The following is a 144,179-nucleotide window of genomic DNA, read 5'->3' as shown; positions in this document are numbered from 1 at the left end:
TTTTCCCCCCTCTCCTTGCATGTGGTCCTTCAGGGGAAGGGCAGGCGCCCAAGCAGGTGGATGGGTGAGCATGATAGTCACACCTCCTCTTTGTCTCTAAACCGGCTGCAGTTGAGCTTACAGCTGATCTTGGAGAAATCACAAATAAACTTGGTGACAGACCTTTACTTTTCATTTCTTGAATAGGCAGGATTTGAAACCTCCTCTGCGCTTAGGTATTCCCGATGAGAAGGGTTGGCTTGGCCCTCTTGACGTGTTTGCCTGGCAGTGACTTGTGTACCCCACGCAGCCCAGTATCAATAATCGCATCTTTCCCTGGCAGAGGACCTGGCCTGGCTGTTTGATAGATTCTCCAGTTTTTGGATACCTTGATTTACAATCAGGAAATAATTGCAATAATTAAATTTACATATTTTATAGCAGTAGTTATTCAAGCAGTTTATTTGATAAGGTGCCAGATTTTCACCCAAACCCCAGATTGTATTCCAAAGCATGTATAGATTGATAATAATTCATTATTTAACATTTTAAACTTTAAAATATGAAACAGTACACACATACTAAAAGTTATAAAGACTAGTATGAGTACTTCTAAGCTCTCTGCTCACCTAATTTACCATATTTGCTTCCCATTTTATTTAACACCAAAACACTGCTTATGCAGTAAATTTGCCCTGTGAGCTCTCTCCAATCAAATTCTTACCCTGCCTTCTTCAGAGGTAACCACTATCCAGAATTTAGCCTTTTAATCTTTCCCAGGTAACATTTACTTTTAAACATTAGGGGTAATTTTTGTTGGAGGTAACAATTTGGGAATTTTACAACTTAATGATAATATCAATATAAGATAAAATGTTTTTATAGATTAATCAGTAAATTAAATATTGTAGGAGAGTCTTCTGCAAATTTGGCATTTGAGTTATTTTTTCAAGGAATGACCTACTTGGGATTATAGGGGATATTATCTTTGTTTTAAACATTTTTTAAGATGACAGTTCTCAACCTTACCAAGATTCAAAATATCCTTTCTTACCCTTTTGCAAAAAAAATAAAATCGTTGCTCTGAATCCTTTAACCAGCCCACTTCACAGAGGTAGTGGATCCAGATTGATTTCTTAAAGATATTGTAAATGACATCAATTTTAATTCTTTTTGTAACTAGAGGCTTTGGCTCCAGTTTTGAGCTAACTTGAAGGGCAGTCAGGTGTAATATTTTTCTTCATTTTAAGGAACTTTAAGAAAAACTGGACTTGTTTAATATTGGCCACAACTCTGTATTCTTTGCCCAAGCCTTTCAGCTCCCTGCTTTGAGACCCACTGCACAATTCCAAGGGGGAGCTACAGCGGGGCGCACGGGCGGAGGGTGGGCCTGTGGTCCCTCAGAGCCTTCTGCCTTGGTTGAGTGTTACTTCTCCTTGCTCATGCCCTCCTGAGTTAGGTGGCTGTTGCACAAACCCATTAAAGGAGGCCTTACACTGGGGATAAGGGGTTTGGCGGCATTTATGTCACCTTCCTTCTCTCTCTTTGTAATTTGATGATGGTTTGTTCTGTTATTGCTTAAATACTGCACAATCTCCTGGGGTGTCCTCTCCCTCCCTGTTTACATGAAGATGTTGGGATGGGAATGCACATTTCTTCTTTGGGAAATATCAGGGGATATTTAACAGCCTATCTTACTAGCTCAGAAAGAGGAAGTTATCATAATCAGATTCTAGCAGTGCCTTTTAACCAAATCTGAGATGCCTTTTTCCTGTGGCTGTTAACTTTGTCTTTCTTCAGATCTAAGGGCTTTAAAATGCATTGCATTCAGGCACCTGTGTTCTAAGTAGAACTGCCTTTAAAAATGTAATTGAAGGATTTTCACTTTTGTGGAGGCGTCAGCAGGGTTGATATTGATCCGTGCTTTCGGGGGGCCCAGTGCAGCAGAAGGGGAGACTGCAGCAGGCCGGTAAGCCCTCCGAGCCTTCTGTTTAATTTGGCAGAAAAACACACAATGTAGGACAACAAAAGAAGGCTCCTTTTTCCATAAAAATTCTTCCTCCCACCCACCCTTCTTCCCCAAAAAGGGGACTTAATTTTTCAGCTGCACGCAGTGATTTGGTGCTCACTCTTGCATTGAAACAGTTGCTGTCTGAACAGGCAGGAAACAGTTTTCTTTTAATTGCTGAAATCATTCGGAAGTGCTTCGTGCCCTGCTTCTATACAGCAGATGCTGTGCATTAATTGGCCTGCGTAGAAATGACCCAGGGTTCCTTGCAGCGGGCCCAATTTTAGGCAGAGGGTTTAAATAGCTTATTTATTATTTTGTATAATCTGGCGTACATTATGTGCTCCTGCATGTGTCGTATTTCATGGTCTGCAGTTTCTAATGTCATGTGGGTTTCAAAACCTGTGTTTCTCTGGTAATGTACTAGCAGCAGGTAAGCTCAAAATACCATCCATCAGGAGCTAATTTTTTATCCAGATACTCCAATGACTGATGAACCTGTCTTTTGTATGAATGTTTAGCACAGTAGAAAGCCATATGCCACTGGCACAGTTTCCTATGCATTCTTTACAGTTGCTAGAGAGGGGGCTTACGGGGGAAAGCCCCGCCATGCCGTTTCTGTCCTCTTGCCTATATTTAAAGGATAACACCTTTAAAATCGGCCCTGGTTTTGGACGACAAAAGAGGGGAGGGGCCGTCTTAAAGGAAATCCGACTCCCATAATCATTTTCTTTATCAGAAATATGGCTGCACACTCCTAATAGGGAACCTTGTTTTGTTACTCCCGTCTGTTCGAAACAGACCTTGGCCCATTAGAAGGGCCTCCCTTGTGTGGGAAGACCACAGCTGTTACTGTAAATCTCATCCCGTCACTGTATCACCCCCATTTTGTGGCTCTGAAGGATGAAATTGAGAAATGGAATACTGTGCAGCCATCCTTTACATCTCCAATTTTAGGCCTTTGCCATCATTTTCATGCTTTTATTCCAAATCAAATAACATTAGTGAGCTACACCTCCTTCTGATGAATATCTGGTATTGAGCGCAGCTTTCAAGTCTGTACTTTTGGGGGCTTCCTTTTATGTTTGGTGGAGGTCTTTCCCCCTTTCTCTTTTCTTTCTCTTCCTGCACTTCCTTTGAGCTTTCTTCCTGCGTTTGCAGTGGGTCTGAATGATACAAGTTGCCGAATGTGTCCCAGTCTTAACATGTTTTCCAAGAGCGACATGTGCAGCAGAAGGTTCTGTGTCTTTTCATCTTCGGGGAAGAAGTGAAAGGAACTTGGTAGAAGGCTATTGGGGGCTTTAATTGAAGATAAAAGTCTCTGGGGAAAGAGTCCTCTGAAAATAAATGGAACTTGATAGATTTCCATATCATTTATAACTTCCCTTAATTACACTTGGAAGACTTGCCAGTAAAACTGGAAAATTGGCAGCCTATATCCATTAGAGTCATTTTGCCGACCATGGCAAGCAGCTGGCTTTACTGGATTTTATTTCCCATCACTCACAATTAATCATCAGCTGGAGATGTCTGAGCCTCTTCAGCACAGAGCAGCGCCGGCGACATTCAGGCCTCCTAAACATGCTGAAATCTGCTGAGTAAATGGGCCGAGTTTCTCTCCAGCTTACTCATTTTGGGACAAGGCCGGCTCCTGCCTAATGAGTGCCTTCTGATAATCGGATGTGAATGTGAACCTTGACCTCATGTCAGAGGAGGGGACGCAATAAGCTGGGTGAAAGATACAGGATTCAGGCCTCCAAACTTTACAGCAATTAGACAGGGAGCGGAGAAGTACATCAGGCTGATTAGGATTATCAAAAAGACTTGTGGGGCTTGTGACCATTTTGTAAGCCCAGCGTTGGAGACGTCCTGTCACAATCACTAAGTCTTTATCAGATGATTCACAAAAGTGCGAGAGAAGTGTGCGCACACGGCTCCTTCAGGGCAGGGCCCTCATATGTGAGCTGTCTGGTGGAAACTGAACGTTTACGTGGCCTCTGCTCACTCAATTAATGTCTGGGCTTTCCGAGCACATGGGGAGTCCAGAAGGTACACGGCTGCGTACCCGAGCTCAGGGAGGGTACGGGAGGGGCAGGCACCTCTGGACAAGGGCCTTCCAAGTTGAGGTGAGAGGCCTGTGTAGTGCCCTCTTGGTGGTGTTGGGACGGGAACCCCTAGTTACAGCCCCCTCTGCATTCTCTGCTGTGTGGTTTGTACTGCGTTGCTTCCCTGACTTGGATTTTTGAGGAATGAAATAACGAACTAAGATCAAGTTCATGTGTGCAGGTATAAAAAGATTCTATGGACTGAAACTTATCTCACTATTCTGTGGGGTAAAGAAACAACTTCCAAGGGTTCTTTCTCTTTTAGGGACAAATGACTGAAAACAGACGACACAGCAGATTGCTGTAAGTGAACAGAGAGAGGATTAATTTCCGTCTATAGCTAAGTAATACAAGTAGAGACCAGTGGACACCAGGGAGAGAAAACAGGCGTGAAGAGGAAGCTGCCGGGTTGAATTCTGCGTCAGGGCAGCGCTGTGGGGCGGGGCGGGCAGAAGAGCAGTCACGCCAGACCCAGAGGCACTTTCTGTGAAGTCCTGTTAATCAAACCACCAGGGTGATACAATCAGAGCGAAGGGAATGTTGCAAACTTGGGACTTTCCCACCTCTCCTGAGGACCTCTGGCTAAATCAGAGGTTTTGTTTTTCTGATTAACAATTGGGGACCCACCACTTGCAGGTACCTGTATTTATGTCACAAATCACCCATGCTGCAAGCACCCAGAGCTGGCTAAGAAAGGTTGTTAGTAGGCCTCATAAACTTGTCTGTCTCCATTGCCCCAGGCTCGAGCAGACTCTGACCTGACCTCCAGTGTGTCCCGCTGGAGCCTGGAGTAGGGCCGTGGCCCAGACCCTCTGGCCTGCCATGAGTTCCCTAAGGGCATTGTGGTCCGGTTGGCCTGGGCTCCCTTGGGGTGATCATTGGAAATCCCGATTCATTTCTTTTTCATATTTGCATTAACTTTGAGTTCACTTACTTGAAGTTCCTATAAAGAAGCAGTGAGGGGTGCTCCTGCAGGCAGATGCCAAGCAGTAGGCTGAGCCGCTGCAGAGGGGCAAGGTTGTGCCCGCCTAAGAGAAGCCCACGGGGCCCAGGATGGGGAGACGGGGCTCTGAGCAAGCCAGCTGAGGAAGCCTGGCTCGGTGGGGCGGGGGAGGCAGATACTCATAGGCCCCGTGGTGAGTGGGCACTCGTCCCTCTGTGAAGGAGAGAACTACCAGAGCCCCGAGGTGGAGAGCTGACTACTAATTTTTGGATGGAATTCCCATTGTTGTTTTTCAGATCTATTTCCCAGAAAGCTACCTGAGCCCTGTTGCTGGAATGCCCAGTCCTTGGGTTGGGGTGCTGTTTCCTGAGGTCAGCTCTGACTCTCAGTTCTGTCTCAGAAGCCGTGGTCTGGCTCCACCAGGGTTTTGTGTCTGAAGCTAAATGGCAGGTGCTACTCTGGGGAACTTGCCCTTCCCCATCTTGCCTGATGCGAAGGGCTCTGAAATGACACCTTGAGGGAGTAGCTGTTGACACCCTGACTGGGGCCTCTGCCTTGCCCCTGAGCTGCCCTCACTCCCCTCCTCTGCGTTCTGAAGAACAGTAAGTTGGAGGGAACAGCCCACTCGAGCTGATTCTTCACCGTCCATGAGGTGCCGATGCCAGGTGACAACGAATCAGAAAGGGCAGCCGCACAGGGCTTCAGGCCCGGCTCCGCGGCACAGTCTCCTCTGCGCCAGCACCGAAGCTTTGGCATCCCCTCTCTTCCTACGCTTCTGTGCCAGGAAAAAGCAGCCCACCACCTGATCAGCGGAGGAAAGGAATGCGTAGGGCTCAGGCAGTCCCTACTGCCAGCAAGACAGCTTGTGCCCCACGGGGGGCCGTGGGGGGCTTGGAGATCATCTGGGGATTTCAGGAAAGAACATTCTCAATGTGCTTCTGCGCCACTGGACAAGCATAGCCGCAGTGGTGTGAGTGTCCAGGAGCCCCACGACAGACACCCACCAGTACCCCTCAGCCGGTTGCCCTAGGAAACTCAAGGCTTCCATTTCAAAGACTGGGAGGCCCTTTTTCAGAAGGATAGGAGAAAAATCCAGCCCAGCTCACGGGTGCTTACCCATCAAGGGCGGAGAAAAAAATAAATAGAATGGCTTTTAGTCACAGCTGAATCCTGGGTAGAAGGCCCAGGTTTAACCCCAGGGGGTTTATACCCAGCTCAGCCTAGATTTCCTTCATAACGGCAGGCAAACATCAGAATACCAAGCTGGAGCCCCTCGAGCCATGCCTGTGGGAGCTCCTGGTGTCCTTGCAAGGAATGGGCACAGCTCTGGAAATCACTCCCTGCACTGGAAGGTTTGGGCCAGTGGTCCCTGTGGCCCGGATGTTTGGCTGTTGTTCCCACCTCTCCAGGGCTGTGGAGAGAAACTCCATTTTTTTATAACAGCTTTACTGAGATAAAATTCACATACAATTCATTCCTTTTAAGTGCGCCCTTCAGTGGCTTTAGTCTATTCACCGAGTTGTGCAACCATCACCACAGTCAATCTTAGAACATTTTTACACCCTGCCCCCAAAGGAAACTTTGTACCCATCCATCAGCAATCGCCCCCCTTTTCCTCAGCCCCTGGAAACCACACATCTTTCTATCTGTAGAGATTTGCCAATTCATTGCAAATAAGTGGGAAGCAGACAGATTCAGCTTCGCAGGTCAAGGCCTTTCTCTGCTGTCCCCCAAAGATGAACTTGGGATTTGAAGTATTTATCAGAGGTTGTTGCTACCGTTTGTATCAAATTTCAGCACATTTGACAAAGAATCTCTTAATATCTTCACTCCTGAACATTGTTGTAAAATCAGAATGCTCGTACAACTTCTGTCCATTTTTATTCATTTTCCAGGTAGCAGAAGGTCAGGAAATATGTGTGATCGAAGCCATGAAAATGCAGAACAGTATGACAGCTGGGAAAACTGGCAAGGTATGTCCCCAAGTTCCCACCAGCCCACACCAGCCCTGTGACAGGAAGCAGAACTTCTACCTTTGAATCTTGGGACTGTTAGGCCTGAAAGGGACCACAGGCATGATCTCTCCCCACGTCTCCCTCCTGCAGACCAGGACATTCGTTGGGAGCTCTTTCCGCCCTGTGTGGGTGTGTCCCTGCCCCCTGGAGAGCAGGCCTCCCGTGAGTCTGCATAACATTCCGGTAGTCAAAGCACAATTGTGCTTCACCTTAATGCCTTTCAAATTAAGGGGTCTTTAATTTTTAATGTTTACATCTGTCTTAGAGGCAGATAGTTATCTGAGACTTAGGTGACACAGCGGGAAATGGTTTTAGAGATTGCAAAAATTAATGTAACTCTTCAAGATAATTTATCCGCAAAGAGAACAATTCAGTTTTAGATCGAGAGGAGCTGAAAGCCCCTTATATGCATGTGAGCCTTAACGATTTAGGGAGAAAGAAGGAGATGATGTATAAGTACTGAAGTTTAAGAAGACTAAAATTTCATAAATGTATTTTCTCCTTGAAGAAAATAGAAAAGTCCTTTAAAGCGGTAACTTCATTATCCTTTCTATAACTAAAAAGACACCAGTCGTAGAAGAATGATCCTTTTCTGGAGGACATTGCTTTAGAAGACTGGAGCGAGGCTGGGCGGGGGAGGGCGGCAGTGTGGGCTGGCCGTGTCCTGCATTTGTGGCCACACCTGGAAGAGGAGATCCAGCCTTGGGGACAGTGGTGCCCTGGCAGAGAGGTACTGTCAGCTCACGGTGAAATCTGCAAGGAGACAGAGCGTTTATTCGTCACCCCAAAAAGAAATGAAACGATGCTCAGAGAACATGCTGAGGAGGACCCCAGGCGAGGCCCAGCTGGGAGGGTGGGGGCCAGGTTGGAGAGGTGCTGCAGACAGCCATGACCCGTCTCCGTGGAGCTGGAAGAGAAAGGCATGATTTCGTGGGTGGTTTTTTTTAGGGATCCTGCTTTCTATATGATTACTTTTTACAGGGTGAACAAGAAAATGTTGGTTTCTGCTCCTTTAAAATTTTTATATTTGTTCCTTGAGATTGAGATTGATACTGCATTAGCATCATGAGATTTCCATCCGTGATGAGAACTTGGCCTCATTTTGGGGGGTGCTGAATGTATGTATGTCAGATGCGTGTCAAGGGCCCATGTTGCTGGACTGAGGTACTAGTGCAGAAATGGACTTGGTCACAGCTCCCTGAAGGAGCATGGGGCCTGTGCCTGTCAGGGTGTTTTACGTCTTCCTGGCCTGGGTGTCATGGTGTAGGCTTAGCTGCTCCCTGGTCATTAGTGTCTAGAGCTGCTTTCAGGGTGTTGATGGGCTCTGGGCAAATGTGTTCTGTGGCCTGACCCCTATTAGCTGGAGTCCTTCCTACTCATCCCATTTCTCCTACCCCCCGGCAGGGCGCACCAGGAATGGCTGGAGCCCCAGCCCAAAGGACCAGGCCCTGGGGAGCTGAGGGGCTGGTGGTTCTTACCTGGGAGGCCATTTTCCCCCCAGAGAAAAGGTTCACAATGGAAACAGGTCCTCCACTCTAGAAATCGCAGCATCATGAAAAATACAGCCTATATAAACGCCGGAGGTTTCAGATCATAAAAAGCAGCCACTTCAGTGCAAATAGCACCTGCTGAACAAGGCCTTTGAAGTAGTCATCGCACAGGTTCACACCGGCCTGAAAGACTTGGGCTGGAATTCAAGGGAAGAAGGAGGCCCTTCGAGCCCTCTGGCTCATGGCGGAGCTTCAGGACACAGGCCGGGGGCACCAAACCTGCTGTCGCTGGTGTTCCTATGTGCCACTTATTAGTTTCAACCCATTGTTCACTTTCTCACCCAAGCAAGAAACTCCAAGAAGTCAAATCACTATCTTTTCCCTGCTCCAACCCCCTACCCACTTGCTTGAAGTCTGAACACAATTTGGGAAGGCAAACCTGATGAGAACTGGGAGAAACGAGTGGAATGAAAGGGCACAGTAGCAACATCGTGGGAGCTCAGTGCTTGTTTCACATCACACCTCCAAGTGCTATCCCTGCAGCCCCAGTCTTCTGAGCATTTCATTTCCCTTCTGAAGGAAGTTTCCAATCAGGCTAGGGAGTTTCTCCTGTTAATTAGTACCTGTTTGGACTCTTGTATAATTGTGTTTTGTTTTGGGGTTTTTTATGCACTAAACTAATACACTATTAACTCTCAGAGACCATTTCTACAGCCTAAAACTGCAGAGATTGTGAGGGCTGGGTGTTGAGAGCTTATCCAGGATCAACATTTGTGGCTCTTAGGGTGCTGCCTAGACCCCTGTGTGCACCCAATTCGAGGTGACTTGTAAGACAAGGACAGGAGAGCAGGGAGGGGAAGGTGGTGAGTCACAGTGCTGCACGAGGACGTCCCTGAGCATGAGGTCCCCTCTGACTGCGAGAGCTGAGTGTTCCTGTGCTCCAAGCCTGCCAGGTCGTCTCTCCACTTCCAGAAACGGATGAGATTGCTCCCTCCTGGTCTAGTTAATCATCCTCACTCCCCCCTTTTTTTTTTTTTTAAATTCAAGGTGAAATCAGTGCATTGTAAAGCTGGGGACACAGTTGGAGAAGGAGATCTGCTTGTGGAACTGCAATGAAGTATTTTATAGCCTTTCAGCCGTCGCCCAATTTAATTGGCCATTTATATTATTCTTTCACTTAGTTTATTCAAGCATTTTGCAGGGACACCCCTGTGCAGCAGATTTTACATGGTCATATTTATTCCACATATAGTCAAAACCAACATTCTGCCAAAAAATCACCAATGGAAATTTTTATTGATATACTTGTACATATGATTCTGCTGTGAGATTTCCTAGTGTCAAAGTTAAATCAATAAAACTGAGCATTTGTCTAAATATTAGTTTGCCCTTTTTCTGAATGAAGACATTGTACATAGGAGGCTATGGGCTGTGCCAGTAGACTTTAAATAATAGCATTTCATTGTGATCCTTTAAAACATTTATATAAATCCCAACTCATGGTCTTCAGTTTTATTAAATTAGCATTTGCCACCTTGTAATTCTGGTTGAAGACCTAACCCCCATTTGTGGTTATCTGTAACTTCTCAAGCCCGGACAGCACAGATGCTTGTGGAATCCCTCCTTTGTGGCTCTACTGGGTAAGTACTGGGTCTGCTGGGTCCCCGGGGGCATCACTCGGAGAGGTGACTCGCACTGTCCCTCCTCTCCATCCCACGGGACTCCCTCACCCCAACTGTAGTGGGTGGGGCACCCATCCTTGCCTTTTTGTGTCTTCATGAAGCAAGTTTCCAGTTAAGAAAAAAAAGCTAAAAATAATGATGTTTTTTGTGCCACATGCAGTCATCACAGTGTACCATTAAAATGAAGAGGAAGTGCTTTCTCCCAAAGGAGAGTGAGGTTTCTGAGGATCAGCAGCTGCATTTTCATTCGGTTCTGGAATTCTCAGAATACATTCCATACTTTGCTGGTAAGTAAGCAGAGGCAGTCACGCACTGATTGGAATCTGCACTGACAGATCCTCAGATGGAGGTGGGTAGTAATTGGTGCTTCGTGCCTTGCTAAAATTATTTTAAGTGCTGTTTGTATGTGGAAGCTAAGCTTTCTGTCAGGCCTGAAGGACAAATTACTAACGTGTTGGTTCTTCTCCAAAAGGCCCACCCCCGAATGCCGCTCTCTTGGGAAGCAGGGAGAGTGCCTCGCCACTGGGCTCTGGGCTGGGGTGAGCTTCCTTCTGAAATCAGGGTGTTCAGCTGTGTCTGCCAGCAAGTGGGTGCTCATTATTTTGCTAGATTAGAATGAAAAGAACCTTCTACCAAATAAGTAGACCCAAGAAAAGGACCAAAAATAGCACTAACACTTTTATATTTGATTTACTAAAACATCTAGTTTAATTTTAAATGATCATCTTTAATAATAATAATCCCTTCTTGAATTAGCTTGATCTGAAGCTTGTGAAGAACAATGTTATATATACTCCAAAACTACTCTAAAACACAGCATGTTTTTCTTGAGTTTCTTTTATTACACTGAGACTTCCAAGATCAGCTTAAAAATTTTTTTCTTGGTGCTATAGGTCAAAATCAATAGAGTAGGGCTGCTAACATCTAGGTGCAACCCAGAGTCTTAACATTCATTTTAAATGTTATCTTCAGATTAAAGCAAAGCAGACAAAGAAGAAAAGTATGATAACATACGAGTTCTTGAAATGTCATTTAGGGGAATTAAAATCCTAAAATTTTCATATCCAATACATTCAAGGCCATGGTGCTCTTTAAGCAGCAAGCAATAAAGCAATATTGGACAGATAGATTTCAGGGCACAATCTTGTAATCTGTATGTCAAATTATCTGGGAAATTAGCTGCCATTAAAAAGGAGTATTTCTTTTTCCGCAGATTGAGTTTTACAAATATTTGTTTCAAAGAGCATCATTAGGCCTTTGCATTTAGTGCGTGCAGACCAAGCTGAGTTAATCTTACAATCATCAGGGCTCTATCTGTCCTCTGGCTGGTGAGCATTCCTCGGGTTTTTATCTGTTTTCCCGTGGATTATAGCGAAGCCCATGTGCCCCCTCAGAGTCGTAATTGTCGAGGTATGGGAGCTGGACCCACTCTGGAGGGTAGTTGGCCGTGGTGTACACGAAGCACTGCAGGGTCCTTTCAGCAGCCGGAGGCTCCTCAGAGTCTTCCCACTCCAGAACCGCAACCCTCACCTGGGTGCGCTGGTACATGTCTGGGCAGCCTTCGAACTCATCGAGGAAGCGCAGCATCTGCTCGTCCACAGCATAGATCTCGCCAACCACACAGTGGCCTCGCCCCGACAGGTTCAGCATATGCGGAATGTTATGTTCTCCAGCGATCACCAAGGGGTACGGCTCCACCGTATGGCCCCGGCCCTGGAAGGTCGCGCTGCCATTGGTGCGGTCCAGCAGGACCTTATGGTTGGGCTGGCCTTGCTTCAGCGTCCCGTACACGAACACTTCGGCCATACGGGCCAGAGACTGCAGAGGAGAGAGGAAGCAGACTGGTAGACGTACGTGTCAGAGAAACAGGCAGGAGCTTTGGTCTCAGTTGGGGTTGGAACCTTGTCTGGGAAGGGCCAGAGAGTATTTCCTGTTCCTGCTGGAGCAGCTGCTCCCAACCCCCAGCACAGCCCATAGTCCACTGTTCTTGACCGTCATGTGGTGGGTTCTGAGGTTCCAGGAAACATCACCGACCCTTTGTAGTCATTTTCTGAGGAAAGGCACTCATTGTGAGAACACACTTGCCAGATGGAGACAGCCTGTCCTGGGATCAAGCCCTGCTGTTTTTCAGAGCAGCTAGTTTTCAGTCATTTTAAAGGGACTTTAAAAATTACACAATAGCCCTGGCTGGCGTGGCTCAGTGGTTGGAGCATCCGCCTGCATATGTATGGTCTCTGTTAGGCTCCCTTCAAGGGCATGTACCTGGGTTGCAGGTTCAGTCCCCACTCCCAGTTGGGGTGAGTGTGGAGGCAACCAATTGATGTCTCTCTCTCACATGGATGTCTCTCTCTCTCTTCTTCCCCTCCCCCTCCCTTCCACTTTCTCTCTAAAAACCAATGGAAAAATATCCTCACTCCTTGGGTGAGAAAAGTAAAATTACACAATAAATATTAAGAAAAAAAAGAATCAGCAAGTATAAGTGAGAGTGAATGAGTGTGTGTGTGTATGTATAAAATAGTCACTGTTACAGTGGGCTACAAGAGATAATTCAGGTTTCAGTACTAAATTTACATTCTAGTCCTGACAGCATGACCCAGCAAAGCACGCTTCTCGTTCCTTTTTCAAGGTCCTGGAGGGTAATGATGCTTCCCTGTGACTCACCGTGACTCACCAAAGTGACCTTGGCTCCAGTGTGATGGTAAATATTTACTGCTTGCTTGGGTCTGGGCCACAGACTGTTATGTAATCAACAAAGGTAATTTGTGTAAAAGTGACTCAGACAGAAATGGAAATCAGAGTTGAGCGGGGGGCCTCGTCAGAGCCTGGCATTTCACGGCCCTACTTGCCCAGTGCGATGCAGTGACAGCGGGCTTCTGTAAGACAGGCCTTGGAAACGAGACACCCTGCGCAGGAAGACAAAGGATGCGCCCATTTGCCAGTGGCAGCCTCCAGCCAGCCAGAAAGGCTTGGAGGGTGACACACCCCGGACATGCATCGCATGGTGAAGTGGCCCATGGAGAAGTCACGCTTAATTTACAGGTCTTCCACTTTCTCCTCAGCCAACGAGGCCTGGTCTGGGGGTCTCACCCCAGCTTGCCCCATCTCTTCAGGGCACCTGGGGAGGATGGGCAGTCCCAACAGGACTTCTGCTCATCCCCCCACCACCTCCGCTGCCCTGGTCTCAGTCACCAGCCTACAGAATGTCAGGAGTTCCATGGGTTTCAGGCAATTGTACTTGGAAAGGCATGGCGCTGGGAAAGCTGGCAGGCACATGTATTCCAGGCATTTGACAACACTGGGATACCTCAAGGAGGACAGGGACCTGATGGGAACTCTGGTCTGGTTACTGTGACAAGGGTGGAAGGACAGATTAGGGTTGTGGGGCTTGAGGGGGAGGCGTGCCTCAAGTATGGGAGGTCAAGAAGTGAATCAAGAGCCTGGAATCAGAGGTGCAGAGAGGAGGGAGGTGGAGGTGCTCTGGAGCTGCAGGTGGCAGAACTGCTGTGGCGGGGACAGTGGGAAGAGGGAGAGACTGGAGAGAAAAGGCAGACAGTGCAGCAGGGGAGAACCTTGGGCCCACCCACACAGGGACAGGGACAGTGGGGACTGTTTACAGAGAGGTAGCCTGAGGACTGATCCAGAAAGACAAGCGCCAAGAGGATGGTGGATTTGACTTTGCAGTAGCCCGTAGACCAGACGTTTGGAAGGAGCCATCCCTGACTTCTGTTCCCTGCACCTGCATCCTGCCTACTCTTCCAGGATGCACCCAGGAGCTGCAGCTTCTCACCCGCTTCACTTCTACCACCCTCATCCAAGCACTGTCCCCCAACCCCCTAATCGGCTGGTGTCTTGTTCCCTCCAGCTTATACCCTCATAGTCCCAGTCAGTTTCGGCTGCGAACTCCGTGACTTGCGCGGTTGGTGCAGCTAGCTTGTTGCCCCTCATCTTCCTCTAGCCACCCTTGGAATGATGCCTGCCCACCCTGGGGCCTTTGCAGCCACTACTCCCTCAACCACTTGGCTCCTGCCCCTTAGATGCCTCCCTGAACAGCTGGCCTGAAACAGCACCTACCCAGTCCTCCAGTCCTATCACGTCACCCTGACTGGCTCTCTTTATGGTACGTGTTCTCCAAATCACTGCTTGTCTTCACTGCCAAAATGTGAAGAGCTGAAAGAGAACCTGTAAACCATCTAGTCCTACGGAGCTGGGTCTCAGGTTGGTGAGGACGACTAAGGCTGCACATCGGGGCAAACCAGTCAGAATTGGAGACCCAGCCTCTTCATCGCTGGTGCCCCAGCCTTTTCCCTCTTTCCATAAGGTTTTTTTTTAACATTTTATTATTTTTAGTTTTAATCATCGCCTGACGACATATTTGTTGTGGTTTTTTTAATTGATTTTTGGAGAGCGAGAGGGAGAGAGAAACATTGATTGGTTGCTTCCCCTACCCACCCTGACTGGGGATCCAACCCGAAATCTGGGTATGTGACCTGATTTGAACCCACCACCTTTCAGTGCATGGGCTGATGCTCTAACCAACTGAGCCACACCAGCCAGGGCTTGTTAAGTTTTTTAAAGTACCATATGTCCATAGTGTAAAAGTCAAATAACTTTACAAGAAAAATGAAATTCCCTACCCTTTACCACTCCCTTGAAGCAATACTTTTAAGCCTTTAACTGTTGCATTTGGTATTTATCTCCATATTGTTGGTTATTTATACTATTTCCTGATGTTTTAAGTCATGTCTTGCCTTTGTACCCCAAAAGCAGCTGAGCGTAGCAGTTTAAAGCACAGGTTTTAGAACCAGCTTGCCTGGGTTGAAATCCTGGCTCTGCCAATTTTTATCTGTGAATTTAGGCAAAGTGCTTCACCTCTGTGCCTCGGCTTCCTCGGCTGTAAAGGAATAATACCACACGCTTCGGAGGATTGTTGTGCTGGCTGCATGAGTCAATGCCCATTCCTGCACGCTTGGTAAGCCTGCGTTCTGTGTTTGCAGGGTTATTATTGCTGCAGAAGCTCTCTCCACCCATGCCTCAAACACACACAGTCTCTGCCCCATGTTCCTCCAACAGACTCACACCTCAGTTTTGGTCAAATCCATATTCAGCATTAGAACTATGTAAACACTGTTCTCAGATAAGGCACAAAGTGTACTATGATTAATTTCCTTTCTTGGACAACTTTTTGTTTTTCTTGGAAAAACAGCTTTGGCCTTTTCCTCCCCGCTCTTTGCTCAAGTTTCTCTGACAGTAATTTGGCCTCACATTTTCTGAAAGCTCTGTAAGAATCCTTTCAGCCTTGACCACCCATCAGTTCCATTTTTCCCTGCAGCCTTGGCTCCCGGAAGCTGTTCTGCTCCAGCCTGGGTACTGCATGGAGAGACATCGGGGGCATCCCTCCATGCCACCCCAGGTTTTCCTGAGCCCTGCCCCTAGGCCCCATGGCCCCTTCTTGGTTGACTCATTTCACTGAGGCTTACTATTTTACACCCTTGCTGACCAGCTATTTCAAGCCAGAACTCACCAGTGAGTCCAGCTACTTTGGTCAGCAAGGTGTTTAAAATTACTTAACTCGTGTCTGTACTTACATTAATTTATCTTGTGACCAATCAGCAAGGTGCTAACAGTGTGGCTGGGCAGAGAATTCTAGAAATAAGTAACTTCAGAACTGTAAAGGCACTTCTTCTTTGTCTTCTAATTCCTCAAGTTCTTGCTGGGAAGTCCAGGGACTCTGGAACCCACAGTCCTTGTTATAGGACTTGAGCTTCTCTCTCTGGAGGCCCTTAAGGTCCTCCTGTCTCCCTTGGATTCTGAGACTCTATAAGGATGTGTCTTCGTATGGGTTTGTTTTTTTCCATTCATTGTGCCAGGAATTTCCACCTGAAAACTCATTATCTTGGATCATGGGGCATTTTCTTCCCCAGCTTGCCTTCTGTTCTGTTTCTGGATCTCTAGTAGTCAGATGTTGCATTAATCTTCTACTATGCTCTTTATATTCTACTTTATTGTCCAGTTTTTCTCAATTTTTAAATATTTTTGTCATATTTATTTCCAAGATCTTTTTCTTGTTCTCTCATTTTGTTAGCATCCTGTTTGTTCACAGCATAATACCATCTCTCATCATCTTTGGGAAGATGTTATCATGAGTTTGTTTTTTTTGTTTTTTAAGTTTTCATCTTTCCCTGCAATGTCTGTATTTCTCTTAAATTCCTCTTTGTTTTAGTATGTGCTTCTTTAAAAGGTTTTCTTCAAAGGTCTCAGTAATCCTTGCCTGACTTTTCATATTACAAAGTGAGACAACAGTCCCAGCCAGGTGCTTAGTTGGTTGGAGCGTCATCTCATACACCAAAAAGGTTGTGGGTGTGACTTCTGGTCAGGGCTCATACCTAGGTTGGGTTCAATCCCTGGTTGTGGCACATACCGGAGGCAACCAATTGATGTTTCTCACATCGATGATTCTCTCCCCCACACCTTTCCTCTCTTTCTAAAAAATCAATAAACTTATCATTGGGTGAGGATTAAAAGAAGAAGAAAAGACACCATATAGGAAACTGAACTCTGGGTGAGAGGAGGGAGACTGGTGCCTGGCAGGCCTTGTGTGAGGGCTCTGGGGACAGTTTTGATGGGCCCCCGTATAACAGAATCTGTAGATATGAGACTTTCCCTTGATCTCCATATTCAAGGTGCCCCCTCACCCCCACCCTCAACTGGGCCTGGAGTTCCCGGTACCATGCCTCTTGCTCAGCCTCTCTTCTGCTCCTGCCGCATGTGCCAAACTTTTCTGCATTCTCGGCACCAGTCAAGTAGTTTATCGCTGGCTCCTCACCATTTAGGGATGTAGGTTTCTAGTTACTCCAGGCTGCCAAGTCAGTAACCACTCATTTCTGTTTTCTAGAATTTTGTTTCCCTCCTATCTTTTGTCTTTCCGAGTCATTGGAGTGGCATTTAGGGTGTTAGAGATAAAGGAGCCTGTTCCTCCTGAGTCTGTTCCCTGGGGAACCCGCCACTGTAGCTCCCAGCCCTTCACAGGGCTCCATACTGTTTTCCACAGTGGTTACACCAAGTTAGTCCCACCAGCAGTGTACTTGAGTGGCCTCTTCTCCACAGCCTCATCAACACTTGTTTGTTGATTTACTGATGACAGCCATTCTGACAGGTGTGAGGTGATGTCTTTTGGTTTTTATTTGCATCTCCTAGATGATTAATGATGTTGAGCATCTTTTCATATGTCTATTGACCATCTGTATGTCCTCTTTGGAGAAATATCTGTTCAGGTCCTCTGCCTTTTTTAAATTCGATTGTTTGGGTTTTTTGGTGGTGTTATATGAGTTCCTTATATATTTTGCATAATAATCCCTTACTGGATGTATCATTGGCAAATATCTTCTTCCATTTCATTTTGTTGGTTTCCTTTGCTGTGCAAAAACTTTTTAGTTTGATGTAGTCCCATTTGTTTCTTTTCTTTTTTTCCCTTGCCCTAAGTCTTTAACCCATTTTGAGTTTAGTCTTGTGTATGGTGTAAGAAGGTGGTCTAGTTTCTTTTTCTTTCTTTTTTTTGCATGTATCTGTCCAATTTTCCCAACACCATTTATTGAATAGACTATCTTTACCCCAGTGTATGTTCTTGCCTCCTTTGTCATAGATTGATTATATAGGCATTGGTTTATTTCTGGGCTCTCCATTCTGTTCCATCGATCTATGTGTGTTTTTTTGCCAGTACCATGCTGTTTTGATTACTCTAGCCTTATAGTATAGTAGTTTGATATCAAGTAGTGTGATACCTCCAACTTTGTTTTTCTTTCTCAAGACTGCTTTGGCTATTCAGGTTCTTTTGTGGTGTCATATAAATTTTAGGAATATTTATTCTAGTTCTGTGAAAAATGCCATTGGTATTTTCATAGGAATTGCACTGAGACTGTATATTGCTTTGGGTAGTATGGATATTTTAACAATGGTAAATCTTCCTGTCCATGAGCATGGTTTATGCTTCCATTTATTTGTATCTTCTTCAGTGTCTTATAGTTTTCTGGGTACAGGTCTTTTACTTCCTTGGTTAAATCTATTCCTGGGTGTGTTTTGTTGTTGTTGTTTATGCAATTGTAAGTGGGATTGTTTTCTTAATTTCTCCTTCTAATAGTTCATTACTGGTATATAAAAATACAGCTGATTTCTGAATATTAATTTTGTATACTGCTACTTTACTGAATTCACTTATTAGTTCTAATAGCTTTTTGGTGGTTTCTTTAGGGTTATATATAGTATCATATCATCTGCAAATAATGTCAGTTTTACTTCTTTCTTACCAATTGGGAAGCCTTTTATATCTTTTTCTTATCTGATTGACATGGCTAGGACTTCTAGTACTATGCTGAATAAAAGTGGTGAAAGTGGAATCCTTGTTCCTGATCTTAAAGAAAAAGCTTCCAGTTTTTCACTGTTGAGTAAAATGTTAGCTGAGGGTTTGTCATACATGGCCCTTATTATGTTGAGGTATGATCCCTCTATCCCCACTTTGTTGAGAGTTATTATCAAAATTGGATGTTGAATTTTGTCAAATGCTTTTTCTGCATCTATTGGTATGATCATATGATTTTTATCCTTAATTTTGTTTATGTGGTGTATCACATTAATTGATTTACAGATATTGAACCAGTCTTGCATCCCAGGAATAAATTCCACTTGATCGTGGTGTATAATCTCTTTAATCTGTTGCTGGACCCAGTTTGCTAATATTTTGTTGAGGATTTTAACATCTATGTTCATCAGGGATATTGGCCTATAATTTTCTTTCTTTGTAGTGTTTTTATCTGGTTTTGGAATTAGGGCAATGCTAGCTTCGTAAAATGAGGTTGGGAGTTTTCCCTCCTCTTGAATTTTTTTGAATAGTTTGAGAAGGATAAATGTTAATTCTTTGAATGTTTGGTAAAATTCACCTGTAAAGCCATTTGATCCAGGACTGTTTGTTTGTTAGGAGGTTTTCGATTACTGATTTCGATTCTGTTAAAAATTATCTGTACAGATTTACTGTTTCTTCTTGATTCAGTCTTGGGAGATTGTATGTTTCTAGGAATTTATCCATTACTTCCAGGTTGTCCAATTTGTTGGCATGTAACTGTTTGTAGTATTTCCTTATAATCCTTTGTATTTGTGATGTCAGTTGTCACTTTTATTTATCATTTTATTTATTTGGGCCATTTTTTTCTTGATGAGTCTGGCTAAAGGTTTATCAATTTTGTTGATTTTTTCAAAGAACCAGCTCTTGGTTTCATTGATCTTTGCTACTGATTTTTTTAGAATCTCATTTATTTTTATGGTCTGATCTTTATTATTTCCTTCCTTCTACTCACTTTTGGCTTTGTTTTTTCCCTTTCTAGTTTCTTTAGGGGTAAGGTTAGATTAAGATTTTTCTTGTTTCTTGCAGTCCTCTATTGCTACACATTTCCCTCTTAGAAATGTTTTGGCTATGTCCCACAGATTTTGGGTGCTGTATTTTCATTTTCATTTGTCTCAAAGTATCTTTTGACATCGTCCTTAATCTCACTGTTAACCCATTCATTATTGAGTAGCATGTTATTTAGCCTCTACATGTTTGTATGTTTTTCAGTTTTCTTCTTGCAACTGATTCTAGTTTCCTGCCATTGTGTTTGAAAAAGATGCTTGATACTACTTCAGTCTTAAGTTTATTGAGACTTGTTTTATGGCCTTACATATGGTCTTTCTTGGAAAATGTTCCATGTGCACTTGAAAACAATGTATAATCTGCTGCTTTGGGATAAAATGCTCTAAAAATATCAATTAAATCCATCTGGAATAATGTGTGATTTAAGGCCACTCTTTCCTTGTTGATTTTGTCTGGATGATCTATCCCTTAATTTATCAAGTACACATGATCTTCCTACTTCTTTCAATCTTTGTACTAGTTTTATAGTTGGTTGACTCCCTGCTTTTATTAAGTATTTGTCTTTGTTAGTGAGAATTTTTTTCTTTCCTATATTTTTTATCTTTTCTAAAGAAGTCCCTTTAATATTTCTCGTAATACTAGTTTAGTGGTCAATGAGTTCCTTTAGCCTTTTCTTGTCTGGGAAATTCTTCTCTCTCCTTCGATTCTAAATGGCAGCCTTGTTGGACAGAGTAATCTTGGTTGTAGGTCTTTGCTCTTCATCACTTTACATGTTTCATGCCACTCCCTCCCAGCCTGCAAAGTTTGTGTTGAGAAATCAGCTGACTATGTTATGGGGACTCACTTGTACGTAACTAACTGCTTTTTTCTCTTGCTACTTTTAAGATTCTATTCTCTGTCTTTAACTTTTGGCATTTTAATTATGATGTATCTTGCTATTGGCCTCCTTGGGTTCATCTTGTTTGGGACTGTCTGTGCTTCTTGGACTTGTGTATCTTTTTCCCTCACCAGGATAGGGAAGTTTTTAGCCATTATTTCTTTAAATAGATTTTCAATCCCTTTCTCTCTCTTCCATCTGTTACTCCTATGATGTGAATGTTGCTACACTTAATGTTGTCCCAGAGGTCCCTTAAACTATCCTTGTTTTTTAAATATCATTTTTCTTTTTGTTGTTCCAATTGGATGTTTTCCACTACCTTGTCTTCCAGATTGTTGATTCAGTCCTCTGCTTTATCTAATCAGTTGTTGATTCCCTCTAATGTATTCATCATTTCAGGTATTGCATTCTTCATTTTTGACTGGTTCTTTTGTATAGTTTCTATTTATATAAGTTCTCACTGAGTTACTCTATTCTTCCCCCTAAGTTCATTAAGCATCCTTATAACCAATGTTTTGAACTCTGTATCTGGTAGATTGCTTGTCTCCATTTTTTTTAGTTCTTTTTCTGGAGTTTTATCCTGTTCTTTTATTTGGGACATGTTTCTTTGTCTCCTCATTTTGGCTGACTCCCTGCTTGTTTCTACATATCAGGTAGATCTGCTACTTCTCCCAGTCTGCAGAGTAACCTTACGTAATAGGCGCCTTGTGAGGCCCAATGCCAGTCTCCCTTTTCACCTGAGCCAGATGCTCCAGGAGTGTCCCTTGTGTGGGCTGTGTGTGCCATCCTATTGTAGTTGAGCCTTGATTATTGGCACATCAATGGGTGAGATTGACATTCAGCCTGACTGGCTGTGAGAGCTGGCTGTGACTATAGTGGATAAACTGTTGTGCAGGGGCTAACCCCACAGGTAGGGAGTCATTTTTACACAGTTCTGCTGCCTCATCTGCCCTTTGGGTGTGTCATTTGTAGAGTTGGTTGGGTGGTGCTCTGGTGTGGTCTGGAACTGGTTGGTTTTAGAGGCTCCTGGGAGGAGATCTGTTGCAAGCCAAGGTCAGCCTCCATTTGTGCCCTGCTTGTGGCTGCCTGGTGGGAGCTCCAAAGTGATCTGTGGTTGGTTTCCACTTGTGCTGGGCTTAGAGGCACTTGGTAGATGGTATGCTGTAAACCAAAGCCAGTTGCTACTAGTGCCAGGCTTGGGACCCTTTAATGGGCATGGCAATGTGAGGCAAGGCCAGCCACAATATGTGCCCTATTTGTGGCTGTTTAGTTGAAGCTATGTGCAAAACCAACACCGGTGGCAGTTTATCATAGGCTTGGGGCCACCTGATGGGAGTTACAGTGCAAGCTGAGTCCAGTCACCATTTGTGCTGGGCTTAAGGCCACTCAGCAATAGATAAAGAGCATGTCAAGGCCTGCCACTGCTTGTTTGGGATCTGTGGCCCTTTGAAAGAGTTTAGGAATGTCTGGGTCACGGCAGGCCCCTTGTGTGGAAAAGCCTCTGGAAGTGGCTCAGGCTAGGCGTGTGAGATGTGGGGCCTGGGTCTCGGGGAATCACCAAGGTAGGGTGAAGAGTGGTATCCAGGTTAACGGGAAAGCTCAGATTTGGCACCTGCCTGTTGGCTGCGTGTGAGAAGGGCTCAACAAAGGAGCAATGGTGCCTGCCAGTGCTTCTGTCCCTGAAAAGAGCTGACCTGACTCCTGCCTCTCCAGCCCTCTCTCTGAAGGTAGTTAATTCAGTTTTTCTCTATGTCCCTGGTACTTTTTGAGCTTTTGCCCCAATGCTGGAAAATTGTGAGCAAGTGAGTTCCTGTGCGGGCCCCTTAAGAGAAATGCCTGGGACTCCTCTTCTTGGCACTGGTGTCCCAGGTTGGGGAGCTGGGTGTGGGGCTAAGACCCCTCACTCCTCAAGGGGGACTTTCACAGCTGAGCTGTCCCTCGTGATTCTCAATTGCCACATCTTGAGTGTGGGACCTGCCTGTTCTTTTCTCCATGACTCTTACCAGTCTCATGGTGGTTTCTTCCTTATATCTTTGGTTATAGGACATCTGTTCAGCTAGTCTTCAGGTGGTTCTCAATGATGGTTCTATAAATATAGTTGTAATTTTGATGTGGTCATGGGAAGAGACGAGCACAGTGTTTCCCTATTCCAACATCTTGACCATAAATCCCCATATGAACCATTTTTAAGTGTACACTTCAGTAGTGTTAAGTACATTCATATCATTATTACAACCATCACCATCATCCATCTCCAGAACTCTCTTCACTTTGCAAAACTGAAACTCTGTACGCATTAAACAGTAACCCCCCATTTTCCCTTCCCCAGCATGCCAATGCTACTTTGCTTCTATGAATTTGACTACTTAGGTACCTCATATTAAAATCACAGTATTTGTCCTTTTGTGGCTTATTTCACTTAGCATAATGTTTTCAAGGTTCATCCATGTTGTAGCATGTGACGGAATTTCCTCCCTAAATTATTTAAGGCTGAATAATATGCCGTTGTTTTTATATCCCACATTTTGTTAATCCATCTATCAATGGACATGTGGGTTGCTTCCACCTATTGCAGTAATGCTATGAACATGAGTGTACAAATACATATTCAAGCCCCTGCGTTCAGTTCCTTTGGGTATATACACAGAAATGGGATTGATAGACCATAAGGTATTTCTGTATTTAAGTTTTTGAGGAACCTCTATACTGTTTTCCATAACAGCAGCTCCATTTTACATTCCCATGTACAGTGCACAAGGATTCCAATCTCTCCACATCCTTACCAGCACTTAAATAATGGCTATCCTAACTGGTGTGAGGTGGTAGTACTTCACTGTGGTTTTGATTTGCATTTCGATAATGGTTATTGATGTTGAGTATCTTTTTCATGTACTTATTGGTCATTTGCATATCTATCTTGGAGAAATATCTACTCAAGTCCTTTGCCCATTTTTTAATTAGATTATTTTTTCATTGTTAAGTTTTAGGTGTTCTCTGTATTTTCAGGTATTAACCTCTAATCAGGTATATGATTTGCAGCTGTTTCTCCCATTCTGTAGGTTGCCATTTTACGCCATTGATTTGTATCCTTTGCTACGTGGAAATTTTGATTTCACCCAATTAATTTTTATCTTTGTTGTCTATGATTTTGCTGTCATATCTAAGAAATCATTGCCAAATCCAGTGTCATGAAGCTTTTGCCCTGTGTTTTCTCCTGAGCTTTATAGTTTTTGTTCTTACGTTTAGGTCTTCGGTCCATTTTGAGTTCATTTTTGTATATGGTGTAATGTAAGGGTCCAACTTCATTCTTTTGCATGTGGATATCCGGTTCCCCAACTGTTGAAAAAACTGTCTTTCCCCCATTGGCACCTTAATAAAAAATAATTTGGCAATTTTCCAAGGGTTTATTTCTGGGCTGTCTTCCATTGGTCTATATATCTGTCTTTATTGTCAGTAATACACTGTTTTGGTTGCTGTAGTTTTGCAGTAAGTTTTGAAATCAGGAAGTATGAGACCTCTCTAACTTTGTTGTCCATTTTCAAAATTGCTTTGCTTATTTGGAGTCCCTTGAAATTATATAGAAACTTCAGGATAGATTTTTCTATTTCTGCAAAAAAAATGCAGTTGGGAATTTTGATAAGAATTAACATTAAGTCTTCCAAGGCACGAACATAAGATGTGATTCCATTTATTGAATTTCTTTCAACGTTTTGTAGTTTTCAGAGTGTAAGTCTTTCACCTCCTTGGTTAAGTTTATTTCTAAGTATTCTTTTCAGATTGCTCACTGTTAATATATAGAAATGCAACTGATTTTTGTGCACTGATTTTGTATCTGCAACTTTGCTGAATTCATTTATTAGTTCTAATAGTTTTCTTGTGGAAATGTTAGTATATCTACATAGAAGATTATGTAAACAGATAATTTCACTTCTTCCTTTCCAATTTGGATGTCTTTTACTACTTTTTCCTGCCTGATGTTTTTCCAAGTGTGACTTCTAGTACTATGTTGAGTAAAAGTGGTAAAAGCAAATATCCTTGTCTTCTTCCTGATCTTATAGGGAAAGATTTTTCTCTCACTATTATGCTGTTAGCCCTGGGCTTTTTCTGTATGGCTTAGTTTCAGTGTTTTTACCATGAAATGGTATTGAATCTTGTCGTGTGTTTCTGTTATCAATTGTGATGATTGTGTAATTTTTCCAACCTCATTCTGTTAATAGTGTATTACACTGATTTTCGATTTTGAACCATCCTTGCATTCCAGAAATAAATCCCACTGGTCATGGTATATAATCCTTGTAATGTGTTGTTAAATTCTGTTTGTTGGTATTTTGTTTAGAATTTTTGTATCAATCTTCATCAGGGATATCGGTCAGTAGTTTTCTTATAGTGTCTTTGCCTGGCTTTGGTATGAGGGTAATGCTGAGTGTTCTACTCTCTTCAACTTTTGGGAAGAATCTAAAGATGATTGGTGATTCTTTTTACATGTTTGGTAGAATTCACCAGTGAAGCCATTGGTTCTGGAGTTATCTTTGTAGGGAGGTTTTTGATTACTGAGTCAATCTCTTTACCAGTTATAGGTCTGCTCAGATTTTCTGTTTCATCATGGTTTAGTCTTGGTAGTTTGTGTGTTTCTAGGAATTTATCCATTTCATCCAGGTTTTCAAATTTGTTAGCATTCACTTGTTCATTGTACTTTCATAATACTCTTTATTTCTGTAAAATGGGTTGTAATTCCCCTCTTTCATTTCTAATATTAGTTATTTGTGCTTTCTCTATTTTTATCTTGGTTAATCTAGTTAAGAGTTTGCCAATTTTGTTGATATCTTCAAAGAACAAAATCTTGGTTTTGTGGATTTTCCCTATTGTTCATCTCTGCTCTAATGCTTATTATTTCCTCCTCCTCCTAGGCTTGGGCTTAGTTTTTCTTTTTTGAGTTCCATTTCTCTCTGTACTCCTGTTCCTTATCTGTCATGTTCACCTAATTTTCAAGGGCCACTGTGAGTGTCATAATCAATAGAACACACGGAGTCTATTATATTGGCCAGATCCTCTAAGAACTGAAGCCAGGGCTAACTCAAAAGTGCCTGTGTCAGTCAGGCCAGGAGCACATCAGGATCCTCCTGATGCCCCCTAGGCCAGGCTACAAGGGGTCGCACTGCAGAAGGGGATGCTACCTTTTGAGGCTCATACATTACTGTGTCTTCAGCCCTGTCCCCTTCTGCCATGTAGTTCCTTCTATGGCACTGGTTTATGGTTAGAGTCTTGGATAAAATGCAAGAGTCTGGTTTAATAAATAATGGATAGAAATAGCTGTAGGTGAGCCATTTGGGCTTCTCTGGAGCAAACTGATGAGTGCTCCACAATAGTGGTTCCATCTATGCTTTAATGGACGTAGATGCTCCCAGGTAGGCCTGTTATAGGACACTGATGGTCAGGCAAGATGGCTTCAGTTTTACAGATGGACATTGAAGGATACAATGTATGCCAAGTATAAAATGTACTGTGGCATAATGACAGGCCTAAATCAAATTCTCATCATCACTTAGCACTGTTGAGTGAGTCTCTAGGAAAGTTATTTAGACTTTCTGAGCTTTCTTTTCCTGCTATTTAAAACTGGGTTCATCCTATCTCCCTAACAGCTAATCCCTATTGACTGAAGACTCTGGGCCACACCTCAGCACCCAGTGAATACTAATTCCCTCTTCCCTCCTAAGTTCTCTACCCCAACTACTTCCTTTATTGAGATCATTTAAAAATATGTGCTAGCTTATGTCTTTTTCATGAAGCCCCTTAAAAAAATTAATGGGAGAGGGAATCAAGCCATATCAAGTATTGGTTGTGGCCTTAATGATTTTTCAGAGCCAAGAATACCTGGGAAGGTGATATTACATAGAAATGATCATGGTTAGGCCATAGGATGTTAATTACAACTTTGCAAAAAATCAGTAACTTTCTTCTTGCACAAGTTGATAGCTTATTGCAATAAAAATTAAACTTCTTTTTTAGGAAATAATGTAGCCTGCTAGAATGACCGAAATATAATTTTTACATTTTATCTGTTGAATTGTATCCTTTATATTAGTTTGAAAATAGTTACTAATATAATAATAAAAAAAAAAAATTAATAGTCTGCATTTCTGGCTGCTTTCACAAGAAAAACATCATTACCTTTCTGATTGTGTTTTGAACAACACACACAGATCCTTCAGGAATAAACTTATCCTTGTGGGGATTGAGAAAGGATCAGAGTTAAGCACTGAAACAAGCAATTAATTCCCATTAGAGGATTAAGGCACTCATGTTCACTTTGAATCAGAAAAAGGAATTGCGAATAAAATCATGTACAACTAAGAGGTTACTTGTCAAAGTTAATAACTTAGGAACTGAAGGACAAACTGGAATACACAGAAGCTGAGCAGCCACATGAAGCACTGGCCAGGAAGCTGGTGAGGTTCTGTATTCAAGGGACAAAATCCACCATCCTCATAATGCTTTAGAAACATGGGGGGGAGCGGGATATGGTTTCTGCCCTATGGTGCTGTCCTTGCTCTAATAGACATAGTCCATGAAAAAAGTCTAAAAGCATTTTCTACAGTGTTATGTTACCATCCCCCATGCATGATTCCCCTGTAGTACCTTATCATTAAGACGTGAGACATTAACATTTAATTTAGCAATATTACTTTTGGGTTTTAGAGTTGATTCTAAAGGAATTCAAGCTGCATCTCTGTAAATAACTTTACCAACCTATAAAGTATTGAGTGGAAGGCCTCTTGGGAATCAAAAAGCCAAACCCAGCTGGTCCAAATAATGTGGCCATCCAGGGGTCAGCACGGAGGTGGAACAGGCTCAGAGTCTAAAAAAGTTTCACTTCAGCAAAATCTAGCTAGTTTAACATTGTCAATATTTAAGAAAACAAAAACACTCATGAAAATGTCCATCTGGCCTGGCACTGCTTGAAATGCCTCTGTCACTTATTCAGCAGTTTTCCTTCTTGAAACAGTCCATCTACAGTTTCAGATTTCATCACTTAAGCAGAAATTGAAAGTGATTACAAGTTCTTGGCATAATTGTTAGATTTTTCCTGCTCGATTTTTTCTTAGCCACCTGGTGGTAAGAGTGTAAAAGGCAGGATTTAATTGAAGAGTTTATTATGCTAGTTTACAAATTACAACCATTGCATATGCCTAGACCACATTTGGAAACACATATCAGGTGAACCAAAGAAGGGCTAGTATTTAACTCTTCTTAAACCATTAAAAAAAGGGGTCTCCATAAAATATTCATCCTGTATGTATTAAAATTTAATAATACAAACAAATGTTAGTAAGAGCTGTGTCTCCAAGTGATAAAACATCAAGCCACTAACAATGCTTACTGCCTGCTGTCAAGTTTGTTAGAAAAGGCAGGTGTAATGACTGGATTGGGGTCACAGGAAATTAAGACCTTCAAGGATCCTGCTCACCACTGGCTGGGTGATGAACTGTTTCAGAGCCAGAAACGCCTGCCCCAAAGAACTGCTGGGGAGGCTCCCTCTTATCTGTCTTTCCATTTGCTGTATAAATTAACTCTCATCATTCACCATCTTATATCAAAGTCAGCTCCAGCAGAGCCCTGGCCCCACCGAATTTGTGAAGGGCACCCTGTCACAAATGGGACCAGTTTCAGTGAAGCCAGATGCTGCCCTAGTCCGTCCGTGGCCACAGCAGCCACACTGGGCAGTGGCCCTCAGCAGATAGAGATGTTACTAAATGTTGGTGAATCTTAGTAAAAAGCACAGATGATGATGTGCATGAATGCTCTAAAGAGGGTTTTTTTATTTTACAGAAACCTCACATTTCAGTCAAGTAGCCACTTCTCTCCCTTCCTACTGTAACATTATTTTCCCCTGAGAAAACGCCTGCCTGTCTGATATAGTTACACATTAATTCTTCAGAAGTTTCTTAGAACTGTAGGAAACAGGTGAAAAAACAAAATGCCTTGAACTTTAAACTGGAGCTTGGCCTGCAAGCATGAAGCGCTTTAAGGTCACGTCTCTCTCCCCTCCGAGGGGCTGGCGGGCGACGTGCCTGGGGGGCTTGGGCCGCATGGGCCGCATCCTGTGGGCGCTTTGATGCTTTCATTCTCTTGCCTGCTAGTTTCTTTATAAAAATGACAAGGGCTTCCTGCCCAGCCAGCCCCGCTGAACACCCTGGAAATGTTTATGGCAAAACACCTTTCTTACATTAACCAAGTAGCTTGGGTGAAATGGCGGCACCTTTGAAATCAAGAAGTTAGGGTCTCCACTCCTATCACTACCTCCAACTCTGCGCCTTCATAGGACCCTGCAAACAAGCAGGCACCTTAGGATCTCGAATGCCACACTACATCCTCTGAATGCTGCCTCAGCGACCATTCTGTGGGTTTTACTCTTTTAAAAAGAAAAAATGTTAATGCCATACCACTTTCATGATAATTGTGTTGCCATTTTAAAAACATAGTGACCAACAAGGAAGATGACCAGGCCCCAGCCCTCCAGGCCCACTCTGGAAGTCTGGAAAGAACCAGCAGGAAAATCCCCAAACACCAAGTCAGGGAAAGGGTCCTATGGAAAACGAGGATGGTGAACTGGACAGGCCTGCGAGGGCCACAGCCCCAAGGCTGGGGGTGGAGGTGCTGCCAGCCCCCAAGGCTCCCAGCAGGAGCAGCAGAAAGCTCAGGAGGGGCCTGGAACTGCCAGACAGAATGGAAGGTGGTGGAGACAGCAGGGGCTCCCGATAGCAGGTCTGATACCCAGAGAGAAGGTGCAAGAGTCCAGTCAGCATCACAAAGAGCCTACCTGCCCTGTGGGCGTGGCTTCAGTAACAAGGGCTTTACTTGCTGGCCCGCCTGAGGCACAGAGGGGAAAATTATAAATGCTTGCCACCAGGACTGAGAGTCTTTATGGTGTGCCTGTCCCATGCTAAATGCTTCACTTATACTTTCAAGTTACCACAACTCCGAGAGCTCCTCACTCCCTAGCTTCTCCCCATTTTACAGACGGGTACCTGAGACAGGTGACGTGACTTCTACAGGGGCCCCAGGTAAAGGCAGCAGAGCAGGTGTGTCTGCCTCCACACCTTCCTGCCCTACAAAGGCTCACGCTCAGCTCTAGAAGGAGGGTGCCCCCTCCTGACCTCCCACCCAAAACTGCAGAACAGGAACAACTTCTGCCGCCAGAGGGCCCCAGGCAAGTGGTGGCTTGGGCCACTGCGCCACACCAGGTTTCATTTACTTCCTCACCCAGAAGGCACCCTCGGTCACTTACTGAGCATGGAACACCAGTGCAGTCGGACTGGGGAATCAGCACTCAAAAGTGGCCACCAGGCTGGAATTTCTTAACAATTTTATCTGACCTGTGTAAGCAAAGCCTCATGGGACACGAGCATACTCTCGTGAGCAGGGAGGTCTGCACAGCCCATAGGCATACACCATTCTTGATGCCCCAGGAGCATAGAACCCTGGGGGACTCACAATGGGTGGGATTCAGCGAGACTGGAAGTGAGGAAAAGGTAACGTGTCACATCTGTGACTGGGTCAACCAGAGAGGCCACACGTTCCATTCCAAGCAGAATTTGCTCTGAATGCAGGATAAGGCAACGGAGTTCTAAGGAACAGTAACAACCAAGAAGCCCTATCCTATCTTTCCTTATTTGGGGCACTTCCCTGCACAGCCACACACACTGAAGATGATGACACCAGGGCAAAGGTGACTCAGAGTAACTGGAGTTTCTCTTCCTCTCAGTCTTTGCTCCATCATCAGGAGCTGAGGGTGGGCAGTGTTGGTAGAATGTACATATGTCAAGAGGTGAAATAAATATAGTTGAGAGTTCTGAGCACAGTTTCAGTTCTGGTAAGAATAAAATACATATGCATGTATAAGGTATGAAATGATATCATTTCTGTGATTCCACGTGAGTTAAATATTCCTATATTTGCATTTAAATTTAAAGTGGACATTGAACAATATAAAGATGAATGATAACCTTAATGCTAAGAATAGTAAAATAACAAATTATAAATAATAAATAGCAACTAAAAGCACCATGACAAGTCGAGAGAGACCACAGAAGGAAAAAAACCTTATTTTAGTGTCTTATAACTGCACTCTTTCTGCTTTCTGGGCAAGGGACCCTTCATTTCTCTCTAAACTGTCTCAAACCACGAGCTCAGGGGCAGGAGTCTAACCTTCTCTTCACATCTCCCACATCTACCAGCACAGTTCAGTGCATGCAGTAGGCACTTAATACCTGCTGCAGTAAAGCAAGAGGTTATCCCCCCCTCAGTCCAAATTCCCAGAGACCCTGCAGACCTGCAGTCTGGAATTTCTTGATTTCTCTTTGTCAGAGAAACCCCGCAAGTTCAAATACTGCTCTGGGTGTAAATCTACACAGCAGGGGTGGGGAACGTCAGGTGATACGGCCTGCAAAATCATTTGGTCTGGCCCTGCCAAGGCAATTGCAGGCAGGACTTGAAATTCAATAAATCTAGGAGTTTTTTTTCATAGTTAATTTTTAAGTTGATAATTTTGTATGGCCTGCGAACGATGTTATATCCAAATGGCCCTTGGCAGAAAAACAGTTCCCCACCCCTGATTTACAGGAATCAGATTCAGTCCCATGGCTCTGCTGCCATTTCGACACCCAGTTGCCAAGGCAGAGTTGAGGGAGAACAAAGGTTCCAGACCCTTAGACTCTGACCTGAGGCCAGTCACTCCCTGCCCTGCCCTAGCTGCCCTGGGAGCAGGGGCAGTGGTTGGCATCCATATACCTTTACAGAGATGAAAGGCCATCTAGAACCTGCAAACTAATATCTAAGGACAGCACTCAGATCAGTAGGGGCAGGACTGGGGGCGGGGTGTACATTATAGGAAGATGGAAATGTCTTTTGTCAAAATCGCCAACCTGTGCACTTAATGAGTGGATTTTCTTGCATGTAAATTATACCTCAAAGAAAGTTAATCTTAAAAAGAATTAAATGAGATCATAGGAAGAAGGCAATTTGCAGGCCCGATGGTCTGTAATTATTATTACCAGTTTATATTCTTATCTGAGTTCAACATACTTCACAGTCCCTAATCAACAGTGAAACTTTCTTTTATTCAGGATTTTCACAGGCACCCAAGTATTTCCAAAGTATTTCTCTGAGGCAGATTTGTAGTGGCCTCTCTTAAACTCGCTCACTTTGTGAAACACAACATGCAGAGAAACAAGCCAGACAGACTTGTCTATAACTGCTGCCTAGGGTCCTGGGAGGGATGCAGCAGAAACGTAGAGCAGCCCTGGGGTTATCGAGGGTGCAGTGCCCTCTGAGGGACAGGGCCTGGGATTAAGACTCAGGCCTCACCAGCTGTCATCACCCACCCAGGGCCTATCTGTACTGGCTGCTGACTAAGCAGGGCTTCCAAAGTTGGCTACTAAGAAATGCAGCAAATGATTTGCCTTTCAGAATAATTTTTGCTAGCCTGCTAGGAGAGAGCAGCTTTTAACTCGCTGGCAGTTGCTCAAAATATATTTTTTTCTGTCTGGAGCAAGCCCCCAGTCAAAGGGGGAAGAGCTAAGAATCTGTGTCTTATCTGAACCCAAGGTCCATTCTGATGGTCATGGGAAGAGCCACTGGGTCTGGCTGAAGGCAGGTAACTCCCACTCTGCCTTGTATGTCCCCAAAAGGTAATTTTTTTCCCCCTTCTTGGTGACAACTCAGGCAGTAAGCAATGGAGGAAAAGGTAATGACCATCCATACTAATGAAACAGTTTTGTTTTTCAGAAACATTTTAAGGCTACATTAATTTAAAATGGTTTTTATTTGACTGTTTTGCTTAGGTGAGAAATGGGGAGTTTGGGAACACAAATTTAAGTTAGAAGCATCACAAAACAATTACAAAATGTCACACAGAGCCATTCCCTTCTAGGTAGTTTGCTAACAAAATATTTCAGGAAAAAGAGAACATACACCTATTTAAACAACCCCTAGATAACCATTTTAGACGTCAGGCCTACCCTAAAGTTATAAATAGTTACAAATGCAGGTGAAGCCCCTAGCTAGGCCTGGGCCCAGGCCTCCTATATCTAATATAATATTTCATAGCTTTGGAAGAACAAGTCTCCCAGAAGGAGCACTGGACAGAAAGCTGAGGGGTCAGAGGTCAAAGCCAAGCCACTGCTGACCTCGGGCTGCCTTGCCCAGATCAAGTGGGGCAAGGACACAGAAGGTGTCAGGAGATGAAGGTGTGCTTGACTTGGTTCCCCTAGGGCCCAGGATCCACAGGAGAGCCAACCAGGGGCCTCCCCCAGTGACCAGGGACAGAATGAATTAATCAGCAACAAGACTGAAAAAAATGACCACCAAATACAACTCCTAGACGTCCTGGAACACCACCTAAAAAAGGAACCCTGGGCACTACTCAGAAACCATCAGGTGCCACCACTGGTCTAATGCCCCTAACCCAGCTCCTCTGCCTGCCCACAGCCTAGTAACATGAAATAATCCAAACTCCATTTCCAGTGGGCTCTTGAATTCAGGACTCACTCAATTCTTTTGGGAGCAGTAACAGATTTACCTTCAGAATTTCCTTTTGCCAAGAATACTATTAAAAACCAAAAAGATATTGGCTACCTGGAGATAGGTAGGAAAGAGGAAAGCAAACCTAGAAAAGTAAATTGCCTCCATTAGTGCAACAAAAGAATCACCCCAACACACATACATACATGTGCACACACTGATTTTTTAAAAAGAAAAGTTTTAAAAAAACCACACACACAAAACACAAAATCAAGCCTGATGGGTTTTTTGATTAATTACCTGTTCCCAAAGCATCCAAATCTTTTTAATGCTTTTCTAACTATTCCCAAGGAAAACTCAATAAAAATAGCTGAGCAATAAGTGAAAACTCTGAATTACAAATAAGGAGAGTAGGAGATGAAATGAGCATGTTACTGAACATGCTTTAAAATACTTTAAAGTGAATCCATTTACTCACATTCCTGAGTACTAAACACAGCTGGTCAATGCTGACAGCGGTAAGAATTCTTTGAGCCCAAAAGTTCTAGAAAAATGTGTTGTGTTGTGTTGGAGTGACAGGGGCTTCAAGGGAACTGGACGCACTGAACTAAGTGAATCCAACCCTTTTATACATTATATTCACTGCCCCCCCAAAATCCCACTTTAAAAGCTATATTACCCTGTGAGCAGCTGACAGAAGCCAGGGGCGTGGAGGCCAAGCACACCAATCCTCAGGCTTCTCTCTAGTATTTTGAGCTGGATCCCAGGACCCTAATATATTACTAAAAAGCACAGGTTGGTCTATACTTGGCTCTTAAAAAGCACTTAAAAGCCAACACACAGTCCACTCCTGGGAAAGCAAAATCCCTGTTAAAATATAAAAATCCTTTGTTACTGCTTTGTGACTACCAGAGAATAGATGCTGTTACATTCAGTTTAAACACTTCTTCAAACTTATTTCAAAACAACGGAATACTAGCTTTGGTTCTCATTATGGGACCCTTTTTTTTAAGTTTACAGTGTCCTTTCAATCATAATAAAGAGCTGGTATTAAAATTCTTAATATCTCAGGAGTTCCCCATAAAGAAGAAAAAAGCAATTCTCCCCTGCACCCCAGAGGGCCATGCTTCACAAACCACCCAATATTTAAGGGTTAACCAAAGTCCTAGTTGAAGCCCCTTACAACTGCCACTCTTTACTGGTCCTCTGAATGCGAAACCAGGACCCCTGGGATCTGCTGCCCAGGGTGAACCTGGTGCAGATACAGCAGGGGAGGGGGAGGAAGGTGGGTTCCATAAACCAGCTCCTCTCTCCCCCAGAGCCTTTCTAGTGGGTAGGAGAGCACCTCACCAGGACAGCAACCCAGAGGAGGTGATTCTTCCAAGTTCATGCAAACTCGGCATTGTTTTCATGTCATAATGATTTCAACTATTTTTGAGTTAAGGAATTTATCTCTGCCCCGATCTTGGAATAAAGACAGTTCTCCAGGGACCTGGTCCCTGTCTCACAAGGGGGAAAGCGAGCATAGCCCAGGTGGGCTACACCTCCCAAGAAGGAAAGGAGCGGCTTCTCAGACCTGTGTCTCCCTGTGGGGGAGACTGCAAGCTCTGGAGCCACCTGGACCTTTCCTTCCTGCACGGCTCTTGTTCTCTGGCCTGCTCTCCAGCCAGGCTGCAGGGGACTCATTCTCTCCTCCAGGGCAGGGAGAGCAGCTCCACCCACCTCTCTCCGGAATGCACAGAGAGAGCCAGGTGCAAAGTGGCTTGAGCCAGTTTGTTAATTTCCCCATCTCCCCGGGAAAGGAAGAAACTTGGTTGTATGGGGCTGTCGGTGGGTTTCCGGGAACTGGTATGTTCTCTCCAGTCCTTCAGCAGCCCTTCAAGGCAGGTGTTATTGTCCCATTTCACACATGGGAAACCAAGGCTCAGAGGAGTTATTTAAAACAGCACAGCTATTAAATGGAATGGCCTGGATTTAAAGTCAAGGCTTAATCCAAAATCCACACACCTTCCCCCAACATACACTATGGTCAATGAAGAGGAAAACACAGAGGTTCTTGGTGATAGAAAACACTGAAGCGCTCGCTGGTTTTCACAGCAAATGGCCATTGTGCAATGTGAGAGTGCTGCTGCTATCCTACACCTGTCACACAGCAGGGGCTGTTCTTTAAGCCCTTCTCTTGGCAACTTTAAAGGCCAAAGCCAGATTTAAAGCTTTTGTAAAGCAAGGAGTGATCCAGCAGCCACCAAGATTCTGTTAGTATTATCTGCCGAGTTCAGCATTTCCAGGCTAGTTGAAAGGTTATTCATTAATTCACCCATTCAGTATATTTGAGAATCTATGATGGGCCAGGCATCATGCTAAGTGCCAGGGACATGAAGATAAACAAGACAACAGTCCTTGTTCTTAAGGAGATGCAGTCTAATTGGGGAGATAAATACATTAAAAGATAAGACACATTGTGAAGAGGCGAAAGAGGGAGGCTGGGCCCAGGTCACCAGGGACTCCAGATTTCAGCTCTATGTAATGGCGGTAATTAAGGGGTATTAAGGAAGCCCAGGAATTGACGTCGTAAAATTTATAATTTAAAAAATTATCTTGTGCAACCTCAGTGGAAGGCCATTTGTCAGTATCATTGAAAGCTGAGCCTATGTTTACGCAATGACCCAGCAACTCCACTGCAGGCAGATGCTCCACAGAAACGAACACAGCTTCACCAGAAAGACACGGATAAATTATCACTCTTTATAACAGCACAAAGCTACATACTACCCAAATGTCCATCCACAGTAAAATGGTCTAACAAACTGTTATACAGTGGAAAACTCTACAGCAAGATCATCAAATGAACAGCTACATGTAACAGCATGGGTGAATCTCACAAGTGATGCTGAGTGAAAGAAGTCAGACAAAAACAGTGCCTACTCTATGACTGTATTTATATTAAGGTGAATAACAGCGAAACTGATCTCTGCTGGACGTCAGAACAGCAGTTTCCCCTGGGAGGAGAGCAATGACTGGAAGGACAGGACGACCCTGGGTCTAGCTGCTGGTCACACAGGTGTGTTCCTGCTATGAAAATCCATCAGCTATATGATTTCTATACTTCTCTGATATATTTTATACTTTTGAAAAATGTACATTAAAATTTAAAAACAGAGTAACAGAGTAGAGAACACCTTTGTGAGAACAAGGCTTACAAGCATGAAACTACAGTGAACAAGAGGAAGACATAATTGTGCTAATATAACTTAATGGAATTTGAAGGTGAGGGAGATCAAGGCTGCCACAGGATAATTGATATAAACAGGAGTTAAGTTCCAAGAGCATATTAATGGTCACAAAAGCATTACCAAACTTCTAAATAAAGACCTAAAACACCTCTAATATTAAACACTGAAATGTGAGTTATTCATCATTTAAGAAAGATGAATAAAAATAAGTAAAATAATTCTTTTCCAACCCACTTATTCCGGTTCAGGGTCACGGGTGGGTGGAGCCTCCCCAGCAGCTCAGGGCACTAGGCAGGCACCCACCCTGGACAGGACACCCTTCCATTGCAGGGGCCACTCACCACCACTCCCAGACTGGGACAATGTGGACATGCCAGTTCACCTCACGTGCACATCTTTGGGATGTGGGTGGGAACCAGAGTACCCGGAGGAAACCACACAGACATGGAGAGAACATGAAACTCCACACAGACAGTGGCCCTGGTTGGGAATCAATTTTTTTTCATCATGGTTATAATGAACTGATATTATCCAAGGTCCTGCTCTACTTGTCTGTGTCTTGCTTGCTTCACTTAGCACAGTGTCCCCCAGGTTCATCCATGTTGTTGCAAATGGCAAGACTGCCTTCTCTTTATGGCTGAAAAATATTTATATATATTCCCATTACTACATATATGTTCATTATGTTTTATACACACACACATATCAAAAGGTCATCACTTATGAAATATATATGGAGAAAAAGTATAAGTAGATACATATAACGGAATATTTTACATAAGCATACACACACATATTTTCTTTCTTTATAATTTTTATTTTTGTTTAAAGTATTACAGATGTCCCTTTTTCTCCCCAATGACCCTTCCCCCCCCCCCCGTTCCTTCCCCCTCCCCAGTCACTCTCCCCACCATTGTCCATGTCCTTGGGTTGTGCATATATGCATATAAATTCTTTGGTTACTCTCTCCCTCTCCACCCCCTCCACCCCCTCTCCCCCTTCCCTCTGACATTTCGTCAGTCTCAACTATGCTTCCATGTCGTTGAATCTATTCTGCTCATCAGTTTATTAAGTTCTTTAGATTCCACGTATAAGCGAGATCATGTGATATTTTTCTTTCACTGCCTGGCTTATTTCACTTAGCATAATATTCTCCAGGACCATCCATACTGTCCCAAAGGGTACGAGATTCTTCTTCTTTACAGCTGTGTAGTATTCCACGGTGTAAATGTCCCACAGCTTTTTAATCCACTCATCTACTGATGGGCACTTGGGCTGTTTCCAAATCTTAGCTATTGTAAACTGTGCTGCTATGAACATCAGGGTACATATATCCTTTCTGATGAATGTTTCAGGATTCTTAGGAAATATTCCTAGGAGTGGAATCACTGGGTCAAACAGCAGCTCCATTTTTAATTTTTTGAGGAACCTCCGTACTGTTTTCCATAGTGGCTGCACCAGTCTGCATTCCCACCAGCAGTGTACTAGGGCTCCCCTTTCTCCACACCCTCACCAGCACATGTCGTTTGTTGATTTGTTGATGGCAGCCATTCTGACAGGTGTGGAGTGATACCTCATTGTGGTTTTAATTTGCATCTCTGATGATTAGCGACGTCCAGCATTTTCTCATGTGTCTCTTGGCCATCTGTATGTCCTCTTTGGAGAAGTGTCTATTTAAGTCCTTTGCCCATTTCTTAATTGGGTTGCTTGTCTTTCTCTTGCCGAGTGCTATGAGTTCTTTGTACACTTTGGAAATTAGCCCCTTATCAGATTCATCCTTGGCAAATATGTTTTCCCAGACCGTGGGGTTCCTTTGTATTTTGAGGTGGTTTTCTTTTGCTGTGCAGAAGCTTTTTAGTTTGAGACATATTTTCTTTATCCATATCTCTTTAGAGACACTTAAGTTATTTCCATGTCTTGCCTATTGTGAACAAGGACTTTCAATTCTACACTGATATTACTGAAGAATTACTAACTTTTGGATTAAAGAGGATTCATTATGCTCTGTGCACTGTAAAAACAGGAAGGTAACACTAATTCATGTTCACAAGATTTTCTAGAAAATATTTTTGCTTAATATTCATCTATATGTTAAGTTCAATTAATCAGAAAAGCATAATTTCCAAATGTTAAAGATTTAACATGTGTACAAACTTATATCTTGTTTAAAAAAATACTTCAAGTATCCAAGTTATACAAAAAGAGAAACAAAATACCTAAAAACAAAGATAATACCAAAAAAAACCTTAGGATAACTAAAGGTAGCCCTTTCCAAGTTTTGCACATATTAGCCCTTTAAATTTCCCCATTTTTATGTAACTATGAGACTGTTCACCAAACAATATCACTGAATACAAATTTTCTAAGAGCATTACACTGTTACTCTGTTGTGATTCAAGGTTCAGCCTAAGCATAAATATTAAGCAACAAGAATAAACATGTGGAATAAATTACATTTTTTACTTTCAGCACCTGGTGTCGCCAGCATAACACAGCTCAAGGCTATAGATGCTGCATGCTGGGTGCCCCAGTGTGGTGGAGGCTGGGTCTTTAAGGGAGATCCGCCCAGAGGCCCAGGCTCCACCTTCCAGAAGCAGGATTCAACTACACCCCAGGCAGTTGCTATTCTCAGCAATCACACAGGTTTAAAAGGTGGTTTTTATGTCTGTTTTTAATTTGGAACATGACGCAAGAAAAAGACTGGAGTGAAGTAAATCTGAAATACTTTTTCTTTACATATAGTATTTCACACGTGATGGCTTCTTTGACTCCACCTCCCCAATCTTTTGATGCTCTGTCCACTGCACATGTATGTCTACTCCCCAAATTCACAGTTCATCTTGTGTAGACTGGCTTGCTAATGACATGCCTGAAATTACAAATCCAAAATCTCTATGAAAACATCGTTCTTTAAAGTAACTGTGCTCACATGGGGACTTCATAAAAAGGAGGATTTCAGGAAGGAAAGAAAAACTCCTCCAGACATCATGGCTAAAGAGCACAGTGCTGACTTGCAAGAGGCTAAGTTAGAATCATAAAGCCTGGTCTATCTGCTTCGGCCACCTGACAACCTGAACAACTTTCATTTGCGCATTTAACTACTGATAGCCTAGCTGGGGTAGTACTTGTAAGATAAAACGTTACAGCCCCAATATTTCACAACTTGAGAAGCTGTTTTAAAAAAAGATAACTGCCTAATAGTTCTCAGTTGTTTTCAGGCAGCAAAGGGATCCTGCAAAACCCTCTCTCAGTGTAATTTCTTGATATTGTTTCAATATCCTTCAGATGGTAGGTGTGTAGTGTTATGCCTGAAAGGCAGGAGAAGGCATGGTGTAGACTGAAGAACACATACTTCTGAACTACATTTCATAATTCACAGTCAGGTAAAACCTTGCCACTTAGCTGTGTGACCTTGTTTGAGGTACTTCATCTCTCTGAACCTCATTTACATCACCTGAGGGTAATAATGCCGTATCAGTGATTGCCATATGAGATAATATATATAAAATTCTGGGACACAGTGATTTTAATGAATATTAATCCCCTTTTGAGAGAAGGGTAAATCACAGAATTATTGTAAGGAAAAAAACACAGTAGAATGTTATTACAGATATATACGTGCCTGGCATATAGCTTGTGTCCAATAAATGTTAGTTCCTTTTTTAAGTTACTCATCCATAGAAAAAGCCATATCCTATCTAGTGTGGTTAAATGGTATTCTTTATTAAAAAGTTTAACCTTTTGTGCACAGAAAAAATTGTATAAACCCTCTCTGCATTAGTAAGCACTGTATACTAAAGATGATGTAGCACGCCCACACGTCACTGCAGTATTATTCGAAATCCCCAGGAGGTGGAAGCAAGCTACATGTTGGATAAACAAAATGTGCTGTCTACAGACAACATTCAGTCTTAAACAGGAATGAAATTCTGACACATGCTACAGCATGGATGAGACTTGGGGACATTATGCTGAGTGAATAAGCCAGTCACAAAAAGACAAAAACTGTGTGATTCTGCTTCTGTGAGGTACCTATAACAGTCACATTCATAGAGACAGACACACAGTAGAATGGTGGTTGTCAGGAGTTGGGGGAAGGAGAAATGGGACATTGTTATGAAATGGGTAAAGAGTCTCAGTTTTGAAAGTTTAGGAGACCCGTTGTACAACAATGTGACTCTACTTAACACTACTGAACTGTACACTTAAAAATAGTTAAGATGGTAAATTTTATGTTGTGATTATTTTTACAATTAAAAATAAAAAAATTATTTGTTAAATGATGTAACTTGTAAGCTGTCATAATAATGCGGGTCATCAAGCTGATTGTGGACTGTGTTACAGATAGAACTATGCAGTTTGCTGCCCAGAGCCGAATCCATGTCAAGCTTCAGGAGTTACCCTAGAGCCTGCACCTCTTTCTTTTTTTTAAAAATATATCTTTATTGATTTCAGAGAGAGGAAAGGAGAGGGAGAGAGATAGAAACATCAATGATCAGAGAGTCATTGATCGGTTAGCCCGCAACCCGGGCATGTGCCCTGACCAGGAATCGAACCCCAATCACCTGGATCCTAGGTTGATGCTCAACCGCTGAGCTACGCCCAGCTGGGCAAGCCTGCTTTCTTGAAAAAAAATCCGGACTTGTTAGGATTCATCTACTAAAAGAAAATGTGGAACTTGACATATTTCGCTATATAATATTTGCTGTTACCATTGGAAAATTATAAGATGTTTGAAGAAACTTTACAAATTATACTTTACAGTTGAAGAAAGTGAAATATAGACTTTAGTCAAATGAAACTGTTTTCTTGAAATAATACAGTTAGTAATTATGAGAAGAACTGGAAGAGAAACCATTTCCAGGCTCCCTCTATGATGTTCTTAGTAAATTGACTTTGCTCTCTTGAATTCCTTACCTCTGAACTGCACTGTTTAACATGCTGCCACCAGGGGGCAGCAGGTATATTAGTCTGGTACTCTAAAACCCTGGATTTAAGGCCCCAATATATTTCTATTATCCCTTCCTCTAACCTCTCATATACACACACACACACACACACACACACACACACACACATTTGTAAGACTTTATTAATATCAACAAGCATAAAGTTTAAAGGACATCTATAACTTTTTAAACAAAACAAATACTTGGGTCCAATGGAGGTAACATTCTTTCTAATTCTTCACTAATTTTTATTTATTCCAATCCTAACTCATGTAAGAATCAATTAATATGTTAGTTTTAAACCAAAAATGACTTAACCGCAGAAACCCATCCCACTTCTTTACATCTGGAAACAAATTTTCCTAGTACTTGGCCCATGAGGCTTCATACAACAACAACCGCAAGCCGATCTGGCAATTTGTCTTCAATCTTCCTTTCTTTGTCAAGCTCAGTTTTTCTTTCTAAAGCCCCTGTGTTACAAAGGAAGGTCTTTCCACAAGTCTAACCCTCCAGCAACTTTTCACAAGCAAAAAACTAGTCACAAAGTAAAACCTATATGGACACCACTTTCCCAATTACATGACAGTAATTCCCACTGTTTTTAAATATAATAGTACCAACCGGTTAGTGGGTGAGACTTGACTATAAAGGCAGACCTTCCGAAGTAATGACCTTGTGCATCCTGAGACTTTCAGAGTTCATCTAATACAAGGTGTGAGGGACAACATTAGCAATGATGTTTTGGTAATTAATCCAATAGTCAACTTCATACTCTCAAGCAATAGTGACCAGTGACCATGGTCCCTAAATTATTCAACTGCAAGCTTTTACTGCTGCCTCCGACACATGGGAGCAGTCCATTGTAAAACAACAACAATGTTCTCTATAGTTAAAAGGTATACAAAGAAAGTATTCTCTGCTTACATCCACTAATTCTGTAACTCATGATTCACCAATTAATCTAATCTAGGATAAAATTGACGGCCAAAGCAATTATGGCACTATGGGTTACTAATGGTAAAAAAGGAATGAGACATGCATAAGATGCATATAATGAATGAATTACTGCAAATGCATCATGTACTCAGATACTATTCTGTAATCCTTTGCCACATATAATGTTAATTGATGAGATTTAAGAAAGAATCCTATCTACATATTCTGGTTTTAATTTTTTCCAATATAGAATATTTACTATTATTTAAATGTAGACTATCACCAGAAAACCAGAAATATTTATTTTATAACAGATATATAAAGTAAGTTTAATTCAGTAATTTATTCAAGAATTATTAGAAATAATTTTTATAATACTAAAAAAATGATATCAGATAATTAAAAACAACATACCTTTTAGGATGGCTCAAATTAAAAAAACTGACAATATCAAGTGCTGACAAGGATATGGAGCAATGAGAACTGTCATACATTACTGGTGGGGATACAAATGATAGGGTACGGCCACTCTGGAAAACAGTTTGGCAGTTTCCTATAAAGTTAAACAGATATTTACCATATGACCCAGCCATCCCACTCCTGGGACCAGCCCTAGAAAAATGAAAACTTCTGATGAAATAAAAACCTACATACAAATATCTACAGCAGCTTTTTTCATAATCACCAAAACCTGTAAAGAATCCAAATGTCTTTCAATAGTGATTGGATACACAAGCTGTGTTATGTCCATTCAATGGAATACCATTCAGGAATAAGAAAGGATACACACATGGATGAATCTCAGTGAGGTTCTCTGAGTGAAAAAAGCCAGTCTCAAAAGTTTCATACTATATAATTTCATTTATGTGACATTCTGGAAACGGCAAAGCTTATAAAAGGTAGAAACCAGGTCAAGGATGGTCAAGAATCAAGGGTAGAGTGAGGATTTGACTATAAGTGGACAGAATGAGGGAGAGCTTGTTATGTTTTGTTTCCTGGGTTTCTTTTGGTGATGGAGCTGCTCTGTATCAGGACTCTGATGATACAGTGATGATGGTTACATGAGTCAATTTTAAAACTCACAGAATTATACAATAAAAAGGTCAATTTTATTTTATATAAATTCAAATAATAATAATGAAGGAATGAGGGTATGCAACTACTCTAAAACACTGAGTTAAAAATAAAAGGTAAAAGTATCAATTATATTAATAAAAGACACTTAAGAAATCAGTGGGCTTTGTTTTGATCCTGATTTGAATAAACTACAGACTCTTTTAGACAACCGGGTAAATTTGAAAACAGTATGAGACGGTATTAAGGATATTTTGTTTCTTGTTAGGTAGAATTGTAGTTATGTAAAAACTAAACTTTTAAACAAAATTCATACAAAAATATTTAGGGGTAGAATGATATGATTTCTGGTATTCGCTTCAAAATTCTCAAGTAGGCAAACCAGCAAAAACTCAAAAAAGAAAAAAAGGGGGGAGGGACGGGGAGAAGGGCGAACGGAAGAAGTAAGGCGAAGCCAGAATGGTGCACGGATTTCTGAGGCCGCATAGCTGGGTGAGGGTCCTTTGTACTCTACTTTTCAGTATGGCTGCAAGTGTTTATAATCAAATGCCGAGAGAGGAAAAAATAGCAACTTTGTCTACATAAATACTCCCAAGAATGCCATCTAACTGTTCTTTATTCATTTATAAGATATACTAATCCCCCCTCATGGTTTTCATTAGGCTTTTATAATCTGAATCTAACTTTACAGAAAACCAGACCGAGAGGGAGTTATTCAGAGCAGGCAGTTGTGATTATACTAAAAAATAATGGGCTTAAAGAATGTTTTAGATCTTGTTTAATGCTCACTGGTTAGTAAAACCATCATGAGATGTAGAAATATTCATAATTTTCATAAACTTATCTGTTGCACACTAAGTACAGATGACAACAAGAGGAAGAGATAAATGCTCAAAAAGTTAAAAAGCACATGTAGTAATCTAAACAAACGGAAAAGAGTACAGCATAATATGAGAAGTCTCTCTCCAATTTACTCTGACATAACTCAAAATGTCAGAATTCTATAAAAACACTCCCAATTAACCAGAAATGAGCTCTTTCTGACTGGCTGCCTACTATGTGGAAGGCATTACGGGAATCAAAATGAGGAAGCCCTGGTTCTCATCTAATCAGCATTGATAGATGAGAAAATACTAAAAATTTTAGTATAATTTGTTCCAAACAGTCCAACACTGGCCTGGCCAGTGTAGCTCAGTGGATAGAGTGTTGGCCCACACACTGAAGGGTCTTGGGTTGGATTCCCAGTCGAGGGCACATACCTGGGTTGCCGGTTCTATCCCTGGCCCTGGTTACAGCGCACATGCAGGAGCCAACCAATCAATGTGTCTCTCTCACATCAATCAATCAATCAATCAATCAATCAATCAATCAATCTCTCTCTCCCCCTTTTCCCCTCCCTTCCACTTTCTCTAAAAATCAATGGAAAAAACATCCTCAGGTGAGGATTAACAAAAATAAAATAGTCCAACACAGTTTAAGGCTAGAGTGCAAAAACAATTACACAGATAAAAATAATAGAAAAAACTAAAAGGTAAAATGACTGCAGCAGCAAAAGCCCCATCAGGGCGCAGAGGTCGATATTTCACATGTGGAGCCAATGACTCCTGCCATTCAGAAGTCTCTCTTACTAATGCTGAGGAAGGAGGGCCCCGAAGAGTCTAGAGCAGAGCCACCGCCTCGGCGTGGAAGAGCAGTGGAAACAGGCTCTCAGAATTATCAGCACCTGATGGTAATGCATCTGACTGCCCCAAATGTCTGGAGAGCTGCCCCGAGCCTACAGCAGCTATTGCATTACAAGGTGAGGCGACTGAATAAGGCCCCCTCCCTCCCTAAAGATGCCCATGTCCTAATCCCCAGAACTCAAGAACATGTTACTGAGCCTGGCACAAGGGATTTTTCAGATGTGATTACAGTTAATGGCCTTCAGATGCAGAAATTATCTTGGATTATCCAAATGGGCCCAATCTAACCATGTGAGTCCTTAAGAGTAGAAAAGCTGTCCTGGCTCAGGGCAAAGAGAGCTGTGACTGTGTTGGAGAGTCAAAGGGATGCAATGTAGCATCTTTCAAGGTGGAGGGAAGGGGCCAATGAGCCAAGGCATGTGGGCAGAAAATTCAAAAGAACAGATTCTCCTCTAGGGCCTCCAGGTAGGGACACAGCCCCGCTGATGCCTTCATTTCAGGTAGTGAGATCCAGCAACCCTAGGAACTCAATACAAAACCAGATGCACTTCTCCCAGTCGTTAGGCCTTTGCCTGTGCCCTTTCTCTGCTGCCCCCAACAAAGGGCACTTTCAGTCCATTAAAAAATGTGATTTTCCAAATTTCTTATCTCCAGAACCGACCTAGCCAACCCACATGAGGTCATGACCCCTACTACATATATTCACTTTTAACACCAACACCTCTCCACCTGAGTCCTTGCTGTTTGCAATTACTCTCTTCTTTACTGTTTACATGTATTGAGTGTGTACTAAATGCCAAGTACCACGTAAAGAATTTTTCATAGGTTTTCTCATTTAATTCACCCAACAACCTTATAAGGTAGACACGATTGTTATGCCCATTTTTTTTAAATTAAAAAGTTCAAAATCATCCCGCTAGTAAATGGCACAGCCAGGATTTGAAGCCAGGAAGTCTGACAGAGAAGCTGGTCCCCTTAACCATAACAATATCTGCCTCCTAAGTGAGAAATGTAAACTCCAAGATCTTGTACATTATTAACACAATACTCCCACTGTTTAGCACAGAGACAATTAATAGTTCCTGAATATGAACCAATGGAGCAAAGATAGTTTTTCCCCCTACCCCCTTTTTTCTTTTTTTTAAAAGAAAACTTTATTATGAGAAATCAAATACATACAAAAATAATGATCCCCCAAACACCCATTACCCAGCTTCAACACTAATCAACATAGGGCCTACTTTAATGCTAATATTTAATCAATTTAATATTATATTATTTGGTATGAATAGCCCCATTCAATATTATTCTTTTTCAGAATCACATGTTCTTAGCTCTTGTCACATATTCATTTACTGTGTTAATGCAAATTAAAAAAAAAAAATAACCCTGAAATGGTTATTATCTTTCCAAGCAAAACACAAAGCAAGGAAAGGATAAAGATGAGTTTTGATTTTTTTCCCCTATATAAAATTAAAATCTTCTGCAGAGCATAAGTACTGTAAACAAAGTTTAAAAAATGGGGAAAATAGTTGTAACATATTATATGACGAAAGATTAGCATCCTCAGTGTATAAAGAATTCTTACAAATCAATGAAGAAAAAGACCACAACCCAATGGTGTGTTGTCTGGAAAAATAGGTACAGAGATGAACAGTTTTCCCTACTGTTCCTAAGTGACAAAAAGACAAGGACTCCCGCCTGACAGCATTTGTAAACATACTTTCTGGTGCTCTAGAATTTAGGATCAACAAACACTATAGAGGGGAGGAAAAACAATTCTCACCTGTGAGCTTGTTTCTTCAATACCACGTGACCCCGGAATCCAGAACCATAGAAAGTCTGAGTCTGAAAAGCTCTTGACTTCAGAATCCTTCCAAACAGGACACCAGGACATGTACTTCTACCTTACAGCATGACAAGCAGCCCATGGACCAGGTAGCCAGTTCTCAGTCCTGCCGGGCGTGGGATGGAGAGGAGGGTGGGTAAGAAAGTTGCTTACATGACAAGGGGCTTAAAAACAGAAACAAATCACCCAGCCCCTGTTGGAAGGCACCTTAGGCCCTAGATATGGGCCCAAGGAAGGAAGGTACTTCATTCAATGAGAAAATGTGGTCCACCTGCCAGAGGGGCCACAGGGTGCCTTGAAGAAAATAAAAGTTCCCACTGATCTAGCAGAGTGGCTTCAAGTTCTCAGCCTCCTTGTGAAATAGCAGCTATACCCTCTTCTTCAAGTGAGGAAAATAAGATGAAAAAGGAAAAAGTGTATTCTCAGTCACAATGCAAAGACTACTTCAGAAAAAATGAGCTTCCTGGATGAGGGTGTCCTAGTCTTTTAAGGTCATAAATTTTATTTTAAAAAATCAGAACCACCTCTGCCAAAAATGGTGAACCTGAACTTAATTAAACCTTTAGATCTACCTTCCAGCTAACGGAATATAAGGGATAGAGGAGCAAGCTAAACCATACGATACAAAAAGATGCATAAATCCACAATGTGAAGCATCTACAGAAAACCAAGTGACACCAATAAATCACTGGCATTAAAGAAACTCAAGGGTACTATTTTAGACCAGAGATTTTCAACCTTTTTCATCTCATGGCACACATAAGCTAATTACTAAAATTCTGTGGCACACCAAAAAATATATTTTTGCCAATCTGACCAAAAAAAAGGCATAATTTTGATTCATTCACACTGAACGGCAACTGTTGTGTTGGCTATTGACACTTTTTTATTTGACAATCTAAGGGAAAAGAAGCCGGTGCCCCTGACTAAATAATCAGGTATTGCATGTTTTAAAAACTCTTGGGGCATACTGGTTGAAAATCTCTGCTTTAGACAATGGTTAGCAAACTATGGCCCAGCCCACCAGTGGAGCTTAAAACAAAAAACTTTGAAAATGAAATTTTATTGGAACACAGCCACGCTGATTCATTTACATGTCATCTATGGCTACCTTTGCAGGACAAGACAGTTGAGTAGTTAGTTGCAACATGGTCTGCAAAACCTAAGAGTTAGCATCTTGCCCTTTTAAGAAAAAGCTTGCCATACCTGTCCTAGATTAAAAAAAACAGATATCAACAAAATACCACGTTTGGCCCATGTTTGGACTCCGATTCACACAGACCAACAGTAAGAATAAGTGCATTTCTGAGGCAATCAAGGATATTTGACTGTGGACTAGGTTTTAGAAAACAATAAGGAATTACTGTCAATTTGATTAGGAGATGACTGGTATTATGGTAATACAAGAAAATGCTCCTCTTTTTTGGAGGTGACTACTGCACTATCTAGGGTCGAAATATTGTGTTGTCTGGAATTTAAAATGCTGCAACAACAGCAAAAAGCAAAAAATAAAATTGTTTTAACAAACTGGTAAATCTATTTGATGGATATATTAAATAAAGTTCATTATATCATTCCCTCTGCTTTTATGTTTGCATCAATAAAAAAAAATAAATCAGAACCTTGATCAAAAAGGAGTCTGTTGCTGCATAGCCTTTCTCTCCAAGCATACCTCCCACCCCACCCTACCCCACCCCACCCCTCCTTACACTGAGTCCAACCCCAGCATATCACTTGCTCCCATATCTCTGAACATAGTTACATTTTAAACTTCTTATCTTTGCTCATGGTGTATACCATCAGGAATGCCCCATTATACTCTTCTGCCTATAAAAATTCTACTCTCTGCTCAAGGTCCAACTGCGACCTTCCCCAAGTCCTTCAGCGAGAATTCATCTTGGGGCCCCAACAACAGCCTGCCCCTTTGGCATTCACTCCATCCTTCTCAACACTTTAGCTATTTACCATGTCTGTTACCTCAAAATGCTATACAAACCCCGAGGCTTAGGGTAGCCAGCTCTCTTCTGTAAACCCACTGGAGGGGTACAGTAACACCTCACACACAGTAAGCTCTGCCTATGCGGCTATTAGTCCAACCTAAACAAGGCTTTCTTGCCCTGAGCAGTTTTCACTGACAAGGGAGAGACCTTCAATTGAAGAATGACTCCTGGTCACGTTTAACCAATGCTCTCTTAATAAAATCTCTAATAACTAAGGTTTACCCCGGGCTGAGGAATGCTCTAGCGAAGACGGCTGACCAAGATCACCTGATTTTGCCCTCACCTTTCCTTGAGACCTGTCCCTCTGCAAACACCGCTGCCGGCACCCTGCCACCTACAGGGTGCCCTACCCCCTCCTGAAGGCCCCAGCTACCTGTGGCCTTTCAATGACTCCACCTGAACAGCTGACAGGGGTTGGAACTTCCAAGAGATCTTACTAGATAAAGAGAAAAATGAGCAGATAATTTTAAAACTTAAACAGTGTCCGTTTCTATCCCTGTTCTACTTCCTGTGGCCCATTTCCGAAGGGACAGCCTGAAAAAACCGCCCTGTCTAGGATCAGTGTTAATAGTTAGGGCCCTCATCAGCAAGGTCAACCGGTCCAGAACACTTCCGAACAAAAACTCACCAATTACAAAATTTAACCTTGCAAACTGTGCTCCTGAGATGCAATGCTCTCTGCCAGGTAGTCTCCTTAGGAATTTCTAGTTTCCCCCTGGGAGTCGGTTCAAGAAAACAAGGCATTTGGGGAAAACGAGGGCAAGCTGCAGGGTCCCTTCATACTAGCATTTCAGTCAACTGTGTACGAGCCGGGAGAACAGCCTTCAGTCGTGGGAAAATCACCTAAGTACGTAAGACCGACACTTGACACAGGCCAATCCAATTGATTTAGAGATACCCCTTAGTTTTTAACACGCAATTTCTCCCTGGGACATTTACGAAAATTAATAACCTGCTTTTAAAAACGGTTACAATGACTTCTTATCAGTTCAATATTAACAAAGCGAGCTCGGCGTCAAGAAGGTATGTTCCCAAAACCGCGCGCCCACTTCGGGCTCCAGGGCGACCGTGGCGGTACCTTGGCCAACAGAGGAAAACGGCACTGACCGCATTTCGTCATCAAGGCAGCAAGGGAAACCGCCGGTGGTCACCAGGCGCTCCAAAGAAAACTGAGCTCAAAAGCTGGCAAGCGCCAGAAGTTTTCAGATTTCTTTTGTAGCTTCTGGTCTCCTCACAAACGGGAATCTCTAAAATTAAAAGCAATTCCGAGAACTGTTAAGCATCATTCAACTGAGAAATCCTTTAAAAGCTCCCACTGAGGTCTCGCCTCGCCCCCTTGGCAGGAACAAGCGGTCACACCTGAGGCAGGGCCTCGCCGGTCGCCGGTCCTCTCCGCCCGCGGCGGCCCCCGCGCGAGGACAGCCGACTGCGCGCGCCGTTAACCGCCCAGCGTCCCCTCCCCCAGCGGTTCCGGGGCGGCCCGCGGCCCCGCCCCGCCCCAGGCCCCTCCCCTCCCCTCCCCTGCCCACCTTCCGGACCCCGCGGGCCGGACTCAGGCCCGGAGTCACGCGCCGCGCAGGGACCGACGGCCCAAGGTCTCCAGGGCAGCCTCGCAGGACAGGCGGGGTCAGCTCCGGGCCCTCGGCTCGGCCCGAGCCCAACGCCTTACCGGCCGCAGAGCGCGGTGCCGTCGGGGAGAGTGGGGCAGGGCGGCCGAGCGGAAATCACTGGCGGACACGGACTCGGCCGCCCCGGGAGGCCGCCCCCGGCGGCGCCCCCTGGAGGCGGGACGCGGTACCAGCCCGCTGTGGCCGCGCGCTCACCTGAGGCGCTCCGCCGCAGACAGGTGCGCCGCAACACGTCCCCCCTGGGCGCTCAGGGCCAGCCTCCACCCCACGCTGAGCCCAGACCCACCTGGGGATGCACCACATCAGCTACACACAGACACACACACACACTTAGAAATGAGCCCACACTTGGGGACCCAGACCCACCTGGGGATACACCACATCAACTACACACACACACACACACACACACACACACACACACACACACACGCGCGCGCGCGCTTAGCAATGAGCCCACACTTGGGGATGCATCCCATAGGACACATCGTTAAGGCCTCACACTGGAACACTGGAGCATCCACACTCACTCAGCCTGTAACTGGATACAGATAATCATATAGTCTTGATAATGCCAATATTACCAATTCTCCCTTTTGAAATAAAACTGTGGTTGTGGGAAGCAATGGAAGAAATGGCTTACCGTCTCTCCCCTGGCTCTTAGGACTTAAATTGAGTCCCAAAATTAGAGGAGTAGAGACCAAGGCTGAAGAAGAATTTTTCTCTAGATATATTTTGTTCATTCTGAGTTGAAGCAATTCTACTTTGGGGACTCGCGACAGGAGTGGCACAGAGATGGAGAGGACCACTTCTGTCCCCAACCACCCCCCAACCTCCAGACACAGATGTATGGTAGTTATTGAACTAGCAATAATCTCCCTTAATCACTTTCTGCCCCATCCATTTTCTCGTGCGTGTAGACTGGTTGAAATCTTGTTACAGTCTAGTTTTCCTCCAAGCATTCCCAATAATGCTGATGTGCTTGTGTTATGAACAGATGTACAATTCCAAAAATAAATAAAAGATCAGATTCATAAGCCATAATTTTCACAGAGTTCTTTCTTGCCTTGGGAAATTCATGATTAAATTGAAATATATAAGAAATTTTGTCTAGTATATATTTTTAAAGAGTAGCAATAATCACCTTAGTTTGTTCTAAGGGAAGAATAATTTTGTTTTTATATATTTGTTTATGAGGAAGGGAGATCCTATCAACAGGAAAGTGAGGCATATATATGAGTAAATAATTCCTCTGGGAAAGGAAAATTAAAGATGGTGACAAGGTGATCGTTAAGTTGCATTTACTGCCTGGCAAAGCTAGGAGAGTCTGATCCAACATAGACTAGACTCCGTGGGATGAAATCTTAAGTTTAACTGTCAAAAAAGAACTCATAGACTAATAGTTCAAAAGTAGTGGTTTTCAAGATGTGGCCCCAGACCAGTAGCTTCAGCTATTGAACATAGAAACACAAAACGTCAGGCTATACCCCAGACTTTCTGAATCAGCAACTCTGAGGGTAGAGCCTAGAGACGTGAATTTTAATGAGCGCTTTGGATGTACTTTCAAGTTTTAGAACCATGGTTTATTGAAGATTTGCTCCAGTTACTCTCAAACTGTATTGTCCATGTGAATCAACTGTAGATCTTGTTTTAAAAATGCAGATTCTAGCCCGGCTGGCGTGGCTCCGTGGTTGGATGTCAACCTATGAATCAGGAGTTCAGGGCACATGCCTGGGTTTCAGGCTCAACCCCCCAGTGGGGGGCATTCGGGAGGCGGCTGATCAGTGACTCTTATCATTGATGTTGCTCTCTCTCTCTCTTCCTCTCTCTGAAATCAAGAAAAACATTATTTTTTAAAAGGAGATTCTATATGTGAAATAATATTGAATGTAAACTGTAATTGAAAAATAAAATTTAAAAAATGCAGATTCTAGCTCAGGTAGTCTGGAGTAGGATCTAAATTCCACGGGATTTACTTGTGTCTGGGCACACACAAGGGCACGGTCACTGTAAACATGAATGCCCAGCAAAGGCAGGGGTGGAGACTACCCTCAAAAAGGCAAAAGGCACAGTTTCTCAAGAAAACTGGTCATTTTAGAAGAGTCCTTGGCTTATTGGTTGAGGATTGGTGGGTTATACAGGAGCCCTCTCGAGCCAAGTGCTCTGGTGGGGTTAGGAACTGATTTGATTCACTGAGGCTGTCAGGCTGCATCCAAATGGTGCAGGTAAGTCACTCACTCATAAGGGTTCTGCCCACTATCAGCTCTTTTCCTCCTCATTGTGGTCCATTGCTCTGCCATCTACAACCTCCCACTTCCTCCAGGCTCAGGATTCTGCAGCCAATAAATGCTAGGCCTGGGTAAAGCTCAACAAACATTTTCTTTATCAACTCAAATAATTTAAGCTGGCAAATAGTCTTTAACTGGAATTACCCAGTTTGGCAATGTTTGTTGTCTAAATCCGAGCAGGTAATTGCCAAGCTCTGTCTTCCAGACTTTGATGTCATAAGGTAGATGCCTAATTTATATTTGACTAAGTGTAGGGTGGGGCAAAATTAGGTTTATAGTTGTGCGTACGTGTAACACAAAGCTTATTCTTGTATTATTAATTATTGTCTTACTTTCTATACAAACAACTGTAAACATACTATTGCCACACCTTGTACACTGCTACTTAGTATTATGCAAGAGCCCGGCCTCATCTTTTTGTTACCCCTAGCCCATGCCTTCAGCATCAAAAGCACTACCCAATAAATGGGAAAATATCTTCTGTCTCTTAAAACTATAACTATAATGTGAAATAAACAACAGAGCAAGGAGACTATATAAGGAGCTTGAGGTCTAACTAAATAACACTATAAAATATACTGAAATATTATCAAATTATTCTAGTAAATTCAACTTACCACGTTTTTGTACGGTCCTTGTGCTCAGAATGAGTTTTACATTTTTAAATGCTTGAAAATAAAAATTGAAAATACTTCATGACACATGCAAATTATGAGATTCAAATTTCAGTGTCCATAAATGTTTTACTGAAAACACAGTAACGCTCATTCATTTATGTATTGTCTATGGTTTCCACAGAGACCACGAGGCCCACAAAGTCTAAAATATTTACCATTTGCCTTTTTACAGAAAATTTGTTTACCCTACCCTATACTCTTTTGCTCCAGCCTCTGTTATAATCCCTACCTCCCCATTGTGTAATAATTGATTTATATGACTACTTACTGGACTGAATTTCATGAGAGCAGACATATATATATTTTAATAGGTCTATTGATTTCAGAGAGGGGGAGAGGGGGAGAGAGAAATGTCAGTGATGAGTCATTGATTGGCTGCCTCCTGCACGCCCCCTACTGGGGATCGAGCCTGCAACCCAGGCGTGTGCCCTGACCAGGAATCAAACAGTGATCTCCTGGATCCTAGGTGGATGCTCAACCACTGAGCCACACTGGCCAGGCCAGACCTATATTCTTCATGAATTTCCAGCACTTCACACTATGGTACACAGAACAGGCATTCAATAATAATTACTTCATTGAAGTTTGCTTTTTGATCATTTGCCCTATGTAAATCAATGTAAGCTTAATAAAAAGTCTTTACAGTTAAGCATAGGATCCTCTAGGCTAATTCAGAAAATTTGTGTGCAAAAAGTAGGAAAATATATCCTTCAAATAACTGGATTCCTTGCTTCTATTTCTAAACCTAGTTCTAAAAAAATTGTTCAATTTGAAAGCAGCAGGGTTCTTTTATTTTTTCATTCTGTCAAGTTATTTTACTTAATACAACAGGTCTCACTACTAAGCAATTTCCATGGCAAAGAAATTAATGAGCAGACAAAACCAACCTCACAAAGCTAAGTTTACGCACATTAAATTCAATCTGGTATCTCTGGATTTAGCGTTTTAAAGATGATGTGCACAGTTGCCAGATATTTAAAATTAAGGTATTGCCCCTTTTTCCACAAAAGATATACAGTATCTTTTCTAAAAGGACTATGTAGTTTTCCAAGCAATTGCAGTTGCAGTGGTTTATGCTGTTCTCACCCATCTTCTGTAAATTTAGGAGTAATAAGCAAAGACTCAAGTGAAGTGCTATATGAGGTTATTTCACTAGTTTTGGTGAATAAATCCTTAATCATGAGTAGGGGTATAATTGTAAGAACTCTCAGAAAAAGCAATCTGACCAGCCAAATATGCCATCTACCATGAACAAAGCCAATTACACTGCAGAGGCTGAAAAACAAACTCTAATACCCTGTAACATTGCTGTTATTATTAGTCTTAAAACTAGGATCTGTCTGCTCTCCAAATGGTAACTTTTTAAAGGAAATAATGCTTACCTGGTGCCTAGAAATGAAGACTTACAAAGTGAAATGTAGCTCAATCCCCGTGAACTGTCAGTGTAGGAAATTAGTACATAAGTGTTCTTATGTGCCAAGGCACGACATTCTTTTTCCATTTTATTCTTTGAACAATAGTATGAAGCAGGGTTTTTCAACTCTTGGGGTCCTTCTATTTGGGTGAATACAGTAAGTGCACCCCAGTTTCCCTCTATGTACAAATGGCTGACCCTTCAATGGAGTTTATATCTCAGCAGAACTCTTCGTTTTCCCCGACTGCCTGGCAAAGTTTTTACCAGCAATATGAGGTCCAAAGAAGAAGGCCAAGGCAATGGAACCAACCTATGTTCTTAGGAAGTAGACAGAAAATTTGACTTGATTCTATGTGTCATTGACTCCAGGAAAAAAACCAGATTCACCAACTGAGGGAGAGTTTCCAACACAGAAGGAAAGAAATGTCCTGACAACCTGCGACACTTGGGATAGCTGCAAATATAAAAGACATGAATGAGCGACTCCCACTCCCCGAGAAATCCCCTGGAAAGGGGGCTGCTAACAACCTTAGTCCCAGACATCTACACCAGCATGCCTAACCTGGATACACAACACGGCTGAGATGATCTACACTGTAAGCTCCCCAAGGGCAGGACTCCAGTCTGTTTTCATTTCCCATTGTATCCATAGCAGCTAGCACACTGCTAGTACCCAGTCACTGCTCAAGAAAATACTTGCAAAAAATAACCTGAGAGTAGCAGGAGGGATCCTTGTGATGGAACTGTTTTGTACTTTGACTGTGGTGACCACACAAATCTATACATGTGATAAAAACTGCACAAAGCAAAACATGCAAAAGAGGACACGTAAGACTGGTGACATCTGAATGAGGCTGGTGGATGCATCGATGTCAATGGCTGTGATCATGTACTATAGTTATGCAGGATTTTACCACTGGGGGAAACTGGGTGCAGAGTATATGAGAGCTGTTTATCATTTCTTGCAACTGCACGTGAATCTTCAATTATCTCCAAATAAAAAAATGATATAAGAGGAGAAACAATCTCAGATTGCTGACATTAATCTAAAAGGTAGTAGGACATGGATCAAGATGGACAATGGCTTTGAAAAGCTGTCCTCTGTTTAAAAGAGAGAGGCCACTGAGGGTGGAGGTCCACTAATCAAAGAGACAGATACTTGTGTGGAAATTCAAGGGTGGAGCTCACTTGGGTGAGCTGGAAAACAGGAGAAATGGAGAGCTGCGATATTATTGCCAAAGTTCAGTACTGTCTACTTGGTCAGGTAGGGGAAATGAATAATGGGTCTCAAGATACAAAATACACTAATAAATAAAGCACTGTAGCAGTAGCACATGTTAAACAAGCAAAAAGCAACCCCAGGCTGCCTTCTGGGTTTCACGATGTTCACTATCTGGGAGGTGAAGGGTGACAATCAGGAATCTCAGATCTCCCCAACTGGCAAACTCCCTCCCTGTTTGTTTTGACATCCCCCTTCCCCACTCCCTACGATGATTAGCAATAAAAACAGTAAAATCTAAAAAGATGCCAAATAAGAGGGGAACTGGGAGACAGCCTTCCACTTCGGTCTCCTGAGGAAGGAAACCACGGAATGAAGAGTGTGGCTGCCTGAAGGTGGGAAAGGAGGGAAAGAGAGCCAGCGTGGTGCACTTCCAAAATCTGCAGAGTTAAAGGACATCCTGAAAGATCAATCTAATGACTGTTTTCCCCGGAAAGGAGACAGCCACAATGGAAATCCTGGGAGACAGAGCCAGGAAAGCTAAGCAGACTCGTTTGGGAGGCTGGGGTCCCAGATTTGCACATCTTGATATGACACTAAAGTTTTAGTATCAGAGGGGAGGAAAAAGAAAGAATCCTAGAGGGACTTTTACACGAAATATTTTTTTCTTTACCCTTGAAAGACAAGTACTATTTTAAAGAAATTTGCTTTAAAAAAAAAAAATCAACAAGCTTATAGTGTATCTATTATCTGCCAAGCTAAGCACTATAGGAACCTAAATAAGTATAAGATAGTTCCTGGGACCATATAAGAAATGTTTGAAACACAGCACTTTCTTTTCTGATGTAACTGAACCATCTTAAGTTACAATATTGATCCATAAATCTATGCAGATCTGTCCCCTGCCACCTACCCAAAAAAGAGTGTAGAGAATCAAATTCATCTCAATGTGGGATCTATTCACCCCATTCTCTGAATCTGAGTAACTCCAGAGTACAATTCTATTAAATGGTCCCTAAAGCCAAAAAGAAGCCACATACTAGACAGGATGAACTGGTCACTGTGATTTCATTTTAAGGGGAAGGAGAACACAAAGTTTACTAACTTGAAAATCATCTATTAAAAAGGCAATATGACATTTTTGTATCGGTTTATATAGAATTTTACTGCATAAGAAATCATAGAGATTGCATAAATCATTAGGTCAACAACGTATATAGAAGAATGAAACATGATGATTCTGATCAAATAAGTAGAAAAAATAATCCAATTCTTAAAAATACACAAACTCCCCAAATGTGGTTTCTTTTGAGAGAAAATATACGTCTTGCATTTTCTGGATATAGTGATGACTGGTTCCATTAAGCCAGATGGTAAACTGCTTTACAGTTAAAAGCACTAAAAAGCAACTTTCATAGATGTGTAGCCCTCTCAATACTGGATATAACAAATAAAGACATGAGGCTGCTTGCTTTTGCCTAAACATAGCTTGCATTTTCTATTAATAGTAACAATTCACGTAGAAAGTGACATAATTTTCTATGTTATGAAACTACATAAGTTGGAGAATCCAAACAATATTGCAGGAGTGAACTTCTTCCTATGGGGGAAAAGTATATAAATATACTAGATGTTAACATTTCCATTCTTCATTCAATTATTTCCCCTGTTCCAAACATAAAAATACAAATAAATATATTTCCTTACAAATGAAGTTCACAGTCTATTATTTAAAAAAAGATTTAGAAAAACCAAAAATCTTAACTTACTCTTTGTTGTCATTAAATAAAAAATCTAATATACAGACACATTCAAAATTTATATAAATCGTAGGAGTCAGTTTATCATTTCTTGTTCACAGTTGATGTTTAATAGTGCTAGTCTACACAGCATGGCTCACATCCCAAATGCAGGGTTAATCCTACTGTAAGTTGCTCGAGATAATTTTTTTCTTTTTCTTTTTAATTAAAAAAGCCTTCTTATTCTGGGAATTTTGGAATTTATACTTGAGTGGTCTGAAAAAATACAACTTCAATGCAAAAACCACATCACGCATTCAAGAGTATATTGCTGGTGCTGTAATCTTTTTGCATGTCTTTGTTTTCATAGGAAAAAAAACAGAATAAAATAAACATGTAAGACTTTTAAATGTTTAAACATAACCACATAACATTGGTGATATGCCTCATGCATACACAGGCACAAAAACCGGAAGGATCAGACGTCTTTCTTTTGCATTTGTTCCAGCTTTCGTCTTAGGAGACCATAATTCTCCTTCGTTCCTGGCGCAGTGGGGTCAAGATGCAGAGAGATTTCATAGTGTTTTTTGGCCAAGTCTAGGTGTCCCCAACGATGATAAAGCACAGCTGAAATAGCAAGAGATGAATTTCATTGGGAACGCTTCTGAATAACTTGCAGTGTTCTCAACCACTTGTACAAAGAAATATTAAAGAGGCTCTGAAACCATTTAAAAAAATCATTGTTTAGAACAATATTGTTTGTACCACAAACTTTGTTTATTGTAATCACACTTCCTCGTGACTGTCTGTTTAACCACCCCCAGTTCGTCCTGCAGTTCTTCGTATCACTAGGCATGAGCCATCTCCCTACAGCAACATTATTACATAAAGAAAAAAAGGAAGAGTACAGTAAGTTTCTCAATCCTGCTGGGAAATTTCCAGGAAGCCAGACTGAATAGGGCTGGGCTCCCACTCTCCCTCCCTGACTATGTAGAGGTCCAGCTGTTTTACATAAAGATTCCCTTATACCTTTTGGCAAAACAATAGCTTGTTCGTTGCCAGCTGAAAATAAGGTTCTCACATCAAGATCTGACCATAGAATGACAGCTAAAATAAATCTAATTATTGGAATGGCAAACCTCTGATGATTATAATGATTTTGTAAGTAAAACTAACTTGCTAGATAGGCAGAAGAGCAACTATTATCAAGGCATCATGACTTTTACGATGAGGAACTACAGAATCTGCAGGGGTCAGATTTGGTGAAAAAAATAGTCACAGGACTGAGCATTCTAAACATCAACATACTGTGCTCTAAATACCTTAGTTATTGAGATGTATAATGGAAGAAAGGAACTCTAGGGACCAAATCTTGGCAAATGTATTTCTAGACAAAGGCATAGGAGGACATAAGAAAGCAGAGAAAGCCAGGCTAGAATGGAAGGTCTACTATAGAAGATGGGGAAGAGTATGTATGTCAGACAGCAAACTGCCACAGCACATCTCAGTTTAGCATTCTTAGGATCCTTTACACACACACACAAATCTGAGTTTTATCATCAGAGTGGGCGATTTTGGGGCTGTTCTCGTCATACCATTAAGATTTGTAAATATGACTGTTACTTAGCTATCATTATAGTGTAATAATTTCTTTTTAAAAACCACATTTTGAAACCAGATTATAAAGGACAATATGGGCTAATTTTGAAAAAACTACTCTCCTGACATCGATTTTACAGAAACACACCACTTCATCAAAATTACACAGACTTTAAATATGATTCAAATTGGAAAAACTTCTTTACCCAAATTGCCATGGTAACTTGCAGTATTTGGATGAGCTTTAATTGCTTTGAGGAATAATGCTTCAGATTCCTAAAAAAGGAAATACATAAAAAGGTAATGCACATGACACAAAACCGATGCACATTTTTATTGTCTATGGTTTTTGAACTCTTAGTGTGCTTTTTTTGTACCGCTGCATCTTTCTTCCAGAAACACTCGGAAGGCCCAGCAGGGCCACACCTTGTTGAGAAGAGGCTCGGAAGGATGACAGGGAAAGTGGGTGACAGGGCAAAGGCGACAGGGCAGTGGTCAGTGGATGACGAGCAGCTGTGCGATGGCTGCAGAGAGAATGACTATGCAAATGAGCTCTGCCACCTGTTTAATGAAATGGCTGGAATTCTGTGACTTCAAGCAAGGAGCTCATTCAGGGTGCAGTGGAGGGCGAGGGAAGGTCAAAAGACTGAAAAGGGCTGGGCTGTTGAAGACACCCACGAAACCGTCATTTTCAGTTAGCATCAATGAACTCATTTCCAGGATACTCAAGGTAAGGGCTGGGGCCTTTTTAATCTCCCCCAATAATCCACAACCCCTTTGGCAACCCCGAAAAGCAGCCCCTTCAGCTGGGAAGATGAGCAGAGAGAATGAGAAAGAGACAGCCGCCTGCCACCAAAGCCATGGCAGTACTGTGTGTGACCATGACCAAATGCCCTTGATGTGCGTGAACTGATTTTTCCATAGATTTGCATTTCCTTCACATAGTACTCACTTCCAGTGGGGTCACTAAGAAGCACGGCCAAGTGTTTGCTTACCTGACCATTACTGGCCACGGCTGGCTGGCTGGCTGGTCCCTTTCTACCCAAGTGTGGAGAAACAGAGATGCCTAATGGTTCTCCCTGACACCTGCCGGGGACAGCTATTCATGCCATCTATATTTCTGTTCCTAAAGGGCCAAGCACACTCTAATCAGTGTCAAATGCCAAGCTTAAACAACCAAAATTGGTGGTTTGGGGACAACTATGTGAGTTTTTCTAGGTGGGCGTCCCACTCCAGGATCCTGCATTTTATAAAGTGTAAGAGTCCAGTTTCCTTGCCCCATGATGGCCTGTGGCACTCCTGAGAAACAGAGTGGCTGAAATGACCTCCAACTGCCCCGTCCTCTCCACCTAGACATAAAGAACCCTCACTTGGTCCTTTGCAGGGCCTTTCTCTGTCTTATATGTCGCCCAAAATGTGTCAAATACATTTTGTCTAATACACTTCAGAAAATTATACTATTTTCCCTTCTTGTTGATGAAAAAATATCTCCGATTTAAAGTGTGAGTTTATTTATTTATTCCTTGGCATAAATCTGCATGTTACCTGGGTCTCTAAGCATCCACACACCTCCACAGAAGATCAGTTTATAAACAGTTCATTGCTTTCTGGAACAGGCCATTAAAAGGCCTGATTTAACAGATGAGTATTTCATGGGCTTTGAATACCCACAGATGCTTGTATTCTAAAGAAGCCTCCCGCCCTGCTCTGCCACCCAGGGCCCAGATACAGTCCCAGGGCCACTGCAGCAGCATCCTAAGACTGCCTCACTGCTATCTGAGAGGGTGGCTGCCTAACCCACAGTCACTGTGCCCCCCCAAACCTGCTCTTCTTTCCGACACCTCTTCTTTTGTCAATGTGCTATCGTTTTTCTATCTTCCAGGCTCAGAAACTGTGACTCATATTTTCCTCCCCCATTGTTCTACCACATTAGCTATAAATGGGAAATTAAATGGCAATAAGTAATATAAATTCTAATAGAATTTCATTTAATAATCACTGAACTAAAATTATTGTGTGTGTATGTGTATATATATATATATACACATACACACACACATTCACCATTTAATAGTTATAAATTATGCCCTTGTACATTTTTCTTATCACCATCTCCGTTGTACAGATGAATAAACTGAGGCGTGGTTAAGTGATTGCTGTTTGGTAAAAAGGGCTGCTTGCATAAAAAGATGCCCCATAATCACATGGGTTTAATGAGAACACTCACTCTGCACACCAAAGTCTCAATGATTCTGGAAGCCTGAATGTTTCAGAGCCAAATGTGAGACACATTCAGCTATTTCACAATTACTAATGGGGCACTTAACAAATGCTCATTAGCATGCTGGACAGCAATGGAGATAGAAAAACAGGACCGAACACTCTGACCTCAAGAGGCTCCAGGCTCACTAAAGAGATTCATCAAAAGTTAATGAGACTTGCCCTAGCTGGTTTGGCTCAGTGGTTAGAGAGTCGGCCCACACACTGAAGGGTCCTGGGTTCGATTCCGGCCACAGGCACGTGCCTCAGTTGCAGGATGGATCCCTAGCACTGGTCGGGGCACGTGGGGGAGGCAACCAATTGATGTGTCTCTCTCACATCGATGGGTGTGTCTCTCTCTCCCTCTCTCTCTCTCTCCCACTCCCTCTGAAAAACAATGGAAAATATCCTTGGGTGAGGATTGAAAAAAAAAAGTTAATGAGACTCTAAAACCGCACATGCTTAGGTGAAAAGGGAGCTGTACGAACAGCAGACACCTGTCCTGACGGAGACGAGGGCTGAGCTGCAGTGCTGCCCGTTCTACCTCTACAAGCTCCCTTCATGTCTCCTCTGCAGAGCCGCCCCACCCAGGGCTCTGCAAGAACAGGCTGCAAGCGGCTGACCCATAGCAACAGGCATCACCTTTACAAAGGAAAAACCATTAAGAGAAAAACCTAGATGATGGTTTAAAATTCCAAATCTTGAATTTAAAAAAATGTATTGAGGGTTTGGTGGCTGACACCATGGCTCCTAGGGTAACATCGCAGCCCTCCTTTTGGCAGCTCCTGAAGAGCTCATAATAAGTTCCATGGTTCAGATTCATCTTCTGTTTCCTTATCTTAGGCTCAGTGTCCTGGCCTAGACAATTAGGATGCAAAATGTGTAGAGAATGGGAAACCCATTTGTCTATTCTGCTTTCTAAGGAGTATTTTCTACTTCATCTGGGAAAAAAGAACAGTGTGAGCTGGAAGCCAAATGAACCCTGGATAGTTGCCTTAATAGAATTCTGGTTTGTAGGCTGTGGGATGATAGAAAAATCAATACAATGATTACATAAGCTGAATCCTGAAGACTTGCTGTAGGTGGTCCCTGGGCACCCCCAACAGGTCCCAGGCTGACAGGGATGGCTGGAAAGGTCATTAGAAAGGAAACTCACACACCTCACCTCCTTTCTGCCCCCTCTACGCAAGTAGATCCATAAAAAATAAAACTTAACCCCTCAAAAAGTCATCTCTGGAGTAAAATCTAGAAATGCTAAAATGTATACTGGAGCTGTTAAACAACCTGATATTCAAAAATGAGAGAAATGCATGAAATATATTACTACTATTATAGGAAATTATAATGGTAATGATATCTAATGAGCAGAACGGCAGAAGTAAATAACACAAGACAAATATGAATTAATCACTACCTCTAGGCCTAATGTGATCAAATTCAGATGTAGTTCCGGATTTTAAAAGAAAATATTTTTCGCATGAATGGACTAAGGCACTTCTTCTAAAAGAGTTTTCTGTAACATCTGTCTTAGATACCCAGGATGCTGGTTAAAAATGCATATCCCCTGACCTTACGCAACCAATGAAGTGTCTCTCGTGGCGAGGACGGTGGGCACCTGCATTCTAACACCCTCCCTTGGTGATTCTGATAGACCGAACTAAAGCTTGAGGTCACAGTATTAGGAACACTGAGCCCTCTTCAACACTCCAATTCACAGTCTACTTCTGGCCAACCCTGAGAGCCCAGTTCGATAGAGCCCAGATAAAACATATTGTTTTTCATTGGTCAGGAACTTCTAGGGCCTTGCAGATAACCTATAACTTAACTCCAGATGAGGAGAAATTTGGAAGCAGCAAGAGCCAGTCCTGTATTGCCCATGGGCCATTACTCCTTTTGTGTGGAAGACGGTACCCACAGATAAACCCAGAGCTCCAGCCCAACTGCAAGGGGCTGAATCACACAGCTTCATGCCCAGGTCGGGGCTGGGCATCTGCTAGGATGCACCTCTTCTCTGGGCTTCTCCTCCCCTCCCACCTTTGAGCAATGGTGGTGAATTCTGATCAGGAAGAACACAAAGTCTGACCTTGCAAATCCATCTTTTCGGCAACTTCTCCAGGAAGCAAACTGACCAAGCCCCCCTGGTGCACTGCCACCACTGTTTTGGCCTAATTCTGAATTTAACTCGGCAGAAGTAACATTTACAGCTTCTGTCAATTGCTGGCATTAATTGCAAGAAATCACGGCCTGCCGTTTACACACCTTGTATTTCTGGGACTTTCCCAGCACATTTGCCAACGAGAACATCAGAGAGTGATCGTTAGGTATTAATTCCAGTGCCTCTCTTCCAACTGCTTCAGCTTGGGCTAAATTACCTGCAAGTAGAAAGTGAAAAACTGTACTAGTATTTTGGTCTCTCTCTCTCTAACAGGGCTTATGTGCATAATATACAATGATTATGAATAAACTACTTAAGAAATTCTATGTAAACAATACACACACACACACACACACACACACACACAAATGATCCTACCAGCTGCAAAACCAATGCAGCCCAGTGTAATTCTGACATAATATATAAACAGCTTTTGATTAAATTTTGTATAAAACCTAATTTTAATTTCCTCCAGATACCAATTATACCCAGATCTGAGAAAACAAATCTGCAGAATAAGAACATCACAGTAGCATTTTAATAACGGAATATTTATCATATAGAAGGACATGTTCTACACTTTCATTAGAAACGAGTATGTCTTATTCACATGGATTAGATGGCTTACTGGCTTTAAACTCTGCTAAATTAAAATGATTGTTTCTTCTGAGATGCTTGGCGTTTTAAAACTAGACGGGCAGAGTATCTCCTAGTTGATCAAGTCTGCCACGGGCTAAGAAGACAGATCATCAAGTCTAATATTAGCATTATATCTAAAATAAGAATCTCTGAGTGTAGGTTTGAGGGCATCTCCTTTGAGGATAGTGCATGAACTTTAGAGCATGAACCTAGCACCACCCATTTCATAGCCCAGAAGCCATTCTCGCTCACTCTGGTTACCTCCAGTGTCCTAGATGCTGGGCACTGCTAGAGAACAGGCCTCAGAGAAATGAGATGTCAGCACTCTTTCTCCTTCATTACTAAACAGCAATTTCAAGCAAAGGGTCATTTCCCCAGACATTTATATTTTAATATGTCAAAAGAAACTCCATTTTCTAGAAGAATAGACATTTTGTAATGCAAAATATTAAATCCCATAATAATTAAAAAAAACCTTTAGCACACACTAGGAAAACCCCCACAATAATCTATATTTCCTAATTATTCAGTGGTACTGTGCTATGAAATTACTTCCTCTGATTTCTGTAATTCACCTTTCTGTACCTGTGTTATCAAGGAGTATGATCATGTTGTTCCAAGCCAGGCTGTGCTCTGGCTTCAGCACAGTAGCATTTCTCCACGCATTCAATGCATCCACATGACGATTTAGATCTGCATACTGAAAATAAAGCATGGGCCAAAAAAATCAATTTTCCAATTTTTTCTCTTCTTCTCTCCAAGACATAACCAAAACCAAACCCCAAATCAAATAAAACCTAACCTGTGTTTATTGAGTTTCTAATTTTTCATATTAACTCACTGAATACTCAAAATAATTCCAATGAAGTAGATAACTCCCCATTTTACATATAAATCACCTGAGGCACAGAGAAATTAAGTAACTTATCCAAAGTTATATATCTAGAAATAGTAGAGCAGAGGTTAGAACCAGGTGGTCTAGTTCCCAAGCTACAATATCTTAACTATAACCCATAACTTAGTGATTCCAGGGGTCAAATCATATTTCAGGCTACTGAAGAGAGAGAAGTTAAAAACCTAATCATCAGTCCTTTTCTAGAAAGACTTCACATAGTCCATCTTTAATATGTTGTTAGTTAAGGGTAAACAAAATATTTAATGTGATTACAAGCTAAATGTGTCAAATTCACCTTGTGCCTCTTCCTGCCTAATCCAAGCGTCATAAAAAACTATGAGCAGATCAGACTTGTAAACTCCCTGGGTATTTGGAGCCTGTTAGCCTCCTTTAGAAAGGAGAGAATTTTCTGTTGCTTTGTTTTGACAGGCAGTGTTGACTAACATTGGTAACAGAATACAAAGTGGCTGGCTCTCAATTTGCATAGTCAACAAAAGTGCACTGTGGGAGAAAGTGATGGATTTTTTAGCAGGTGACCCTCTTGCCCTCTTTAACTCAGTTCAAATGCGCATCTCATCTGAATGAACCTGGTTTCTTTAACTCTACAAAGAGCACAAATGATAACAATTTATCAGAGTTTAAAGCTATTTTCTTCCTGATGGTCAAGTCTGTCTTTTCCTTAGACAACAGAAACATTTTGACTTGCCCTATGACCCACACAGCAAATGGGTGGCATATTATGCAAAAAAGATTTAATAAATTATGGAAACATTTACGAATATCCTTTCGCTAAAGATGTCAAAATTTCCCATGAGACTTGGAAACTCAAGTTACTGAATCTTACCCCTTAAATAAGGAAATGATATGAAAAGTTTAAAACCTTAAAATAATTTAGGCTGCTAATTATACCAACATTTAATTATCTCTATTTGATGTTCCCATTGATTTCTCGGTCAATTCTCTCCAGCAAGTGACATACATTTGAGAAGATAAAATCAGTGGTGATCGTCTTTCTAACAAACCCAGGAAAACCAGCATAACATCATTTATGCAACAATAAAATTCTTCACATACTTTGCTATTTATTACTATTATTATCACTATTTATTGAAGAGTAACAACAGGCTGAAATTTAATTTTATGTTGTGTTGACCTTCACCCTTATAGCTTCTATACAAAGTGAACAAGCACTTTAAGGAAAGCAGAGAAAAATGGTAATTTATCAGGAACTACCCATCCAGAAAGTGGATAGGCAATGAACATATTATTTACCTACCAGTCCTATGCCTATACTTTGCAAACTACATTTCCCAGTGTCCTTTGCCCCTTGGCTCCTTGTTAAGTTTCTGCCAATAGGAGTCACACATGATCATCAGGTGGTGGGAAGAGGAGCGTAGCCCTTCCCCCCCTACTTTCACTCTCTCCTTTCTGTTTCTTGGCAGTGTCTATGAAGTGGCTATGTCCCTTCCTCCACAGTCCCAAGGCAGGAGGCAGTGGTTCTTCCTTCATGATCTCAACTCTTAAGGTGGTGGTAGCTCCGGAGATGGTGGCCCAGTCTCTGAGCTCTAACCCTCTGGTGCCACCACATCCTCCTGTTTGTTTCCCCAACCCTAGGGTTTCCTTTTACTCTCTGAGTTAATATCACCTTTCCATTTTTGTTCTTTGGGCCTTCCAACAACTGTCTAGCCGATTCCCTATGTTAAATCTTCTCTATTTAAATATACTTAACATGGCTTGTGTTTTCCTGAATGGATCCTGATACAATTAGTCCTTGCATAATAAATTGTCTCTAGTAATATCTCCAGTCACTACTATTATAGTTCTCTAATATCAGTAATATGTCCCAAATAATCCAGTTCTTGCCAATTCCTATTTCACAAGAGAACAGCATTAAATTCTTTTCTTATCTGGGTTCAGAAATAAAAAATACATTTCTGTCTCCTGTTACTAAACATTGACTACGGAGGGTTTACAAAAAAGAAACTTTTAAGTTATTAAGTTCCTTTTATTTGTTAATATAGAAATGCGTTGGTTGAACTGTTAATGATTAAGCTCTTAATGCTTTTAACTTGTCAAGCAGGCAAAAGCTGGATAATTAAACAACAGTGGAGAGCAAAATCTTTAAATAAGCAAAAACAGTTGGCAGAAGCAAACATAAAAAGTTCATTTCACGGTAGCATAATTTGTAAACGATATACACAGAGAGCAGTCCAAGGTCTCAGTCTATTCATTTTTTAAAATTGATTTCTAGAGAAGGAGGAAGGGGGGGAGAGTGAGAGTGAGAGAGAGAAAGAGAGGGAGGGAGGGAAGCATTGCTCAGTTGCCTCTCTCACACACGCTGACCAGGGATAGAACCTGCAACCTAGGTATGTGCTCTGACCAGGACTTGAACTTGCAACCTTCTGGTGCATGGGATGATGCTTCGGAATCTCAGCTGCTGCCCATGGGAGCAGGACCAGCCCTTTTGCATTTTAGCCCTTCCTACAAATCTCAATGTGGCTTCTGTCAATCCTTGGTTTGGTTATAAGACTTCTCTTCAGCTAGTCTTCAGTTGGTTATTCAGGTTGCTTGCTCTATATTTTCATTGTAATTCCAGTTTGGTCCTGGGAGATGATGAGTGTAACATCCACCTGCTCTACTGCCATCTTAGATTCTCCATAATGTGATTTCTGAGCTTCCGTCTTCTCCTTTTTCAAGAGACAGCTCCCTGCATCCCTTGGTATTCCTGCAGATAACTGTTCTCCACACATAGGAAAGCTCAGGAGGGCATCGGATTTATTTGAAAGGGTTTTGAGATTATTCGATGGAAGTAGAAAAGAATGTGTTTCATAATTACATTCTATTTTAGTTATTAACAGAATATAAAGATTTAATTGATCTGATTTTCTTTATACCTTGGGACATTTGCCAAGTGACCTCAGACCCAGTACTGGCATCAAGTCTGAACCTGTGTCAATCTGGCGAATACCAATCGCCCCTACTTGGTGACTCACTGAGAACCTACCTCATGCAACTTGAGTACCACCAGAGGCTCTTTCAGTGACTGAGCCTAACAGGCAGCTGACAGGTGGAGGTGGATCTTGGGACTTTTGCTGACCTGTCCCCAGGCCTAGTGCTGGTAAAAGCTGGCCATGCCCAGCAGAGACAGCCACAAACTGTGGATGACTTTGTAGCTCCAAGCAGGTTACTCAGGGCCAGTCACAGGCAGTGTCTGACACTGGCCTGCACCAAGAGGCCCTAGAACCAACAACCCAGTGGCCAGCTTCACACATCAGAGCAGAATCCAATTAGCTTCACAAGCAGTATATCCCAAGGGAGATATGAGCAGGCACCATATCCTGCTGAGCTGAATTCTGCTTTGTGTAGTCAGCACCTGCACAGAAGCTTGTACACTGAAGTATGGGTCAATCCTCACAGTAAGCCAGACTCAAGGTTGACCCCATGTACAAACAGGCCAATAAATCAAGACTCAGTTACAACAGGAGGGCCTACATAACCCACAAGGGACATTCCAGGAGCACCCAGCTCAGGTGATCAAGGAGACTGTGCCACTGGGCCCCAAAGGACACTATGTAAGCCCACCCTACCAAGATCAGAAGTCATAGCAGATCTACTTAATACACAGAAAAAACACAAAGAGGCCGCCAAAATGGGAAGACAAAGAGATATGCCTCAGGATAAATATCCAGAAAAAGATCTAAATGAAATAGAGGCAAGCAATTTACTAGATATCATTTTTTTAAAAAGGCTATTAGGGTACTCAAGGAACCTGGAAACTTCAACAAAGAGATAGCAAGCATAAAAAAGGACACACAAACCATAAAAAGAACCAGCCAGAAATGAAGAATACAATATCTGAAATGAACAATACACTAGAAGAAAGAAATAGTAGGTTGGATGAAGTAGAGGATTGAATCAGCAATTTGGAAGACAAGATAGCAGAAAACACCCAATCAGAACAACAAAATGAAAAAAGAATTTAAAAAAATACAAATAGTTTAAGGGATCTTTGGGACCACATGAAGTGTAACAACATCAGCATCATAGGAGTACCAGAAGGAGAGAGAAAGAGCAAAGGATCAAGAACCAAGAACCAAGAACCTAGCTGAAGAAATAATGACTGAGAACTTTCCTAACCTGGCGAAGAAAAAACACACACAAATCCATGAAGCACAGAGAGTCCCAAACAAGAAGCCCCCCAAAAGGCCCACACCAAGATATATCATAAATAAAATGGCAAAGGTTAAAACAAAGAGAGAATCTTAAAAGCATCAAGAGAAAGACAGTTATTTAGCTACAAGGGAGCTGCCATAAGACTGTCAGCTGATTTCTCAACAGAACAATTTCAAACCAGAGGGATTGGCATGAAATGTTCAAAGTGATGAAAAGCAAGGACCTACAACCAAGACTACTTTACCCAGCAAGACTATCATTTAAAATTGAAGGAGAAATAATGAGCCTCCCAGACAAGACAAAGCTAAAGGAGTTTGTTTCCACCAAACCAGTATTACAGGAAATGTTAAAGGGTCTCACTTAAGAAGAAGAAGAAAAATAAACAAAACAGAGGAACATAGCTAAAAGAATAAAATGGCAATAAATACATACTTATCAATAATCACTTTAAATGTAAGTGGCTTAAATGCTCCAATCAAAAGACATAGATAGCTGAATGGATAATAAAACAAGACAAATATATATGCTGTATATAAGAGATCCACCTCAGAATGAAAGATACACACAATCTAAAAGGGATAAAAAAAGATGTTTCATGCAAATGGAAATAAAAAAAAAAAGGCTGGGGTAGCAATACTTATATCAGACAAAATAGACTTTAAAACAAAGGATATAGTAAGAAACAAGAAGGACATGACATAATGATAAAGGGAGCAATCCAAAAAGAGGATAGCCCGGCAGGGCATGGCTCAGCGGTTGAGCGTCAGCCTATGATCCAGGAGATCGTGGTTCGATTCCCAGTCAGGGCACATGCCCGGGTTGCAGGCTCGATCCCCAGTCGGGGGCGTGTAGGAGGCAGCCAATCAAATGACTCTCTCATCATTGATGTTTCTTCCTCTCTCACTTCTCCCTTCCTCTCTCTGAAATCAATAACGATGTATATTTTTTAAAAAAATTAAAAAAGAGGATATAACCCTTGTAAACATTTATGCACCCAACATAGGAGCACATAAAAGTAGAAAGCAAATCTTGATGGACATAAAGGGAGAGATTGGCAATACAACAGTTAAAGTAGGGGATTTTAACACCCCATTGACACAATGGATAGATCTTCCAGACAGAAAATCAACAAGGAAACAGTGGCCTTAAATGACACACTAGATGAGATGGATTTAATTGTTATCTCCAAGCATTTAACCTGAAAGCAGCAGAATATGCATTCTTTTCAAGTGCACATGGAACATTTTCTAGGATAGACCACATATTAGGTCACAAAACAAGTCTCAATAAATTTAAGAAGCCTGAAATCATATCAAGCATCTTCTCTGACTACAATGGTATGAAACTAGAAATCAATCACAAGAAAAAAACTGAAAAAGACATAAAGGCTAAATAACATGTTACTAATCAATGAATAGGTTAACAATGAAGTCAAGGAAGAAATCAAAAGATACCTGAAACAAATGAAAATTGGAACACAACCACCCAAAATCTGTGGGACACAGAGAAAGCAGTCCTAAGAGGGAAATTCATAGCATTATAGGCCTATCTCAAGAAACATAAAAAGCTCAAATAAACAATCTAACTTTACATTTAAAGGAACTTGAAAAATAAAAACAAAGCCCAAAGTGAATAGAAGGAAAAAAATAATTAAGATCAGAGCAGAAATAAATGAAATAGAGTCTAAAAAAAACAACACAAATGATCAATGAAACCAAGAGCTGGTTCTTCGAAAAGATAAACAAGATTTTAACCAAACTCATAAAAAAAAAAAAAAAAAAAAAAAAGAGAGAAACCAAATAAATAAAATCAAAAATGAAAGAGGAGAAGTAACAACTGACACCAAAGAAATACAAAGAATTGTAAGAAAAATACTAAGAACACCTATATGCCAACAAATTGAACAATCTGGAAGAAATGGATAAATTCCTAGAAACATACAATCTTCCAAAATGGAATCAGGAAGGATAAGAAAATCTGAATAGGCAGATTACAACTAATAAAATTGACGCAGTAATCAAAAAACTCCCAACAGACAAAAGTCCTGGACTAGATGGTTTCACAGTTGAATTTTACCAAACAATCAAAGAACTAACCTATCCTCAAACTATTCCAAAAAATTCAGGAGAAAGGAAGACTCCCAAGCTCAGTTTTATGAGGCCAACATTATCCTAATTCCAAAACCAGAAAAAGACACTACAAACAAAGAAAATTATAGGCCAATATCCCTGATGGACATAGATGCTATAATCCTCAACAAAATATTTTATAAAAAGATCATACTTTTATAATACTTCATAAAATACTTTATAAAAAGAAATACTTTATAAAAAGATCATACATCATAAATACTTTATAAAAAGATCATACATCATAATCAAGTGGGATTTATTCTATGGATCCAAAGTTGGTACAATATCCACAAATAAATAAATGTGAAACATCACATAAAACAGGATAAAAATCACACGATCATATCAATACATGCAGAAAAAGCATTTCATAAAGTCCAGCACCCATTTATGATAAAAACGCTCAGCAAAGTGGAAATAGAACATACGTCAATGTTATAAAGGCCATATATGACAAACCCACAACTAACATGATACTCAATGGGAAAAAAACTAAAAGCATTTCCCTTAAGATTGAGAAGACAGGGATTTCCACTTTCACCACTCTTATTCAGCATAGTACTAGAAGTCCTTGCCACAGCAATCAGATAAGAAGACGAAATAAAAGGCATCCAAATTGGAAAGGGAGAAGTAAAACTCTCATTATTTGTAGATGACACAGTACTGTGTAAAGAGAATAAAGATTCCACCAAAAAACTACTAGAATTGATAAATGAATTTAGTAAAGTAGCAGGATACAAAATAAATATCCAGAAATCAGTTGCATTTTTAACACCAATAAGGAACTATTATAAAGGAAAACTAAGAAAAGAATCCCATTTACAATTGCATCAAAAACAAACAAACTCCAAAACCTAGGAATAAATTTAACCAAGCATGTAAAAGACCTGAACTTGAAAAATTATAAGACATCGAGGAAAGAAATCGAAAAAGATACAAATAAGTGCCCATGGATTGGAAGAATTAACATCATTAAAATGTCCATACTACCCAAAGCAATCTATAGATTCCACACAATTCCTATCAAGATACCAATGGCATATTTCATAGAACTAGAACAAATATTCCAAAAATTTATATGGAACCTCAAAAGACCCCAAATAGTAACAACGATTTTGAGAAAGAAGAACAAAGTTGAAGAAATCACACTACCTGATATTAAACTATACTACAAAGCCATAGTAATCAAAACAGCATGGTACTGACATAAAAACAGACATATAGATCAATGGAACAGAATAAAGAGCCCAGAAATAAACCCGCACCTTTATGGTCAATTAATATTTGACAAAGGAGTCAAAAACATACAATGGGGTAAAGACAGTCTATTCAATAAACGGTATTGGAAATATTGGACAGATATGTGCAAAAAAATGAAAGTAGACCACCTTCTTATACCATACACAAGAATAAACTCAAAATGGATTAAAATCTTAAATGTTAGACTTGAAACCATAAAAATCCTCAAGAAAACATAGGCAGTAAAATTTTGGACATTTCTCATAGTGATATTTTTTTCTGAAATATCTCCTTAGCAAGGGAAACAAAAGGAAAAATAAGCAAATGGGACAGCATCAAACTAAAAATTTAGTTTTTGCACAGCAAAGGAAACCATCAACAAAACGAGAAGACAATCTACTGAATGGGAGAACATATTCACCAATGATACATCTGATAAGGGGTTAATATCCAAAATTTATAAACAACTTATAAAACTCAACACCAAAAAAACAAACGGGCAAAGGATCTGAATAGACACTTCTCCAAAGAAGATAGACAGATGGCCAATAGACATGGGAAAAAATGCTCAACATCGCTAATCATCAGAGAAATGCAAATTAAAACGAAAATAAGATATCACCTCACACCTGTCAGAACGGCTGCCATCAATAAAACAACAAACAACTAGTATTGGCGAATGTGGAGAAAAGGAACCTAAGTGCACCGTTGGTAGTAATGCAGATTGGTGCGGCCACTGAGTAAAACAGTATGAAGTAACCTCAAAAAATTAAAAATGGAACTGCCTTAAGACCCAGCGATTCCACTTCTGGGAATGTATTGGAAGAAACCCGAAACACAAATTCAAAAGAATATACGCACCCCTATGTTCACTGCAGTGTTATTTACAATAGCCAAGATTTGGAAGCAGCCCAAGTGCGCCTCAGTAGATGAGTGGATAAAACAAACGTGCTACATTTACAGGATGGAATACTACTCAGCCATAAAGTGTAAATCTTATCTTTGGTGACAGCATGGATGGACCCTGGAGAGTATTATGCTAAGTGAAAAAAGCCAGTCAGAGAAAGACAAGTACCATATGATTTCACTTATATGTGGAATCTAATGAACAAAATAAACCAACAAACAAAATAGAAACAGGCTCATCAATACAGAGAACAGACTGACAGCTATCACAAGGGAGGGGGGTTGGGGGGCTGGGTGAAAAAGGTGAAGAGAGTAAACAAAGAAAAAAAAACTCTTAGACACAGACAACAATATGGTGATTCCCAGAGGGAAAGGGGGTGGGGGGAGGTATAAGAGGGTAAAGGGGGATAAATGGTGATGGAAGGAGACTTGACTTGGGGTGGTGAACACACAATACAGTATACAGATGATGTGTTAGAGAACTGTACTCCTGAAGCCTATATAATTTGATTAACCAATGTCACCCCAATAAATTCAATAAAAATTTTAAAAAAGAAATCACATCATGTGTTTGTTTCTTTAACCCCAGTATTTGTTTTAAAAACAGAGAAACTGATGTTTATCAGAAGATTACCTTACCCCTAGGAGTACAGGGCACAAGGGACTTTAAAAATTCTAATTTATTCTTTGGTTTGACCTGTTGCCTTTGTGCTCTCTGAAGCTTGGCTAATTCAAGTTGGATTGCTCTCTAATTAGAGCTTAAAAAGTTAAATATAAGGAAATCAAATAGCTCCCTTCAAATGAGATAAACCTAAGGGAAAGAACTTTTTAAGATGGAGAATGCTAGTAGGGGGTGTTACTACCTTCATTTTATTATAAATAAGGAGACAAACAAGCTTTTCTTCTGCAGTCACAGGCCACCACACACTTACCAAACGCCCGAGGTTGTAGTAACAGTCTGGGTATTTCCTCCTGTGTTTGATTGCTGTCCGGTAACTCTGCTCGGCAGCTTCGAACCGTTTCAGGCTGTTCTGCACTATGCCTAAATTCATCCACGCCGCAGCAAAGTCTGGCCTGGTGAGCAGTTTTAAAAGGTAAACAAGGAATAGAAAGGCTTAGGCCCAGGAGACAGGAACTCATTTCTTTGCCACTAGTGTAATTATAAAAACAATGCTTACTGAATTTGTACAGCCAAAGACAGCAGCTCCTCTGCTTCCTGTAGCTCATTCCTTTCTTTTAAAATATTTCCAAGATTATTCATGGCATGAACATACTTGGGATTTAATCTGCAAGTAGAGAGAGAAACTGAGCCATCTGTCAATGCTCAGTAGTCTTCGCTAAGCTCTCAGGAATTGGCAAAGATATCTTAATGTTGGGGTCTTTAAGGGGACAGGTTTTTAACCCAAGAAAGTTAAAACAAGACATGCATATAAATGAGACAAGATGCCTGCAGTACCTCACAGCTTCCCGGTAATATCTGATGGCAGCTGTTTGGTTGCCTTTATCAGCCAGGTTTTTGCCAACATTGTAGTGAACCTGAAAATAGAGATAAAAGACTTGGTCATTGGCTGACAGACTTCTTCCTTCAGAGCAGGGATAACTATTATATCTTGTAACTGAAAACAAAAGCCACCTACCAGAACTTCAGCTAAAACCCTACAGAGGCTTGGCCAGGGGCTTGCCCCACCTTGTAAGAGAAGAGTCGAAGAAAGCGAGGTAACAACCAGACGATACCACTAAAGTATAACAGAAGGATATTTAACTAAAGAACTCACCGGAGAAAACTGAAAAATTAGGAAGTTGGGCTGGTTTTACTGCTAAACAAACCCTCAACTCCCCTTCCTCTCTCATCTACCCATCCCCAATTAGGACAATCACCATTCTACTTTCTGTTTCTATGAATTTGACTTCTCTAGGTACCTCAAGTAAGTGATATCACATAGTATTTGTCTTCTTGCAACTGGCTCATTTCATTGAGCATGTCCACAAGGTCCATCCGTGTTGTAGCATGTCAGAATGTTCTTCCTTTTTAAGGCTGAATAATATTCCGTTATATAGATAGATGACATTTTCTTTACCTGTTTATCTGCTGATGGACACTTAGGTTGCTCTCATCTTTTGGCTATTGTGACTAATGCCGCTATGAGATCCTACTTTTAATTTTTTTGATACACACACACACACACACACACATATACACACACACATACATACATATACACACACATACAGGATGGGGCAAAATTAGGTTTACAGTTATGAGTACACAAAACATAGTTTATTTTTATTGATTATTGTATTATTTTCCATATGAACAACTGTAAAATTACTTTTGCCCCAACCCGCGTGTGTGTGTGTGTGTGTGTGTGTGTGTATCTCCCCAGAAGTGGAATTGCTGGATCATATGGTAATTCTATTTCTAATTTCTGAAAAACTAAAATGGTTAATTTTATAAGAATTTTACCTCCATTTTTTTAATAAAAGAGAATCTTTAATGATTTAGTTGTATGTAGACTAGAGGAAACAGGACTCCCAGCTGCAAACCTACCAGAAATTCTCAGCCATCTCAATGTGAGGGCACTAGGGTGGCCAACTTATGGCACTTTCTCAAGAGTACATGGGCTCAGAATAAATTACAAGGAAAGGAGCTGGGACCTGAACTAAAACCAGAGTAGTAGAAGTGGACAGACTCATGAGGACTATTATCAAAAGTATTTATTGGTCATCAAAAGCTCCTTTTGGAGGATGAAAATATAAGGGTCAATAGCAATCTCAGAAGAGATGAATGCTACAGAAATTAATTTAATTAGGTGTATTAAGTGTGACTAATAACAATAACAGAAACACCAGCAATAGGCAGGTGCTGAACACACAGTCTCTTTTCTTCATAGCATCCCTGACAGGTAGCTGCTATCACCCTTCCTTCCAAGTTGAGGGACTGCTTCAGTGTTGTTCAGCATCTTACCCAAGGTTCTGGTGTTGGATTTGAATCCAGGATCCAAAGCCTGTGTTTCTTCTTACTATATCACATCCATTTATTAGGGTACTCAGTAAAGATGGAACCAACTACTCAAGGCAATTTCTAGACCCACTCATTCATACCATCTATTACTTTTCTTAAAGTAAAATAATATTTCTTTTTGTGTGTTAAGGGCTGAATTGTGTGTTGTCGCCACCCTCCCCCCCAAAATTCCTATGTTGAAGCCCTAAACCCCAGCACTACAGAATATGAATGTATTTGGAGACTAGGTCTTTAAAAAGTCATTAAGTTAAAATGAGGTCCTTACAGTGGGCCCTAACTCAACCTGACGGGTGTCCTTACAAAAAGGGAAAATGTGGACACACAGAGAGACACCAGGGATTTGTGCACATGGAGGACAGGCCGTGTGAGGACACAGTAAGAAGGTGGCCATCTGCAAGCCCAGGAGAGAGCCCTCAGGAGAAATCAACCTGCTGATACCTTGATCTTGGATTTCCAACCTCCTGGAACTATGAGAAAATAAATTTCTGTTGTTTAAGCCACTTAATCTGTGGTATTTTGTTATGACAGACTAATATAATGTGAAATACAATAATGGTTTAAACACATTCAAGTAGCATTACATTCAAACATTTCCAAACCCTTTCTGGAAATATGAGCACATCCTGCCTCATCAATCCTAACCTATGGTTAGAACACACTTTCAAAACTATTGATATTTCTGAAAGGGTAGGGAGCACTGCAACATTCTCTATGCACATACATAACAGAGGTTTGTTTTTTTAACTGCCAATCTTAAAGTCCACACATTTATTTTTACCTAATCTAACAACAGCAATCACAAGCAGGGATACCACGGGTGACAGGAATGTGTACTATTGCACACACACTGCATAGTTTAAACTTCTGGAACCAAACCACTGTCCATTTGTAGGTATTATCATCTGCAAATCACAGCTTGGAGGCTAGTTAATGCTATGGTCAGCCACATGTTTCGAAAAGTATGCTCTACATGGTTTGATTTTGTGCCTCCCCCAACCCGAGCTGGGAGGTGTTACTTCACACACAAAAGAACGAAATCTGGAGAATCCAATCTGTGAGCGAAGCGCTCGTGGCCCCCAGAATACAAACACAGCTCTGTGGCAGACTGCAACACAGCACTCCCACCCCTTCCGCCCCTGAGCTCCCGCTGCTTTCCTTTGTTGTGGGGAAATTCTGTTTTCTCAATAAAAAGCTCAAACAAAGAGTTCAAGTGCCCTCTGCAGCACAGACAGTGTTCTGTCAGACATCCTCTGATAGACACCAAACACCACACACCAGAGGATAGGGGGAGGCAGGAAGGGCACTCTGGAAACTCAGGCTGCATCTGTTTCAATGGGACTAGTTAAAAACCCGACGCAGCCCTGGAAGGCAAGCTGTCCGGAATGAAGAACTGGCAAAAAGGTCGCCCAGAGGGCAGCCTTATCCTCTGGTTATGTGGAGGGAAGTGTTGGAACAGAGAACAGCTGCCTAGATAACCCGCTGTAAAAAAAACCAAACACCCACAAAAAAACAAAACCAAATAACGCTGACACAGTTTACTTAAAAGTGTGTTTAAGGAACACATCATTTTTGTTTCCAAGGAAGGTAAATGATTGAAAAAGCCTATTTATTCTTAAGCTTCCCTCCAGCCTTTGTGATCTGTGGGCTGAGGCAATGAAGCAGCATAGAAGCCACAGATAAAATCCACCACTGTATCCCCGTGACACGTAAATGTAAAGGACGTGAAAGCGGCAAGGATGGAAGCACGTTTAACACCAGCTCGAAGACCAGTTCATTTCAAATATTCTGCCAACGGTCGATTTTTTTTTTTTTTTTAAATATATCTTTATTGATTTCAGAGAGAGGAAAGGAGAGGGAGAGAGAGAGAGAAACATCAATGATGAGAGTCATTGACTGGCCGCCTCCTGCACGCCCCCAACTGGAGATAGGGCCGCAACCCGGGCATGTGCCCTGACCGGGAATCGAAACCCGATCGCCTGGATCCTAGGTGGACGCTCAACCGCTGAGCCACACCTGGCTGGGCCAACGGTTGATGTTAAACTTAAAATCTTTTAAGTACATGAATGTTCTATAATCTATCCTGGGTCACTCCTTAAGGAAATGCCTAATCGTGGCATATGATCCTTTTCATTATTGAAAGAATTGAGAAATGTATCCCAGAGTTGATACAAAGTGGCATGTACTTTAAAGCCTTAAAAACTAAAAATGATTATCAATATAATTAGATACTTGGTATTTCACCAAAGTAGGCTCAAGGAATTTAATTTCCATTTGGCTCAATTCAATCACTGAGCGCATACCATATGCAAGGCATTGCGGGTAATTCAAACGCAGTCCAGGCACTGGTACTACCTATCTGGATATTGCAATCTTTTGAGAAAGAGGAGCGTCCATTTGTAAATCTGGGCCTAAACTAGGGCCAGGTGTCAACTGCTTACTTAATATTCAACAACATAAAGTGGATAGCAGTACAATAAATGTGTCTCCTGTAACGGAGTTGAAGGAAACCAGTGTCTTCCTAAATGAGATTTCTGCTTTGAAATCAACCTAGCTTTTTTTCTAAAAAAAAAAAAAAGAAAGTAAAGACAATTTTATAACATTTCAATTTATATTGGAAAGAAAAAAAAAATCTCTACTATGCTCATACTGAATGGCATCACTGAAAAAGTTCTTAGAAAGGACTATCACTGCCAGGTCCATTTTGAAGATGAGGTCTCCTAAGTATATATGTTTTAAATTAAAGAAAGAAAACTATGCACAGTGACATATAATAATGGTGTGTGTGCCCATGTGGGCACGCCCTATGTTTTCTAGCCTACAACATATGAAATCACATTACTAGGACAGACAGAAAAGCTCAAAATCACACATGTCCCATCTTCTCCCTCCCCCATTTACTAGAGTAACTTGGGCCCCGTATCATACCAGCTCTCTATCTAGCCACCTGGATTACTAAGCTAGATAACTTCATTTACATTTTTCTATGCCTCACTTTCTCCCATTTGTACAAATAAAATAAAAAATAATACCCTCTCTCTAAAATCCTTAAAGGGAGGATAGTGGAGATTAATTACAGAGCCACTACAAAGAAATCTGAGTTCCTTACAAGGAAGAACTATATAAGTAAAAGGCACAATTACTGCTATTCAAACTCAAAAGTAAAAATAGAGCAAATCTATTAACATTTATAAAATTGAATCATAGGCAATTTACTTTTAATAGCACAAAATAAATGGATAGGCCAGCAAATCAAATTAACGATGTTTGAAGTAGTTCACTCTTTTATCTAAGTCTCTTAACTACAAAAAAATGAACGACACTTTTAAAAAATATATGTTTTTATTGGTTTTGGAGAGAATGGAAGGGCGAGGGACAGAGAGAGAGAGAAACATCAGTGATGAGAGAGAATCACTGATCGGGTGCCTCCTGCACACCCGCTACTGGGGATCGAGCCCACAATCCAGGCAGGTGCCCTGACTGGGAACCAAACTGGCAGCCTCTTGGTGCCTGGGACCAACTGCACCAACTGGACCAACTCAACCAATTGAACCACACTAGCCAGGCTGAACAACGTTTTTTAATCCAAGAAAAAGGAGTCAGTACCTTTTATACTATTCTTTGCTTCAAGGTCACCATAAGATGTTAACTATTCATTAGATTTATTCATATCATTTTACCTGAAATCATTGCTTTTTCTTAAATATAGAACGTAAAACTGAGATAGAACTGCAGAGCGCTCTTTTTTTCTCCCCCTGAGGATTCATTTGGAGCATCCTAGGAAGTTCCAATTCTGATGACCCAAGAGAGAATGAACCATTATTCAGCAATAATAAAGATCTATATTAACAGAAATTCTTCTAACCTAACCCCTTGGCATCCCATTTGGAGCAAGTAACATTCCCTTCTTGTAATTTAATTTGAAAACCAAAATTGAAATGAGCCTAAGAAAGCTAACATTTTTTGAGCACCTACTATGTTCTAACTACCATGTGAGGCCACCTCAGATGCCATGTTTCATTAAGGCCTCACCATAAACCCAGGAGACAGGCATCATTGGCCCCCTTATAGATAAGGGCACTGAAAGTTCAAAAAAGTTTACTTTTGTCCAAAGAGGCAGAGCCGGTAAAGCAAAGAGCTTGGATTCATGAAGAATCCAAGTGAAAAAATTCCTACCAGACTGCTTCAACAAAAATACTGCCAAGTTTGAAGTCTACACATTTATTTTCATGTAATCTAACAGAAGGAAAAACAAGTAGAGGAACCGCAGGTGATATAAATGTGCACTACTGCACACTGCATGGCACAGTCTCAGCTTCCTGGGTCAAATTATTGTCCATTTGTAGGTATGATCATCTTTGAATTATGGCTTGGAGGCTAATGCTATGGCCAGAGCATATATTTTGAAAAGTGTGCTCTGAATGCTTTGACTGTGGGCCTCCCCAGCCCCAGACTGGATATGTGGTGTTAGCTGGCCTGCCACCACGTCAAAGGGTGATTAGACTGACTGGAAGATGGGTAGAACTTTATTTAAGTAATCTCCCGTTTCACTGGCATTGTCTGGTTTCAATAATTCCCTTTGAATTATTTGGGCTAACTGGAATTTTAATAAATTTTATCAAAATAACAACCAAAAAAAAAAAAAAAGGAAGGAAGGAAAGAAGGCAGGCAGGCAGGCCCAAGCTGGTGTGGCTCAGTTGATTGAGCATGGTCCCATACACCTAGAGGTTGTAGGGTCACTTCCTAGTCAAGGCACATGCCCGGTTTGGGGGCTCCATCCTCAGTAGGGGATGTGCAGGAGGCAGCCAATCGATGCTTCTCTCTCATCAGTGTTTCTCTTTCTTCCTCTCTCTTCCTCTCTCTCTCTCTCTCAAAATCAATAAAAACATATAAAAAACTTTAAAAAAAGAAAAACCCAAAATTATGCTAGATTCTGTATGAAGGCAAACATTCTTCTTATTCAGCTGTTGAACTTCAAACATTTCCCAGTAACATCTTTCTAAAGAAACAGGGCAGCCAACACACCTTAGCATTGAGAGGGCACACAGACAGGGCGCTTCTAAAAAGCTGTTCTTCACTCCGCCACTCGCCGCTGCGAATTATGCATCTCAGAGTGTTTATGAACAGGATTCCCAGTACCAGAGCGGCGATTAGTTTCTTTAAGAACAGAGAGACATGGTAAATGTCATGAGGAAAATCCGTCCGACCGCCCCGGTTAGGAAGGCAACCCTCCTGGCCAGTACCTTTCTCTTCGCGTGTCTACTGAGAGCTCCAAATCCGAACGTCAGCAGCATGCAGTACCCAGCGCTGGGGAGGTAGAGGACTCTCTCGGCCACCACAAAGCCCACTCGGAAGAACAAATTACTTGCAGGAAGAAATGGGATAATGAAGAATCCCAGGCCCAGCGTAAGGATCCTGGAAAATGGGAAGTACTTAAAATGGCGATTGTTAGACTTCTCAAGAAAAATGTGCTACTCAACATTAAAATAATAATAAAGGCCTCTCTCTCCCCCGTATTACCAACTGAGGAAAGGTATCGGCCACAGCAAATGTTGTCATGCCTAGAGAGGGTTCAGCCTGGCGGTATTAGAATAAGACATAAAAATCTTACTGAGGCACTTAGCATCAGGCATAGGACAAAATTTACAAGTCGCACAATTCACATCAGTGAGGTCAGAATGACTACATTTGTGAGGCCTTATTAATTCTTCTACTCCTAACTCACCTCCAACCATGTAGGCAGTGAATAGCCTAGTGGATATTGGCCCCAATTAGTCTAACATAGTTTTCACAGGGGGAAAAAAAAAACCCCACAAACTTAACAGGTATAGTAATACTTAACTAGTTTAAACTTTATAAAATCTGAAATAAACTAGTATCATTTTGGGGGCTACACCACCACACATTTCAGTCACGTAGAAGAAGGCTGTGTAATGAATCACTTCATTTCTAATGTCCCTTATGACACAGAGGATGGATTGGGAAACTAGGTAAAATTTGGTGGTTCCTTCCTGGACCCTGTGCCAACAGTATTTTAAAAATAAAATCTAACTGCCCATGTATAAGTGAACTGGGACAAAAGTTTGTTGCCCTTTAGAATTATGAGCCAATTTAAAACACAGGTAAACGTGAAACTTAATTTATTTTGAGAAATTACTTAATCGAATTCCATAAACACTATGTGCAAAGGAAATAATCTTAAATAGTTTTCTTTCTCATGAAACACATTTGTTTTTCCTTTAATTATTTTCTCAATAACCCTTCCCCCCCCCCCTTTTTAGTGAGAAAGAATAGTCTCTTTGGGGCCGCCGCTTATTTTGTACCAAACAACAGAAGGAATCGCTATTGCCTCCACCAGGGTGTTCTGAAGGGAGGGCTGTGAAATAACGGGCACAACACACATCAATTACACTCTCTGTTCTGACCATAAATTACTCTTTACCACCTGCCGAGAAAAGATCTCGAAATGCTACTTTGGGGGGGAAAGGAGGAGGGGGAGATAAAGCAGTCATCCATACCCCCTTCCTCCAAGCTCCCTCCCCACTAGTCAGAGCCAGGGATGGATTCCAAATGGGAGAACTCGTCCTAGTCATAAATATGTATTGGAAATAAGTGCCCTTAGACATGACTTCCACAAAATCGTGAAAGCGATCAGCGCTGGATTTAGCAAAATGCTTCTGACTCAAGCCAGTGTGGAAGTTAAAATTCAGCACTGTCTCTTACCTTCTCCTGTGACTGTCTTCAGAGCAGAGGGCTTGGCATATTAGGCCAATTAGGCAGAACCAGAGTGCTGCAAGTGCAATTACCCTCCAGTCACCAACGGACTTAATGAGGGGGATGCAGCCCATTGACCAATCAAAACACAGCCACCAGGGGCACAGCAGCAGCCAGGCATTCAATGAATAGTAGTAATTATAGTTTATGGCCTGTCAGTCAAAAGGAAAACAAACATTTATTTAATGCTAAACTTGAAAAAATCTGTATGTATCCTAACTCCACTTCCGTGGCATCCGTATGCTTCTGTTCAAGGAGAGCAGTTGTAGAAAATAACATGTTGCCACTTTCGACAATGGACGTGGGGCTATAATTTGAAATTTATTAAGTGCGTTCAGATTTTAATAGAGAAAAATACAGCATAGACACCAGACTCTGCTATATACTTGTTATATTTCTGGTCAGACTATGTCCCATTTACTTAGTGATGCCCGAAGTCTGTGACCCATGAAATCTGAGGCCCAGGGGTCACCTATGTGCTTAGGATTCTGTGGTGGGTCTCTTGATTTCCGTTTCTCTGAAATGCAGTGCTAAGAACTGACACCTTTGCCTTTGGAAAAAGCAAACCTTTGCAATAAAGAGAGTCTTGACACCATTAGACTTTTAAAGATACCACTGATATTGCTGTGTTTTATCTTAACCCTGCATGCCAATTCCCTTTATAACAAAAGTCACGGGGTTAGGAGATACTAATGAGGCTGGCAAGAAACCTGATTTTAGAAAGAGCCACTCTTTAATTTTGATTAGACTGGAAATACAAGGGGCTTCTACCTGCTCAATCTCCTAATAAAAGCCTGGTTTCATCCTAGAATATCCTTCATGATAGCAAACAAACACGGAGGTGTTCAATTTATTAGGGATTTTGTGGGTGTGGTGGGAGTGAGATGAAGAGGAGGGATGAAGGACCTGGGAATTGGGTGGACACACTCAGAACTCACCCTGACCAACATGCTGTCGGCAAAGGAGGCGGGGTTGTCCACCTCAGTGAATGGCGGCGGGCCGGTGCCCATGATTTTCCAGCGCACGTACAGCACCCCTGCTCCCCCCAAGGCCAGGAGGGTCATTCTAAAGAGGAGGCCCCCATTTCTGAGCACAGCAATGTTCTGAAAAGATACCGCAAAGCCCCTGATGTCACAGATTTTCAAATAAAAGTGTGGCCAAGCCAGGTGCAATTGTGCAGCAATTCAACCTGAACTGTGTTGACACTGGGCTTTAAAAGGCTGGCTATTTTAGAATTCAAAATTGCAAGAAGTACTTTGAAAATGGCATTTTAAATCAGCTGGTACTTGACATTTTCCATGTCAGGGCTGGAGACAAAAGTACATACTCACCTCTAATGACTTGTCCTTATGTAGTACCTTCTGGACAATTTCCAGAACATTTAATTTGCCTATCACCAAGATGTCAAAGACTGCATTTAAACCCTAAGGAAGCAAAACAAGGCAATCAATGATGCGAGAGCCTAACTCTGATTAGGGAGCAATTATACTGTACAATTTTAGTGCCAAATCTAGGTAAGGAATGTAGTGGATTAGATAATTACAGAGGACCTCTTCAGCACCTAAAAAAACCCACCATTGTTTCTATGAAATTAGCTCATAGTAATGTATCACATCAAGTTTATTATCTAGTAAATTCCTGTTAGTCATAATTTCATAGTCGTCATGTTAGAGTACTATAAAATTTGGGATAGCTAGATTTGGACTTCCTCAGAGGTCCTTCCTTCTCTTTTTTCCCCTTTACTATAAGACGGTCCCTTAGTTGATATAACAGAGCGGTTACATGGGCAGTTATTAGGCCTAAAAACATCAAGGTAGCCATCAACCTAAAAAACCCAGCCACATAAGTAATTACACCCCAGGAACCTCAAGTCCTGACTGACTTCAGCAAGTGTAGCAGAAGCAGGAATAGAACACATACAATGGTCTCTGATGGGCCACTGGAGGTCTCTCAGCTTCAGACTCCTAATTGTCTACCAACTTTCTATTCTTTTTTTTAAATCCTCACATGAGGATATGTTTTACTGATTTTAGACAGGGAAGGGGGAGAAAGGGAGGAAGGGAGAGAGACACACACACACACACACACACACACACACACACACACACAGACATCTATCGGTTGCCTCCCATATACGCTCCCAGCTGGGATTGAACCCCGAACGTAGTTATGTGCCCTGACCAGGAACTGAGCTGGCAACGTTTCAGTGCACAGGACAATGCTCCAACCAGTCTCACCGGCCAGGGCCCAGCTTTCTGTTCTCGCTGAGCACACAGTCAGGCTGCATGTCCCAGCCTCCCCTGCGGTTACGTGTGGCCATGTGACTGAGTTCCAGCCTATGGAATGTGGGTAGAAGTGATAATGCTCCATCTGGGAGGTTTGGTTATAAACCTGGTCATGCTGTACCACTCGGCTTCCCCTTCCAGCTGGCTGTGATGGAGACGATGGATGGGATGATCAAGGCGACTTTAGGGAACTACAAGCTAAAGATGGCAGAGGCTCCGCCAGCCTGGGTAACTATATGGAGGACAGTCACCTCTGTCCACAACAGTTAGATGAATGATAAAAACTTCAATTCCGTGATGCCACTGGGTTTTGAGCATGTGACACTGTAGCTCCACCTATGCTAACAGCTTCCAATACCACCGTGACAGTTTCTTCCTGGCAGGTGAGGGCTGCTTTTGCAGCTATTACACCTGTAGTTACAGGCTAACGGCTAGATGAGCCTTGAATTCTATTGTCTACCCTTCAATGGACTTACCATAGGTGTTGCTGCAGCAGAAAACGTCACCTCACAGAGCCCTGTGCCCAATCTGGATAAAGTAGCCAGAATATACACAATGTGTTTGGATAACACTCCTCCAGATGACTTGGCTCTTTTTAACATGGGGCTTTGTGTCCAAGAAGTTCATAAATCATCAGAAGCCAGTGGTAATTTGTAGTTTTCAGAGCGGGGATGACATTCCTACTTAACCCTCTCCCAGAAATGCTGGGAGCCACTAATTATCCAAAAACACGGGCCAGCGCTGGGTTAATCATTTCAAAGAATCCTGATTTTATTCACCCATGCGATACTTGATTTTAGTAGGTCACAGAAGACCATTTCTGCCTGGCTGCCAACTGTTTTCTAGAAGGCAGAAGCTCCCTGTTGAGCTGTTGCCATCACTGTCTTTTTATACCAATTGTTTTTCTGCCTGAGAGCTGTAGGACAGTCACCAAGGGGTGATGGGGTCGTGCCATCATGAGGACTGAGCCAAACACAAGTTTCCCTCCCTCCTCCTTCCCATTTAATCAAATTTTTGAAAACAGCTAAATTATACCATATCTTTCTTCACATAAATTTCAATGTTAATGGGAATCACCATGGGACCTTGTTAAATAGAGATTCTGATTCAGCAGCCATGGGGTGGTGTCTGAAACCCTAAATTTCTAATAAGTACCCAGGTGATGCTGATGCTACTGGTCCCCAAACTATATTTTGAGGAGCAAGGGTTCAGAGCAGTGGTTCTCAAGAAGATGATTTTGTCCCTCGGGAAATGCTTGGCAATATCATCACAACAGAGAGAGTCCTCTGGCATCTAGTGAGTGGAGGCCAGGGATGCTGCTACTAAACATCCTACAGAGCACAGGACAGCCCTCCATAAGAAAAGAGAGACAGCCCTAAATGTTAATAGCAAAGTTGAGAAACTCTGGTTTGGAGCAAACTTTTATAGAATAACTTGTGAAATTCAAGGATCTTCGCACAGTAATTCTTTTTACACCATCTTTTAGCTAGCTAACTTCAACATTATAGATCAAGTCCAATGAAACCACTGATCTTTGCCTTCACTTGTGTCAAACCCCAAATGGCTCTGGCTGCCCTTTCTTTCCCAAGGTATTCCTACATGGGCCATTCACATCCTGAACATCTTTGTTTTCCATTTCTCTACTTCTGCTCACATCTCTAATTTCTAGATTTCCTTCTAATAATGTAAGGCAGAAAATTGGCAAGAACAGAGAAAAAAGGAGAGAGGATTTCAATGCCTCTCCCTTCCTGGGGCTTCAATTCAGATCAGACATAGGAGGTGTGTGCCTCTCCTCTTCAAAGGCCTCTCCTCTCCTCTTTCACATTTCCAGTTGAAGCCAAGTATAACAAGACATACACTCAATAGTTGTTTAATCAGGAACAGAAGCATTAATGGGGCCAGTCCACTGTTGTATTCAGGACTGCTGAAATATGAGAGCATCCAAGAAAACTCAAACCATTCTTTCATCTTTTTCTACGGGACCTCTCCACGAGAACTAATCACCACTCTTTAAGAACTTCACGCTCCCCATTTCCACCAGTTGCTAGTGATCATCAGTTGAGACAGTCAATTCCTATATGAAACACCAGCATTGTGAGAGCACAACTAATTGGTCCAGAAATGACTATAACTGTAGGCCAGCAATGAGGTGCAAGAGAGGAGGTCACACAGGCAGGGCCAGCTCAATCTGTCTCTGCAGGAGGGGAAAGGGTACATTCAGAGTAGGCCCTGATTGTGTCTCAGGTCTTACCAGCACAGTGATCCCTTGCTCTTTGCACAGCATGGCCACAGCTCCCAGAAGGATACTCAGCAACACCCAGAATGTAGAATGTGTTCCTTCCTTGTTACCTGCCAATTAAGAGAAATGACAATCATAAAAGTCACACAACACAGCTCAGTCTTGTTAGCACCAGGAACTAAAATTCTAAGCATGCACACTAAATAGCCACAATTTAAAGCCAGTTAGGGCCTGGCCAGTGTGGCTCAGTGGTTGAGCATTGACCTATGATCTAGGAGATCGAGGTTCGATTCCCAGTCAGGGCACATGCCCAGGTTGTGGTCTCTATCCCCAGTGGGGGGTGTGCAGGAGGTAGCCAATCAATGACTCTCTCATCACTGATGTTTCTATCTCCCTCTCCCTTCCTCTCTCTGAAATCAATAAAGATATATTTTAAAAACAACACTACCAGTTTGGTCTTCTGACAGTATTTCTCTGTGGTTGAGTGTCAGACCCCTGCATTTCTGTTAGACAACACCCTCTAAAAGGTACACATGTTGCACCTCAAGGCTTACCCTAGCAGGCACCAAGCCTTTGGGAGGCATTATAACAAAGCTCTGGCCACAGACACATCTCATCTCACAGTCCCCAGGTGGCAAGCTCCTTCTTCCCAACCTGCCAATCACATAATGGCCATTCTGACAAGTTATGTTTAGAACTCTCACTGAGAGCATAAGCACTGTATCTGGTTGTACAAAGACCTCAGCAGTTACTGCTGCTGTCACAAGGATAGGAGCGATGGCAATGCCTGAGCAGTTCTGAGAGTCCCTACTGCTCCTGGGATAGAAGTCTGAGCTCTTTGAGCCTTAGGCGGTGTAGAATGGGTCTGCTCTGCTCCCAGTGTGGAATGGCTCTGACCTGTGAAGGTGCAGGACCACTGACCGAGGGCTGGCATCCACCTAGCACCTGGGGCAGGTGAAGGCACAGGCCAGCATGGGAACTCAAGCATCCACAGGAAGACAAAACATCACAGGAATGTGAATGCTGTAGTAAGAAGCCTGAGTGGGGCTGAGCTGGAGTAATAAGCCATGCTCCCTAACCTGCCTTCTGAGAAGGGAGGGTTTAGCTATACACTGGTGGGTGGGAGGTATCTGCAATTCGGGGGCCAGAGCTGACCTGCTTGGGCAGGGAGGAAAGGAAAAAGGTGGTGCTCATCTCTGTTCTTCCTTTGAGAGGCCCTCACCTCCTCATCTAGTTAGGCAGTGAGCAAACATCTAAAAAGACACACCTTTGAAGTGGGGCAAAGTCAACCTGCCTGGAAGACAAAATCATTAGCTTGCCCGGGGTGCCTATGAATCTTGGTTCGGTTTTGCTTAAAACCAAGGCCCCTGCTCTAAATTCCAGCTCTGCATCTACTATGTGACCCTGAGCAAGTTACTTACACTCACCATCTCAGTGACATCATCTATAAAATTCGGGCAACATCAACTGTATAATTAACTATATATTCCTCATTTGAGAGGGAAAAATTATATACAAGTATCTGAACATCTATGTTAACAATTAAATAAATATGCTTGTAAATGCAAAACATCTCTCTGGAAAACAGAAGAAACCAACTATATTAGTTTCTGAACAGTTTTAAGTAGGAAAATTTGGGTAGGGGAGGAAGTCTTACTTTTCATTGTATAACCTTTAAAATTTTCATAACTATGTGCATGCGTTAAAAACCACACATTTAACAAAATCACTTGGTATGCTGCTGGGACCACAGGAAGCATTCAATAAATGTTTGTTGCAGATGAATCGGCAAAACTGGCCCAGCTTCCAAGGAGATGGATTTCCAGTGGGGTTTTGAAGCAGTGGTCAAGGCAGTGGCTGCTCAGTCACCTTGTCAGAAAAATGCACCAAGCTCATCATGCACTGAAAAGAAAGACTCTGGCTCTCATTAAATTGCTTGATCAGGAAACCAACAATTCAGTGTTTGGGGAGAGAGGGAAGGTGAGAAGGAGAAAAGAGAGGGAGGAAGAGGGGAGAGGGGAGAAGGGAGAGGGGAGAGGGGAGAGGGGAGAGGGGAGAGGGGAGAGGGGAGAGGGGAGAGGGAAGGGGAGAAGAGATAGTGAAACCAACAAGAGTGCATTTGGCCTGTGAGTGTATGATGCAGATTCTGAATGAAGTGATATAAAAAGCCCTGTGAATATTTAAGAACTAATCAGCAAAGTCCCAGGACAGAAGCCCTAAAGGACACCCAGGCTTCCTATCCAGGAAGAGCCATGGGCTCTGGAGTGGGAGGCCCTCCTAACTTCACACACTCTAGTGCTGGGGGTGACTCCTCTCAAGAAAAGGAGGGTCTTCACCCAGCTGAGAGAACTGTCAGCAGGACTAACCCCCCCTCCCCCAAGTGACCAACACCTGCTCTGGCACTTCCAGGCTGCCCGAGGGCCCAGTCCATTCACTGGGAAATGTCCTCATTCACAAACAAGTTCTGGTAACAGGAGACATTTGGGAATCAAGCAGAAAGGATGCACAGGCTAATATTTTCTGAACTTTTCAGCTTTTCTTGGCCATCTCTGTAAGTCAGATTTCCAGGTTTAATGTACAAAGAGTCAGAATAGATATAATACAAGAACATGTTATTTAACTTTTATAGTTGAGGCACTTTAAGGCTTTCCACAAGGCCAACTGATCAAAAGCAAAGCCTCATTAATTTGGATTCCACTGTCTCATAAAACACAATGAACACTCCTGTTTTAAGCCTTTTTAATCCTTCCTGTTGCCTGCAGAATAAAGGTGACCCTTGTGAAAATAACGGCATTTAAGGCTTTGCTGACCTGGCTTCGCAAGACCTCTCTGGCTTTTCTGGGCCTGTATTGCAGGCCCACTGGCCCACATGCTCTCACTTTGCTTTGTGTGCTCCATTCTCTTTGGCTACAATACCCCTGGCAAAACCCAATCCATTTTACACAGCTGTCAAATGTCACTTAAGCTGTGAAACCCCACCTGGCCCTCCTGGGCAGCCTCCTTTCTCAATTCGCTAGTTTTACTCCACAGTTAGAACAGCGAATGAGCCTACTGTGTGCATGTCTGGTGCCCCTGAGAACAGAGTCTGTCTCACGTACCTCGGTGTTGCTAGTTGACACCCTAGATTGTCAGGCCCAACTGTAGCACCCCACATTGCTCTTATCACAGTCTTTCACTACATTCTTTACACAGTTTATTACAAATACTTGATTATCTTAATTTTCCCCTAGATGGGGGTCTCCCAACCTCACTATTTGAGCTGGTTAGTTCCTTGTTGTGCTGGCTGCCCTGTGCATTGCAGGACATGTAGTAGGACCCCTAGCTTCTCCCCATTAGATGCCAGGAATATTCCCAGCCCTCAGCTGTGAAAAGCAAAAACATCTCAGACTTTGCCAAATGTCCCAGGGATGGGGGTAAAAGAAGTGAGACCAGTGCCCTAAAACCAGTGCTACCCACAATGTGTGGTCCATGGACCTGCCTTTGGATCCTGTTAGAAACAGACTCTCAGGCCCCACCCAGACCTGCAGAACCAGAAACTGGAGGGTGGAGCCCAGCAATCAGCCCTTTAACCAGGCCTCCAGGTGATTCTGATGCAGCTTAAGGTGGAGAAGCATCACTCTAGACAGGAAGCTTGCTTACAACCATTCCCACCACCATGCCTGGCCTGTAAGAGCAACTTAAATTTTTATTGATGGAATCTGCGGCATCTGCCTGACTCTGGAAAGGCAATGAAATAACCGTCCACTATCTACCAAAAGGAGCACTAAGCCCACAAATCATAGAACCACAGCGTAGTAAAAGCTGGAGTAGTGCTTCTCAGAGGTTGTGCAATAACCTCTTTTGCAGTGATAGAAATGTTGGAATCCTTTCCATAAGGCTTCCAGCAGGGGGCCACGTGGCCTTCACTTCAGTAACTTGGAGATGGGTATTAACTTTGTACCACAGCCCATTTCGTTGTTAAACTTTTGGCTGTTAGAATCTTCTCTCTTAGAGTGAGCCCACACTTGCCTTCTAAACCTTAGGTCTTGGCTCTGCCCTAGATCCGCATCTCTCCAGGTGGAACAGTGCCCAGAAGCCAAATTCTCTTTACTGAAAACCATTATATATTGGAATGTTTAGTTCCATCAAGCAAACTAAGGATAATTTTACTTGCAATAATGAATTATCCTTACATGTATATAATACCAAAATATCACAATTATGAGCCACAAAAACAACAAAACCCCGTAAAATTAAACATGATTACATTTAAGTATTTACATATTTATGGGAACTTATTTTCTTTGGGCATTTGCTAACAACCATTAGCAAGCAGCAAGTGTTTGTAGACACCTGCTGTAGTATAGCTTACCCATGTAATTCCCCAAATTAAGATTTTCTTTGAGTCAACTAATGCTAATAATTGCCAATATACAGCATAATTGAGATGAATTTGGAATTGGTGTTTTTGTGACTATGTTCTTACTTAGTGACTAATGCAAACCAATCATTTATTTCCAAGTTTGAGCATTTTAGTAAGACAACTGAAACAAATAATGCTAGGCCATCTTGCATATAATTGACACTCAATAAATATCTATTCAATCAGTAGTTTCATTTATTTCCATGTCTACCAGAAGTTTTATTTAATTATCATATTTATTAGGCAATTATGGGATGTAATTTAATACCAAAAGTTAACAACTTGTTTAATGTGAACAAATACAGCCAAAAGTCAAATCTTTTCACTTTTAATTTAGTCTTTGAAACTTCTCACAATGGAAAACTCTACTGTGTGAGAGATTCTTTTTAAAAAATAAATTATATTTTTAAAAAATTACATAAGGAATATTAAAAAGGCATAGGAAAAATTGACTATTTTAACTTTAAATCTGGAAGTAACTGTTAAAAACAATCCAAATAAATCCTGAGAGGCAAATAAATCCAGAGAGGCAGATGTCATCTCCAGTGTAGTTGCATTTATGAATATTTTTATTTAAATAAATCTTCCCCCAAAAGGGAATTCTAGCTGGTGCATAGCTCTATGTAAGCATCTCAGGATATTACTTTTTAAAAAATATATATATATATCTTTATTGATTCCAGAGAGAGGAAGGGAGAGGGAGAGAGAGAGAGAGAGTTGAAACATCAATGGTGAAAGGGTCATCATTGATTGGCTGCCTCCTGCACACCCCTGACTGGGGATCGAACCCACAACCCGGGCATGTGCTCTGACCAGGAATTGAACTGCCACCTCCTGGATCCTAGGTTGATGCTCAACCGCTGAGCCATGGTCGGCTGGGCCTCAGAATGTTACCTTTACCTAGAGTTCTCCATCTCACCTCCATTCAGTCTGCTAAATTTTAAGTACTACCAATGACCCAGGAGGAAAGAAAAAACAATTTTTACACCATGAGACATCTCTTATCACTTAAGAAGACAACTTGCTCTAAGATAATTATGCAGCATTAGGAAACACCAACAGTTTACGATCCAGAACTTAAGAAAGACAGACCTAGAAAACAATTTCCTTGTTTCTGTGTATGCCTCTATCATCTAAGACAATTCAATCGCTTAGGTAAATGGAGGCAAAGATTAACGGAGTGCAGGGAGCACAGGGGGGAAAAAACACACAAAAACGCACTAATAGAAGACACTTGTCAGGGCTAACACCCACAAGTGCCAACAGATGTGATCCATTTAATGAAGCACGTGCCTCGGATTTGGCACTGTTTTCCAGTGGGAAGATCTTTCAGAAAAAGCATCGCATTATACGAGCCACCCTCTTCACCACTCAATGCCTGGCATCTCCGCCGCCTTGAAACTGGCACCTCGTGCTGCGTGTGGGAACCATGCCACCCTGACAGGTGGCCCCCACTCTCTCTGCCAGAGCGACACAATGAGCATCAGATTCTCGGTCCAAAAGTTGGAGCCAACTAAGCAGCGCTTCCCCCAGAATGAGAGGAGTTAGACGCTGCCGCTCCGACACACAGGAGCGTCGCGGGGAAAGCGAGCCGTGCACAAACCAAAGGCGCACGCAGGCAGAGAAGAGAGAACGCGCGTGAAAACCGCTGTCACAGTTCACTCGGCAGGGGCCCCAGGTCCGGAAACAAGGGTCCTACTCTATGTGAGTTACTCAATGGCCTTTTTTTTTTTTTTAAAGCTGGCATGATTCTAAGTCAAAGAAAAAGAGATGTTTTAAATCAGAACAAAAATATGAGGAAATGCTATCCCAAGAGTAAGAGTTATTCTATTTTGGCTGCCTGAACTATGATAAGGAGAGCGATATAGCAAATAACAGTTCAAACATTTAAAACAACTGAGATTTAAGATCTCGTCTTTTATAATGGATTAGGATTTAAAATGGTTGTTCTAATTATGTAGCAAATTCATTTTCCTCCTGAAAAGAATCTCTCCTCCCCACTATAAATGAGGCTAATTAAATTTCTCTTATTAGTTCTCACTCCCATGAAACAAGTATTTTAAGGTATTAATTTAGAAAAATTGCTTTGGCTATTCTAGCAAGTTTATCGTACAGAGAGATTGTGTACCCAATCCGAAATATGAGGCTTTAAGAGAGAGATAAATATTGGAAAGATGTCATATTATAAGAATAATACTTCTTGTTTTGGGCATTCAGAAATAATAACAAGCGGACCACCCACCGATTTCATCTTAGTGTTTTTCTTTTTTTATGAGAAAACATGTGCTTCCTTTATAAGGAAATTTCTTTTTTAAAACAGGATTCTGTTGCAAAGATCTTGCTTGGAGATATTCGATTTAAGCACACACACACAAAAAGGCAGACAAGGCCCTATCCGGTTTGCTCAGTGGTTAGAGCATCAGCCACTAAAGGATCTCAGGTTCGATTCCGATCAACAGCTCATATGTTGGTTGGAGGCTCAATCCCCGGCCCCAGTGTAAGGTGAGTGTGAGAGGCAACCAATCAACGTGTCTCTTTCACATCAATGTTTCCCTCTCTCCCTCCCTCCCTCCCTCCCTCCCTCCCTCTCTCTCTCTCTCTCTCTCTCTCTTCCTTCTACTCTCTCTAAAAAGCAATGGAAAAAATATCCTTGGGTGAGGATTTAAAAAAAAAACACAGACAAATGTTAACTGTGTAGATTTCTTTTCATTTTATAAAAACCCCAGGATTCCAGAGGTCAGTACAGAATGGCTTGTTAATAAACTCAGGCAGTTAAAAATCATCCCAAGATTTATAATACAGACATCACATCTATAAAGAAAGCTAATGAGGTTATCAGAAAGAAATGTATCCTCTGAAAAAGCTTTTGAACTAGTTAAATCATTAATTTCAGAGTACTCAATTTTTTGTTCCCTTATAAAAAGTATTAAATCTGTTCCTCTGCCAAAACCTTTCTTGAACTTCAAGTTTATATGCAACTAATGTTAGACTTTTCTTTGAATTTATGTTCAGATCCAAAAAGAACAAAGGCCAGGTCACTATAAACATAAGTTTAAATAATAAATAGCATTATTACTTGTATCCAATAAATACTGGACTGAACTTCCATCACGAAAGAGCCTTGATTCTCAGTGGAACACTTACAAACATGTGGACTACACGAGCAACTGGCATAAGAATTCGTCATTGCCATGACATGTATCTACCACTTGGTGTTTTGTACAGTCCACACCGACTAGATGGGGGGAAATGGAAGACATCTCAAAGTCCAAATGAAAATATATACACCTAATGCCTATTAGTATAAGGGCTCTTCTCTGTTCGACTCAAGGAAATTTAATAGAAATTAGATAAAAGAAATTAGCAATGTAAAATTAAATACCATATGATCCAGCAATTCTACTTCATGGTATTTATCCAAAGGAAATGAAACCACTATCTTGAGATGACATATGCACCCCCATGCTCATTGCAGCATTATTCACAATAGCCAAGACATGGAAATAATCTGTCTATTGAAAGACAAAAGCATAAAGAAAATGTGCCATATATACACAATATTATTTAGCCATAAAAAAGGAAATCTTGTCATTTGCGACAACATAATAGATGTTGAGGGCATTATGCTAACTGAGATAAGTCAGACAGAGGAAAACAAATACTGTATGATCTCACTTTAATGAGGAGTCTAAAAACAAAACAAAACAAAAACCAAACTCACAGAACAGATTAGCACTTCCCAGGTGTGGGGTGGGAGGTGGGGTGGATGAAAGTGGTATGAATGAAGGTGGTAAAAAGGTACAAACTTCCAGTTATAATATAAATAAGTTCTGGGGGTGTAACGCACAGCATGGTGACTACAGTTAATACTGTATTGTACATTTGAAAGTTGCTTTATTTGAGAGTAAATATTGTATTTACAAAAAATATACAACAAAAAGTTGTATATTTGAGAGTAAATCTTAAAAGTTCTCATCGCAAGAAAAAAATGTATAACTGTGTGGTGATGGATGTCAACTAGACCTATCATGGTGATCATTTTGCCATATATATATCAAATCATTAAGATGTACACCTAAAACTAATACAATGTTATATGTCAATTATATCTCCATAAAATAATAAACTGTACATTTCAGGGCAAACAAAGAAATTAGCAGTACAGAGGTCACAGTCATCAATTCTGCATAAACACACCATGAAAAGAAGGGGGTACTTATTGAGTGCCTGCTGTGAGGTGGCTACAGGGAGTAAAAGTTAACAGGGAAGTATGCAGAACCTGAATATTCTGTTCCTTGAGCAATCTGAATAATGGAAGCTTTATTTTAATCAAACTATACTAGACTCTGAGCCCTTCAAGGGCATGGACAGTCTTCCCAGTTTTTGTATCCTTGACTACAGGGCCTGGTACAAAGGAGGCCCTTCATGTTTGATTAATTATTGGTGGGAGAATGAATGAACAACACTGACAATCCTGTATGCCATTGTACAACAGAATCAGGAAAGCGTCTCATCATGAATTCCTTAACCAGAATTATTTTTGTGTATAGAGTTCTCACTGCTTCTTCTCTATGAAGGTTTTATTAGTTTGTGAAAACCTTGTTCCTCTTAAACAAGACTCAGCCATCGTATTTATGAAGTTGGACATTAACGTGATATTTAAAAATTATTCCAGAAAGCTATTATCTATAAACCAAGAAGTAATTTCTACTTTAGCATGTTTCCAAAGGAGTATGGAAAATCTGGCACACAGAAGAGATACTGAAAACACAGTGCCTATGTCGAGACCAGGAAAGGCTCCACCCGACTTCATCAGCACTGGGCTGGGAGTGGTGAAGGATAGGAGAGGACAGGAGAGTGGCTGGAGAGTGAAGAGGCTGTCCCAGTGGTGCCGGGCTGAGCAGAACAAGGGACAGGGCTGGGTATCCGGTATACTGGATCCTGAGGTTACAGAACACAGGGCTCAGGACACAGAACGTTTCTGGGGAGGGGACAGAGAACTGCCCTGAATGTAGGACCCAGGGCTTCCTCCAAATAAGCTAATAACTAAGGGTAAATCCCTCTCTTAAGAATCCTCGTTGTTCTCGCCTCCAGACCTGCAACAAGCTTGGGAGGCAGATTTCAATCATTCTAGCATCATCTGTGAAAACAATGAGTGGGAACTGAACAGAGCAGTGAAAACCAACTCAGGGCGATGGACAGTGAAGCTTGAGGGATGGGTGTTTTCAACCCATTCTGATATATAACTCAAAGCCTGCGTGGGCAGGTGGACACAGTCAGAGGGCAGAAAGGAAACAAAAGTCCATGGCCAAAAATAACTCTCAGGGTCAAGACACTGAGGCCTGGATAGGTGTAGAGGGGCAACCTCCCATCGTTTTATATTTTCCAAAGACTAAACAGGCTGCCTGTGACTGCAAGGAACCACACCAGTCTGAAGGTGGGTCCAAAAGCTCCATTTTAACCCACTCTTTCCTTTTCCTACAGAAGGTTCAAGTGAACAGAAAACCAGAGACCGGGAAGGTCAGGCAGCCTGTAGACAAGAGGCCAACAGGAAGGCTTCTTCAAAGGCCTTATCCGTCCATTTGTCTTCTAACTGTTCTACGTAACTTCAACCAAATGAAAATCTATTCACAGTCTTAAAAAGATTTTCACAGAGCCACATCTACCACTGTTATCAGTGTGCAAACATTAAATATTTCCAGGTTAGCTTTTTCGGAAACATTTACATCTTTAACATGAAAGGCCTAGAACAATTTCTTTATAAAATCTCTTTCCAATTTTCCAGTAAAAATGTTATAAATGTTAAAAGAATGACCCTGGACTAAAAAAGAAAGGTTATATTGCTACTAGTAGTCAAGATAATTCCATTTATGCTGAAATATGCTCATCTAACTTTTTATGAATCAAAGTATTAACTGAAAATCCATCACACATTAAGCACTTTTACCTTTGGTATTAGTTTCCAAAGGCTTTATTTAAAAAAGAATCTATCTTTGTATGGATGGCACTCAGAAATAATTTTATAATTTACAAATGAATTAAAAACAGACACATATATCAGAATATGTATGTATGTGAATTGGAATAGAGAAAAGGTTAGTAAAAGGACTCAGGAAAACAAGATAAAATATCTTTACTTTTTCACCATTCTGTAAGAATAGTCCATTAAAGGAGACTAATAAATATATCAATTCACTTGATAGAATTTTTAGTCTCCTGATAGTTTTTCCATGATTTCATAAGAACAATCTTTAGAATTAAACAGAGGTTTTATTATACCTCCTAAATAATGTGTCCCATATATGTTACAACTATCAACATTTAGTACTTTCTTCAAAAAGCACTTGTGATGTCTTTGAGATCTATTCAGAATAGGAAGTAGTTACTTTGAAGGAATATAAGTTAAAATTAATAAAATGGTACTTCACGAAACTTAAGAGTTTTCTTTGAGAAAAGCCAACAGGCTTAATTTTTCATTTTCTTCAGGAAAAATAAGACTACTGATAAACTGTTATCCTACCTAATTGCAAATTCAGATTTAATTGCCAACTTAAAAACATGAAATGCCATTGTTTGCACAGAACCGTGAGGGAATAAACGGACCCCTTCCCTTTCTCCCACTCCCATTACTGACTCACAATCTTATGGAAAAGCTACACCACAGTGCTGAGTGTGCTAGGAGGCTGGGGCAGGTGCAGTTCCCCACCCCACCAGATCCCTGGGGCTGTGTGCCTCTTGGGAGTTTTACGATGATCATAGGTAGGGAGATGCTGACCCCAGGAAGAGCTGGACATGCCTGATTGCTGTTAACTTTCAGTCTCAGGAAGAAAAGTCACTACCTCTATTCTCTGTACTTGAAACTGTTCTATTGAGCTGTACCCAAACTCTGCTTTGTCAGAAAAATGACAAGTCACAGGAAAAAGTAGTGGTTTTATCTGGGTAAGATAAAATTATAATAATAAAAAAATAATAATGATGATGATACAATGGGGTGGGGAGTGGTTGGGTGCAGCCAAATCCTGGGCGGGCATCACAGCCTGGGGCTGCTGGAATCACCCTTCCCCTGGGTCTTCGTGCAGTTGCAGGTTGTAAAGAATATGTGCTCACACAATCTGAGCCCTGTGGGCAGCCTGCACAGGACAGGAGGGAGGAGGGGCAGTGGGTTAAAATATCCCACAGGCCCCTCCCAATCCACCCTGGAAAACTATCAATAGTTTCTATATGGATGTTCTAGGGGCATATAACTACAAATATCTAGAACATACTTGCTTGTCCTAGAAGAGTTTGCAATCTTGCCTGTCTTTTGTAGGGGAAAAGGGGGCTAAAAGGAAGTTGTCTATTGCTCTTTTTAAAGTCTGTTGGGGACACCAATATTCATAGCAGCGCTATTCACAATCGCCAAAAAGTGGAAAGGACTCAAATGCCCACCGACAGATGAACAGACCAACAAAATGTAGTACATACAGATACAAGGGAATATTATTCATTCAGTCCTAATAAGGAAGGACATTCTGGCACATGCTACTAATCCACAGGTGACCTTTAAAGGCATTATGCTAAGAGAAATAAACCAGACAAATGGACAAAAAAACAACGCACGATTCCACTTATATGAGGTACCTAGACTAGTCAATGGGAAGAAAGTAGAATGGTAGTTTAGGAGCCGGGGGTAGGGGAAACAGGGAATTTCATTTAATGGGTTTCCATTTGGGAAGATGAAAAAGTTCTGGAGATGGGTGGTGGTGATGGTTAGAGAACGATGTGAATGTACTAAATGCCACTGAACTGGCACATTTAAAAATAGTTTAAATGGTCAATTTTATGTTATGTGTATTTTGCCACAACAAAAATAAAGAAAAAAGTCTATTGGAATTTAAATAACATAACTAATTTTTTGTTTTGTGTCTACTAGGGAACTCCCACTAATTTATAAAACATTAAAAAAAAAAATCACAAGGGAATTATCTGGCCTGTATGCCATTTTAACCTTAGGATAGCATTTCTTGAAAGGTAAACTCGTTTTAGAAATGCTTTCAGAATCCTTGAGAGCCAACAGTAAGGTAAGTGGTTTTACCAACATTTATTTTGGGGACTGATACCACCTGGGAGTTGTAGGGAGGGAGAGAAAAGGAAGGAGATGCTGTCTGACCTTCTAAGTGGTTGTCTCCCAAACCCACAGAGGCCTCAGGGATGGTCCCATGTGGGCAAAGGGCTAGTGATTAAAGGCTGTGGGGGAGGAGAGAGGAAGAGGGAGTCTTTAAATTTAATTTTAGAAAAGGTGACTTTTAAAAAAAAAATTTGGATATGGCTTCACAGATGTTCACTTTATTGATGACTTTTTATTTATATATCACCTATATTCTTTTGTATCAAATGTTTTATAAATTTATTCCAGTTGCCTATTCTAATATTTCAAGTTTTTCATGTTTAATTGCTAAATTATTTTATCACATTTTGTTCTGAAAAATTTCCTCCCAATTCTGTGACAAAATTATTAAATCATTATATATTCGCTTGCTGCTGTTTTTCCTGGTGACATGTATTTTGGCATTAAAAAAATTTATTTTATTTTGTTTTTTCCCCATCACTATTTATCCCCCCTATATCCTTCTCCACCTCCACCTCCACCGCTTCCCCCCTCAATGTCCATGAGTTCTTTCTCCCTGTTTTTTCTTTTTTGCTCACTCCCTCCATGCCCCCTGCTTCCCCCCCTAAGACCCCCGGAGTTGTCAGCCTGCTCTCTATGTATGAATATATCTCCTTGGGCAAGGGAAATGAAAGAGTAAACAAATGGGACTACATCAAACCTATTTTTTGGGTTTTTAAAAAATATTCACTTGTTTTATGTAATGTTAGAAGGAAAAAAGCCCCTTAAAAATATATAATCTGGTTGTTTAGATAAACACAAGGTTTTAAAGATTAAAAAAAAAAAAGTCACCCAAATCTGTTAATTCTTAATCTGGTGACTCATCTGCCCATTGGAAAAACAAACACCTTTAAAATACACACACACACAAAACCATACAGAAGTAAAGCTATGATAAGTGAGCCCATAAATCCCCATCACTCAACTTAAACAATTCTTGACTCCTGGCCAGTCTGGCTTCATCTATACTCTTACATTCTTCCTGTGTCCTCTCAGATTATTTTGAAGCAAATCCCAGACATTATACCATTTCATCCATAAATATTTCAGCATGTGTACCTGAAAGGATTGCTTTTAAAATATACCTGTGATGTCATTATCACACCTAAGTCATTAACAGAGTTGAATGTACCTCCTGGCTATTTTTAATGATTGTTTTGATAAGCTTGCCTCACTGGTCCCCTGAGCACAGGAAAGCAGATCAGCACAATGCAGTTGGCATTGGCTTTGAAGTGAGTTAGACAGATACAGGTGTGAACCTGGTTCTGCCATAAATAGCTATGTGATCCTGGGGAAAGTTACTTAAACTCTAAGTTCTACGTCTGGAAAATGGGGGAAGTAACTCCACCTACCTTAAATACTATTATATAATCAAGTGAGGAAAAAATATACACACACACGTGCCAGTAGACTATAATATACTAATAGCAAAGTCACCTATGTTCCTGAGTAAAAAAACTTCCTGCTGGAAACCCTTATTAATCATTGCACAAAAATGTCTAGAACCACTCAGATGGTGACAGCCACCCTATAAAGCATCTATCCCAGATGTGGCAAACTTTATAAAGGCCTTGGCAGTAAGTATCTTAGGCTTTGCAGGGCAGACAGCCTCTACAAAACTATTAAATTCTCGCATTGTAGGGCAAAGCAGCATAGACAAAATGGAAAGAAGTGGGTAAGCTATGTTCCCATAGAACTTTATATACGGATACTGAAATCTGAATTTCATGTAACTTTTCACATGTCATGAAATGTTATTCTTGTTTTTTATTTCCCTACCATTTAAAACTATAAAAATCATGCTTAGGTTGTGGGGCAAATGAGAAGAGGTAGTGGGCTGGAACTGGCCCTTGGGACCCTGTTTAGCAACCCTGAGCTCTCCCATTGCACCAGCCTCAGCACACACAAAATCCTGAATGAGTGGCCTGCTTTTCATTATTAATAAGAGATGAAGCCCTAGCCGGTTTGGCTCAGTGCTTAGGGTGCTGCCCTGTGGACTGAAGGGTCCCAGGTTCCATTCCATCCAAGGGCATGTATGTCATCTGCAGGTTCGATCCCTGGCCCCGGTTGGAGCACATGGGGGAGGCAACCAATCTATGTGTCTCTCTCTCACATCGATGTTTCTCTCTCTCTCCCTTCCACTCTTTCTGAAAAGCAATGGAAAAAATATCCTCGAGTGAGAATTAAAAAATAAAATAAAATAATAAAATAAAATAATAAAATAAAATATGAGATGAATTCACTGGAGACATCCAAGGGCATGCATGAGTATCTGACAATAATATTAAGACTCTGGCAGCTCTGGACTAGACCTAAGCTTTGAGAAACACTGTGGAACAGGCTCAATGAAGCCAGAGTACAGCTGCTTCTGCTCAATCCCTCCAGCGTTCCATAGGAAATCACCCCATAATTTCCCTTCTTTCCCCACTCTCTCTAACAAAAATATAGTTGACTGTGATATATAAGGACAGAGTTCTATAGGCCATAAACTTCTAACTTTTTCAGACACAGAAACTGAATGTATAACTTGTTGGAGCTAGCATGTGTAAACAGCTATAAAAGCTAAATGCATCGTATCCAATTTCTATGATAAAACAATTTGGAAGGCATGACTTGACTTGGACATGATCAGAATCCATGTAATGGGTAGAGTTATACAGGGTTTCTGCTGAGTTTCAATAAATGTACTGCTGCTAACAACCAGGCAATCCCTCCAAACACATGTACCTCCAGCCCCCTGCCACAACTATTATTTCAACTCCGACGACTGTCTTTATAAGTATTAATAATGTTCCAATGAGAAAACAAGAACCTCACACTCCAGGTGCATACTCACAGCTATACATTTTAGAGTTTTTCTAATTTTTTTCTCCATGAGGGTTTAATAAATAGAACCAAAGGCTTTTTTTCTCCTACGATCTTGCTGGAAATAAAAATCACAAAAATCAATCACAACTGCTTCGGTTCCAAGAGCAGAAGCTCTTGGTTTCACCACACAACAGGTTTCTCCCACGGACGACTGATGTACATACTCTGCATTATTAAAAGAGCAACGGAGTTAAACGAGTTACCTACAGAGTGTTTACACCTTTTGACTCATATATCCTTGAAGTGATAAAATTATATAAACAGATAATTTCCCATCTCAAAATTAAGAAGACAAACATCATGCTTACTTTCTCTAAATGCTTTACAGTAGCCCAGGAAGGATAGCAGAAAGAAAAGGGCACCCAGGAGGTCTGCACGCCCAACAACACCAGCAACCTTAAAAGAAGGAAAAAAGATTTACATTAAAAAAATTTTAATTCTAAACTTAGGAAATACAAAAAATTCCTTAGAGACAGAAAACAAAAACCTTATTAGACTCTGCCATCTATTAAAATAATCTGTGTGCCCTGGCCGGAGCGGCTCAGGTGAGCGCTGCCCTGTGCACCGAAGGGTCACCAGTTTGATTACGAGTCGGGGCACATGCCCAGGTTGCAGGTTCGATCCCCCGTAGGGGAACGCAGGGGAGGTAACTGATCGATATTTCTCTCACATCCATGCTTCTCTCTCTCTCTCTCCCTTCCTCTCTCTCTAAAGACAAAAATCAGTGAAAACATATTTTTAAAATAATCTGTGGCTCAGTGGTTAGAGCGTCAGCCTGTGGACGGAAGGGTCCTGGATTCGATTCCAGCCAAGGGCATGTACCTCGGTTGCAGGCTTGATCCACGGTCCTGGTCAGGGCTTGTGCGGGAGGCAACCAATCAGTGTGTCTCTTTCACATCGATGTTTCTCCCTCTCCCTCTCTTTCCCTGAAAAGCAGTGGAAAACATATCCTCGGGTGAAGATTAAAAATAGTAAAAAATAAAAATAAAATAAAATAAATACGCAATGAGAGTTCTTGAATAGTCTGGCCTCTAACTCACTCAGTCAGGGACACAGTAATATCAGGAATGCAGTGAAACCAGAGCACACAGTGGGTGCTGGCTCACCGTTACTCTCATGAATCCCAAAGGGCGCTTCTACAAACAAGAGGAGCAGAAAGGAGCGAAAGGACACAGCAGCTCAGGGTGACACAGCACCAAGGGGCTCCACAGCACCTTGATGAGTAGGGATGGAGCAGCTGATGCTGCGAGCCTCCCTCTAGGACAATGACAGCTGTGGCTATCTACAGGGCCTGAGGATGGCAGGAATCCTAAACCCTTAGGAAGAATAAAGGAAGCGAATCCAACCCAGAGAAGGGTATTCAAAGGGTTCCTTAGATCGTGGAGGTCAGGGGGTAACGGGGGCGGGTCAGAGAAAAAGGTTCCTTGAAACGAGTGAAGGGTAGGGAAGTGGTTTGGATAAATACAAGAATAGTGGCCAAAACAGCCAACCACCTCTTACTTGGGTACAATTAAAGACTTATACTACCATGAGCCTTAAACTTCACTTATTTTTAAAATAAATATTTTTCCTTTGGCTAACTAGTGAAGATACCACCAAGTTTTAAGCCATGCACATTACATTGTCTGATGCAGTTTTAAAACTATGGCAAATGTCTTAAAGTAAAAAGAGCATTTAGTCCCTACAATGAGTTTTTGGCATAGTAATTAAAGAGATTTCATAGAAAAGGTTGTAAACGGCTGTCCAAGCAGGCACCACATCTAACTGGGGAATGGGCATGAGTACAGAGACTTTATTCTTCTTTTCTGATACTTGCATAATGTATTTGTAGGCAAAGTTCTTTACAAAGGCTGTATTTTTTTTCATACAAATAACTTGAAGCGCTCATATCAGGATTTTGAAGGGGTTCAGAACATATTTCCCCATGATGTGCCACTTTGGCATGTGGATTATTTTGAGCTGAAGGCAGTGGAGACCCTGGGGGCTCCGGGGAAACTTCTGTTCCTCCCTTAACTACCTAGAAGAATCTAAAATGGGGGTCTTGCCCACAATGAGTTATCACCAGAAATAACTTTTTATGACCTATCTATAGGGCAGGGCAAACTTCTAATTACTAGACATCTGCTCTTATCATGTTGCAAACTTCCCTCCTCCCTCTGATGTCCCAAGGCCTCTGACATCCTTCCTTGGCTCAGGATGTCACATGTACATCATTTTCCCTTTCTGTCTCTGAACCTTCATGTATGTGGGATCTCTGGCCTTCTCATGTATGTGGGATTCCCATACACATGTATGTAATTGAATTTGGTTATTTTCTCTTGTTAATCTGTCCCATGGTGATTTAATTACTAGTCCAGCTGAAAGAATCCAGAGTAAAATTCCTTCCTCACCCTGAGTTCTCTGGAGAAATCACTGGAACCCCCTGCCCACCTCCAAATCCATAAAGCAGGTGGCATCACTGTTTCCCCACTAGGAACAATGTGCACAGGGGCCACAGGGAGGAATCAGGAGAAGGTGACACGGAGAATGTTTCCCCACCCAGCACCTTCAGCATTAAACTCTGGGTTCGTTGGATGGGCAGATTAAGGAGGCCTGAGCTGCCTTCTTTGATGTGAATTCAGGCAACTTGAAATCTTCACCAATACTTAGAGGAAGAGGAAAACTTACAGTTGCACTGTGTCCTCAGGGAAACCCCAGGGACTCCTTCCTGGTCTCCAAAGAGACAAGGGGCTAGGTAACCACCTCCTGAGCTCCCCTCCCTCTTCTGGTGACAGGTATGTTGGAGGCCTTATCCATTTACAAATACCCCAGAGTGACTAGGGGTGGTTGAAAATGAGAGACATTCATACGAGTTGGGGAGCAAAATAAAACTGATTACAATTATTTCACTACCAATTGGGGACCATGAGGTGGGAAGTCTACAGGGTGTGACTGACTCAGTTTGCCTACAACTATTCCTGTTTTGAAATGGAAAGTCCTGTGTCCCACAACCCCCTTAGTCTTAAGTAAAGTGGATGGTTAGTCACCCCAAGGCTGGAAAATGTAGGTTTTTTTTTCAATCCTCACCTGAGGATATGTTTTTTTATTGATTTTTATAGAGAGAGGAAGGGAAAGAGAGGGAAACATTGATGTGAAAGAAGCATCCATCAGTTGCTTCCTGTATGCACCCCAACCCATGCTGGAACCCACAACCTAGGTATGTGCCCTGACAGGGAATTGAACCCACATCTTTTGGTGCACAGGACCATGCTCCAACCAAGCCACCTAGCCAGGGCACAGAAAATGTAGGTTCTTGTTTGCAGTGAGCAAAAATATTCTCAATATTAATGCCAAGACACAAAACACATAAATGTTAATATAAAGAAATTTACATTGCTAAAACTGGAGGGGCCTACACTGCCGCTGTTTTCCCTTAAAAAATGTAAACAGAAGCAGTTCAATTATTCCCAAGTCCTCAATACTCATCCCAGACTAACGTTCAGTTGGGGTGGGAGGTGGGGATGCTGTGCCCAGGGCTGTTGTTAGAGACCCTGGAACGGAGGGCAGGAAGATTAAGACATTTCTCCAGATACTCCCTTTTCTCCTATAGCTAGACTTCTCTCTCGGCTTATTTTTCATTGTCTCAAATGTAGAATTTTGGTGGTAACATTCCCAGATGTGTGGACGGCTTCTTGACCTTACACAAGCGCAGATGCCGGGGCAGGTGATACTCACGCACTCGGTGTGCACTGGATGCACAGCGAACAGCAGGGCAGCCAGCAGGGACGATCTGGGGGCCAGGTTTAACCTCCGGCCTTTACTGCTGTACTGCAGGCCACCAAAGAGCACCGAGAAGACATCCACCATGAGGACAGAGATGCCACTGTGCAGGAGGATATTGACCACGTGGAAACTCATAGGGTGGAAGCCTCCGGACAAATAGTAGTTAATCCTGTAGCAAACGAAGGGTGCTCACACCAGGTGCGCAGAAGCACAGGAAATAAAGTGCAAACCATCTAAAGGGAAAGGCTGGTGAGTGAGAATATTAAAAGGAGAAAAGAAAGACTGTGCAACTTTGGTAAAATAACACCAAGATATATAATGCTGTCAGGCTCTGAAGATTGAAGAGAAGGTAAGAGCATAATTAACTGCAGAGGGGGAAATGGACTGTAAGGGGATCTCAGAGGAGGAAACAGAAAATGCTTGGAGAGGGAAAGCGAAAGAAAAGCTAGACAAAATTTTAAGTGCAAAAAAGGCAAGACTGCATTCCAAAATCATGTATCACACATTACTCATGGCTATCCCATAGGAACTTGGTTATAAGATAGTCATGGAACTTGCTTATCCAAAAAAAAAAAGGACTTTACAGTTTGTCTACCAGCCTTCTGAACAATGAACCACTTTTTCATTGTCAGGGATTCTTATTTCTGACTGCTTTTCAATTACCAGTGGTTCTAATTCATCACTTCCATGCTTCTTTGAGAGATCTATAGACAAGTATTTAATGCATCAAAGAAACAACTATGAATGGAAACTTTGTGTGGTGAATAAATCTATTTAATGCAAACAGCTCCCTGATTAATGGGGAGAGTTAGATTGTTTTTAACTTCATTTGTTTTTGCCTATTGACTTGGACACAGCAGGAAGATTTATGCCTTTTATTTCTAGTGAAAAAAAACGACAATTTCATCTGATGCCACATGTTGCCTTGACTCCTATTTTTTCCTGGGTGTTATCGAGCAAAGGGTCCAACCTCTAGGAACTGTGAACACTTCACCGATTTACATGCCATCCTTGAACAGGGGCAAGGCTAATCTGCTCTGTACTGTTCCACTTTTAGCATCTATCTGGCCAAAGCAAGCCCTGCAATAAAGTTTCCTTATGTACGTTCTTTCCATCTTCCTGTGACATAACAGGTACATTATCATGAACTTCTTGGAGACCCATATAGGTGAGTGGCTTATGCTTCCCTAGGGACCATTGCTTGACTCACAGACCCTGGGAACCTTGTCACATACAACCTAGTACATTATAATGCACAAGCTTTGGGTGACCCTCCAGTACAGCCCACACTGTCATACCTCACCTGAAAGTCAGGACGGTGAGAGGTCGGTAGGACTTGTGGCTGGTGTTGCTGCTCAGCCTACTGCCCCAGAAGTCATGATGCCACAGGTCCCCAAGGGGTGTTTCTGCTCGGAGGTCCTGCAGGAACACAACCAGAGGACATTCAGGACAAAGGAGTCATGACCTTACCCATAGCCAAGCCCTCACCAAGTCCTCTTTTTTAAATTCCTCACACCTCTGTTCTCCATCTCCCCCACCACCCTGGGTGAAGCCAACATCACTCACCTCGACACAGGCAGGCCTCCTAGAGGGACTACTGTGCCCTCTGACCTGTTCTCCACATTGACCTTTCCAAATGCAAATTGAGTCACTCCACCCATCCCTGCTTAAAACAATGCAACTGCTCCTTCCTCCTCCAGGACAAAGCGATGTCTCCACATAGGCATCACAGTCCAGGGTGCTCTGGCTCCAACTGAACCCTACAGGCTCATCTCTCGGACTTGGTGATCCTGCTAATGGCCTTCCTCTGGCCCCCACACAGCTCCTGCTATCATCCATCCCAAAGGCTTCCCATGTTCAGGGTTCCACCCAGACGGTCACTCCTCAACCCTTCACAACCCAAGCTCCTCCCACCATTCATATCTCAGCCACTGAGCTATAACCTTCCTGAGCTGATGCAATTTACCTTCTGTGGGTCGTGGGCATCTTGCACCTATTCTTACAGCACCTGGCACACTGGCAATTTAGTCATGTAACTAGTATGTATCTGCCCCACTGGCCTGGGGCTCTACGAGAAGCCTGGGACACATCTGTGTTTGCTGGGAGTACAGGCAAGATGCCTAATCTATGCTGAATGAATGAATGGACCATATAGCTAAATAAGACCACTATTTCTCTCTCTCATGAGTGAATAAACATGTATTTTTTTAAGTTTCCCATTTTTGATCATGAGCTAAGCAAATAGTAATATTAAAGAAAAAAACAACTTCCACAAAATTTTTAAATATAAAGATAACTTAAGCATTAAAAAAAGCACTACACCTATCTTCCTACTAAGGTAATTTAATTTGGTACTGTACTACAGATGCTTAAAATACATTTTTTTTCACATTTAAATATGAAACTAGATTGTTTCAACCGTGCCTAACAAGAAGGCAGACAGGTTACTGTGGAATAACAAAACTGAATATTAATTCTCTTTAAAGCATAATTAAACAGGAATATTTTAGAGACTACAAATTATGATGTACTGAGCACTGCATGGTCTATCAGTCAGGACGCTTTGTTGCAGTAACCAAAACCAACTCTGATTAACGTAAGTAAAAAAGAATGCTTTAAAGGGGAGTGCAAGGCTCATGGACTCCCAGGTAGTTGGAAAACCAGATCAGGGCTGTGCAGCCAGAAGCACACCCACAAATCATGCCACTGGACATCTTGCTGAGGCTGCCCAGCCACCTCCAGACCCCACCTCTTTGCATGACTAGCTCCTCACTCCAACAGGTAGTGCACCTGACAGGAGAGCCTGTGTCAGTGTCTCCATCTAAACTGGACAGTCTTTGCAGCTTATTAACAACCAGAAGGCGGGGAATGCCCCAAGCAGAGGAAGTGTGTTAAATCATGGCTGGTCCAAGAGAGCAACCAGTGTCCATGACTCACTCACCGGAGGTCAGTGAGTCCTAGCTATGTAAGTGCTAGGACTCAAAGAGACGGACTTGAGAAAAGGCAAGAGATACAGAATTGGTGACTTGATACCCACTCCGAGGATGCATTTCTTTTCCATTGCGTATCAGCTTCAGACCCCTTAAGCATACCGACACCCTCTATGAGTCAGTTAGATATTTCCTGAAGGTCCCGTAATCCACCCACCGAGTTTACTCAGTTACAAAATTGGAAGTCCATCTTCTTTTGCACTGTCCCAGAAGTGCCCATTCAGCTGTGAAGGGGTTGGGCAGAGGATCTTTTTTTCCATGTGAGCAGAAAATAAACACCAATAAGGCTCTAAATATTTGATTAGGTGTAGCCTACATAGAGCAGGAAGAGCTATAGGCAGAAAGGCCAATTTTTCCTGATAACGATTTATGGAAAAGATGTGTTATGTCTGAAATTCCTGCTAACTCCATATCTCAAAGGAAATCATCACCTCGATGAAAGGCAACTCGACACCACAAGGGTGCATCTGGGAAACAGTCTTTAACACCAAAAAAACCCAGTAACAGCCTGTTTCACATTAACGTAGGCTCAGTGCCAGTGAATGGAGGAGCGCCTTTCATTAAACAGGAAAGGAAAAGGGAGGGCTAGCAAGTTACCAAAGGGGCGCAGTGTGATGCTCTAGAAAACACTGCCAAGACAATGTGCAGTAGAGCCACAACATGGCTTCATCTGCCGTACCCCACATAGAAGGAAGGAGAGATACACCCACACACCAGGGCATCCCACATACAGCAGAGCTCAAGCTGTCCCTTGCCTTGCTTACCCAAGTTCTTCCACATAGGTTCTGAGTTAATACTTTATATATCTCCCACTTACTACAAGTGGAAGAGTCAAGATACTCTCAATAAAATGAAGAATAAAAATTTTTAAGTAAAGTCATATCCTCAAATCCTTGTTAGGAAAGCAATTCTGTAGCTATTAAGCTGGTAACCTAACATAGCTGCTTAGAGCTACAAACTCCTTTTCCTTTTAAGCATGGTTTAAAAAGAGCTGAAATAGAAACATCTGTAGTAACCGCTGCATGAACTTGAGGAAAACTACAAATAAAGAACTGGAGTTAAAAACAAGCATCAACAATGCTGTAGTTTGTGCCATCAAAATAGAGAACATCAGTTGCAATGCATTACAAATAAAATATCTGCAAAACAGTCATTCCCCCCACCCCCATATCAGAAAATGTTTGTCCCACAGACAATTGTTTCCAATATTTTCAATGTGAAAATGACTTCTCCCTCATTTGGTAGAATCCATGACTTCAAAAATTTAAGAGCATTCAACAACACTGTTACAAAGAGTTGCTACAATTGCATCTACCAGAGAGAAAAATCAGTATATTCCTTCAAACTCTCTTCTTTGGTTAAGGCATAAAACATCTGCTGAGGAACTACACTGCCACAGGACTCTAACCTGTGCCATTTTCATGGTCTTTCTCCTCTGGGCCCTCCCTGCCTCTGACTTTCTTGTTCAGATTTTCTTTAAGCTCGCTTAAATCTTTCTTTTCCGTTCCCACAAACTTATTTCTTCTTCCGTATCTCTAGTTAGCAAGTGAAAGAGAGTATCATTTTCCCTGAACCAGTGTAGCACCCACTGGTGAGCAGAAGTGGCGGGGATTTTGCAGGTTCAGCAAATTTTAGTCTCCGAGCATGACATGAGCAGGAACTGCATTGCTCCTGTCCTCCAGCAGCTGTCAGCAGGCTGTCCTGATGCTATCAGCGAAGGACACAGAAGTCAGCTCGCTGCCTGCTGCTGAGGACGTATGTACCTTTTGGTGGATGATCAGACTCATCCGTCACTGCAGCAAATGTATGGTTTTCTTTTTTCTGGAACAGTTCTGGCCTGGAATTCTGGAGATTTGTCACAAACCCTGAAACACTCAGTCTGCAGTGCCCTGCAACACCCTTGCTTTGACATCTCAGAATAACAGTCTCTCCGATACATGTGTGGCCTGAGGCCTCACATCATGTAAGGTACATGGGCAGAATAAAGCCTGAGGTGAGGCAGGGGCTGGAGACCCTGTCTAAAGAGATGGGAAATCCAGAGCACAACTGGGGCCCAAGCACATGCTTAACCCAAGTTTAATAGAAAATAATTCAACACAAGCTTAGATTATTACTGAGACGTAGGCACGCGGTTAACATAAGTTTATCAGAAAGGAATTAAGATACAAACCTTATTGTTAACAATAGCTTCAGAGTCATCAAAGACAAAATCTCCATCATAGCTACGTGCAAAACACACGAGGGACACAAACCCCACTACTAACTTAGCCCAAAAAGGAGGAACCGAAGATGGAATGATGTGATCCAAATCGGCCTCCAACTCGGCCATGATGAAAACTGCAGGCTGTCAGCCTCTGGCTCCAGCATTATGCTGGTTAGAAATCTGCAAGAAAAAATAACATGATATAATTATTCATCGGTGCACTGTTAGGATGTTTCTGCACTGGACATATTTGCCTTGAGCGAATGTTAGACAGTCATGTATGCTTTGATTTCACAGGGTGCACTCATTAAAAACTTTAAGCTGTGGTTTTCAAACTCTAGTGGGCAGAAAGTCACCCAGGACACATACGGATTCTCCTGGGCCCAACTGCAGCCCACCAAACCAGAAACCCTTGGGTTTCTGATGCTGGATTGTCCATGAGAAACACTGATTTAATGGACTCCTATATTTGTCAACCCCACAACGGAAATCACTTTTTATAGTCTTGGAACCAGTTTACAAAGTTAAAATAAAAGTTACAATCTTACTGCATCCAATCAAGAAATATTCATTTGTTCTGTCTTACCACATTGTATAAGGGGGGTGTGTGTCTGTGTGTCTGTGTGTGTGTGTGTGTGTGTGATGAAACATGAAACATGACTATAATTCTAAGAACTCAAGACACTCATGCCAGTTGGATGAAAATCCAGGAGAGAGGTTTTAATAGAGATAACGAAGAGGGGCACACTGATGGCCAGGTTAGTGGCTCACAGAGATGACAGAGAGAGGAAGGAGAGAATGTTGCAGACTGCGTGGTTTGGGATAATATCTCATTCCAGAAAGGGCTGAGCTGTATCTGAAAGAGAAGGGGGAGTTATTCTGTGACCTTCAATATCTGTAAAAGAGTCAAGTTAAAAATATACACTTATTTTTAACTTTTCTTTCAAACAGGCAAAATATCAAAGCCAGAAATTTCTGTCTTAGCTTTGCCACTTAGTTCTGTGGCCTTGTGCCTGTCCGCCATCCTCTCAGGATCCGCGTCCTGTGGCACTCTGCAAAGCATAACAACTTTCCAGCAGTGAGAGCTTCCTGCCTTAGAATTCACCCAAATAAACACCAAACTACTTCCCCAAATCACATTTTATCTGTCCCCATTCCCACCACATCCTGAATAGGTGCTTTCTTTGGATTTACCAGAATCCTTTTTGGTCAACCTTCCAATCCTATGTAACTTTGGACAAGTTACTTAACCTCTCTGGGCCTCAGTTTCCTCACCTCTAAAGTGGGGACAATAACTGTGCTGACCTTATATGGTTGTCAAGAGGGTTAAAAAAGACATCTACCTAAAATGCTTCGAAACACTGCCGTTAGAAACACTGGCTTTAATAAATGCCAAGGGGTGGTTAGCTTTATTGCAAGTACCTTCTTCTAGGAGGCTGAAAGTACAGGCACAGAACTATCTTCTTTTGAAAATCCCCTTTAATATCTGGTTAATGGGTACTAAGGCTCTTGTCTTTCCTGGTAAGGGTCCTGCCCCCATTCTCCTCCTGCTGAGACAGAGGAGAATCCCAGGCCCCTGGGAGGGCAGTTTGAATGTGTTTGTTTCCAGGTCTCCAAGGAAATACCCCGTATTATGGAATCAATAAGAAGTCACCCAAAGGGGTCCACTGAGGTCACAGACATCTTTTTGATAGGCTCTGAGTAAATGTGGAGACAGATCCAAGCTAACAATACACATCATCTGATGCTAACACTGTCTTTTCAGATTTTCAACCCAGAGACGAAAGGCTCTGCAACTCACTGCTGGTCCCTTTGAGCTTCTCCACCTGGGGGGAATTCCAGCTACTACCCGCTGTGTTTTTTCTTTTCCAATCAAAGGATAAACTATTGGTTAACTCCAAATTACAGCTGCAAACACTTAGGTCACCATGCAGGCCCCAACCACTGCTGTCTACACGTCAGCTAAACAAATTACTCCTATTACTTAAAATAAACAAATAAACAAGGCTGAATCATTAGAGATACCATGCCTTAACATGGAGAGAATCAGTGTTCTCTGATTTAGAAAGTTAATGTGGAACACAGCAAATACTTTATACCAGTTTTAAACGCACAACAGAGCTGTGAACATGACAGTCAGTCTTGATTTTTATCTGCTTTAGGCCCAAATATTTCAATATTATCTCACAAAAGGTGGTCATGAGGTTCAAATGGCCTTATGGGAAGAGTACTGAATCAGAAGTAATTTGTGCTTCTTAAATTAATTCTTGGGCCTCGCTTGTCATCTCAGATTGTCTGTAACACAGGCTACTCATTTTGGTACTCAGGCACAATGTAGCCCCTACATCTGGGCCAAGACCGGGCTCCTGGGGAGTCAACAGGAAAGTTGAGCCAGTCTCGGAATGATTCCCCTCTTCTCCTGCAGGGCCATCAGAGACCCTCTGCCCACTTACTGCCCTCCGCGCTATTTCTCCAGTCTGGCCGGCTCCCCTCCTCTTAGCAGCTTCCCCCCCTCAGTATCCAAGGTTCCCACTTCTTTGCTGCGCCACCTGCTCGGCTTCCCCAAACTCCAAGCCTGCGCAGGGAAGTGGCGGCTGGGTGGCCCCCGGTGCCCCCCGGCGGGTGGCAAGCGGCTCTCGGGCGCTCAGCTCCGCAGCCAGCGCGTAGTTGTCACTCGCTGCGCCGCAGGGGAGCCGCCTTAACCCCGGGCAGACGGCCAAGCGGCCAGGCTGCGCACAGCCATCGCCGGCGCCGCGGCCAGCTGGCGGCCAGGCGCGGGGTGGCGCGGAGCCCCGAGGCCAGGTGCCGCAGGCGCCCGGCACTCGCGGGGCCGGGGGGGGGGGGGGGGGGGGGGAAGGGGGCGTCCGCGCAGCTGGAGCAGGCTGGGTGACCACGCCACCGGGCGGAGGGCGCGCAGGAAGCCCGTGCCCGCGGCGCGGGCAGGGGGAGCGCGCACCCTCCACGCCGATCCCTTTGTCCCGCGTGCTGCTTGCACCCGGGCGCCGGGAGCCCGCGTCCCCCGTGACCCCGGTCGCAATCGCGGTCCCGGAGCCAACTCCTCCAGGAGACTCGCCGCAGGGCCCGGGCCGGCCCGCGAACCATGGGGCGCGGCGGCAGCGGGGACCCCGCGTCCACTCCGCACCCAACTCTGCTCGCTCCGCAGCGTGCTTGGCCCAACTCGGCCCTGCAGGAGCCGCCCCGCACGTTACCTGCAAGGAGCCCGGGCGGCGGCCGCATCTCCCTCCCCAGCGCGGAAACTCCGGCCGCTCTAGTTGCCGGCCCAGAGCTGTACAGGGGGAGGGGCCGCCCCGCCGCGCCCCCCTCCTGCGCCGCGCGCCGCCAGCCACCCGCACCTCCCGCAGCTCCCCACGCGTGCGGGCGCTCACTCTCACTACAGCTGCCTCGGCCCGCCCCCTCCTTGCGGCTATTGGCTGCTTCTGCTGTCACTTTCACGCAGCAGCCGGTCCCTCTTCACCCATTGGCTGATGCGCCCTGGACGTCAAGCCAGAATGGCTATCGGCGGTGAAGGAAGCGCGGGGACTGGCCGACTGGGCGGGAGAGGAGGAAGCGAAGTTGTGGTAGTGGAGTCCTGGCGGGGCCGGGGCGGGAAGGGCGGCTCCGCGGGCCCGGCGGGGCGGCCTGGGGGCGCGGCCCCGCGCGGGCTGTCTGCGGTTGTCCGCCCGCGCGGGGCCTTCCGTGCCCTGTCTCGCGCTCCTCGCGCTGCGGGTGGCGCTCCGCGGAGGAGCTGCAGCCCCCCTGCAGGAGCAGGAGCGGGAGCATAACCACCAGAACTCTGCAGACTTCTTACTCTGGGAGGAGTTACTTCAAATGTGTCCTCACGTTCTGCCTCTCAGAGCAGAACTGCTGCTGCGGTCTTCCAGCCAAGGCCCTGCCGCTTTTGTTTTTGTTTTTAGCAGATCCTCATCCAAGGCCCGGGGTCTTCGCTTCTCCTGCTGACCCACGACCCCTGCTGTGGCGAGACCTACCACCCATCTTCATTCACCAGCAGTCCCTTTGCCCTGAACTTCACTCGCAGCTGGATTGCCTGCGCGCCCCGCGGCCCCTGTTCTCAGATTACTTTGCCTCCTGGTTCAAGAAAAAGAGAAACTGTATCCACTTTCCCCGCCAAACCTACCAACCTACTCCTTACAGCGCGGACTCCGACGTATCCCCAGGATTCCCCCAGTATCACCGAGTCTATTCTAACAGCAACCCCTGCCTCTTGGCTGACTCTGTATTATCAGCATTTACTCCGTCCCAGCCTCCCCGCACTCCGCGCGCCTTCGGGCTGCCGCCCTCCCTCTTGCGCACTCTCCAAGGCCGAAGTTGTTGAAAGAGCTGCCTGCCCCCCTCCACTCTTCTAGTCTCCCAACTCCCATTCATTTCTTGGTTTCCATACTCCACCGAAACTGCCTCCAGTAACACCCACAATCACTAAATCCAAAGGACACGCTCCTTCCTCATTTTACCGATCTCGCAGCAAAATTCACTCTTCCTCCTTTACACACACACTCCTTTGGGTGATAGCAGTCCTCTGCTCTCCTGCTTTCCCCTCTCCGTGGCTTGCTTATCTGCTTCTTGATGACCTCCAAATGACATATTTTAAAGGTCTCAGTTCCTTTCACACCACAACTTTCCCCTACGTGATTGAATCTGCTGCCAACGTTTTAATCAATATATCCCAAATTTATCATTCCGATTCTTACTGCTCTGGCCTCCAAACCCATTTATCTAGCTTCCTATTCATCTCCACTTGGTTCTGTGACAGAACCACCTCAGATGGAACACATCCAGAAGGGAATGCACACTTTGACTTCTTGATCTCCTCCCTGTGATAGCGATGGGTTTACCCCTGGCATCTGACACGTCGCCGAGATTCTACTTGCTAAATGTCTAAGCCTGTCCACCTCTCTTCATTTTCAGCACTACCTATAATGCTGTGCTACGGTGCCTTCCTAACCCACATTCAGTGATATCCCACTGGTGGACTGCAATGGGCCTCTGTGGGATTATTTACACCCTGGAAATTGACAAACATTATGAATCAGGGCTTGATTTGTTGTTTTGCTGATTGTCTCTAGACTTAAGAAAGTGATGGAGAAAATGTTAATAATGCAGGTTAAACTTAAAATGTGTCATGCTTAGTGCTAAAGTGAAAACATTTTAGTTTAATGGGTTTAATTTGTACAAGGGTGAGAAACAGTTCAACAGATCACATAGACTGAATGACAAGTTTACTGAGAAAAGAGCAGATGGAGATGCAATTCCATTTGTGAAATCGTGGTTGAATTACAAGCATCGGTGGGATACAGACACAAAACTTTAGCAAAAACCAACAAAAGCATTCCATGAGAATCCATCAACTGTATGGAATTTGCAATATTTGTAAATTGTGCTATACATCCTTTATATCAGTAACTATATATCTGTATCTATATAGCTCCCCCCCCCCCCCCCCGAACCATTTCTTAAACATTTACTAGCACACTACTGATTGACATGTTGGAAGAGCTGGCAGTGCATGGTGAAAATAATTTCTATTTAGTTTTACTATCATCTTTGAATTCTCTACAGACAATGCACTCCTTATTCCCTTATCCCAGGACGATTCACCCTCACTGCAGCCCCTGTGGACACGCCACTGCTCTCCAATTGCTCTTAGACTGAAGGCCCAAATTCTGCTCCATGACCAGGCCCTTTGCCTACTGCTCCTGAACCTTCTCATGCCCCGGTCACCTGTTTCCTACGCTCAGTCACATTGGCCTTTTATAGTCCTACAGTGTACTGTGCTCCGCTCCAGCCTTAGCTGTTCATTTACATCTGCAGCATTCCCTCCTGCTCTCCTCCGTGACCCCTTGCTAACTCTGATTCATCCTTCAGGTCTCTGCTCAAATGCAAATTTCTTGGAAAAGCCTTCCCTGAATTATATCTCCAAACACCCACAGGTCACTCTCTCTGTACTCTCATAGTTCTTATCACAGTTGTAACTAACTAACCGTGTGCTCATTGAATGCTCCATCATTAGAGTTTCACAGAAGCAGGGACCTCATCTGTCTTTGACTGTACTCCCTGCAGTTGCGGTGCCCTCCACATCGCAGGCACGCAACAATGTTTCTCTGAGAGTAGTACATTTCTGAAAGTCATATTGCATGTTATTGGCAACACCAGAGTTGGAATTAAAATCTCTTAACAATACAGTGGTATTCTGTTCTGTAACTGCTGAGCCAGCCATGATCAAAATGATATCATACTATGTACCAAGCACAAGGACAGGCTCTGTGGAAAACATAAAGGTAAACCTGGTACCGATTCCACCTTTCACAATCTCATGGTTTAATAATTACAAGATGCAGAGAATATCTCCTTCTTGCTGGGCCATACACTAACCCCCACCCCTTGGCTCCAGCTCCTTGGACAGGAGCTCTGGAGTCACCCACACACGGAAATCATGCTGGCTAAGCACTTAGTATATGTCAGGCACTGTGCTAAACCATTTGCACACGTTATTTTTTTTAAATTCTCGCAAAAGCTCTGTGAAGTGAATATCATTATCCTCATTCTACAGAGGAGGAAACCATTTTTCTTATAGACACAATACTTAGCTTTATTGTCAATGTTATCTGAGATTGCATTTTGCTTAAGATAATGAGCCTTTGTACTAAGATCTGGGAAATACTCAAAGGCGCTCACTTTTAATTTAAACACAAGTTAAATGTACCATCCCAGAGTAGAGATACCGCCATTGCCATTAGTGTATCCGGGGTTTATTGCTTTCCAAATTCACAAGTTCTCTGTGTTAGATGAGGGTGCTGTGCCATATCAGCAGCTCTCTGTGGGGATCCCTAGGAAAATCTTGTATTTAGAACGCAAGGACTAAACCGCTGAGGGATGATGCCTTAATTAGTTTAATCATTCATGAGTTGATTTAAACACACTAACTTTTTTTAAAAAAAATCCTCACCCGAGGATACGTTCTTAGTGATATTTTAGAGGGAGGAAGGGAGAGGGAAACATGTATTGGTTCGATCCAACCAGGGATTCAACCCACAACCTTTTGGTGTATGGGGTGATGCTCCAACCAACTGAGCTACCTGGCCAGGGCTAGACCCACCAACATTGTTGAGCACCTACTATGTGCTAGGGATAATACTACACACTAAACACTGGAGATACACAAATGAATAATGCAGCATGATGCATGTTGTGGAAAGAATTACAGGCCAGTCTGGGTTACAGGCATCAGAAATGGATAATTTCAGCCTAGCATGGTGTGGTACATGGAGTTCTCACCAGGCTGCGGAGAGGGGGGTTGTGGCTGGAGGTTAGGGAGCCTGCCCTTTCTCTGCTATAAAGCTCTCCCGCTCCTCTGCCTGCCTTTGAGTCCCTCTGAAATGCAAGTGATGGTGGCTGCCCCCCTGCCACAGCAAACTCTGAATAAATAGCCTTTGCCTGTTCTCACTTGTGTAGTCTCTGCTTATTTACACACAGAGAAGGCAGAGTAAAGTAAGTGCTGAAAATACCTACCAAATTTCACATTGTGTGGAAACAAAGGAAAGAGTAATTCATTCTGTTGGAGAAGATTAAGAATGCGACCTTGCAGTGACTAGCTGAAAAACACCCATTCCTAAATAGTTCCTGTTTTAAATTCTTGTACACTGATGCTAAAACAACCTGTAGACTTTTCTCAAAGGGAGAGATCCTGTTTGGCCTCCAAAGGGAAGAGCCATCCTGTCTGCTACAGCTCAGATTCCCCGCTTCTAGCTCAGGACTCAAAGAAAAACTTGAATCGCTGAAACTGGCAGGGGCTCATCTAGACTTCAGGAATTTTCTCTCAGACGTGAGCATAAATCTAAACACTCACGTTTGAGCGAGAAAGGCTGTGTTTTCATTGATTCACTAAATAACATTTTGAGACACTTAAGATTTTTCAGCTGGATCTTTTCCCTTTATCTTCTTTATTCAAACAGATAATAGATGCTGATTTTCCTTGTTCAGAGAAGACTTGTGGCTGACGGACTTGTTTCCGAAACCTAAACCCATTGAGGAGATCAGGCTGTAGATCCCAGAGGGGAACCTCTGATTGGAGGGTTCTTCTTGGAGAGCTGATGCTGTGGAGGAGGGAGAGGCGTGATGGAGCCTCCCCCCCCCCCCCCCCCCGTTCCTTTTGAGCCAGTCCCCATGGTAGATTACAAAGACTGGAGGTTTGAGGGGGGGCTGGGAGTCTTGGAGAAGAGTTCTTGTTGAACTGATTCCAACAAATACCTGGAGATGTTGAAGGATCCAAGGGAGAAGTGACTGTGGCTACACAGCTCGTTTAGGCAGCTGGGATCACACATGTGGATGGCAATAGCAAAGACTGATTGCAGAACCAAGACCGACTTCCATGACCTTGTGATAGCTCCGGGGAACCCCGCTAGAAACTCTGAAAACACTGAGGTTACATTTTCTACCAGCCTTGCATTACCGGCACTGGAATCAGAAATTGGATTGATTTACGTAAAGAGAGTGGATATTTCTTGCACCTGGGTTTGTGGACTGTGATTCATGGTTACTCTCATGAAGTTAACACAAACTTCATAAAAGGGCCATAGAATAAATACCTATAGATTATCTCACACTGTGTGTGTGTATATATAAGCTGAGGGTGGACTATGTGCATGGAAACATTCATGCTTGAGGGATGGAAGACAAAGCAGGGGAGGCAGATCAATTATCTAGCCACTTACCAACGGTCTCAAGGAGAATGTTTGTGTGTGTGCAGATTTCTTTGCCCTCCTGTCCTGTTTTCTTTGTACAGGTTTTGTGGCTATTCTTTGCCTCAGGATTGTGTTTGTGAGTTGGGTAAGAAGTTAGACTCCCTTAGGGAATGCATTGAGTAGTTGAGAGCAGAATAGAAATGATGAGCTAGTTGGGAAACATACAATCTTTATTATATAAATTCTTGGTGCTGTTTATGTTATTTGGGCTTAGAGAAAAGAGAGCTAGGACATATTTCTTTTTTGGGGAGAAGTATTTCAAAACGAGCGAGGTTTAGGAGAACATATAGACTACATCTACAAATTACAAAATCTGATTTCATTAAAAATATTTAGTGGATTTCTGGCCCTGGCAGGGTAGCTTGTTTGGTGAGAGCGTCATTCCTATGCAACAAGGATGAGGGTTTGATCCCCAGTCAGGGCACATACAAGAACCAACCAATGAATGCATAAATAAGTAGAACTACAATATTTGTCTCAAATCAATAAATTTTAAAAAATTTTAAAAAATTTACTGAATTTCCAACAGAAAAACGGACCAGTCCTGATTTTCACCTTACATAGATGACCCGCAACTCTTCAGCCCATTATTGTTCATGCTCTCCTGCCACCAGCTGTAGCAAAGGAGAGTCTCTTTGGGGGTCATAGTGGGGAGAGAATGGAAGCTGAGGAATGATTCTGACAGTTATTGGTACCAGATCCTGGGGGTAGGGCAGGGCACAGTGGAAGACAATTCACTTGACCAAAGGATAGTTTTTGGGGGTAGTCAGTTCCTGGAGTGCTGTGCAATTGCAGTGCAACACCAGCCTCTGGGCAAGCGCCTGGGAAGGCAGCTAACAGCTATAGGTTCGAGAATCAGCTTCTCAGATAGGTGTTCATGTCACAAGATGTGAGCTCCTGGCAGGACAATGGGTCAGATTAAGAAACCAAGGCTGGAGGTGAATTCCATGGCTTGGTCTTAGCAGAAAAAGGCATTCTTGGTTACAGAAAGATTGCCCTGGGCACAATAGATTCTGGATCTGCTTGGCAGCAAAGGAAACTCTGGGGGTGGTAGAGAGAATGGTCCCCCCAAATTTCAGCACCCTCAGTCCTGGATCCTGTGACTATATTACATTACATGGCAAAAAGGCCTTTGCAGATGTAATTAAGATTTATAATTTGTAAGTTGACTTGAAGATAGGGAGATTATTCTGGATCGTGGGAGTAGGAGGGTGGGGTACCACTGTGGTCACGAGTCCTTGAAGCAGAAAGCTCTTTGGCTGTAGTCTAAGAGAAGGAGCAGAAGGAGAAGTCTGTATATGATTATAGGGTACGTCAAGCTCTGACTTCCCTAAAAAATGTCACCTCTGATGATCTTCAGCCTATCCTGAAACTTCTATTCTTTAAGATGTATGTATGTATGTACACTAGCTACTTCCAAGAGCCAAAACCCAAAATCCAAAAGCCTTAAATATAAAAACTAAGAACAAAATGAACTCTAACCTTTCTGGCAGAGGGAGGACAGTCTCAGTGTAGGGTAGAATATACTGTAGATGTGGCAGCTGGGGGTAGGTCTAGGTAGTCCTCAAGGGAGCCCCTTAATCACTTGGGAAGTGTAAGAAATGCCACATTTTTATTTTCTTCTTATTTTGATGTCCTCTTTAACTCAAGAGCTATTCAGGTGTATCTATTTTTTAAAATTTATTTTTAATTATAGTTGACACAGTATTACATTAGTTTCAGGTGTATGATATAGTGATTCAACATTTATATACCTTACATCAGGTGTATGTTTTTAAATTTTCAGGCAAAAATATTTTGGGGTTAAAATTATATTGTAGGCATTGAATGGGGACTGTATGATACCAATATTTTGGAAATGTATAGAGCTTGGTGTGTTTTGTTACTAATTTTTAAAAGTATGAACTGGCTGTTTAAAAGAATGAACATGTTCTGCTTTGAGAATATATAAAAAACAATTTTTAAAAATCTTGTTAATTAGGTAATTAAAACCTTATGTGTTCTTTTTTTAAAAAAATATGTTTTTTATTGATTTTAGAGAGAGAGGAGGGGAGATAGAGAAAAATATCAAACAGCTGCCTCCTGCATGTCCCCAGTGGGGACTGAACCCACAACCTCTTGGTTCATGGGACAACACCTAACCAACTGAGCCACACAGGCCAGGGCGAACCATGTGTATTCTTGCTGGCTTATTTTTTTTAATTTTTGGTCTGCTTGAAGAGTATACTTCAAAAGAGATATATTAAGACTGTTATCTTCAAAGGTTTTTTGCTCTAAAAAACTTACCTCTCCCATTGCACATTTTAAAGTTAATATATAAAAATATTCACCATAAGTTTAAATAGCTCCAAAGTATGTAATTTCTGATTAATAGTAAACATAAATGCCTCTTACAACCCAAATCTGAATTTTAGATGTGAATACTGAGAGTTAAGAGAATGAGGTATTTACCCAAAATCTGAATCCCTTTGGTTCCAGAGTTTAGATGGTGTGAGTTTGGATGGGGGATACCTATATTGACCATTGCTAATAACCATGTTCCTAAGTTTTAATTGACATACAGAAAAGTAAATGAAGTGTAATTGTATAGTTCATGAACACACCTGTGTGATCAGCACCCAGATCAAGAAACAAAGCCTCCTTGGACTCCAGAGGCCTGGAGCCCCTTCCAGTCATTCCCTGCTGCGCCCCAGGAACTGCTATCCTGACTTCTCACAACACTGGCTAGTAGCTTCTGAACTTTATAGAAATGGAATCATACAGCCTGACCTCTTTTGCTTGACGTTAGTTTGTGAGATACAATAGTATCAACATTTTAAAGTAAATCAGTCACACTTTGAACTTTATCCAATAAGCCTAAATGGCATAATGATTTGATATGCATATCGCCCTTTACAAACACATACAACACACCTTTCCCAAACATTGGAAAAATTTATATTTCCTCTTTCTCTTTGACTTGAATTTCCATTCCACTTTTCCCACCGAATTTTATCCTTATACAGTTTTATGCTTAAAAATATTTATTGCTCACCCTCTTATACATTTTTCTTTTTGCAGGAAAATTATATTAACTGATGAAAATCTTGTTTCCTATGCCTATCAGGATCTCGGTGATAAGAACTTTCTTTTATATTTAGCTGTAATTTAAATTAGAACATACTTGATCAAAATAATAGTATATTACAAATTTTGTTAAGCATAAAACCACATTTTTTTTGGAGCTGTTTCTTAGCAGTTGTGGTAGGCCGAGCAATAACTCCCCAAAGGTGTCCACAGCATAACCTCCAGGCCCTGTGAATGTTAGGTTACGTGGTAAAGGGGAATTCAGGTTTCAGAAGGAATTACATTTGTAATCAGCTGACTTTGAGATGGGAGATTATCCTGATTACTCAGGTGGGATAAACATAATCACAAAAGTCATTATGAATGAAAGATGGAGGCAGAAGAGAGAGAACCAGAGAAACAGCAGCATGGGAAGGACTTACCTGATGACGCTGGCTTGGGAGGTAAAGGAATTGGGCAAGACTGAAATACGAACAGCCCTTAGAAGCTGGACAGGGGAGGAAATGGATTCTCCCCTAGAGCCTCTGGAAGGAACTCAGCAGACACCTAGATTTTAACCCAGTGAGATCCAGTTCGGATTTCTGGTCTCCAGAACTGTAAGATGATAACTTTAACTTTTTTTAGCTACTAAGTTTGTGGGAATTTGTTACAGCAACAATAGGAAACTAATACAATAGTTGAATATAATCTATTGCTGAAATGAGATCAGGTACAGCATCAATTTTACTTTTAATTCTTTTAATAGGAAGAGAAGTTTAAATATTTCATAAGATAAATTGGTATTGTTACGGGACAGAGGCCAGCCTGGAGCAGGTCTGCCTCAGGCCGGCCTGTAGTGTGTGGGTCCTAGACTTCATGTAGGAAAGATTTAGCAACGAGAGTTCAGAGGAGTTTGAGAGTATGTTTACTAATGCTGGGAACAATGAAAAAAAAAAAAAAAAAAGGAAGGAATTAGGTAGAAGAAGCAACAGGGGAGAGCCCAGGTGGTGCTCTGCTTTGGCTCTCTAGAAATGTTATAGGAAAGAAGTGAGCCAAGGCGGGCTGTTGTTAGCTCACTGGGAGTGAAGGTCACAGTGATAGCAGTGAGCCAAGGCGGGGCTGCTGTAGCTCACTGGGAAGTCAGAGAAAAAGGAGGTGTTGGAGACAGGAGCGGAGGTGAGCCCGGGTCGAGCTGCTGCTGCTCACTGCTCCCCTGGCTGCAAGTCTCGTGGGGACCCTTAGAAATTAGGAAGAAATAAAAAGTTCATGCCCAGGGTGGGGCATGGGCATGCTCCCACGTTGAGTCTTTGTCCTGAGGGCTTTTTGTCCATTTTTTTTCTCTGCAGGCAAGAATCTTAGGGGAGGGTTTCAGTGGAATATTCATCAGCTTTCCAGGTGCATTTTTAAATATGCTGATGTATTTAAAATGAGTGTATAGGGGAGTTTTGGATAATTCTGTTTTACTGTTTTACTTTTATCTTAAGTCTGTCTGGCTTCAGTGGTGTTATTTGTTTCCCAGCTTCCTCTGTCCTAGAGTTTGGCTGGCACAAAGGCATTAATAGGGTCTTTGTTCTCTATTTTCCGAGGCCAGGGCGATTTAACCTATGTATTCGCTTGTTAGGGAGGAGGGTATAAACCATTGCTCTCAAGTGTCCTTGGTTAGGGGAGATAAGGTCTTGCAGTTCACAGCTGGCTGCAAGCTGCCCAAACTGTTTGGCCTTGCTTAATTTTCTTGTATCAGTTCCCCATTCCACTTGCCCAGGGGTTTTCCTAGCTTCTTACTATCCTGCTACAACATGAGTGACTATAGTTAGAATAAAAATTTCATAGTGTGATTTAATGAAGTTATTTGGCAACTGCTTCAATCTGCAAGAAATCATTTTAATTTCATCTGTGGATTTTTTTCAGAAGTATCTTAAAATGTATTATTTCCAGAAAAATCTCAGTTACATTTTAAAAATCACATAACTTACAGTTTTCACTGTTTGAATGTTTTACTTTATAGCTACTAAAATATTCTAGGTACAAGTATTGAGAGCAGCTGAAAAAGTTGCTTATGTTTAAAAATATGAAAAAGCACTTTTTTTTTGCATTTCATATTTCTTACAAAAGCTCTTTGCTTTGTTTTCCAGAAAATTCTTCTTAAAGATTGATACAAAGGTCTGGGATGTTAGAGGCAACATAAGTTAAAAAAAAAAAAGGTTTAAAAAAGATTAAAAAAAATATGTTTCACTCCCACCACGCTGCTCTACTTTAGATCTAAACTCAGAACATCCCAACGGGGCTTAAAATTCTTACTTTCTTACAAGGTAACAGTTAACAGAAATGTTTATCATGAAGGAAAGATAGGGGCCCTCTGGTTTATGTGTGTGGAGGGGTGAGGTGGGGGCTATGGCACCCGATTAATCATTAGAGAAGTCTCTTTCGATGGGCACCTGAAGGGTTGCTTGTTTGGTTGGGTGACCACCAGGTGAGGCATCTGCAGTCAGCGCTTCTCCAGGGAAGGGAGACAAAGTGTAAGAAACAAAACCCACAGCAGGCTGGGGATGGATGTGCCAGACTGAAGGGGTCTGGGTGGGATCCCCGTGGTGTCTACAGTGCTTGTCATGTGAACCGAATATAGTCGATTGTGTGCTTGTCTGTATGTGTTTTAACACAAAAGCAGATGTTCCTTGTACTACACCTATTTAACCTGACTCCTGCCTGACCTCTCATAGATCCCATCAGCAACTCCTGTCATCTTCCTCTTCAAAATCCCGGCCCCCATTCTGTCATTTTCCATCGCTTCCACAAATACCACGCTCATTGGAGCCCCCATCACATATTGCCTGGACTGATGCAGTAGCTCCGAAGTGACCAACTTACACCACTCTCAGCCCTTTACTCTGATGTTTTTCTTTGTAAAACAGATTATATTACATATTGGCTTATGGCCTGTTTCTTTACTGGAATGTAGGCTGCATGAGAGCTACTAATTGTTGTCTCTAGTGCCTATAATAACTCCAGTCACAAAGTATTCATGTAAATAACACAACACTGAACTAAAAAAAGTACCTGAGTCATATCTATTGCATTCACTGATATGTTTGGGCTTATTTGTGCCGTCTTAGTTTATGTTTTTCTTACTATCCTTTTTCATTGCCTTTAGCTGGGTTCATCCATATTTTTTTTCATTTTTGCATTTTTAGCTTCTATAAGTTTGAAGAGATATATATCTTACATCCAATCTTTTAATGCTTACCCTTAAGTACATAATATTGTCTAGAATGAATAATTATCTAGACATATCTAGAATTAATAAACATTGTCTGGAATTATATTTACCCTCTGCCCTCTTCACTTGCACCAAAAAGATAAGAATTTATTGCCCTTTTACTTAGTTCCCCCAATCTGAAATTTCACCTGCTTCCATGGAATTTCATGTTGCATAGGATAATTTATTTAAAACTTAAATATTTAAGTAACAATAAATATTTAATGTAACAATAAATTTTACTACTGTGTTTGTAACTTGTTGCTTTATAAATCTCACCTCTTCCTCCTGGAACCTCCCCTTTTCCCACCCCCATGATTCTCATAGTGATTCTTCCAAGGAGGGTCATTGGATAGTAAATTTGATGCGATCTTGTATCTGTAAATGTCTTTATTTTATAGCAGGTGTCAGCAAACTTTTTAAAATGGTCAAAACAGTAAGTATTTTAGACTTGCAGGCCATTTGGTCTCAGTTTGCAGCTATTCAGCTCTATTACTATAATGCAAAAGCCACTATAGACAAAATATATAAGACAGCATAGAAATGAATGGGCATGGCTGTGTGCCAATAAAAGTTTACTTATAAAAACAGGTGACTGGTCTGCTAGAAATATTTGCTAACCTCAGTTGTAAATGATAGCTTGTCTGGGTACAGACTCATAGGTTCAAAGTTAGTTTTTTCCTTTTGATATTGAAGATAATTGCTCCCATGTCTTATATCCACTGCTGTTGCCAAGAAGCCGGAGGCCAACCAGAGTCTTTTTTTTCCTTTGCAGATAACCAGTTTATTTCACTCTGGAAGACTTTAGGGTTTATTTTATTTTATTTTATTTTAATGAAGTTTCTCCATGGATTTTCAATTGCCAACTCCCCAAATTGTCTATTGAAAGTAACTTTTGATAAAGCAAAGCTAAATTTAATAAACCTACTGCAATAAGGGAGGCCATAACCTTGACAGGCTCTTGGCAGTGTTTCAGAAGGAGAAAGTCAGGAGGAGGGTATTTATAGAGGTTCAGGGCTCACATGACTTAAGGCAGGTCTTTGAAGGAGAGGAACAGACTGGGATTGGGCACAGGTCCTAACTGCTAGTTTAGGATTGGTGGACACAGTGAAGCTTGAAGCAAATGTTGATATGTAAACTGTTTGATAAATGAGCTGTTTGCTCATATGAAAACACTATTGTCCTGAGAGGACAATTATTTGTCCAGATGGGCAAACCGTTTGCCCAGACAAATTTGTTTTCAGGAATTTTCTCAGGTAAAGAGCAATTAGTTATTGATTTATAGCTTTATCTTTCTGGGCAAGGATTTCCTGGAACACTTAAGTCTTGTTGAAACAGATGGTTTTAGTTCTTGGTCTCAATCTTTAAGTTAGGTGGACACAACTGTTCTCTATTTTTGTGTCTAAATAATTTTAAAAATTTACCCTATTGGGCAATGAGACTTCATGTCTTATTTCAGTTCTGTACATTTCTAATCAATTATTTATTTTAATTTCTATTTACTTTCATTTTCTCTAGTTTCTTCTTTTGTAATTCTTATTATATAAATGATGGAACTAGATTTATTCTATAAACCTCTTAATTTTGTCTTTTGAGAAAATTCTATGTTTCCACTTTCCAGTTGACTTGGTCCTCAGCTGTACCCATTCTGTTTTTCCACCCACCATATTAAGTTTTCAATTGAATTATCTATTCAGTTTCAACAATTACAATTTTAATGTACAATAACCTTTACTGGTTCTTCCTATTCTTTTGATTGCTTGCATTATTTCCTTAAATCTTTGATATAGTTGTGTCTAAAAAAAACAAAACCTGCCTGTGATTGCACCATTCAATCTCCTCCTTTACTTGTGAACTTTCTCTTTCCCACCCATTTTTCCTCCTCTGGTTTGTGGTGTTGGCTCTCCTTAGATATTTGATTCTGGACTATGTTCTTTAATGTTAAGATTTCCTGTTACAAGATCTGTTGTAACAGTTTATGCAGATTGGTTGAGGAGGGCATGGGAATTGCCATTGAGACTTGTCCCCAACACTGTCTTTGGTGAGCCTGGCGGAGGCTTCTGTGATGTCAGGATATCTCACAGTAGGTCTTCAAGGCTTAGCAGGACACTGCCCCTGAGTCCCTGTGCCCACTGCTTTGTGGAAGGCGAGGACCTGCACATTGCTGCCTGTTGCTGTGCCCTGGGAGGAGGTGTGGATGCCCTGGGGCTGCCCTGCCTGCTGCTCTCACCTTGGCTCTGAGCTGCCTCCTTCTGAATTCCACCCCCTCTTGGTCTGGTGTATCCTTGAGGCTTATAACAGAATTCTCCCACCCTAATCCTGGGTTGCGTTTTTCTAATTTATTCTTGGCTACTTCCTAACTTTAGGGGATTATTTATAGTTCTGGTTCACCCAGAGTTTCCTTCTTTTCAATCATCACTATGTATTTGTTTACTTTATGTCTATCTAATTTCTATGAATTTTATATAGGAGGGATTGGCAATCTTATCATGGAACACTTATTTTCTTTATATCAAATTCAATTAAACTCCAAGCCACCATTTTATCTGGTTGGCAAAAGGTTATTTAGGGTATCCTCATTATATCTCAAGGTCCTGGGGCTATCATATGTAGAGAGAATTATTCTGGGAGCTGACCTTTCATCTGCCCTGGTTGCCCCTGAGAAGCCCATTGCCAAAGCCCATTGCTTGTTCTGCTTCCTCTGTATCACCATGAATACAGATGCTTTGCCAGTGCTCTGCTCTATGCGTGGGGTCCAGTCATTCCATGCACAACAGCAGCCTTTCCCCCTGAGGTTTAGCCACCTTCCATGGTCATTGTGAGGGACTGGGTGGTGGGCTGTAAGTTTCTGTCTCTGCCCTGGTTCTAGTTTTTTAGTGTAGGGGCTCTCCCCTTTTTTTGTGTGTTTTTTTTTCTTTCTATTCCTTCTATCTCCCCTCTCCCCCATCCTTTCCCAAGCACCCATTTCCTCCTTTCCATCCTCAAGATGTAATCTGCATAAGAGGGGTAGGACTACAGAGAAGTCTTCTTCTAATGAGAGGAAACACAGAAGCTTTATTGGAATGGGCAAGAAAGAGTCCAGTAATAAATCACATAGCTTGCATTCATATTTGTTCCAGTTACTATTGCCTCGTAATAAACCACACAACTCAGTGCTATAAAATAACCATTCTATCATGTTCACAGATTCTGTGGATCAGGAATTCGGACAGGGAAAATTAGGAATGGCTTGCTCTGTGATGTCTAGATCCTGAGCTGGGAAGACTGGAAGGCTAAGGGGCATTCCAAGGCTAGGGGATAGAATCATCTAGAAGCATCCTCAATTACATGTTTGGTGTTTGGTGCTGGATGTCAGCCAGGATCTCAGCTTACTTATTAGCTCAACCCCTTATGTGTGTCATTTGCACAACATCTTTCCACATGGGTTTCCTCATAGCATGGTGGCTGGTTCCAAACACCAGCTTCCCAAGACAGCAAAGCATGAGTGTATGGCATTGTTAAGATCTAGCCCTGGCTGGTGTGGCTCAGTTGTTTGGAGCATTGTTCCGTGCATTGAAAGGTTCCATCCCCTGTCAGGGTGTGTGTGGGGGGCAACCCATCAGTGTTTCACTCTCACGTTTATGTTTGTCTCTCGCTCTCCCTCTCCCTACCTCTCCCTCTAAAATCAATAAAAGCAGGTCCTTAGGTGAAAATTTAAAAAAAAAAAAAAAGATCTAGTCTTGGAAATCACAAAGAGTCACTTCCAGTTACTATACTGATGAAGGCAATCAAAGATTTTCCCAGGTTCAAGAGGAGGGGCAGAGACTCTTCCACCATGGGAGGAGTCTCAGGTAACAAAGAGCACATGGGATAGGACATCCCATGGTGGCAATATTGGGAAAACACAATCTGGCAGAGACCACCCTTTGGCCACAAAGATGCATCTTCCTTCTACATGTGAGATATTCTCTCTATTCGCCAGAAACCCCCATATTAGCTCTTCCACAGAACTGTCAAGGGGTCTCTTGAGTAGGGGAGCTTTTGCCTACCACATAAATCATCATCTTCCTCCTGAAACCCATCCCAAATAAACACAATCTGATTGAAGCCAGTGTGCTGTGTGCAAGTGTGACGTCAAGGTCTGTTCCCAGCCTGCTGGTTCAGCCACACCGCTCCTCCTGGGGAGCCAGCCTGGAGCTACTGATGCGCAGCAGTGAAAACAAACCCAACTTAATACATCAATTATCTTGCCACACATCATACACTGGAAAAAAACGTTAACTTAGATATCTGTGGGTAGGGAGATTGCTGTTATTTTCTTACATATATATTTTTATTGCTTTTCAAATGTCCTGAACACTTTTCAATTTTCTATAGTAAACAGTATAGAAAACCACCCAGGACATATTCTGTATCAGACGCATAAGGTTTCTACTCGACACCCAGTTTCCCCCTTCCCCCCTTCTCTCCTCCCCTCCTGGCCCTGGGGACTGACCCCTATACAATTGGTTCTCCTGCCACCTGGCTTCTGGATGGGTTCGGCCAATGGGAGGAACTGGCAAGAGATCAATGGCTGAAGGAGAGAGTGGTTGGGGTATTTCCCTGTCCTATCCTGTTTCGGCTCTGGGGTCACTATGTCTTCTGTGAATACAGCTCCTCTGAGGTCCGCCCTCATGGGGCAGGTTTCATTGGGCTGAATCACATCATTTCCTCTCTGCCTCTTCAGGGGTTGTAACTGCTTCTGACTGTTCTTCCTATCTCTGGGGGGGGCTCCCTTAATGCCACCCACACCTCTGTAAGTAATTCCTATATTAAATTTTCTCCATTATTTCAACTAAGTTGCTGCTGTTTCCTGCTGACCCCCCGGTTAACTCACCATATCGCACAAGTCTTTTACTGTTTAGGTTTCCATTTTTTCATTTTCAAAATGATGGATTTGGACTAGACTGTGTTTCTCAGACTCTGTTCCATGTTAAGTGTGCTTTAAAAAGAGTTTCCACCCTTGTGCATGTAGAGTGGTGCAGCTGCTATGGAAACAGTGGGACAGTTCCTCAAAAGATGAAAAATAGAATTACCATGTGATCCAGACTTTCTAGTTCTAGATATATGTGCAAAAAAAATGAAGTCAGGGCCTCAGATATTTGTACACTCATGTCCATTGCAGCATTATTCATCATAGCCAGGAGGTAGAAGCCGCCCAAATGTCCATGACAAAAAAATGTAGTATAGACATTCAATATTATTCAGCCTTAAAAGAACATTCTGACACATGCTACAACATGGATAAACCTTCAGGACATTATACTAAGTGAAATAAGCCAGTCACAAAAAGATAAATAGTGTGTGATTCTACTACATAAGGTACCTAGAGTAGTCAAATTCATAAAGACAAAAAGTAGAATGTAGGGCACCGAGGGGAGAGGAAAACAGGGAGTTTTTGATTGATGGATATAGAGTTTCAGTTTTGTCACATGAAAAAGTTCTGGAGATTGGTTGCATAACATCTGAATATAATTGACACTATTGAACTTGACACCTAAAAATGGTTAAAATGGTAAATTTTATGTTATATGTATTTTGCCATAATTATAAATAAAAATTTTAAAAAATGTGTTCCATTTCAAAGCAAAAGGGGCAGGTTGTTCCATGATTACGTCATGTTTAGAAAAGCTAGGTATTATAGTTGTGTTGTTTTTGTGTTGAAATTTCACAGTACACAAATACCCTGAGAAGTCTATAGTAGAAAAACAAACAAACCCAAATTTCATCTGCATGAAACCATTTCCCAGAATAGACTGGCCGTGGAGAACATAGGTATGAACAAAAGTGAAAACGATAATCTCTAGGGTCTGTTGAAGCTTAAAGTCCTATTATTCTTTCCTGAGTCTGAAAAGATTCAGCCGCAGACACTATTACTTCTGACACTTATGTGCTGCCTCTTCCTGAACTGAGGGATTCTCTCTGCCACAGAAGTGTCTGGACAGTGACAGATGGGAAAGAATCTTCTTCAGTGACTGGAATCTGTGCTGAGAGCCATGGGAGCCCAAAGTCAGCTGCGTTTATGTCCTTGAGCTCTCTGAGTATCAGGTGGAAGAAAGCTCCTTAAAATATTTGAGGCTTGCTTGAATGCATTTTTTGAGTTAACGGTTTTCAATTATTTTCTTGGTTAATATTAACGTGGATCAAAACCCAGGAACATATATACTCCTAAGAACCTTTCACATTCCCTATGAAATTTTATTGTATCTACTGTATTTTATTTGAATGTTCTATGGGCTGGGGAATTTTTACAAAGGATTTTTTCCTTTGTAGTTATGTTTATTATATATGCTAGGAATCTGACTGGTGATAATCTGATATAGACCTTGTTTAGTCTACTTGTATGTAAGCACAGTCTTTCTAGATTTTCTTCTAAAGGTAATTATTTGGTAATCAGGAAGTATCATCATAGATTTTATTTTAAAACAAAACTTCAAGGCGCTCAATAAGAACACAATTCTAGACAAATGATCATACTTCATTCAGAACTTCTTCTGAAATAAATATTTATACTACTTGATTCCTGCCATTGAATTGAAATGGTAGGCAACCAGGCGAATTATTTGAGTGTCATATGACAACTAACCTTCTTTTTCTTTGTTCTTTTTCCATCACAAGTCATGTTCTATGTACTTGAGAAAACAGGAAAGCCCTCAAGGAGGCCTCTCTCACAGCTGGTTATTGCTGCTTCCCTCCTCCCACATTACACTGTGAGGTGTGGTTTTTGGGGCTGTGGCAGCCACCTTGCCAGCCAGAAGGAAAAGGCCAGAACCTCACAGAGTGGTTGACCCAGTGCCCTGGATGGATCAGCTCTGGAACCATCTGCATCTAGACTTTCTACTATGTGTGACATGATAACTACATTGCAATAAATTCAATTCGACAATGTTTACTAAACATTGATAATGTTTTTAGCACTGTTCCGGGTACCTTAAAGACATAAATAAAGACCCTTGCCCTCATGGAGCTAGATTCTAGCCACCCTTAATCAGATACTGTTACCTGCAGCCTGAAGCATCTCCAAATGCAGGTGTTGGACCTCATCTTTTGTGGATTGGGTGCAATGGTGTGTTGGAACTGGCTCCTACCAGACTGCAAGAGCTGAATGTTAAATTTCTAAAACTTTGAGAACCAATTGTTAAATACAAGCATTATAAAAAATTAAGTTGTATACATTTATAATTAAATTAATTATATTAAACAAACTCATCATTTCCTACTTCTTTTCTCTCTAGCCTTTTGAGGTGACTTACGTTTCTTCTTGCATTTATATGATCCAAATAGTATATACTGGTATGCTACTGTGCATCTCTTTCCAAGGCCACATTCAATGTCAAGTTGGGAGCTTGAAATCTGCCATGGTGGGAGTCTTTATGCCCCCAAAGTTGACAGCTGCTACAAATTAGGGCTTGATTTATTGGTTTAATGACTGTCTAGACTTAAGTGTAGAGAAAACATTAATAATGCAGGTTAAACTTTAAGGTTGTGATGTCAGTAGCCATTACATTGTGAATAGCACAAAAATTTGAGAAAACATTCTTCCAGCATCAGAAGGTTATCTGACTCAGCAAAAGAGTTGATCGGGCCATTAATGATCAAATGAAACTGTTTCATCTTCACCTTACTTGTAAACAAAAATATCGCCAACATCTTGTCAAAACTATATTCCTTTATTAGTTGCAACTCTGGGTTGACTAGATAGCAACCCAGATATCAGAGTTTGGCAAAAATCAAGGAAAGGGTTCTATGAGAATCAATTGGCTGCATGGAATTTACAATGAAGAATATAGTAGACTTTATTATCATTTGTAAATTGTGTGATACACACCTTTTAAAAGCAAAATTTAAAAATGAATAATGTATATACCTATAAATTTACTTTTTATTTTTTAATTTTTTTTTTTTAGCGAGCCAGTTTTGAATATTTACCAGAACACTGGGGATTAAGGGGAAAGCTGGGTGAGAAAATAAATAACAAGGGAGATTGCCTGGCTGACCAACACAAACCATTTTGTACTATTGCTCTGGAATCCCTGTTATTAGACACCCACATGTATGCCAGGCTTGAAACTAACACTGTGAGCAATTGTACAACTTGATCACAAAAGTTAATCTCATCCCACTGGTTACCAAATCCACCCAAATATTTCCTCACCAGAAGTATAGAAAAAGTGCTATGTGTGAATTGGACTATAAAACTGTTCAGAATATATGACCCCAATCATTCAGTGTTGAGAACATGCTACTAAGAGTTCTGTTGCTCAGGGTATAATGTATTTTCCTAACATATCCCATATGTACTGTGGTGGGCTGTGCCCCATGAAGCAACTAGCACGTTGCAAACATAAAGCACACAAAAACACACATAGACATAAAAAGGTGTTCTGGGACTTCCTCGAGCAGAGACTCCTTTATAAAACAAAGACTTCACTGACACATTCTATATATGTGATTGGGTATCTTCTTTCTTTTGGAAAAGAAAGATGGAATGAACAAACTCTAGTTATTAAACAAGTTACCACAGGTTCTGTTTGCTCTTCCTCAAAAGATAAATATCTCAACAATGGAAGAACATGCATTCTTTGCAAAATTCCTTTGATAAATTTCTCCTTTGTCTAACAATTTTGGTGACTAACGGTTAATGAAGCCTTGGGAGAGATTGCTCATTACACCTCATTAAATGAGGTAAGAGGGAGACGATTGGCTTAATCGTGGCCCTGGTTACCACCAGGGGAGAAATAAAGAGGTCAGGCGCCTTCCGTCTGTGAAGCAGCTGTCTGATAGGGTCCCTGGAGCTGGGCTGTCACTTGCATGAAAAGCTTCTTTGTCTGTTACCAAGAAGAGTCCAGGCCTCCTTGGATGTGTGCAGAAAAAGCATCTCACCAGCAGAGGGCTAAAACCAATGTCGATGATTTGTGAATGTTGTTATCACTGTATTAGATTGAGAATTACAAAAAGAATAATCATTCACTGTTTTTAATTTTTCGGTGTATTGAAACTTGAATCTCATAACCTTTGCCCCCATCCCATTAAAAAAAAATTCCATGTCTTCATTACAATTACCATGAATGGAAAATATTGGTTTGCATTCTTACCTATTAATGTAATATCTATTTAATTCATATGTACATAAGAAATTAAAACACTTTATCTCTTTCTGATTGACGTTAGAAAATCTTAGTTTAGACCATAATTTTTAGCTTGAACTATCAATACTAAGAAGATTCCCATCAGTGAATGTGTAAAATTGAAGGGATATAGAGAAATGTGCCCTGATTACATAGTTGTCTTCCCTGCCACTGAAGACAGGAGACTTTTAAAATACACTGTGCAACTTCATTCAGGACCCATTACTTTGTTAAACTTTTGGTAGGCAGAGCCTAACCCAGAGATCGATTTCCCTTGATTTTAGCAAGGCCTCAAATAAAAAGGGAGTAAGAAAAGGGAGAAAAAAAACTTTCATGGAGACAGACAATGAAGCCTTTTAAAGGGCATTTAGCTCTTGGAGACGAGCTCGGCCCACTCAGGAGTCTCATGGAATGAATGCTCCTTATCTACAGAGCACTTATATTTCATTCCCACCTTTATGGAGAAAGGAATCTCAGTGAAGTGGAAAGAAGAGTTGGCTAGAACCAGGTCTGCCTTTTCCTTTTGCCACCTACTGTGTAACCTTGAGCTATCCACTTGGTCCCTCTGAGTCCCTATTTCCTCATCTATGGCAGGTAATAATAATACCTACTACACGAGAAAATGTTTTTATGCCGGGGACTATTACTTAGTCAACAAACACTGAGCCAGGCTCAAATCTGAGTAAGAAGTGACCCTCACTGTCCAGTAATTTACAGTCTAGCAGGCATTTGAGGACAAATTTACTATGATTTAGGCACACATGATTTCTTGTTTACCTCTGATGGATATTATTGCATTATTTTAGGGAGAGAGAGTACGGTTGGAGCTCTATAGAGAGAAGAAGGGAGACATGTGTCCTTTGGGACAGTGCACGTGCGCTTCAACCTGATCAAAGGAAACATTTTTAAGATTAAAAGCCTAGTAATAACCTTCTCTCTTCTTATTCTACTCCTTCCTTCACCTCTCCAAAAAAGCAAAACAAACGAATAAACAAACAAACAAACCCCAAACCCAAAAAACTACATATTTAACATCAAAACTCATAGTGGTTATATCCCAATTTGAAAAAATGGGCAAAGGACTTAAATAGGCATTTATTATGGGCAGAATTGTTTTCCCCTCAAATTAATATGTTGACATGCTAACCCCCAGTACCCCAGAATGTGACAGCATTTAGAAATAAGGTCTTTAAAGGGGTGATTAAGGTTAAATGAGGTCATGGGGTGGGCTCTCATGCAATGGGACTGGTGTCCTTATAAGAAGACATCAGGACACAGACAGGCACAGAAGAAAGACCATGTGAAGACACAGGAAGAAGGCAGCCAACTGCAAGCCAAGGAGAGAGGCCTCAGAAGAAACCAAACCTGCCAACACTTTGAACTCAGACTTTTAGTCTCCAGAATTGTGAGAAAAATAAACTTCTGTTTAAGATACCCAGTCTGTAGTACTTTGCTATGGCAGTCCTAGCAAACTAATGCAACATTTCTCTAAAGAAGACACACAAACGGCCAATAAGTCCATGGAAAGATGCTCAACATCACTAGTCATCAGGGAAATGCAAGTCAAAACCATAATGAGATACCACTTCACACTTAATAGGACAGATAAAAACTTTTTTTAAAAAAGAAAAAAATATGAAGTGTATTAGAATTCTCATACATGACTGGTGGGAATGTAGAAAGGTGCTGCTCCTATGGAAAACAGTTTGCTGGTTCCTCAAAAGGCTCAACTAACCCAGCGATTCCACTTTTATGTATATCTCCAAAAGAATTGAAAAGGGCCTCAAACGGGTGGCTGTAGGCCAGTGTTCCTGTCAGCATTAGTTACAACAGCCAAAAGATAGAAATCACCAAAGTATCCATCACCAATGAATGGATTAAAAAACACAGTAGATGTATACTATGCAATATTATTCAGCCACTAAAAAGAATTATATTTTAATATATGCTATAGCCTGAATGAACCATGAAGATATTATGCTAAGTCAAATAAGCCAGACACAAAAGGCAAATATTGTATGATTCCACTTACAAAAAATATGTATAATAGGTGAATTCATAGAGGCAGAAAACAGATTAGAGGTTACCAGGAGTGAGGGGAAGAGGAGAGTATAGGGATTTATTGCTTAATGAGTAGAGAGTTTATATTCTGGGGGATGAAAAGTTCTGGAGATGGATGGTGATGATGGTTGCACAATTGGAACATTCTTAATGGCACAAAATTGTACACTAAAGTGGTTAAATAATAAATTTTGTTATGTAAAAAGAAAAAAATCCTACCCAAAATGGCAAAAATGGAAGATTTTATGTTATATATATATATAAAAAATAATTTAAAAATTAATAGTGCAATATACAAAAACCTGTTATACACTTTAAATTGATGAATTGTATAGTATGTAAATTAGACCTCAATAAAACTGTTGGGAAAAAACAGCACACCCTAGCCTGCAGTGGTTGAGAAAAGGAAGGCAACAGAGGACAACAGGCTAAATTGAGAAGCCCACTGGGATTTCCCTCTGCTTTGCTCCAACTCACCGAGGAAGCTCTGTGACCAGCAGATGAGCTGGAACCGTCGGACAGACTTCCCTTCCGCGGCAGCCCTTTTTCCCTGAGCCACCGCTGGGCACACCGCCTTCCTGGGCTGCCCCAGCTGGAGCAGCGCTTCCTGTTCACGGCGCGGGCTCATCTGTGTCTGAATCAGCCACACATCCGGTCAGGTGGCACCTGCTTCATGTCGCTGCCACATGCACTCCTTTAGACTTTATAAATTTGGATTTAACATCAAGAAAGAGCCCAGCTTTGGGGCCTCTAAGCGGGATCATTATTTACTGTTATGTATTATGATTCTGTCCCCCCCACCCCGACCCAGGGCTGTACAATAGTGTTTGCTTTGGGGGCTCGATGGAAAGCCAGTTTTTCATGACCGTAAAGACCAGTTGAAATCATCTCCTGTGATCCAGCCTGCTGCTACCAGCTGCACTCTACGCTTTTACATTATGTATGATTCTGGACTGCTCCTGCCGGAGGGGAAGATACGCAGTTCCATTAGTGCTTCCCAGTGTTCTGCTGAGCAGTTCCAGGCTACGGCGGCTAATTAATGCCAATGTAGAACTGCTTACATATTTATGTCTCAGTAAATGCATCATAAGGGTGGCACAATAGCCTTCTTATTTAGAGCTGATCAAGCCAATTTGGAACTGATTGGAAAGCTACGAGATGTGAGTTTGCTGCGGATGGCTTTGGCGATGCAGCTTCACGTTATTAAACAGGAGAGGCCCCGCATAGGTGTCTTTCTCTGCCAGGGTTGCTGCCTCGCACGCACACATGTGCCCAGGCTATTTTGTGATCTCCCTCTTCCCCGCCCCCGTGCCACATTTACAGTGTTTGATACAGTGTGAGTCTGGTACCTGTGTTCATCTGTTCCCTGGTCTGTTGACCTATTTGGGTTACAAGCTTTACCCTGAATCACACGTGTAACTGCAACAATGATCTCTCCCTTCCTTGGTCTTTCTAGTCTCCCTTTTTTTTTATTTTTGCCTCCACTATGCTTTTCTTTCTGCTTAGAATGCACTCTCTCCTCTCCATCTGCCTAAACTTACTCATTTTTCAAAGTCAAAGAGAAATGAGGGGCCAGGGACAGTGAAAGGAGAAAGGTGGAAAAGCCAGTGGAAGGGAGGGTAATTGGACTGGTGACTGCTCTGGGCGACTGGACTTAGTCCCACCGGCCCTTCTGAGGAGCTGCAGCAGAACTGTCCACCCAAGGATGGCCTTGGAGAAGCAGCTATCCTGTGGCTTCAGTCCTGGATTGCCCCAGGGGCAGGAACTTCTCCCAGGACTCCCAAGCTAAGCCTGGAGGTGGACAGAATGGGCTCCTCCCCAGGTCTCAGAGAGGTACAGGGTGAAGACAAAGATCCTGGGCAGACACTAAGTAGACTGACAGTGACTTGGAACTGCTGTCCCCAGCTGCACCAGGAATCCAAGATGAGGCGAGCACAAGGGGCACCTGCTGTATCTATCATCTAATAAACTGAAAGAAGTCCCATCTCAGCGTTTCCATTGGGCCCTCACCGCCCCAGGAAAGCTGGTGGTTACATGTGGATTTGTGCCTGCTCTCCTCGTTTCGTCACTTTTTCTCATTTCCACCTTAAATCTCCCCCTGAGATTTTCCCCTTCAGTGCTAAATGCCAGTTCAGTCACAGCTATTCATTCATTCATTCATTCATTCATTCATTCATTCATTCATTCATTCATTCATTGTTAAGTGCTTACAATGGACCAGACTCTTTGCTGGTGCCGCAAATCCAACAGCTGCCACAAAGACAGCAATTTCAGTCTTTCTTCTGCTACCTGTTCAAGTGTAAATCAACTATCCTCCTGGGCTTTTGTTTTTTTCCTTAATCTTCACCCGAGGACATTTTTCCCATTGCTTTTCAGAGAGAGTGAAGGGGGAAGAGGGAGAAAAGAGAGAAACGTCGATGTGAGAGAGACACATTGATTGGTTGCCTCTCGCATGCAGCAGGGATCAAGCCTGCAACCGAGGCACGTGCCCTTGGCCGGAATCGAACCTGGGACCCTTCAGTCCACGGGCCGACACGCTACCACTGAGCCAAACCGGCTAGGACCCTACTGGGTTTTGATGCAAAGGAGCAAGCATGAGCTTCCTGGCGGGTACCCAGCTGGGACATTCTTACTGTCCTGTGACTCCCCGTAATCCTGAGCAACACTCCCTTCTGTACGTTGAAGGAAATTTGTCTACAGCCTTCCTAGAGGTGTAGCCTCTTCTCACAATCACTCCACTTCCCATTCTCTCTTCTCACTCCCTGGCACCCCCATCCGTGACCCTGAACCTCCTGTAGCCCTACCCCCTCTACCCTGGGACCTGGTGCTGAAAGGAGAGAGACTTTGATGAACTGCTGAGCACACAGAGCACATTTGGGATCTGCCAGAGCTTCCTCTGAAGGCTGGAAGCTTGGAACTTCTCCAAGGCAATGGACAGAGGGTTGGGCTAAGGTCAGTGAAACATCGTTTTTCATTTTCCTCAGTGGAGCCCCACGTCAGAGCTCTGCACTTTGCCTCCTTGCTGGGTGTGTTCATCTGTGCTGCCATTGCTGGTGAGCTCAAGCTGTAGAGGTCACAGGACCTTTCACTGGGTGGCATGGGGGCAATGAGACCTGTGTCTACTGCTACTGGGGCTTGCCAGGCATTCAGGCTGTTCCTGCTGCTGGACAGCAGCTGTTCAGAAGGCTTGGGAAGCCCTGTAAGGTGAGGGTACATGTGTTCCTCTGCACTGGGGACTGAGGGGACCCCAAAGGTTGTCTGGCTTCTTCATTTAGCAGGATGACATGCCCCGAAGTGAAAGATGAGTATCTGCAGAATCCCATCATCCAAAACCCTGCCAAGAGGACAGCACTAGCAATGACCCCTCCAAGAACAAATTGTCAATTCGCCATGACGCTGGGGTGAATGGCACGTCTCCAGATTTAGGGGCCTGTGGGACACGCATTGCGCTGGGAACCTTGAGCTGTTGGTGTGTTCATGACAGTGGCTGCCTGTTTTCTAGGGCTCCTTGCTACAGCGGAGGAGTTCATGGGGTAATTCAGAGCTGATTGCTATGAGAAGAAGACAGCCTTTATGTTGCCAGTGTATTTAAAGGTTGAGTTAGTTCACACATTGCAGACTGGATGGCACTGATATAGTCAAAATGGAATAGAGAACTGAAGAAATTAGCCACAGTATCCAGCTTACAGAAAACACTTTTGCCCAATCAGCATGATATTTCTTTGTAGTGAAAGTAATTGGGAACCTTGAATTTTACGGTTACTCTCCTCAGTTTATTTGGCATTTGGAGATAAGGCTCATATTTTCAGAACAAAACTTTCCAGAGGCATTTCCCCTAAAAAATATGAAAAAAGGGGGACATCTGTAATATTTTCAACAACAAAGTTAAATTAAAAAAAATTTTGGCTTTAGGTTGTCCCCTACTCTCACAGTCCTTTTACACTTCTCAGTTCCAATATGTCATGTGCTAGAAATATGGACATATGCATATTTATGTTCCACCAAAAATTAAAGCGTGCTTTGCATGTGGTTTTTCTCAGTGAGAGTTGTGAAAGGGTGCTCTGCAAAGCCTTGCTGCTGGCCTATGGTATATGGGTGGTAGGAGGTGTAAGCATTGTATTTAGTTGTCTCAGTGTGTCCAGGTTGCTGTAACAGAATCCCATAGACTGCTGGTTTATAAACAAAAACATTTGTTTCTCCCAGTTCTGGAGGCTAAGAAGTCCAAGATCAAGGTGCTGGAATGTTTGGTATCTGGTGGGACCCCCCCTTCTTACATGGAAATCTTGCTATAACCTCACATGGTGTAAGGGGTGAGAGAACTCTCTAGCCTCCCCATGAGAAAGAGCACCGATTCCATCATGAGGGCTCCACCTTCATGACCTAATTACCTCCCCAAAACCCACCTCCTAATACCATCACCTTGAGGATTAGAATTTCAACATATGAATTTTAGGGGGACACACATTCAGAGAGAAATGATAATTAAATAGAGCTTATAATCATGTTATTAGGTGGTTAAACTGAGCTGCTTCAAATCCGCAGTCATATATAAGAGTGAGAGAGTCAGAATCATTGACCGCATCGCCCCTGCCCTGGGAATGGGAGCCACAGTCACAGATTTTCTTTCTTTCCCCTTCAGCAACCCCCTGAGGGCTAGATGGTGGTCCTGATACTACCACAATGTCCTCAATCCTCCTGCCTTTTTTGTGTGTATTTCACAATTTCACATCCACTGTTAGAACCAGAAATACGTTTTTCTTGTTAGTTTGAATTAAGCAGTTCTGGGAAAACTATGGCAGGACAGTTTTCTCTGTGGTAATATGCCAAACATGGTAAACTCTCAGTAAATGTGTTAAATTGCATTGAACACAAACACACACCACGAGCACTTATATGTGCAGGGTGTTTATTTTCCAAGTGCTTTCCTAACCTGCCGTTGTACATGTTCTAGCTTATAGCACCTTTGACTGACATGACCAAGGGGTCTCTTCTTCCAAGAACAGAAGACTTCATCTAAAGGAATTGGCTGGTTTTGTTGTAAAAGCCACTAACTGTGAGAAATCATGGAAGAGTGGGAAATTCCCTACGCACAGTAGAAGGACAGCTGCAGCTTTACTTGCTATGTTTGGAAGTGACTAGAATGCATCACCCACAATCAATCTGTGATCACCCAAAAAAGCAAAAGGTGATGCAGAACAGTCAGGCTGGCTTTGTGTGGAGTATCATGTGTGAGAGCAGACAATCCTTTTTTCTATAAGGGGCGGAGGGAACGGAAGAGAACAAGGTGTGTATTAAATACATCTGGCTCCAGGAACTTTTCTACACAGCATTTTCATCATCAGGCCAGGAATGGGCTGAGTCATGCTACTCTTAGGTAAACGGTGAGTTATTAATAATTCCATGTTAACTTGGACAGGGGCACAATTGACTGGGACCTCATGGAGGTCAATCCTATAGTTAATTGTGCACAATCATTACTGGGAGACAAACCAAACCCAGTAAGAATTCTCATTTTAAGACACCCCACATG

At 42.0% G+C, this 144,179-nt stretch overlaps 3 protein-coding genes and 1 non-coding gene across 7 annotated transcripts in view; 1 reads left to right on the top strand and 3 right to left on the bottom strand.

Moving 5' to 3' along the window:
- Positions 1-40,531, top strand: part of PCCA (propionyl-CoA carboxylase subunit alpha) — a 336,620-nt gene extending 296,089 nt beyond the window's left edge. The window contains exons 23-28 of one of the 2 annotated variants that reach the window (XM_087814252.1): positions 6,931-7,008; positions 9,588-10,509; positions 12,849-12,920; positions 15,078-15,191; positions 38,718-38,900; positions 38,991-40,531. In XM_087814252.1, the coding sequence (XP_087670378.1) occupies positions 6,931-7,008; positions 9,588-9,656 (147 nt within the window). In that variant the 3' untranslated portion in view covers positions 9,657-10,509; positions 12,849-12,920; positions 15,078-15,191; positions 38,718-38,900; positions 38,991-40,531. Of the gene's footprint in view, positions 1-6,930; positions 7,009-9,587; positions 10,510-12,848; positions 12,921-15,077; positions 15,192-38,717 lie in introns of both variants that reach the window. The other variant, XM_087814253.1, reaches the window with a different exon arrangement.
- On the bottom strand, positions 11,480-50,429 carry GGACT (gamma-glutamylamine cyclotransferase). 3 transcript variants are annotated; one of them, XM_087814255.1, is made up of 3 exons: positions 50,408-50,429; positions 46,676-46,844; positions 11,480-12,040 (listed from the first exon to the last, which is right to left on the bottom strand). In XM_087814255.1, the coding sequence occupies exons 2-3, from the start codon at positions 46,784-46,786 to the stop codon at positions 11,570-11,572; spliced, it is 582 nt and encodes a 193-aa protein (XP_087670381.1). In that variant the 5' UTR covers positions 46,787-46,844; positions 50,408-50,429; the 3' UTR covers positions 11,480-11,569. The 3 variants fall into 3 exon arrangements, with proteins under 3 accessions (XP_087670381.1, XP_087670380.1, XP_016059329.1); XM_087814254.1 differs by lacking the exon at positions 50,408-50,429 and adding an exon at positions 50,268-50,365; XM_016203843.2 differs by lacking the exon at positions 50,408-50,429 and adding an exon at positions 50,098-50,164.
- Positions 50,430-57,432: 7,003 nt separating this feature from the next.
- Positions 57,433-112,539, bottom strand: TMTC4 (transmembrane O-mannosyltransferase targeting cadherins 4). Its single transcript, XM_016203845.2, has 17 exons — positions 112,356-112,539; positions 108,499-108,614; positions 107,148-107,364; positions 103,742-103,829; positions 88,030-88,127; positions 84,825-84,917; positions 84,432-84,596; positions 83,443-83,645; positions 81,963-82,134; positions 81,745-81,876; positions 75,157-75,236; positions 74,879-74,986; positions 74,633-74,774; positions 64,941-65,055; positions 63,821-63,933; positions 59,509-59,578; positions 57,433-58,330 (listed from the first exon to the last, which is right to left on the bottom strand). Exons 1-17 carry the CDS (start codon positions 112,512-112,514, stop codon positions 58,182-58,184), a joined length of 2,220 nt encoding a protein of 739 aa, XP_016059331.2. The 5' UTR covers positions 112,515-112,539; the 3' UTR covers positions 57,433-58,181.
- On the bottom strand, positions 108,170-108,274 carry LOC148093666 (U6 spliceosomal RNA). Its single transcript, XR_015714102.1, has one exon. It is a non-coding gene; the product is annotated as a U6 spliceosomal RNA (small nuclear RNA).
- Positions 112,540-144,179: the final 31,640 nt, after the last annotated feature.

The sequence above is a fragment of the Miniopterus natalensis genome, chromosome 2, assembly GCF_054644295.1.
Source record: "Miniopterus natalensis isolate mMinNat1 chromosome 2, mMinNat1.hap1, whole genome shotgun sequence".
NCBI lineage: Eukaryota > Metazoa > Chordata > Mammalia > Chiroptera > Miniopteridae > Miniopterus > Miniopterus natalensis.
The sequence above is the reverse complement of the archived record's forward strand: the minus strand, read 5'-3'. Positions and strand labels throughout refer to the sequence as shown.

Bases quoted from the DNA above. Each gene is read 5' to 3' on its own strand.
- GGACT (XM_087814255.1), bottom strand. From the start codon at position 46,786: ATGTCCTGGTGTCCTGTTTGGAAGGATTCTGAAGTCAAGAGCTTTTCA. The intron at 12,041-46,675 runs GTGAGAATTGTT...TCTCCTCTGCAG, and splicing joins TTGAAGAAACAAGCTCACAG to TCTCTGGCCCGTATGGCCGA.
- TMTC4 (XM_016203845.2), bottom strand. From the start codon at position 112,514: ATGGCCGAGTTGGAGGCCGATTTGGATCACATCATTCCATCTTCGGTT. The intron at 103,830-107,147 runs GTGAGTATCACC...CCTTCTTTTAAG, and splicing joins ATCCAGTGCACACCGAGTGC to GTTGCTGGTGTTGTTGGGCG. The intron at 88,128-103,741 runs GTAAGCATGATG...CTTAATTGGCAG, and splicing joins CTGTAAAGCATTTAGAGAAA to GTAACAAGGAAGGAACACAT.